This window comes from Polypterus senegalus, chromosome 5, assembly GCF_016835505.1.
Source record: "Polypterus senegalus isolate Bchr_013 chromosome 5, ASM1683550v1, whole genome shotgun sequence".
Classification (NCBI taxonomy): domain Eukaryota; kingdom Metazoa; phylum Chordata; class Cladistia; order Polypteriformes; family Polypteridae; genus Polypterus; species Polypterus senegalus.
The window spans coordinates 153,126,359-153,255,027 of NC_053158.1; the positions used below are offsets into that span (position 1 = coordinate 153,126,359).

At 38.4% G+C, this 128,669-nt stretch overlaps 1 protein-coding gene across 5 annotated transcripts; it reads right to left on the bottom strand.

Moving 5' to 3' along the window:
* Positions 1-50,368: 50,368 nt before the first annotated feature.
* LOC120529591 (zinc finger protein 28-like) lies at positions 50,369-113,945 on the bottom strand. Of its 5 annotated transcripts, none has more exons than XM_039753512.1 (10): positions 113,813-113,945; positions 105,892-105,975; positions 98,535-98,645; positions 88,129-88,242; positions 79,118-79,195; positions 76,027-76,155; positions 63,608-63,721; positions 57,825-57,953; positions 54,133-54,240; positions 50,369-50,845 (listed from the first exon to the last, which is right to left on the bottom strand). In XM_039753512.1, exons 1-10 carry the CDS (start codon positions 113,876-113,878, stop codon positions 50,720-50,722), a joined length of 1,059 nt encoding a protein of 352 aa, XP_039609446.1. In that variant the 5' UTR covers positions 113,879-113,945; the 3' UTR covers positions 50,369-50,719. The 5 variants fall into 5 exon arrangements, with proteins under 5 accessions (XP_039609446.1, XP_039609447.1, XP_039609449.1 ...); XM_039753513.1 differs by having other exon boundaries at positions 105,892-105,972; positions 113,813-113,944; XM_039753515.1 differs by lacking the exon at positions 88,129-88,242 and having other exon boundaries at positions 113,813-113,944.
* Positions 113,946-128,669: the final 14,724 nt, after the last annotated feature.

The following is a 128,669-nucleotide window of genomic DNA, read 5'->3' on the forward strand; positions in this document are numbered from 1 at the left end:
GATTCTGGCTGCCGTGTTGACCACGGTCACCAGACATATGTCATAAGACATTATATCCTGGCAAACAAAATCCGCACTTTTATCCACGGCTTTGCTTTTAGCAGTAGTTGTTACTTTTGACAGGTCTGGCAAGGATATCAATGTCTACCGCATTTATTAGAGCAAGCAAATGGCAGTTTGTTGCCATCGGCCTCAATAACAATTGAAAATGACTGCCAAATGTCAGACTTCCCTTTAGTGAGTTTTGTAGTCTTGTACTCTCCTTTTTTAATACTGTTTCTATCGCAGTTGATATATATATATATATATATATATATATATATATATATACTGTATATATATATATATATATATATTGTGGTCCCCGGCCGGGCTCCGGAGGACGAGAGGAGGGCTGTGCCTCCTCCAGACCGCAAGGGGGCGTCCGTCCTGGTTATGTTGGGGGCCTCGGGTAGAGGGCTTGGAAGCCCAGCCCTGTAGGGACCCGTGGCCACCGCCAGGCGGCACCCCAGTGCCTATTTATCCCGGGAGCCCGGCACTTCCGCCACACCAGGAAGTGCCGGGGGGAAGACGACAGGGGACACAGGGGTGTGGCCAAGTCTAATTGCTGGGAAGCAGCTGGAGCCCATCCGGGTTCCTATAAGAGGGGCCGCCTCCCTCCAGTCATTGGTGGATGTCGGGAGGTAGTTGGCAGAGCTGGAGAGAGGACAGGAGGTGGCCAGAGGAAAGGCACAAGGACTGTGAGCCCTGGACTTTGGGGGAATCGATGCAAGAGGCACTGGGGTTTGTGAGCACGTATTTATTGTATATATTGTAAATAAACAGTGTGTTGGGTGAAACTATGTTGTCCGTCTGCCTGTGTCCGGGCCAGCTTTCACAATATATATATATATATATATATATATATATATATATATATATATATATATATATATATATAAACTGCTCAAAAACATTAAAGGAATACTTTGAAAACACATCAGATCTCAATGGGAAATAAAATCCTGCTGGATATCTATATTGATATGGACTGGGTAATGTGTTAGGAACGAAGGGATGCCACATCGTTTGATGGAAATGAAAATGATCAAACTATAGAGGGCTGAATTCAAAGACACCCTGAAAATCAAAGTAAAAAAATGATGCAGCCGGCTAGTCCATTTGGTCGAAATTTCATAGCAGCAACTCCAAATCGTACTCAGTAGTTTGTATGGCTCCTAATGAGACGACAGATGTTGTCCTGGGGGATCTCCTTCCAGATCTGGACCAGGGCATCACTGAGCTCTTAAACAGTCTGAGGTGCAACCTGGTGGCGTCGGATGGACCGAAACATAATGCCCCATAGTGTGGCGTAGCTAGAATTTGTGTCGCTCGGGGCGGGGCTTCAATTTGCCGCCCTCCAACATATTTAAATATGTTAACCTATTTAATTAGAAAATCAAAATGACGTATAGAGAAAAATTAAGATACATTTTGTATAGATTTATTCATATATATAGAGAAACAGCAATATTTTTTCACATATAATTATTTATAAGCATCAATTAGACAAGAATATAGTATAGACGTACTAATAAGCCGTGTGCAAATTATTAGTTTAATATAATTACACGACGAAAACCAGAACCAGTGTAGTGTACAAGTGATAGGTGGGGATGTTTTCTTTGCAGAGCAGGAACGAATTTGGATTGATAACGAAACAAAATTATAAATTGTAAATTAGTTGTTTATCTTCCTGGAAATTATTATCGGTGTAATGTTTATGTTTATTTTTGTTATTGCCTCATAAATTTCAACTGTTGTATCTGATGCTGTCACAAAAGGACAGTCTGAAAATTATTTTTGAAGCATTTGTGGGTAAAAATCAGAGAATTTTAGTTTTTTCATTCATGATTGATATTTTTCCGAACCCTGCTGCTTACAAATGAATTGTACTGAGCCTTTTGGCCAATAATGGCGCCCCAAAAATGTGCCGCCAAGGGCGGAACGCCCCCTCTGCCCGCCCCTAGCTACGCCACTGTCCCAAAGGTGTTCTATTGGATTTAGGTCAGGCGAGCGTGGGAGACAGTCAATGGTATCAATTCCTTCATCCTCTAGGAACTGCCTGTATACTCTCACCATGTGAGACCAGCATTGTCGTGCACCAGGAGGAACCCAGTACCCACTGCCCCAGCTCAGGGTCTGACAATGGGTCCAAGGATTTCATCCCGATACCTAATGGCAGTCAAGGTGCCGTTGTCTAGCCTGTAGAGGTCTGTGTGTCCCTCAATAGATATGCCTCCCCAGACCATCACTGACCCACCACCAAATGGGTCATGGTGAACAATGTTACAGACAGTATAACATTCTCCACGGCTTCTCCAGACACTTTCATGTCTGTCACATGTGCTCAGGGTGAACCTGCTCTTATCTGTGAAAAGCACAAGGGCACCAGTGGTGGACCTGCCAATTCTGGTATTCTATAGCAAATGCCAATCAAACTCTGTGGTGCTGGGCAGTGAGCACATGTCCCACTATAGGACGTCGGGCCCTCAGGCCACCCTCATGAACTCTGTTTCTGATTGTTTGATCAGAGACATTCACACCATTGGTCTGCTGGAGGTCATTTTGTAGGCTCTGGCAGTGCGCATCCTGTTCCTCCTTGCCCAAAGAAGCAGATGCCGGTCCTGCTGATGGGTTTTGGAGCACTTCCGGGTGGGCTATAAAAGAAGCCAGTAGCCACCATTCCAGGAGCCAGAGTCGGGCAGTAGTGGATGAAGCTTGCCAGAGAATAGTGGTGGAGAAAAGAGAAAGGGGAAAAGAAGAAGAATTGTGTGGGCTTGTGCTTATTGGAACTGTCTTGTGCCAGTGGGAATAGGTAAGGTGTTGCTCACACGCAAAGAAAAAAATAAAACATTTATTTGTTTTATCAGTGTGCCTCCTGTGTCTGTCTGTGTTGGGTTATGCGCTGGAATAGCAGCTTTGTCACAATCTTTTAAGGTAAAAACCTTTAACACATCATAGGAACAAACATTAATTTGATTAAACTAATAACTTTGAATGATTTGATTTAAGAAGTACATTTTTCACATAAAGCATACAATAAATAAAATTAATAATGGCTAGAAAGCTAATACTGTAATGTTTACAATTAGATAGTGTGTATGTTACCTGAACAAATTCAGGTCTTATTATACAGTGGGAAAAAGAAGTAACATCTTGGACTTCGTCACCAATAAAACACATTACACAGTCGATCAGCGGCTATAAAAAGAGAGGGGAAAAGCATATCAGTGAGAGTATAACATAGCAAGCATTGTAAAACCAGAAATGTATCTCTGCTGTCACACAGACAAGAGAAGATCAGCAACACTTAAGTCATACATTCTTGGTCTTGGTTCTATCTATCTATCTATCTATCTATCTATCTATCTATCTATCTATCTATCTATCTATCTATCTATCTATCTATCTATCTATCTGCTCCAAAAAGGGCATTCTATTAGGCAGCCAATCCTCCTTTTTCATATGACCATCTACTGTATCAATCAAGCATAATACAAAAATAAATGAAACCGCAGCATTTTGTTTAATATAAATTTTTATATTAAATTTTTTCACAATTGTGAAATGCAAAACTCACTATAGTGAAATTATTTGGGGATTTTTAAAATTGTTTGGAGTGGAAAACATGTAGAAAAAGTTTGTAGATAAGAATACAATACACCGTATATGGCAATAGCATACATTTTGGTCATTTGTTTTGCATATTGTTTTCTGAATCAGAACTCTTACATTTTGCTGTGAATTCAGGTTTGCATTAATCATTTCACTCATCTCTGGCAATAACATACAAAGCTTTTTTAATGATATCAAACAGTGAAAGACCCATTAGGGTTATACTTACTCTGTTGGTATTGAATCTACAAACATTATCGCCATCACAAATAATTTGTCTCAAAAAGAAGTTCAGTTTATGGTATTTGATGCTTTCATCCTTCTGCAAGACAATTCAGAGAGGCATACCATTAGAACCATTTATGTTTTTTGTGTGTTCAGGCTCTGCCAGGTTGTTTTATAATGATTAGTCTTAACCTTCCACAGTTTTGATGTACACCACAGAATTTCTCACAATGTGGCCCATTTGAGCAAACCTGCAGGGTCAATCTGATTTAATTCACCCCTAATGTTTCACTGCAGTTTATTAAACCTTGTGTCTTTTAAATTAATGGCAGTGTGCTATGTTCTATATATATATAAGTAAGAAGAGGCAGGTGAGATTACAATAAAGAAGAGCCTCTCCTTGCAGGGCAACGTATTTAAGCCACCAATAGAACTGAATAAAATTTTAAAAGTACATATGATTTGTAAATGGCTTTGCATAAAAGCACCACCTAAATAAATTGATGCATTACAATGTATTTACTGCATTTTGTTACTTGGTAACATACTGTCCTGCAAACACATTATTGGCTTTGTAATGAAATGAACATCTAAAATAAAAAATGGCTTAAATATTACACTTTTTTGCCAGTCTAGAGAACTCATTTTCAAATTATACAGTCTGCTTATCAAAATGCAGCTTGACTCTTTAGTAAATCACAGAAAACTGCTTCCCAGTAAGTTAAAATGACATTAAACACAGTTTATCCTAAGTCTTACCCAAACCCCTCATAGACCCCTTCTATAAATATAAATCCTTTCTTTTACTGAGCCTGTTTCTACCATTCCCAGTTACTTTAGGCGCAGAGCTTCAGTGACCATGGAGGAGATACCAGTTATTCTCACTCCCACCCACTAACTCTACCATCTTTGCATGCCTAGGAAACCTGAGCATGAAGAGCAGAGAATGAAGAGATCAGAAACTGAGCCCCAGTCTCCAGGACACAGCAGTACGTACCTCTGAGCCACGTTTCCACCCAAATGATATTTGACGTTTCTTTTAACCACACACTTTTTATTCATACCTTTTGACCTGTAAGCTGGTAGAGACCATATATAGTAGTTGCCTTAATTCTTTCTGTGAATTTGTTCATGGTGAGATTAACAGCATTTTGGTACAGCGGAGGAAGATTTGAAAATTCATTATTATTCGTTAAAACTTCTAGAACTCCAGCACACAACAGCAAAAGTAAAAACTGAACTGACATTTTTGTTGTTGTTGTCTCTTGTACTGTCACATCAGCTAGATCTGTGTGCAGGTAAACTTTTGTGGATTTGTGAAACATTAACTCTAAAACTGATGCCAGACATCAAATTATGCAATCAGCAGTGTACACCCCCTTTACTTTGTCGATTGGAATTTGGACATTTGCGCTCTAGCCAAAGTAACATCATTTTACACTTCTGACTGTTGCAGAGACCTGGGTTCAAATACCTCTGTGTGGATTTTCTTCTGCCCTTGGTTGTTTCTCAGATTAAAAAAGCTGGTGACTTGTATGAGTAAGTGTGTCAAGTGATAGACCGCCATCCCATCCAGGCTTTCTGCCTTTTTGCCATACTAGAATATGTGAATAAAGCACATAAGTTAATGAGATTTTTTAAAAAGAATGTGTTGAGTTCTGCTGTTCCCATAAAGAATTGGTGGTCTGATGACTCTGGAGGTCCCATTGAGCCAAGCTAAGCATAACTGGTAGTGTAAAAGGTCTCCTCTTATTTGTAACATTTTGGATGCTCCTATTAGGCATGCATCTGCATTGCCGTTGCAGAAGATCATCCCGGTTACTGACAGATACTGAGGCACAATAATGTCCACAAGCACACACTTTTATTTTTTTTCTTCTGTACAGCAAACAACATGGTGCACCAACCAGCCACAATGCTCAGTCCTGTCCTTTTCTTCTCTTATCTGGCCGCCTCCACTCCTCTCCCACAAGCTCTGTCTACTGCCTCCCAACACCGGCTCCACGATGTACTATACTCCCCGATGTAGGTTATACTGCACCTGGAAGTGCTCCAGGTCCGGTGTCGCTTCTGGCAGCACTTCTGGGTGGAAGTGCTGCATGCCATGGCGCCCCCTGTTGCTGGCCACTGGCCCCAGCAGGGTTGAGCTTCTAAGCTCCAGTACTGTGGCCCAGATGTAAACCATGGGGGTTGCCCTCTCATGTCCCGGGGGAGGTACTGTTAGTGATATGTCCATCCATCCATTATCCAACCTGCTCTATGTTAACACAGGGTCACAGATGTCTGCTGGAGCCAATCCCAGCCAACACAGGGCACAAGGCAGGAACAAATCCCTGGGCAGGGCACCAGCCCACCACAGGGCACAAGCACATACACACAGCCACACACCAAGCACACACTAGGGACAATTGAGGATCGCCAGTGCACCTAACCTGTGTGTCTGTGGACTGTGGGAGGAAACCCACGCAGACACGGGGAGAACATGCAAACTGCACGCAGGGAGGACCCAGGAAGCGAACCCAGGACTCCTTACTACCACTGCGCCACTGTGTCACCTTGGTGATATGTCCTCTACTGAAAAGGGTGTCCCAACCGGGCAAGGTCCCCGGCCATCTATCAGACTGTTTATATACTCATAACCTCATACTTCTCTCTGTGCTCTTTGCTCGACTCAGGGTTTGTGAACATCTTCACCTTTAGCTCCCTTCCAACATCTATGACCTTAAGGCTGTCTTGATAGCCTTAAACACACAACATAACTTGTGCCTTCAAATGCTTTTTTTAGAGTCAATAATTATACCTCATTATTTAAGAAAAATATGCTGGCCATTGGATACAGACAAGATTTTACCCATATATCTCTTTTTCTGAACCTGCTAATTTTGTATTGTGGGGAAACAAAACCTATCACAGGAAGCAATGGACGTAGGGCAGGAACCAACCCTGGAGTGGACGCCACACCACCATAAAGCATTATCATGGTACATATCCTTATTATAGAAACTCTGGTTAGGACACCAGTCAGCGATTAAAACAGACACACATAATTACAGTATATGGAAACAAACCCAGGTCAGCATGCGCAATGCCCACATTCTTCAATTTAGTTTTCACAAATCCCCATTTCAGAAGTGGGGAGAACATTTTAAATGAATGTAGAAACTGTATGTCAACTAAGAAAACACAATGAATACCAGTTGCCACCAGCATCAGGTCCGTGAATGCATATTATGTTTAAAAAAAATGCGATTACTGAATGATAAACTAAAGGTCCGAAAGTCTGTGTACAGCCTTCTCTTTTTTGTCTAGTGTGGAAAGCACTCACAGGGAAAAAGAGCCTTGCCCATCTTCTCAGATTGGCAATAAGTGTCATCAGTGCCTGTTTGCAGTGCCCTTGTTCACCAGACCCTCCATCACAATTTTCAGTTTATGGGGGTACCTAATATAAAAGGCTTGTAGAACCTCAGTTCAAGATCCATATAAGCATGTCTCCTTCTTGTTTGCTCCGTTGGTTAACAACACCAACAACAACAGCATTTGTTTCTAAAGCACATTTTTTTACAAGGGGTGCAGCTCAAATTGGTTTAGAATATGAGGGGGGACCCAAAAGAAACAAGACTGGCCTCCGTGTTGCTGGATGGTGAGTGGAGGGGGTTAGTCAGTGCTTGTTCTCTCATCCCATGCCAGTCAGTAGCCAGACGGATGCCTCTGTGAAACGAACTCACATGTCACGCAGCCATTGTTTTTAGAAGCTGTTCTCGTGACCCTGTCCAAATTGTGATGTCGAATTTCACAGAACAAAGAACTTGTTTGAAATTTCGTTTTCTACTTGGCAAAACACCAGCTGGATCATTCCAAATGCTTCAGATGGCTTTCAAGGAAGAAGCTCTGAGTCAGGCTAGAGTTTTCGTGCTTCAAAAATGGACATTTAAGCATCTAGGATCAACTCCATTCTGGACGCCCTTCAAGCAGCCGGAACGAAAACTAAAACATTGCAAAAATCTGTAAAAAAATAAATAAAGACCGTCGTTACATAATTGACGAGTTGTCAGAAGCTACAGGAGTAACATGCAGTTCAACGCATTTTGACTGAAATCCTGGGCATGAGACGTGCTTCGGCCAAATTTGTTCCCTGTCTGCTAACAGATTACCAGCAGAACACTCGACTTGGTGTGTGCAAAGACTTGAAAATGGAGCTTGAAAGGGACCCAGACATCTTATCCAGGGTCATAACAAATGATGAGAGTTGGTGTTACGGGTATGACCCTGAAATGAAACAAGTATTGAGCCAATGGAAGAATCCTGATTCACCAAGGCCCAAAAAAGCCAGACAGGTGAGATCGAACATGAAAACGATGCTGATTTGTTTCTTTGACATTAGAGGCATTGTGCACAAGGAATTCATTCCAAGGGGTCAGACGGTCAACCAAGAGTACTATCTAGGGGTCTTAAGATGGCTGAGAGAGAGCATGCAGAGGACAAGGCTGGAATTGTGACAGTTGGGCGAATGGCTACTTCACCATGACAATGCCCTGGCACACACAGCGTTGCAAAATCGCCAGTTTTTGACCAGTCAGGGCATGACACTTGTGCCCAACCCCCCTTATTTACCGGACTTGGCCCCGTGTGACTTTTTCTTGTTCCCCAGAGAGAAAGGGGGCTTGAAATGGCACTGATTTAACAGTATGGAGGACGTGATTGCTGCTTCGACGACAGTGCTAAATAGCATCCCAGTTGGACTTCCAAAATGTTTTGATCAGTGGAAAAGGAGATTGGACTCCAATGGGGAGTACTTTGAAAGAGACAAGTAAATGTTTTGAAATACTTCAAATAAAATTAGGGTTAGGGTTAGGCTTAGAGTAGGGGATAAAAGCCCATCGGGCATGCCTGGGCACACTGACCCCCAAATTAAAATTTTAAATAATTCAAATAAAAAGGCCATCTGAAATGATGATGTATAAATCCTAAAAATTTATTAAGAGATTATAAAACCAGTAAAATTATATTTAAAAATTGCTTATCTAAGACCTATTAAAAAAAAACTACGTTTAAAAAATTAGGTCTAATAAATAGTAATAAATTATTATATTTAAATAACTGTAAAACTGAAATATAAAAATCTTTTTAGAAATTTAGAAAAATATAAGTTATAAATTACCGTCCCTTTACTAATTTAACATCAGGGCAGTATAAAAGATTAAAATTAGGGTTATTATAAGAAAATTTTAAATTAGGCATAAGTAAGGTTAAAATTAGATAAATACTATATTTTTTTTTTAAATACTGACAACATCAGGGCCCAGTTTACTGACGTTAAGTTTAGAATTTGGGCGAGGGGAAGGCCATTCTAATTATTTATAGTAAAGGATTCCGGAGGATCCATATACTCCAAGCATTGTTGAAATTACTGGGATGCCAAAATTGGCTGTAGAGTATAATGGTCCTGAATCCACTCCTCCAAGTAACTCTTCACCACTACCGCCATAGATTTTAAAAGTACTTCCTCTAATTGAAATTGCCATTCAGTTATTAAATTATTTAAATTCTTATTAGTCGTATTAGGAGGCATAATAAAAACAACATAAGCCTGCGGAAAAACGTTTCTAAAAGTTTTAACTAAATTAATTATAAATTTTGTATCCGGTTGCTGTTTCCGTGTAATTTCCCTCAATCCTATACTACACATAATTTGTTTAGTAGTTACTTGAGGTGGGGATTTAGCAATAGCCAAGGTCAAATCCCCCAAACCATAATTTAAAACAATCTCCATCTGTAGATTTGAGGTCGAAACTGGACCCAACTCCCAAAACAATGCGTCCCCCAAGAACAAAGTCGACCGCCCAAAATTTGGTCGCCAGTTACTAAAATTAGTCCCTTTATTTCGTATGGTCAACCCCAACATTCCAGGGGAAGAGCATATTAGAGGAAATATTTCAGAAAGGGCATTATCTAACATTTTGTTTTTATAGCTATTACCTTTCATCATTATATTCTCCTCCATTTTAGGTGTTTCAACCTTTTTAATATATTTTTCTTTTTCTTTTTTAGGTTCAAGAATGGCATCAAGCAACCCAGAATCAACAGAGAGAGACGACGGAGGACGGTCTACACAGGTAAATCATCAACAGTTAAATCTGTATTAGATAAAATTTGGATAACAGTTACCTGTTCTGGACCAGGAGATACTGTCTGTGACTCTAATGTACTTTGAGTACTTACTTGACTATGATCCCCGGGCCCAGAAGAAGATGTCATCCAGTCCAAAGTTGCCACCATCCATGAATATAATTTAGCTGTTGAAAAAAAAAAAGTTGAAAAAGTCCCATTTTTTGTGGTTCCCCCCTCGTATGTCAAAAGAGAGTTACAAGCAAAGAAAAACAAAAGTAGATAAGAATAATAATGAATAAATGGTATATAACAAATAAATAATGCACATTTACATGAGATAGGTATATAATTAAGGGAAGTAGAGTCCTTAAATATAGAATTGTTTTTTAAGTCTCTACCTGTCAGTCCGATGATAAGGTCAGATGGCCAGAGAGGACAGTGGAGAAAATAACAGAATCTGTAAGTGCTCTGCTGTCCCTCAAACATTCAAGCATCACAGGCAGCTGCACAGGAATTTGATCAGGTGGTTGTGATGCAGAATTCCACCACAGAAGAACTGAAAAAAAGACACGGGAGAAAAGTAAAGATTAATAAAGATTTCAGGCTTGCTAAAGAGTATGGTAAGTCTATGCGTATCTAGTTTATTACAAGTAGAAATAAAATGTAGCTACGAAAAGGCCAAATTCAAAAAGTTGGTAATGCATCTATTACTCATTTACTCTTATGTGAAAAGACAGTCTTCTTGGGGTCTTCATAACCCTGTCTTAAGTAATTTTACCTTCATGTCAATATTCCCCACTGATGTTTTATAACTGTTATGAAGACCAAAAGAAACCTTTGTTAAGGTCTTCTTACATACGAGTAAATGAGTAATAGATGTATTTTTGCAGTTCCTAAACTAAAGTGTTACATTTTTTTTAATCATTTGTAATGTTAGCCTGGGATATCCCTGTAAAGTATTCTAGATTTACAGTGCATAATAACAGAAGGCTGCCTCACCACTTCTTTTATACTTGACTCTTGGAATTATAAGCAGGAATCTCCCACTTGTTCCATTTAATCCGAACTAGTGTGGTTTTGAGGTGTCACCCATTGCACGGCTGCACTCGGGCCCTAATCTGGGATCCTGAGTTGGTTTGTCATGTGGTGGGTGCGGCAATGCACTGTATCTGCGCCTCCTCCTCATCCTCCTGTTAGAAGATCTAAGTTTACGGGGGGGAAAGGCACTCCAAAATACAGGAAGGAGCAATATTATTTAACGCTTTATATAGCATTAGTAGCATTTTAAAGTTAATTCTAAAAGACACAGGTAACCAATGTAACAACACTAAAACTGGCGAGATGTGATTAGATTTTGTTTTTCTAGCAATGATTCTTGCTGCTGCATTCTGGACTAACTGCAACTGACCATTAGGCCTGTTAGGAGTTCATTACAGTAATCAGACAAACAAAAGTGTTAATTCATCTTTCAGCAACTTGAAAATGTAATAAGAGGTCTACCTTTTGCAATGTTCCTTAAGTGGGAAAATGCCATCCTAGTAATATGGTTAATATGTGATTTAAAGTTTAGATCAGAGTCCATGATTACACCTAAATTATTTACTTCTGCATTGAATTTTAATGCTAAAGATCACATTTTTTTTCACACTGTCACTATTTCCATTTAACTAATAACTAAGATTTCTCATCTTGAGGAAATAACTACTCATCCTTTCAGAACGACAAGACAGACATTGGGTCAGCGATCTCAAGCATCAGGGTCATTAGGTGTTATAGATAGGTAAAGCTGTGTGCCATCTATATTGCTGTGGCAGATCACCTTATGTTTTGAGATGACTACAGTTTCTGTACTGTGATTTGTTCTAACACCTGCCTGAAACTTATCAAGAATAGAATTTGTAGTCAAATGGTCATTTAATTGCAGAAAAAAATGCTTTTTCTAGAATTTTACTTTAAAAAAGCAGTTAGAAATAGTTCTAAAGTTGTCAAGTACATGTGAGTTATGATTATGTGTCTTAAGCAGGGGAATAACTACTGCAGTGTTTAGACAACTTGGGAAGACCCCAGTGTCGAATGGCGAGTTTACTATGTCAAGTACACTATCAATTAGCACATCTGGGATTTCTTTGAAAAATCCCTTTGGGACTGGGACCTGTGGAAGGTTAGAGTTGAGAAATTATTCTACTGAGTTGCAGAGAATGAAATGAACTCTCTAAAAAGAGCGTGCTCAGGTTCAACAGGATTCATTTTGGAAGGATGCATTCAATTATTTCCAATATCATTTATTTTGTGTTTAAAAAAAGGTCTCACAAGTTTCATTAGAAGATTTCAGAAGGGATTCCTTTAAATGAACTGGGTTTAGGAGACGATTGATCTTCGAAAATAACATTCTTGGATCTCCAGCATTATCATTTAGAATTTCAGAAAAACAGGACTGCCTCTCAAGACATACTGCTATGTTATATTCAGCTAAATGTGCTGTGAATATTTCACATTGGACAATTATGTTAGTTTTCCTCCCATTACACTCAGCTCTACAACATTTTTCTCTCCATGTTCAACGTGTTTTCCAAGGTATTTTAGTGCTAGAAGATTTCTTAACAATTTTTTCAGGGGCTCAGCTCCCATCTGAAAAAAGTTCAATTTTATTGATAACAATGCTGGCTGACAAACACTAAATTCAGACTGATTATTGAGAATATTTAGCAAACCTGGCCACTACGGATAAATCAAAATAACGTTTTTTTTAAGAATACCCTGCACTTCATTTCTAGTTATCAATGTTTTTTCCCTGTGTGGAGTTTGCATGTTCTTCCCGTGTCTGCGTGGGTTTCCTCCGGGTGCTCCTGTTTCCTACTACAGTCCAAAGATTTGCAGGTTAGGTGCATTGACGATTCTAAATTGTCCCTAGTATGTGCTTGGTGTGTGTGTTTGTGTGTGTGTGTGCATGCTCTGCAGTGGGTTGGCGCCCTGCCCGGGGTTTGTTTCCTGCCTTGCACTTTGTGCTGGCTGGGATTGGCTCCAGCAGACCCCCATGACCCTGTAGTTAGGATATAGCGGGTTGAATAATGGATGGATGGAATGTTTTTTCTATGTTAAATAGAATGCTGAAATAGGTCAGATATATGGATATCCATGACTTGATAGAAATCATTATATTAATTAAAAAAGCAACTTATCCTCTAACAGGACAAATCAGTAATCAGGCAGGAGAAAAGCTTTTCATTGTATCTTTTAATTAGTTAGAGGGAGCATGGTCAGAATGATCACAGAACGAAGCAGAAACTCATACTTATTGGTAACTGAATTACATAACAGTGTTGATTAATGCGTACATATCATACTGCTTGGTTAAAAGGCATGAGATGTTTAGCATAGAGTACAACCAGCCTAAATAAAAGTCTCTCTGCATTATATCCCTTTTCTTCAATATCTCTTAGATTACACATTACCCTTGAAATCTCTGTGTATGTGACAACTGCCCAGTTTTATTGTTTGCATGACATCTGCTGATCTCTTAGTCATACATTTGGTGAAATACATCGACCTTTTCCTGGTACATTCTTGTCATTGTTGTTCATTTGACTTTTATTCGGTTTCCTGATTTGCCTGAACAGGTTTCTGACCTGTATTAACCTTTTTATACTTCTAAGATGGCAAAACACTATTGTAAATAACTATGTGAGCCTTAAGTCTAATTTTTTTTCCACATTGCTTTTTGTCATCTCTTAATCCTTTTGAAATTCTAAATCCAGTGTGTGTCCTCCTACAGTATGTGTGTAGGCTGGCTGATGTGCTGGCTGCAATCAAATGAGAACAACAAGTTAATAAATTCCCTTGCTTTAAGAAACTGTAAGAAGTGGCGGTAATTTTAAAATGGTGCAGTTAAGGGAACTGTCATGATGTTTGGGGCTTACAGTGGATTTAGAAAGTACAGTATACAATATAGACTTTCTGCAAACGTTGTTGTGTAGTAGATTTCATTTTAAATTGTTTTTGCCCATCAATCTACACTTAAATAACCATTAATGACAAATTTAAAACACATTTTCAGAAAAGTCTGCACATTTATTAATTTTATTTCTAAACATATTCAGACCCTCTGCTGTGGCACTCCTAATTGTGGTTAGATGTATCCTGTTTGGTTTAATTATTCTTGAGATGTGTCTAGAACTTGACTGGAGTGCAACTGTGGCAAACTGAATTGAATTTCAGAAAGCCACACACCTGTGTATACAAGGTCCCACAATTTACACTGCATGGCAGGAAAAAAGCAATAAAGTTCAAGGAACTCTCTGAAGACCTTTAAAATCACATTGTGGTGAAGCACAGAGCAAGACAATTGTATGAAACCATTTCTGAAACACAATAACTGGGAGGTGACCAAGAACTCACTCTAAGCAGGCTTCAGAAGTCCTCTGCTGAGATGGCAGAACCTGTCAGAAGGACAACAATCCCAGCAGCACGCCATCAATCAGGCAGTTATGGTAGAAAGGCCAGATGGAAGACACTCTTGAGTAAAGACATACGATAGTTTAAAGTAGTCCAGGGTCCAGAGGGGTGACGTTTTTTTAGTGTCAGGATGTGGTAACAGTTATTTATATATATTTTTGGTACAATTAAAGAATCAGTATTTAACTAGGAGCGTTGCCCCAAATCTTTATTTTATGTCTTTGGAAATAAGAAACTTTCTTAACATTTCTTCTGACAAAGCCTAGGGCATACATAACTGGCACATCATAACAGCAATAGGTATCAGCAAGATTTTACAATATTTAACATATAAAAAAGTAATTTAGCATAATAATAATAGGTAGAAATAAAATATTATTTCATAAACAAGATTTTATACTGTATATGAGTGTAAAGTATATTGAATACACAGACAACAGTAATAAATTAAATATATTCAATTTCATTGCTGCCCACAATGGTCATGCCCTGATGATTCCCTCAGGGATTTTTGTTCAGTTCAGTCTTTAAACTTCATTTTTTTTCAACAGCCATCAGTGCCAGGGTTGTATGTCCACCGACATGGTATTCGGCCACCTCATCACAAAGTTCTTTTCTGAAATCTTGTAATCCCTAAAAAAGGAAACAAAGTGGAATTGCTTCATGGCAGAAAATACACATTTAAAAATATATATTAATTTTGTGTGTGTGTCTATATATATATATATATATATATATATATATATATATATATATATATATATATATATATATATAAAAATCTTGCGACAAGGCTTTTTTCCTGGCGATGAGATGTGATCTTTGGAAGAGAGACAGACAGACACTTTCACATCCCACGAGACGAACAAGTCACGTCATACTTACAACCTTTGGAAGCAAGTCCCATGATACACATGCAGAGCAAGATCGAGATAATGGATGTAGGAAAATTCGAAAAAATGAGAGTAAAGATCACATTAGCACAAAAAATCTGAAAATATTACTTAGTGAAATAACGGAACAGCAAAAAGAGATCGCATAGTGTTTGAGGATGTCTGGGGGACAAGAGAGAAAAGGCAGTGAGACAAAAGGACAGGTGCTGTACAGGCTTTTAAACATTCGAAGCGCCGCAAAAATGCAGATCACACAGCATGGCAGCAGCAGCAGCAATCTAGCAGCTGATCAAGGAAAGTGGAGCTGAAAAATAACAACTGTTATTTGTTTCCCATTGTATCACTGTTTAAGAGGGGTTTCGGAGGAGCGACCGCGTCTCCTTGGAGTGCGTTCAGCCCCCCTCTGGTGCGTAGTGCTGGTGGGAGAGGAAGGGGTTGACAAGCAAAGCAAGCAGGGGGAAAAGCCCCCTAGTGTATATATATATATATATATATATATATAGTGAAGCCCCAGGCACGTACAGCCATCCTAACCTGACACAGACAGGCAGCACACAAGTTCAGCACACAACCCACGTTTTATTTCTCCGTGGGGAAGTGTTTAATATTGTTCCCCACTTTTTAGCCCAGTAATAAAGAGCCCAACACATACAGCACAGTCCTTTCGCCTCCAGTCCTCCATATAGGCTTTGTCCTTCTTCCTCCCGACTCTGGCTGTTGAATAGTGGCAACTGTCTTCTTTTACAGGACTCCAGGTGTCCAATTACCTTCTTTAAGCAGCACTTCCTGGTGTAGCAGAAGTGCTACCAAACAGAGCCCAGTAAACATCCAGTTGCCCACTGGTGGTGGCCATGGACCCCAGCAGGGTTGAGCTTCCATGCTCCAAACCCGTGGCCCCACTGTAAGCCAAAGGTGCTACACTGTATCGGTCTTTGGGGGAGAAAATTTCCTGAAAAAGCTCTCTCCCCGGTCCTTCCATTGTCGGGGCATCCCAGCTGAGTAAGGGCCCCAGCTATCAGCCACAATATATATATATATACTAGATATGGTACTTGTCAATGACCGGTAATAGAATAATTTAAAAATATTTGCTATCATTTACCCTGCATACACCTTAAGCACTTTCCCTCTTTATTCACATGTGTCTGTACCTCTCTTCACTGGTGCTCCTTCTCTCAAACATGTTCCCATAAACCCTCCTTCTCAGACTCTGTCATTATTTTTGAGGCACCTTTCTCACCTCCTGTCTGGTTTTATACTTTCCATCTTTGAAGGCGACTCTCTCAGCATTCCTCTATACTCACACTTGGCACTTCCTTGTTTGTTGCATCACCAAAGCCACACTTACCAATCAGATTGCTCTGAGGGACTGGACACAAAAACCTTAGCATTTTATTATATAGTATATATATACTTACTCCATGTAGTTTGTAGTGATGACTGAGTAAAATTTTAATGGAAAACATAGATGACACCTTTTAAGACTAGGAGACCGCAGCAAACAATATAAAAACATTCATGAAAAAATCTGATGTTACTCCTGTCACATCATCCACACATCAGTATTCTGAAGTTCATCTAATTCAAGCACATAGAGACCCAGTGCAGTGCGGAAAAAAGACAGACAAATTTGGCTGTGGGGACAAATAAAGTTCTATCTATTGTCACACACGTGCGAGTAGGAGGCATCTAAAGGGCCTGAGTAAGTGTAATAAAACATCCGACCAGGGGGCGGCGGAGTGTGCTGCCTCTTTCTCAGTTCCCTATAGACCTTTCCCAGGAAATCCTGCAAGGTTCCGGCACCTCAGAAGACGTCACTTCCGAAGCTGGCCCCTTTGATGATGTCACTTCCGAAGCTGGCCCCTTTGATGACATCACTTCTGGTTCCAGCCCCTTTGCTGACATCAGTTCCTCTCCGGACGTTTAAAGCCTCCATCTTGGGCTACTATAGCGAGTTCTGTTTTGGACTCTGTGATATGCACATTGTGTATTTGATCCTTAAAACCCTTTTGCAGCTGGGAAAAACAATATACGGATGGCTGCCCCAAACCTTTACAATGTCTTGGACTCATATTTATGACACTATCTATCTATCTATCTATCTATCTATCTATCTATCTATCTATCTATCTATCTATCTATCTATCTATCTATCTAGGAGGCAGCCAACCCTCCTCCTTCACATGACTGACTTATAGTTGTTAAACAGTCCAAAGTCAGTGGTAAGAAAATAGGCATTATTAATGCAATGACATAGAAATGTTACATTTTTTAAAACAAAGCTTACAAATGTATATATGAAAAAGCTCAACTATTTCTAAATTGAGTGGCATCCATTTAATAGATGCCTTTAGGTTAAATTAAAGGCAAAGAATGGAGGAGTAATATTAAATACTCATCTTCTACCAAGCTGTTCACAAGTTTCTTTAACACAAACTGATTCAGGTAAACAGGAGTAGAATATGTGCCCCAAAATAGCTAAACTGGCTTTGCAGCCTCTTCTGTCACAATACAATCTGGAGTCCTCCTTAGAGATGCACTCACATTCTGTCCTCAGCAGTACAATCAATCTCATTACGTCTTATCACAATGTGCCTTTAAAAGCTTCGGCTTTTAAAGCATCAAATGTAGTTTAATTCCAACAATCTGTACCGAACCTCCAGTAAGCATTGCTCGTAAGTACTTTGACAGAATTATTATCATTAATTTTTGGACATATTGTTTGAACATAATGTATATATAGTATGTATATGTTTGCTTGTTTTTTTTTGTTGAAGTAGCACATACAAATTCATTTTTATGTTAGGTGGTTCTACATGGTGCAACTGGTTAAAGACACAGATAAGCGATTAATTCCTCTTTATTTGATTCATTTTGACACATTTTATTCATCTGTAGTAAGTAAAGAAGTGCTTCTTTTGAAATATTACTTCAGGCTCATTTGATTTAATGTATGTTTTCAGAGTTTCACGATATTATTGATTTAATATGGAGCAAGTTTGTAAAGTTTGTTCATTTTGCTTCAGCACTTGATTCTTCATTTGTCGCCTTGTTGAGCTATCTGTTAAGCTTTGCCCGTTATATCTCTTTTGTAATCAATAAAATTTCCTTTTAGGTAAAGGATATGCTGTCCTCATTTAAATGTGTGTAGTGTGAAGGAGGCGTTAAAAAAGGTTTTGAGATACTGAAGTAGGGTTACCCAGAGGGGCAACATAAACTGCAGTCTGTTCCTGTTTTATATTCTTATTTAGTTCTGTGCATTTTAGTTATGGTACTGTACGTTTTTAATAAGACTGCATTATAATGTGTAAGCAATACAGTGGTATGTCGATGTGTACTGCCAACTCACAGATCCAGAGGCCTAATCTTATATCTGTGTGGAGTTGCATGTTCTCCCCTTGTCCACATGGTGCTCGTCCCACACATTCAGGTAGGTTGTATGTGAGTAGTGAGTGGTAGAATGCGTGAGTTTAGAAAATGAATCAATTAAAGAATAATGATATGTACATTATAAAAAATACTCTATAACCTTATATACTGCATATGAATTCACAGCACAGCTGTCATATATATAGCAATTTAAAGAATTAGTACTGTACCTGTTTAACAAATTTCTTTAGTTCGCAGCTAAAATATGAATGTTGCGTATCAAACTGGTCCCCAGGAGCAACAAAGCAAGCAACACAGTCCGCTTCACGCTGCGAAACACAAAGGGAGAAGCAATCAGTCCATCAGCATATACCATTTAGCTGCCTGTAGGGACAGATCTTTCACAACAGTAACATAAATTCAGAAGAAATAACTTCTCAAACTGTCCAGAAACTGTCTCAAAATAAATGTGCATTGTACTGAAAAATCTTCTCAAATTTAATTTGGAGCAGGCTTATACAATTTTGATGCTAGTGAGTATCAGTCCCCACAGGCTTAAATCATACCCACCAGTAAATCAGCAGTTTGTAAAGACTGAGAAATCATACTATTGTCCATTTTAAAATTTAAGTAACAATGAGTTACAATTTACTATGCCACAGAGAAGTTAAATGCCTGAAAAGGACATGCAGTGTTCATGTGGTCCAGTGACTTTTCATACTCAACAATCTCAGAAATGTTGACAATATTGCCATCCGTGATCATGGAGGAAACATTAGTGGTTCATTTGGAAAGCTGAATAATTGCAGCAAACATGTTTTCAAAATCAAATCTAAATGGACAGTATTATTGTCTATCATTATGCCTGGAATTCCTCAATCATCCAAGCAGAGGGGGTCATTTATGGAAAGTACATTTTCTACGTTTGTATACTAAAGCCATTATTCTCAGTATAACTCAGGGATCTCAAACGCCATTCCTGAAGGGCCGCAGTGGCTGCAGGGTTTTCATTCTAACACTTTTCTTAATTTAGTGACCTGTTTTTGTTGCTAATTAACTTCTTTTGAATTCATTTTAATTGACTTGTTCTTAAGATTTCTTCCCTGGAATTTCTTCATCGTTCCGCTGAATTGCTGAATTTCTTTCCTTAAACAGAAGTGAAATGTGAAGTGAGTGAGCCAACAGAAAACCAACCAAGTCAGGACCTCAAACTCCAACTAATTTCACTCCACCAGTTGCCTAATTAGGTGCCGATTCTTGTTGTTAATTAAACCCGTTCTTAAATTCCACGACTTGTTGCTGCTCTCATTGTGCAATAACAGACATTTTCAAAACTATTGGTTTTCTCTTTTCTAAGAGCACCGTTAAAATGCTTTGGGGACCTGATCAGATCAACATTCCTGAGACCTTCACATTTCTTTATATTCAGGTATTGTATGATGGTTACAGTTTGCTGGTCATTATTTGGTTCATTTCGTATCTCATTATTGTTTTACTGCTAATTATGGAAAAAATTAAGGGGTCTGAGTCTTCAAGAGTAAGTCAATTACAATGAATTCAAAAGAAGTTAATTAGCAGCAAAAACAGGTCACTAATTAAGAAAAGTGTTTGAATGAAAAACTGCAGCCACTGCGGCCCTCCAGGACTGGAGTTTGAGATCCCGGGTATAACTGATGGCTATTTGGAATTATATTTGTTGATGTCTTTATCCAAATCCTTAAAGGAATACTCCACCTAAAAATGATATATTTTTTAATACGTGTGGCCACTAGGGGGCTTAGCAGAACCCTTAACACAACTCCACAGACACCAATGGTAAGTTGAAACCAATGCGTTTATACCTTGCACAGACTTCATTTCAATTAACAAGGTAATGCACAATTGTCTTCATTTCATTTCCTCCACTCCTCCCAGGTGAGCTTTGTCCTCCTCCTCCTCTTGACTTTGACTTGCTGAGTAAGGTAAAGCAGCTGCTTTTAGGGTATACCTGGGAGTACTTCCTGTGCCAGAATATAGCACTCAGGAAGCACTTCCGGGTCAGGTGGAACAAAGCAAGAGAGTCCTTTGACGAAACTCAAGGGACCCAACAGGCCTGCGTTCCAGGACTACATGTCCCATGCAGCCCTGCAGGTATTTCATAGTGGAGCCACACCAGAGGAGCACTGCCATCTAGTGTATGGGTGGAACAGCTGTCTCTAGGAGGATGCGTCCTGTCCTTCCAATATCCCTGCCTCCCAACTGAGGCACGGAACAGCACCCTTGCAGGCCAGGATGCCCATCCATCCGTCACATTTAACCTCCTTAGATATGGCCTCCTGGCTAATCAAGGGGTACACTGTACAAGCTGGACAGCAGGTCTGTCAATCCATTATACTGTCCTTCCATGCCAGCCTTCAGGTTGTGGGAAGGAATGCTACGTCTCTTCTTTGTGAATCTTTTCCAACGACTTGCATCATCAACTTTCATGGCCTCCTGGTCTGATAAGGGATCAGCCCAGCCAGGACATAAGCCCATCTGTAACATATGTCATTTACCCCATGCAGTTTATATCGATAGCCAAGAAACATTTTTAATATCATGTTTCATGAAGAAAGGAGATCACAGAGTTTCTAATATAACAGGCATCTGATGGAATTAACACTGGGCAATAGCAAACAATATCAGAAACGTCTGTTAAAAAATCTTACATTACTCATGTCACATAATCCACACGTGGAGTCGTTCAGTCGTATGTTCACAATGTCCCAAGCACATGTACTCATGTATTTTTACTAAAATATAATTAAATAATGTAGTTCAATGTTTTAGTAAATGGGAGGAGTGGTGGCTCTGAGGCTAGGCACTGGCAATCGGAAGTAAATGCCAAAAGGGACTCTGCTCTGTTGGGCCCTTGAGCAAGACCCTTAATCTGCAATTGCTGAGCGCTTTGAGTAGTGAGAAAAGCGCTATATAATTGCAAAGAATTATTATTATTATTATTATTACATATTGAATGACTTGAAATGTGGATTTTGTGACACAAGAATTGAGAGATTTTTTCGTAGTCTTTTCACAATTTTTGTTGTTGTCCAACATTGCCAATGAGGCGGGTAGAGTCGCCAAAAATTGTACTCAAGTAAGAGTAGTGTTACAAAATAATATTACTCAAGTAGAAGTAAAAAGTAGTCCACCAAAAACTTACTCAAGTAAAAGTAAAAAAGTACTTGGTGAAAAGACTACTCAAGTACTGAGTAACTGTTTGAACATAACAAATGATTTATTTTTTAGAAATGTTGAAAAGAATGTTTAGAAAAGACAAATTCTGCTATTCACAAATAATAAAATAAAAAAATGAGTAAAAATAAATCACATCTTTACAAAATAAGGATGCACAAATAACACAAAGTTCCAAATCTCAGTTTTTCACAATAAAGCTTTTGAAGCCAATACCTACAGTAGGTAACATGTATGTTTGAACAGTGCAAACTACTTACAGTGATGAGATATCCTGTACACTGACAGTATAATACTGCATATGCACTTTGTGGTGTAGCGGTGAGGCTTCAAAAAAAAAAAAAAAAAGTCCAGTTTCAAATCCATAAAGCTGTGTCACTCTCCGTGGGCACAAGTGCACGGCCGCAGGGAGTTAATGAGGTAATTGGAGCAGATCCATTCATTCTCAATTGATTTATTGGCTTCCTGCGGCATGTGATTAAGGCCCACGGAGACAGGAGTGTATATATACGGGTCAGCACAAAAAAGAAGGGGGAATCAAAGAAAAGGAGAAAAGACATGAGGTTAAAAGACATGAAAGGCAGGCTTGGGAACGACAATCTAGTTCTTGCAGTGAAGCTGTGACCATTTAGCAGTGAACAGGAGCCCCGCATGACTAAAAAGTCTCTCACAGGCTGCAAGACGCAGGAAGTTTGTGTGTGGTCATGTGACTGCATGGCTACGTCTGATTGGTGAAACAGTCATGCAGTAGATCCACTGGCAACTTCTCACTTGCAAAAATATAGTTTAATGTATAAATGGAAAAAAGTAACAAATCGAGTGTTGCCCAATGCAGCGGAGTAAGAGTAGCGTATCTTCTTCACAAATGTACTCAAGTAAAAAGTATGGTGCAGTAAAACTACTCTTAGAAGTACAATTTTTTAAAAAAGTTACTCAAGTAAACGTAACGGAGTAAATGTAACTCGTTACTACCCACCTCTGAGCATTGGTCACCATAGACCATTTTATATGAGAAACTTTATTATCTCCGAAAGTATGAAAACTGGAGATGAAATTTTTTTCTCAGCCATTACTAAAAATTACATGGGGCAAATAACATATAAAAAATGTATCATTTTCAAGTGGAGTGTTCTTTAAATATTACAACACACACAGCCTTAACAATGATGTTTTTAGTAGGGCAGTCAGTTGTTTGCTAGACATTCTAATGTGGGGATCTCATTCTTGATTCCCAAAAAGCTATGGGTTTCCATCCAGCCATTTTCTTAATAAGAAGCTCATTCTTTCCATTAATTGAACACGTATTTAATTACTAACAGTGCAAATATCACAACCTATTCAACATCTCTATGAAAGTCTGAAAGATACTCGTTGTAAGCACAGGTTTCAGTGCAGAGGGGTTGATCTTTGCAGATTTCCATTTGTGACATCATGGTGGCCATTGCATTTAAGAGGCAGCTGCACATATAGAGATTGTCTGTGTCAGGATATCCCCGTAGCATACCTACTTACTCATATTATCATAGCTGTTCTTATAGCCCTTGCTCGTTTTGCTTTTGCATTTTTTTAATTTATTTTTATTTTCGTGACATCATTGCAGTGCCATTTTCTCTGAAATTTGTATTAGTGCAGTGGTCAGTCCTGGAGTCCCCATGTGGCTGCAGGTTTGTATTCCAATTGGTCATTTTACCTTTAACTGATCTCAATTAATTAGCTGGTCTCTCTTCTGTTATTCTGTATTCCGAAAAGCCCAGCATTGTAAATTATTTTCATATATCTATCTATTATAATAAATAAATCCTGGGAGGAGACAAAACTTTTTAGCCTGGGACAAGACAAGACTTTTTAGCCTGGGATGAGACGTGACTTTTTCAGAGAGGTACTTTCACATCCTGTGACACGAGACTTTGTGCCAAGAGATTTAACCACACCCGGGGCCGGAAATAAAAGACAAAGAGTAGATGACAAAGTAGAACGTCGTGAAGAATTCAGAAACGTTGCTGTGATACACATGCAGAGCAGGTTAGAGATCATGAAAATACTAAAATTCGAAAGGCTCAAAAAAATGATAGTAAAGATCGCATTAGCACAAACAAACAGAAATTTTTACTCGGTGAAATAACGGAACAGCGAAAAGAGATCAAATATATTGTTTGGATTTAAACTTTAAGTCAGAGACTTGTAGATCATCTTATTCGTGTTGCCATTAGGGAAATGTAGTGTTTCTTCCCAATGAAGAGGCCATTCTGTGAGAATTAAAAGATTTGTTGTTTGGTGAAAGTGAAATTCACTTACGCAAGCGGCAAAAACGCGAAGTGGCTGGTGCGTAGTGTAGGCCATGGGGGTCGGCGAGCAAAGCAAGCAGGGGGTGAAAACCCCTAGTAAAACTTATACAATGTTTATGTTTACTGTAGTTTTAAATGCTCAACCTTCTTTTGTTTTTATTCTTCTTGTGAATTTACCATATTTCTGTGTGGTTTGCTCCCTTAATTGTGTCCTAATAATGACAAATAACAACTAGCACAGCATCAGAGCCACTAACATGCTTATTAGTTAATTATGAATTAAATAACCAGAATACCTGGAAAAGCAGAATGAAAATTGTGATGACGAGGAATATCTTAAAAACCAAGTTTAAGAGGCACTAAATCATTCCTATGTAACACAGATAAATTCTTGGTATATTCTAATTAAAATTTATCAAGCTTAGGTTTGCAATTTCTCTACTGACTCCCAAACACAGAAATGGGGAAATGACCGCTTGCTTAATTAAGCTAGGAGTCCAATTAACAAAACAAGTTATATGGAACAAAAACCAGCAGTCATATGAGGACCCCAGAACTGAGTCTGAGGACCACTATTTCACAGGTGCTGCTCTTCCTCACATCATTTTTACAGGCACTGCCACGCTGAGCACACATTGCTTTTCACATGAGTGCTTCTTTTGACTTCCACTATAAAATGATGAAGGCAATGGGCCACTTTTAAAGCTACTGGATTTTCCAAAAAAAAAAAATTACACATTAGCCTAGCAATAAAGTAACTGAATAAAAAGAAATGAAACAAAGCATATATTTAACTTTGCAATAACTTGGGCTAGGGATTTGACATTGACTTTAGAGTAATTTTTTGGTTTTGTATAATACCCTGTGTTACATCGTATCAGCCCTCCTAGAATTCTATCCTTTTGGATGATCCTAAAACCAATGTGTTTTATCATTTCAAAGGCATTTGGGGACACCTTTCCTTAAAAGACTACATTCCTTTTATCAAATGCACAGATTATTTTCCTGTAGACTATTTATATGTTACATCTCTAGTGCTTCTCCCATTTGTCTATTGTTACACTTACCAACCTTTAGACCTATACAGTCCACAGTTGCAGTGCACATGCACCCAGGACTATAGTCCACTAGCTTCACACATCACCCAGGCATGACTGTCACTGTAGCTTATATTATACACCCTTGATTGGCCTAGCTGGGAAAAGGACTAATTTTCTCAAATAATGATGTAAAAATACAACAAAACGTATAAGCAGGGGAGCAAGCTTAGTGCATTTAATCTTTAAATAGTATAGCTAGTGCCATAACAAAAGCAAGTACAGATGTGGCATTTCATACCATACAACTTGGATTGTCCTATACTTCTAAAAGCAATCGACGATCAGCAGCACATTCAAAATGCGTGTGTCAATCTGAAGTGGCCTTAATCTTAGCTACAAGAAGTCTCAGTTTGACTTCTCTCTTTTCAGGTGTTTTGGTCTTCTCTTTCTTGTCTACCTTCCATTAGGTCTGCTGTCTTTCTAGCCAACTCATTGTCTGACTGTACATCTTTCACTATGCGACTCTTCAATTCCACCAGTGGGTAAACGTTAACATTATACAAAGTTATTGTCTGTTTTACCTGCATTTTTATCACTCTTTAATTTAATATTGTTTTTTATCAGTATGCTGCTGCTGGAATATGTGAATTTCCCCTTGGGATTAATTATCTATCTATCTATCTATCTATCTATCTATCTATCTATCTATCTATCTATCTATCTACTGTATCTTTCATAGTTCGCCTGTCCTATTTGTCTTGACCCATAAATCTAAAACCTGTCTCTTATCTTCCTGGCTTCCTTCCTGAGGGAAGGGGTGCTTTGGCTTCTAATGCCAGTCCCTATCTATAGGCCCAAGCATAAGTTGGCCTATAGTGAAGCACTCTTGTCCAGTCAGTTACTAGCAGATCATATGTGGCGTCTCCAACTCCCCCATCACAAATTACAAACCCTGAAGCAACACTTAACAGAAGTTCTCAAAACCTCTCTGGATTATTGCAAAATGCTTGTTAACATCATAAAATATCCATCCATCCATCCATTATCCAACCTGCTATAATCTAACTACAGGGTCATGGGGGTCTGCTGGAGCCAATCCCAACCAACACAGGGCGCAAGCAGGAAACAAACCCCGGGCAGGGTGCCAGCCCACCGCAGGGCATCATAAAATATAGCTGTTCTTATTAGTTATTGATGCCTTCCTAAAAGCTCTAAACTTAAATACCTAGTTTTTTTACATTTTTCACATGGGATGTATGTTTGCTGTCAGAAAGCAGTTCATTTGTTTTAAATATGCAGTTCAAGCTCATCTTTTAAAGAGATTATAAGAGACAAGTCATCACAAAATGCCAGGTGTTACAAATATATTGCAATAGCAAAAGAACATTAACAAATCAAAGTTTTCGTAAACAAATACATTTTGTTTAGTCCTTCTTTCAGTTCATTTCTCTTCATTCCTGGTATAATTTTAATATTTATTACACAACCCCATGTTCCTCCACTGCTCTTAATAGTACAGTACAAAGTCTGTTTAACTAAATGAACTTGTACCTTATTATAAATGAGTAAAGATTCTAAGTATTCTTTCTGCTTTTAACCTTTTCCTTATTTAGTGATTTTGGGCTTCACTTTGGCCTTTCTGTTACCATACTCATCTTTGTTCCTCCAGTTTAATAAACTATACAGCATTTAAGCATTTGCCCTTAAGATGTCTCTGCTATTTGCATTTTCCTTTCCATGTGGACCAAGTAATCGTGATATTTGCACGTTCCCGTGCTCACCGTTAACTTTAATCAAATTCTCAGTTTTCCTTAGACATCCTAAAGGATCACACTTTACATTGCCCTAATCTATATACAGTATATAAAAGTCAATGTATGTGTGTGTGTATGTATGTTCCAGCATCACTTCCAAACGACTGGAGCGATTTTCATGAAACTTGGTACACATGTTTCTCATTGGTCAACTAAAAATACTGTAGGGTGAAATCAACCCTAACCCACCCCCTTCTGGGTAGGGTGGGGGTGATCTTGCGGTCTTGTATGCATGTTATCATCCAAGTTGACACTCGGAACGACCGCCAGAGGGCGAAATGGAGGTGACTGCCAGCATTCTTTATGTTTGAGCGCCACAGCACCCCTGTTGCTTTTGAAATTAAATAGAGTTTGCCGGGTTGGCCTCCCATCTATTTTTGGAATAATTCTGTCTTTGTGACTCAAGCTGCCATATATATACAGTACAGGCCAAAAGTGTGGACACACCTCCTCATTCAATGTGTTTTCTTTATTTTTATGACCATTTACAGCACTCCATCACTCTCCTTCTTGGTCAAATAGCCCTTACACAGCCTGGAGGTGTGTTTGGGGTCATTGTCCTGTTGAAAAATAAATGATCGTCCAACTAACCTGACTTCTGCACAACACAACTGCTGGTCCCAACCCCATTGATAAAGCAAGAAATTCCACTAAATAACCCTGATAAGGCACACCTGTGAAGTGAAAACCATTTCAGGTGACTACCTGTTGAAGCTCATCGAGAGAATGCCAAGAGTGTGCAAAGCAGTAATCAGAGCAAAGAGTGGCTATTTTAAAGAAACTGAAATATAAAACATGTTTTCAGTTATTTCACCTTTTTTTGTTAAGTACATAACTCCACATGTGTTCATTCATAGTTTTGATGCCTTCAGTGAGAATCTACCAATGTAAATGGTCATGAAAATAAAGAAAACACATTGAATGAGGAGGTGTGTCCAAACTTTTGGCCTGTACTGTGTATACACTAGGGGGTTCCCCCCTGCTCACTTCGCTCACCAGCCACTTCGCATCTCTGCCACTTGCATTGTGAGGAGGAGGGCTGAATGCACCCCAAGGAGATGCAGTCGCTCCTCCCAAACCCCCTCTTAAACGGTGATTCAATGAGAAACAAATAGTTTTTTTTACCTCCTCTTTGCTTGAAACTGCTGCTCTGCCACGTGATCTGCATCTCGCACAGCACTTTGAACATTTAAAAGCCTGTTTAGCAGCTGTCCTACTTTTTGAATTATTTTTCTGGCCCCGAGCATGATTAAATCCTTTGGCAGAAAGTCTCGTGAGTTCTTGATATTTTTTAGTTTATAATTTAAAAACGGAATAAGGATCTAAAAATCTAACAACATCACATTAAAGTTTTATAAATTCTGAAAAGAATGATACCAAACATATATGTAGGTTTTAAAATAAGCCCAATTTAAAGCGTGACAATAACAATGACATAAAAACGTCACCGTTTCACTTTTGGGCTTAGGATTTTAAATATATATAAACATTTCTGGTGTGCTCCATAAAAGCAACCGACAGTTTTACCATGAAAAATCCGTACTATTATTTGTTTGTCGTTTAATGTTTGTTTTTGTTAACTACATTTTCATCTTGCATTATTCTTATTGTAACGATGTTGTAGTGGTAATAGAATAATAATAATAATATTAGTTTAATTGATTTTTTTTACGTTGTCAAAAATTCTGCATGTAAAAACTTATTACTACACCACAAAACAAAAATTACTCTGTTGAAAAAAACGTATAAAAGGCTTCACTTTTCCCATCATTTTTACATTACTTTGAATGTATTCTGTGATTATATTTTGATTAAAATACCTTATCTTATATATTATATATATATGAGATAAGCAATTTTATTTTTATCGACCATAAACATCCTATATTTATTTTGTAGATTCTGCTTCTCTCTTTGTGATTTTTGTTTATTTATTAATGAACTAAATGTCATTTGTTTCTCAACATCGTGGCTAATGTGTTGGTGTTATAATTTTTTTTCATAAAAAAGAAATAGAATTTTTTTTTAAATATGTTCATAATCAAAAGTTTGCAATTAACTTATCAATTGAAGGTAAAGTATACACCAAATATGGCTATGATATTTAACTTATAATATTTATTTATTTATGTAAAATATTTAACCTTTGATTGTAAAAGGATTTCAATTGGAAGGGACTAATTGGAGATTCGCTCTCGTATGTCTGTTATCATCAACTTTACACTCAGAACATTTGGACGATCTTTGAAAATTGCTAGAATCAATTTGGACACAGCCTGTTTTAAACATGGACAACTTTAATGTTCAAGGGTAGGAAGTCCTAAGAACCATTATATATTGGCTAAAGATGGAACAACTAAAAACATTGTATATAAGAATACACTTCAGTAAACAATAAAAGCACATTAGTGAGTCTTCATTGTTTGTTAATTTATTTTTAAAGTTCTAACTATTAAAAAAACACTTTATTTTCCTCCCGGGCAATGCTGGGCATTTCAGCTAGTTGTAAATGAATATGCCATGTAATTAACCAGGCACATATCGAGGATGAGTTCTTGCTTTACCCCCAGTACTGCAGGGATAATGTCCATCTGTCCAGCTTAGAATACGAAATGGTAGAAAATTAAATGTGAATTAACAAGGTGCTCTGTAATTTAGATACTGTTTTCAATAAAGATCAGCAAACGCTGATTTGCGTCAGAAGAATGTCTATCAAGATTTAGAGTAGGCTTTTCTCTAAAACTTTATGTTTTCTCAATTCTGCCCGTATTACTATATTTCTATCATTTTGTTATGTGCCTTTTAAAAATAAAGTCTTGTGTTAAATTCTTATACAGTGAAATTAGAAAACTTTGGAGATACTCATTTGGTCACTGAAAACAAATCCTTATGAATGTAAAAGTCTATAGTGAGGCCTGCCTCTTTGCTGCCAAAACAGGATCTTAACAATGAATACATAAACAGTGGGCATCGCAAATTACCAAGCATGCACATCTCAGCATGCATTAATTCATAGGAATTCTATGTCAGTAAGCAGTCTTACCGCTCCTTTAAAAAATGTGCATTCTTTTTCATCTTTTTTATCTATGGTGCAAGTTGTTGCCTTTAAAGTGAACCTCAGTCTGGTAAATATATATCCAAAGCCAATCTGGAAAGAAAATAAAACACAAACATGCATCACTTTCAATATGAAACAGAAAGATTATTGATAAAGATGATCCAGAAGAAGCTGCTGCTACCTCAGAGAACATGAACCTCAGCTTCCATTTCTGTACTGCCAATTCACAAGGGCAGAGTATGATAAGCCAGAAGATAGAACTTTAGTCAAGTAAAAACCAACAAATCAGGTTTATCTTTCTTCAAAACCAAAGTTGTAGATAGTAACACAATTACTGACTTACCAGAAAACCTACACTGCACTTTGCACAAGACTTCCAGAGAGTATTCACAAACTTGAATAATGAGTCTCTCTTGGCGGCTCATATATAGTCACGTGGATGATGTCATGTGACACAACTTCAACTAGAGACTGGTAAGCATCGGTCACTTTATTTGAATGTAATAACATAAAGTACTAGTGTGGCATTCTGGGCAGAACATGGGGCACATTGTTGATTTGCTGACTAGACCCTTGAACATCTTTACTGTGAGGGACCCTTCTTCAGCTTCATTTCTAAATGAATATGTCTGTACTTTGTGGAAACGTATTTGTTGCCCCAAGCAAGTGATTATAATAGCAACATGTTTTGAGAAAAGAAATATTTTTGAAATTGAAAACTATACTCTTACATTATAGCATATCTAAAATTTTGAATCAGTTCTAATGTTGCACACCTTCAGTTTATTTGGCTCCTAATAGCTCCAGTTATAATATGTTTACATATGACAGGTATGTTGTTTAATTAAACGAAGAAATGGAGAAACACTTCAAAGAGGTAAAATCATGTTAGGCTTCAAACTCAATCTGAATGGTTTTGTTATAACACTGAGCACGGAGCACTGGACCAGCCTTTTACCCCCACAAGGATTCTAGAGGGTTCTAGAGCATGACCAGCCAGTCCACATGCATTTTGTGGACTTGGAAAAAGCATGTGACCACGTTCCACAGGGTGTTGCTGGTGCATTGGGAATATGGGGTACTGGTGTTGCAGGCCATTCAGTCCCTGTAAAACCAGAGTGTAAGTTCGATTCGCATTGCCAGCAGTAAGTCAGACTCATTCTCAGTGGGTGTGGGTCTCCACCAAGATTGCCCTTTGTCAATGATTTTGATCATAATATTTATGGACTGAATTTGTAGTCATAGCCAAGGAGGGCAGGATGTCCAGTTTGGTGGCCTCAGGAATGCATCTCTGCTTTTCGTGGATCATGTGGACCTCTTGGCTCCATCAAGTTGTGACCTTAAGCACAAATTGGGGCAGTTTGCCACCGAGTATGAAGCAGCTGATGTGACGATCAAAACCTTCAAGTCCAAGGTCATGGTTATCAGCCAGAAAAGGTTGGAGTGCCCTCTCTGAATTGGGGAGTGAGCCTCAAAGTGTAGGAGTTTAAATATCTCAGGGTCTTGTTCATGAGTTTGGGAAGAAGGGAATGGGAGATCAACTGGCAGAGTGGAGTAGTGTCCACAGTCATGCAGATGTTGTACCATTCAGTCATGGTGAAGAAGGAGCTGAGCTAAAAGGTGAAGCTCTTGATTTATTTGTCGATCTTCATTCCTACCCTCTCCTAAGGTCACTGTAAGGAGCTGTGGGTAGTGACTGAAAGAATTACATCATGGTTACAAGCAGCAGAAATGAGTTCCCTTCACAGGATGTCTGAGGCTAAGGCCAATTATATTCTTTTTCAAAATAATACTACAACAAAGGGAATTCCACAATCAGAGATAAAGTAACAAAATGATAAACACAAAATATAGTCCATAACTCCACTGGTCTTACCTCAACATGGTGTTGTGGAGAAATCTTCAGAAAAAAACGAGCAGAGTCTTCAGAAAGGCAGTCAGAATTTAGACTTTATTGCACATCATAGAAAGCAAAAAAAACTGAAAACTGTTCATGAAATTAGCAAACATAGGTGCCTGGCTATGAAGCAGGGTTCCTTTCACACTTTCCCTTCACCATAATGCATAATACAACCTCCTTGTTCACCTTTTCATATTCATGATAGCTGTGGTCTCTTGCACGAGCTGAACCTTTGTCTTTCAACCACCCAACTTCAAGTGGCCTGTTGCCAGAAGGGCTTTTAAGCCTCGGCAACAAACTACTTCTTGAACATGCCAGAGCTCACTTGAGGCTTCAGGAGAGCTTTATAAAGGTGCAATTCACAGGCATCCTTACATGGCCTGCATATACTGTATGTGGTAACACTGCAGCCAGCTATTGGCCTGGGCAGACATACTGTACAAGCACAGTACAGGTGCCTATCACTGTCTTTCGTTTATGTATCCATCTAATTATTTCTGGAAATATTTACATTAATTAAGCTCTCATCCCGGCCAAGACAAGTTAAAGTTGGCTTCCATCCAAGGTTACTATTGTTATTTCCTTGATAGTCTGAATTTCATTATCAGCAAACTGCCCACTCCCACACACACACTTACGTGGTCAACATTACCTCTCTTTTCTCCTCTTCTATGAAGTTAAAAAAGTGATATTTTCGGTGAAACTTCTTCAGACTGAATTGTGAAAGGCTGTGGTTGACCGCTTTCTTTTGGAGCTCAGAAAGCTGAGAATATGAACTCTTCCCTGGAGATGTGGCCCCCAAGGCCCCAGCACAGAGCAGCAAGACAGGCAACAGAAGATTCATTTTCTTAGTTCACTCTGTCTAATAGTAAATGAGAAATAAAAAAGCAGGTACATGACATTGGTACGTCTGCACATTTGTCAAACATTAACCTAAACACACATTTGAAACTTAATAATTACACAAATCCATTTCTAGGACAGCGAAAGACTAACACTTAACTAATAGATTAAAAAAAAACAGTTAAAGGTTATTTACTTATTGAAAAGGGCATTTGTGCTTGCAGGATAAACATTCAGTTGTGGCAGATCTACCATCATGGAGTTTTGGGTGAACAACCAGGGGTCCTTGATGGCAAAAGGCATCAACTCTCCATGTGCCAAAACAAGCCACCTTCAAGTGCCAAAATGATCACGGGAAATCCCCCCTCTCCCCACACCACATATAAATATATAAACATGAAATTAAAACTATGTTAGTTTATATTATTATATGTATTACTTCTATTTATTATTTATTTTATTTGTGTTCATGTATTTTATTTCTATTTATGTAATTTATGTTAATTGTATGTTTTCTTTTATTCTCTTATTATAAAGCACTTTGGCCAAAGCATTCCTAAGTTGTTTTAAATGTGCTGTATAAATACATTTGACATTGACATTATATTGTAAAAATAGGCAGAAGACACATAAAGTAATTGTGCACCACTCTGGTAATACCCCACTTGATTAAACTCAGAACAAAGTAAGTCAAAAAGGATGACCACCTCGGCCATGGTTCAAGGCACTACCACTGAGTGGGAGTTCCTTCTTTCTCAAGTTCTGGTCCCAGACTGAACAGTCTTACCAGTGGTCACCACTGCATATAGAGAACCATTCCAGAAAGGGCAAGACATCTGTGTCTGAAGAGGAAGTGAGGTCATGTACTTTGTTGGGCTTGGCTCTGTGTACTGTGGTATAAAAGGGATAAGTAGTTGGTGACAGTGCCCCCCTTTGTCCCGGGGTTTAACTGCTTACCTTTTGAGAGTCCCCTAAGGGTACAGGTGTAACTATATACGTATTGTCAGGCATTGCGTGCCAGATCATCTCTTCACAGGCTTGATCGAGATATGTGATAATCCGCCAGGACAAGAGGGGACTGTGACATTCTGCTTCTCTCTTGGCAGCACCAAGAAACCACCCAGTGAGGTCATCTAGCCCCGCCCCTTCCAATTTGCATATTTTAAGGAACCCAGCTTCCTGGACGGCAGCATCATTTCCCGCTCTGTGGAGTTCCAAGGAATGATCCGTAATCTTGACAACCTGGAGAGCTTGTAGCTTTCTTATTGTGGCCATTTCCTTAGCAGCCTAAAGGTGTAATGTTTTTGTTTGGGCAGTCATATTAAATAAAACGACCCTTTCATTTTGCTCGATCTGTCAATTTTGCACCCAGCCTCTCTCTCTTTATGTATATATATTGTCACGCTTGGGTCACAAAGTTGCACAGGAGCACTCAGGGTTTACCAAGAGACAGAAACTTTATTCCAGTACAGGTGGAACAAACACAAGTCTCTTTCAGGAACGATCCAGCTGCACAAAGGATAACTGGCAAACCGGCTGCCTCGGCTCCGCCTCTTGATCAAAAGAAGCCAAAATATTCCTCCTCAAAGGGGTGTGGCGGTTCAGGAGCCCCGACCAGAGCAGAGGGGGTCGGGGTAAGAAAGACAAGGCAATGAGACACTAGGACAGCCATAGCATGGTCTTTTAAATGCTCAAAGCCCCGTGCGAGATGCAGATCGTGCGCCACAGCAGCAAGCAGCTGGCTAGCAGCTGATCCCGCGAAGAGGAGATGAAAAGCTGTGTTTGTTTTAAGAGTGGGTTTTGGAGGATCGAGCAGTTTGGAGGAGCAGTTTTACGCTGCTGTTCAAGAAGATACCACCATTCCCGTCCAAGAACATAACATTGGCCTACCTATCGTAGTATGTACTTCTTGTAATGCTCTACATTGGCCATCAGAGGAGTTGGTGAGCCTGGCCCTGTCGTGCGTATCCCATGGCATCCCATGGTCTTACAGTTGGTGGGCGGGGCTCTGTGAGTTGGCGGGTGTGGCTCTCAGTCTTGCATGCGCTTTGCATTCCCTTAGTGAATGGTGGGCGGGGCTCTGTCGTGCGTTCCCCATGACGCAGGAGGAGGGTTAGAGTGAGAGGTCGGGGCTCTGTCGTGCGTACCCCATGGTCGGGCGACTTGGTCGATTATATATATAGAACAGCAGCCGGAACCGAAAAGAACAATGAAAAGTCAATGTGGCTCAGAGGTGCATGTGGACTGTAGCACAGACAAAAGTGACTGAGGCTGCGTTTGGTGAGTTGTTGCGTGCGGGTACATGAGCAGGCAGTACACATGCCTCGAGAGTGACAGTGGACGCGGGATGAGGGCTACAGTTGGCGGGCAGGGCTCTGTTGTGCATATCCCATGACGCGGGAGGAGGGTTAGAGTTGGCGGGCGGGTCTCTGTCGAGCGTATCCCATGGTGTTAGAGTTGGTGGGCGGGGCTCTGTGAGTCTGCGGGCCTGGCCCTGTCGTGCGTATCCCATGGTATCCCATGGTCTTACAGTTGGCGGGCAGGGCTCTGTTAGAGTTTGCGGGCGGGGCTCTGTGAGTTGGCGGGCGTGGCTCTCTGTCTTGTGTGCGTCTTGCTTGCCCTTAGTGAATTATACAGTACATATAGATATATACAGTATATATACTGTGTATATGTTTTCTAGTGACTTACCTTATTTTAAAAGAACACTTCACTGTTATTTACCCCAAGCTGTTTGTAGTGATGACTGAGAAAACATTTTATGTAATGTTTTTATGGAAATACGAGACAACAAGGTTCCAGATAAAATGGGCAATAGATGGCTAGTTGAACAACAGCAAAAATATTAAAACGTTCATTAGAAATCAAAATGTATTTATGTCACATAATCCCCATGTGACATTTGTGTATATTTTAATAAAATATTATTAAATACATTTTTAAAGGACACTGAGCGTGCTGCATGAAAGTGAAATGCATTCACATGGGTTTGAGCTTTTGAATTGAAGACCCATTTCCCCCTTCATTCATTGGTCAAGAGTGTAGTCTTCACTTCACTGAAACTCATTGTATCTGAAACTTTGTCATTTCCTTTTTCCATGAAGACATTGCATTATAGCATCAGACTTAAAAATGAGTTTAGGACTCTGCCATTTCTATTACTTACTTGTTTATCCGTATTACGTAAGTTTGTATTTATTTATTTTATTGATTATTTTTCAAAAATTTCATTTTATTTACTTACAGCGGCATACTTTGAAAAAAATCATTTAAATTATTTTATGGTTTTGTATATTTTTCAATTTTTCACAAAACACATTTTTGCCTGTCAATTATAGGTTTTCTATTGTTATTATAGTTAGTTAAATATCAGTATTTTATTTTAATGATCTTCTGATTGAATTTTATATTTTCTACTATTAAAATTAAATCAGTTATTTTATTCTGTATTAAGGTCAGATTATAGCTAGAATTGAACATGGAGTCATAGCAGCAGTCAGGCTGTACAAAACTCTCAGTGAGTGGGACAGCAGTGCCAAGAACTGACATCAGGTTTAGAACAATGTTTCCCAACCTTTGTGCTGTAATGACACAGTAGTTTACATGCTAGTATGCTTGTGGCACAGTGTGGGTACTGGGGGTTTGCAGGTGGGTCCCTGTTCATCTCATTCATGGTCAGCCACAGCCCACCTTCAATGCCACCACAGCCAATAGGTTGGGAAGCTTGGTCTGAAGGAATGGCCACTAGGAAAAAAGCTACAACTTGGTGCCAAAAACATCATCAGACCTAGCTTGGTGGATCCAGATCAAGTGCTACTACTACCAGTTCATATTAAACTTACTTAGTTTACTGAAGCAGTTTGACAAAGCCTGTAAAAGATGTAGTCTGTTTTCTGTATCTGGCCGAACATTTCTGGGTTTGTTCAAAACTAATTTGAAAGAGGACATTTTTTATCAGATCTGACATAAGAAAGCTGCTTTCTGATGCAGAATTTGGTGGTGCAAAGAATACCTTGGAACAAGAGGCTTGGTTATCATTCAAATAGGTTTTTAGGTAAGAGTAAAGACCCAAACTATAAAACAATTGTGAAAAATGTCTAAGTTAAGTTTAAGGAATTAGATTGCAACTCAAGTCTCAAAGTTCACTTTTTGGATTCGCTTTTGGAATATTTCCCTGAAAATCTTGGAGCGGTGAGTGAAGAGCAGAGTGTAAGAGTCCATCAAGGATGTCAACGATTTGGAAAGAAGGTACCAGGGACATTGGGATGCTTGATGATGGCGAGTAAGTCATAGGGATGCACCAGAAAAAGTGTACAAACAACGAGCTACCGAGTGAAAAAACTAGAAAGTGACAAAAACTAGAGATGTTATTTGTAAGCTAAGTAACATGTATTGTTTTCTTTACAACAACATTTATTTATACAGCATGGCTTCATACAAATTATATAGATCAAAGTGAAATATGAAGAAAGAAAAATACAAAAATAAGATTAGGCAATACTAAGTAACAAAGAATAAAGTAAGGTCTGATGGCCAGGAGGACAGAAAAAAACAAAACAAAAAAAAACTCCAGAGAGCTAGAGAAAAAAAAAACAAAATCTGCAGGGGTTCAGAGGCCACAAGACCAGCCAGCCCTCACTGGGCATACAGTAATCCCTCGCTATATCGCGCTTTGACTTTCGCGGTTTCACTCTATCGCGGATTTTAAATGTAAGCACATCTAAACATATATCACAGATTTTTCGCTGGTTCGCCGCTTTCTGCGGACAATGGGTCTTTTAATTTAGGTTACATGCTTCCTCAGTTTGATTGCCCAGTTGATTTCATACAACGGACGCTATTGGCGGATGGCTTAGAAGCTACCCAATCAGAGCATGTATTGCATATTAACTAAAACTCCTCAATGATATAAGATATGCTTCCCGCGTGGTGCTTGTTTGCTTCTCTCTATCTTTCTCGTTCTCTCTACCTGACGGAGGGGGTGTGAGCAGAGGGGCTGTTTGCACAGAGGACACGGACGCTCCTCTACAAAATGCCGCTTTATCGCAGTGCTTCTGTATACTTAAAAGCATGTATTGATTTTTTGATTGTTTGCTTTTCTTTGCGAGCGCTCTCTCTGACATTCTCTGCTCCTGACGTGCTCCTTTATGACGGCGCTCCTTTGAAGATAAGATATGTTTGCTTTCTTTTAATTGTGAGAAAGAACTGTCATCTCTGTCTTGTCATGGAGCACAGTTTAAACGTTTGACTAAAGGGTGTTATTTCATGTCTAGAGGGCTCTAATAATGTTAACAGGGTGGGAGAGTTTATAAGGGCTTAAAATATATAAAAATAACCATACAAACATATGGTTTCTACTTCGGATTTTCACCTATCGCGGGGTTTGGGGGTCTGGAACGCAACCCCCGCGATCGAGGAGGGATTGTATATATATTTATATATTTGTTTAAAAAAATATATTGACAAAATAGTAACAGTGCTAGAGCAACTAAACTGATACCAAGGATGATATTTTGCACATTTTCAGATACACATGCACATACATTTTAATGTCAGGACTCAATTGTGATTTTCTCCTCACTTTTTAAGTCAAAAGCCATCGTGAGAAAAATTATACGAAAGAAGACAATGTACATTCTTATCTAGCAGCCTATGAACATGAAGGATCCACCCAGACAAAAAGTCTTTGTGAAATTCACACTTCTAATATAAGTACTAAAACTACATATGAAGAAAAAAATCTTGTTATTAAAAACATTAAACTATACAACAACAAACAATTCAGCTGGCTAACTTACCTCTATGGCTTCTTATCAAAGAATATATTGAAGTTTTTATAACATTGCTGTTCATTTTTAGGTCTACACCGCCACCTGCTGCCTTTTTATTTTATTTTTTATTTTTATTTATATTTTAGTTTTTATATTTGTAAAAAATCCAGAACGTTTCTAATAATAATGATACTTTTATTTATATAGTGCCTTTCTCATGCTCAGTGTCTCTGAATCATTCCATCATTTTATATCATTATAAAACAAATCCACCCACTGAAAATATCTAACTGAACTGTAGAAAATGTTAAATTCACAATAAGAAAAACTGCCAGAATTTGTCCATAAAAAACATTGCGACAGACTTTTTAGTTTATGGTATAACTTGTTGAAGCTGTATATTATTCAGTAAATATATAATTTTTTTTTGCAGCACATTACAATAGAAATGTAAGCAGAAATGCACATTGTAAAAAAATGCCAGTCATTTAACCATCAAAAACGCTCTTAGAAGTAAAGACAGTTTGTATCAATAAAATAAAAGCAATCAATAATTAAAATTCTATTTTAATTAATATTAAACAAGTTACATGAAAGTCTATTTGTTTTATAGTTCAATCACCATCTACAGTATTAGTCAACATGCTGTCAGCTTAACATGTTGTGCCATTAATTTTCCTATATTGAAAGGAATTCAAACTTTAGTGAAGTTATGTCACATTGTCTGGAGGAGAAGAAACATTTGCTTTTCTGGTGTAAGGTGTGCTGCAGGTTTGCCAGTTTATTGAAATCAACTTGCCATAAATCAGCTTCCATAATGTCAGAAAACCTTCATTACTTGCGGAAAAATATGTTTTCTAGCTCAGTTTAAGTTTTATTCCCCACAGTGTAAAGGTGTGTGAGTCAAATTTAGAAAAAAAAGCAGAAAATATTGATAAAGTTCTGAAAAATGACATTATACTCTATGTGGTAACCACGCAAACCTATTTTACTTCAGGTACACGTTAATTAAAAGTAATATTGAAGAAACAGCTGCATAAAGCCAGTATGCGTGATCATTTTCAGCTAAATTAATATAATGTAGCTGCAATGTAATCATTGTTTTAACCAATTATTGTATTACAGATTTTTTTTTCACTGTGAAAATATACAGTTGGTGTAATGTATTTTTACAGAATTTTTACAGTGTATCTGTTTTATCTTGGTAGAGTAATATATATTGCTCTACTTTCCCCTATTGTATTATTAATATGTAGCCTTAGAATGCTAAGCGCACAGACTTACCACTGTTTATAAGGTATTATTGTATATAACTTATTCCCACCTTCCCTTCTATATCTACAGTATAACCTCAAGCAATTAGATGTAGTAAAAAGACAATCAGGAGTTAAGTTACACATAAAATAATGTATTACTGATAATATTCATAAATAATAACAAAATGCAAAGTACTGTACATTTGAATATTGGCAACCATACAACCTGATTAAATTGTGATGTGTAGCTCAGGTGGCACACAGACTTGTAGTTACTTAAAATGTCTCTAGTTAAGGCATCATTGGTGCTCAGCTTTCTTCAGAACAGGCCTTATGTCTGCTGAGCTGTGCTCTTCATTGTTCTGTTCTTGTCAGTTCATGGTGTGATGGTCTTCATCAGTTGTTAACAAGAGAGAGATTGTAAGGTTAAGCACGTACATTTATAGATGTTCTGTCCAACCCCTACAGCCAATAGGACATCATGGTACTTAAAGGCCTCTGAGACAAGCCAATTCCAAACAGCCATACCTCAGACCGATGAGGGAATAGAACATCTTATCACCTGCCCCCAAACCATATGTTAACGTAACCTGGCTTCCTTGCGGGTGTTGAAAGACTTTAGCAGAGAAATACTCATTAAACTGGTTTAAGACACATCCCCCAAATCCTGTCGTAAAATTACAAAGAAACTCAGTCGTGGGGGAGCAAACACGAATGCCTCTCACCAAAGTAACACTAAATTACATTGCTTTGCCTAAATTACAAATAAAGACATAAAAAACATTTATCAAGTTATATACAAAATCTTACATCACAAGAGTATCAAATCAGACAAGACTAATAATTTTAACACCTTATTTTGTGTAAAGAATTGGGTGTACTATATATATAGTAAGGAGACACAAGAAATGTCAAAAACAGTTGGGGCACCTTAGTGATTCCTGCATACTGTAATGGTCAAAATAAAAAAAGAAAAAAGACTGTGGTAATCAAAGCTGTCTTGCTCAAATGTGAGCCTTCTTCAGACTGCCCCAAGATGATGTTAGAGCCAGTTATGACATCTACATAAGGGGAGCGAAAACCAGAAATGATGTCAGACATGGAAGAGCTGTCAATTATCCTTTCTACAGAGGGGGAGCAAGAAAAGGCATTAAACAACAGTGCCACCCTCCGGCTTGAAGTGTGACACTTATTAAATGAGCCCTGAGGTTGTCTTCTGAATGCACATTTGTGACAATGTATATATAAATATATATTGTGATGTAAACCGGGGCATCAGCGAACCCCAAACCCCTAAACACAATCACACCAAGTCCCGGGTTCAAATAAAGGAAGGTTTATTAAACAATTCCTTCTCAAAGTAACAAAAGCACAAATGAACAAGTTTTCTCTCTCCACCACACTGCCCTCCTCCAGCTAAGTGTTGCCCTATGTCCTCCCAGCTCAAACTTGCCTGCGTAAGGGAGTGCAGTACCTTTTATTAAGAACCCGGGAGTAGTTCCAGTGCCAGGGTCATGTGACATTATAATAGGGAGCTTGTCTCCCTGCAGTGCCTTCTTGCAGCACCCAGTGACCTGAGCAGGGCTGCTCTGCTGGACTACATCTCTTGGCATGCCCTGCTGCCTTCCTACTGGGCACCAATATCCAGGGCCGCTGCCCTCTAGCGTGCTGAGTAAATAAAAGATATATATATATTTTACTTACTTATTTTATATATATATATACTGTATATATATATATATATATATATATACTAGCTGTGTAAGCCCGTGCTGTAATAATTGTCAGAAAAAAAGAGAAATGTAGAGATGTCAGGTAATTGAAAGGAACTACACTGGCGATCTCTCTCCTAGGAGGTTTTGTGTTGCCGATGTGCGCGCATCGCTTGTAGATTAGTGACTAAGCGATTGTCTTTCTTCTGACGTTTTCTTTTGCTGATGTGCTCACCACGCTTGCGTATTCTCAGAGGTGGAGTCCTTAGTCCAACTCTACCTCTCACTTCCGGGCTGGACACACACTCAGTTCCACACATAGACGTTTATATATATTACTCATATTCTTGGTCACAACGTGCACTGTATTATAACAAACTGGACATAATCAAAAATCTCCAAAGAGCAACTTTAAAAGCTTGGTGCAGTACAATGGAAGGTATAGCACAATTTCCTTTCTAACTTTTTTTCACAAAAAGGAATGTATTTTTTTACGGGTTAGCAATGTAAATAATATCAGTCTGTACATTTCAGTACTTTGGCATTACTGAAACAGTACTTTACTATTTTAGTTTACCTTCAGTGTTTACAAATTTTACACTCTAAAATTAACTGACACTTTTTACAGTGTGTGTTGCCACTAAACATCCAAGTCCCACCATGCAAATGTTCTATGTATGTGAACATAAAAAATGTTTACCTTAAATTTGTTGTACCGACATCTGATTCAGATAAACAAGCTTAGTTTGCAAGTTTGAGTTAGATGTATGTGAACCTCTGTGCTGACACACAACAAGATGTTCATCAGTGTGGAGAAGTGGATCATGGAAGCGAGTAAGATGTTTGTTGGTGTTGTCCGGCACAGCAATAGTTGCAGAAAGCTTGGATTTAGCGTTTATGTTTATGCTTCTCCTGAAAAGACAGATTTTGTGGTGAAAGAGGCAGTAGTGGTCTGGAAAAACACAGCAGAAATGAAAACGTAACTTTCAGACTGAACTGATATAAAACATTCTGTTCACTCACATCCCCCATGAACTTGAATTCCAAGCTGTTTTCTCTTACAAATAATGTAATCCTTATCAAATTTAATCAAATGGAGATTAAAAGGAGATGTAATTGAATTGTTTTAAATAACAGAGGGAATTAGTACCGTAGATCCCAGCTGATATTTTAAATTTAGTTCAACAGGGACACTGTCATAAATGGAAACATGTTAGGACATTTTGTTTTTTTTTTCCACAAGGAGAACAATAGACACATAGAAGTTACCAAGTAATGTGGTAAACAATAGGACTTTGAGGACCATCAAAACTGGACTTGATGATTGTTTGGAGAAATTAGGTCATTAGGATTGAAGAGCTTGTTGATCTGTTCTTTTCAAAATGTTTCTATACTTCTAATGTTCACTCACTTTTCACTTAAAGGCCACACACCTCTTTTCCGCATGTTAGGAAGGTTGGTTGCTCGTCTGTATTTGCCAAGAATATTCTCAACCACACATGGCAGTGCCTTTCTTCAGTTTCCACCAGCCCCAGTAGGAAATCATCAATGATGTGTCTGATTTGAGGACCCACTAAAATGCCTTCCTTAATCTTAGCAACAGTGGAAACATCTGTCTGAAATATCAACATCTTTCACGTTCCTTGTTCAATGCTTCCATTAAATTTTTTATCAGTTCAAGTTTTATATGAAGAGATGGCAAAAATATCTTTGTTGGGTCAACAAGACGTTTATGTTTCACACTTTCCTGCCCTGCTTACAGAGCAGCTGCTTGTTTTTAATGTAACAAGATTCTTCAATATGGCTTTCCCATTCACAAATGAAACAACAGGACTTCATATATTCAAGGTATACTTCTAGTAGCAGGGCCACCTCTTTTAGACTACCACAGATGTTCCAGTTGCAGTAGTTGTACTTGATATGCATACTTGTATTATGAGAGGAAATCACTAAACTGGGCGATTTCAGCAAAATGATATATGATAAGAAAATGTATAGGGGAGTTTTTGTGATAAGCAGCCCATAACCAATAAGATACACCCCAATGAGTTCAGGAAGCAAAGCCTTTGTTGTCCAGTGTAACTGACCCTGTTAAATGCACCACTCTCACAGCAGTCTGTGTTGTCACTATTTCCCCATACTATGACTTGGGGGTAATCATAGGAAGTCTGATCTGTAAAATGGGAACTAATTGCCTAACTTAGAATCTTATTTGATATGGCTCATGTTTCATTCTAATGGTGTTTGCGCTTGCTTCCTATTTCATAACTTGTTCTGAAATGTAACTTACAGCGGAGTAGAAAAGTTGAGATATTGATGTGCAGTTCATCCAAGATTTTACAGTTGAGGAAATTTGCCTCATTTATCAGGTCGGGGTAATCCTTCTATCTGCTGCACTTCCTGAGGTTCAGAAGCAGAAAACTGAGTGTCCAAAATGTAAGGGTGCCGCTACTCTGAAGGTTCTTCATGAAAAATACACCAAAATTGACTGGCCTGATTGCATGTACTGTAGATTGCTTGGCCAGAAGTAACCTTACAGGATGTTTAAAGCCACATCATGGCAGATCACATACTAATTATCCCATAGTAAGGTGAGATAAGGCAAGGACTCAGGTCAGGGTTGTTAGAGAGAAAGACAAAGGCGGTGCTTTGGTGGTACTTTGGAACGGGGTAAGTGGGTGAGCCACCGCACCTGATTGACCAAGATTCAAGACTTGTTCAGGAATGCTAAGAGAGCATGGTCTTCTTTCACCATTGCATGTTTAACCTCCTTAGTGTTAGACCTGAGTGTCACTCGGGCAACTGTGTAGACGCATCTCACATAAGACCCTTTGGTTATAAAAGGGCCAATAGTGTTAGTGCAGAGCATTACTCAGACAACAGTATAGGTATGTCTTGCATAAGTGTCAGGGCCGAGCATTACCTGGGTAACAGTGTTGATGCATCTTCTCATGGTTTTATATTGGCGTCTCGGAAGAAACGGCTCTCATCAACAGTGATGACGAAGCGAATCTATCTTCAGGCAGTGAAACTGAAGCAGTCAGTGTAACCAACAGTGAATCTGGGAATCCGCAAGTGATTTGCATTGTGCTATTCATATTATTATTATTATTCAGTATTATAATTTGCATCATTATTCTTTCTACACTTCTGACTTTGTGATTTTAGTGTTTTGTATGATTTACAGTAGAAAAGATGAGATTTAATAAAAATGTAATTTTTTAAGCCAAAAAATGTGTCAGTCTTGGGAAATTATTTGTAAAATTTTCGGTTGATACTAAGAGTCATTCCATTATTATCAACACCCTTGACTTGGACCCACACGATATACAAGAAGAAATATAGTGAAGGATTATGGTTGTACACAGCTATATCAAAGTTTACAGTACCATAGAGGTATTTCCTATGCATAACGACCTTATAAGGAGTGTACAGGGGGCAATTATATCCAGTGCACCTCTGAAAACTGCTTTCTAAACAATCTATTTTGATTTAGGCCAGTCCTGCTATTTATAAATCTCACAGACCTTCATTTCCCTCATTAAAATAAAGCTGTCACCAGACAGATATTAGCATCACATTATGCCTCAAATATTTTACTGATGAGCTTCAGCATAAATATCAATTAGGCTTGTCCATCTAGTAGTAGCAAAAAAACAATTTTTAATGGACGGGGACTCCACTGATTCATAATTAAAGACTTAGTTCTGAAATGTAAATTAATTATTACAATAATTGTTGGTGTCTGTGCATACCGAGAACAATTTTCATGCTATTATTTTTAATTTCCCGTTAACATTTATGAGGATATTCAATTTTTACAGCTTCTGTGTCACCATTAACTTTCTTACCATTGCATTTGTTGCTGGGGGACATGGCCTCCATTGCTGTGTGCACATCATTATGTGACTATCAGACTCACCACCTCTCTGAGAATGCTTTACTTTGTTTGATGCAGGGTCACTGCTGATGGTCAGTTCCTCAGCAGCTATGGCTGCGTACATCTAGATGTGCGTCTCAGAGTGTACAGGTATTGGTTTATGCAGTGATGGCTGGCACGTTGGTAAAGAGGAGGTGATCACAAAGCAAGCCATCATAGTTCTTCATCTGTGGAAAGAAAGACCTCATTTGTTGCTTGCAGTGCTTTACTAGTGTTCTCTGGTTTAGCATCCCATTGCTGCTCGCACTTCTTTTCCTGGCTTCTTCTTGAGTCCATTTCTGTAGGAAGTGATTAATTGTTTTCGTTTGCTCACAGGAGTCAGTTACTGTGTTACCTGAGCACAGCTAGCATTGCACTGCTTATGTGAAGCAAGCTCTTGTGAGCTCTTCAGTAAGCCATAGTTTAGATTTCACTTCATTTAGTGGCTTATTTTGCTCCCTTCCAAATGTTCTCATCGTCTTTCTGTGGTAAGCTGTCAGAGTGTGACAATGACGTCACAGAAACCATTCAATATAAATAATACACAGTTTGTATCAACAATGATTAAAGGGAAGGGTAATTAATAAAATAATCTTTCAGTTACTTTCATTCGTAAAATATACCTTTGAATTATTTAAGATTTCAAGCCAGTTCCCCACTTTGGGCCTGAGCAGGCTGTAGTCTGCAGACAGTAATTGACAACTGGCTGGTTTGGGGCCTACCTCTACTGGGCTGGCTAGGGAAGGGCTTGTCCTGTTTTTGTGGCTTATTTTTGGAGGCATTACCCCTGGCAGGGGTTCAAATTCATGTTTTAAGGCTGTGTGACAGATAGGGGGCGCTGTTGTCCCCTTGAACCCTCAGACCAGATGCCAGACACCAGGTAAAAGTCCAATAATAATTTATATTTAGACTATACAGTGCACAAAGCACCCTCCACTCCACAATACTCATATAAATCACAATAATTCCAATCAATAATCAATCCTCCTACTCCCAGACGCATTGCCACCCTTCCTCCTGACTCAGCTCAACCCTGGGATCTCCCACAGTCCTTTATATAGTCCTTGACCCGGAAGTGCTTCTGAACCCTTCGCCCATGTGACTTCCTAGCACTTCCAGCTCAGATCAAAACTCTTCTTTTCATCCCGGAAGTACGTCATTTCTTCTGTCTCTGTGACTAAGACGTACTTCCGGGTTAGAGGTAAAATAGAAGTCTCTGAGCCTCCCTGCATTGTCCCCTGGCAGCCCCGACGTTATCGAGCAGGGCTGTACAGGAAAACTCCAATGTCCATGATGCCCTGCTGGAATTTGGGGCATCTCCATGTCGCAGGGATGGCTCCCTCTGGTGGCCAGGGGGTATTGGCCGGGATGAATGTCCGGCCATAGTCCACAGCTACTTTAGATTTTTTTTTTATCATTTATGGTAATATTACATTAGTTGATTATGTGAATTATTCCTTTTTTTAATTTCGTTTATGTATGCTGCCTGTGTTACGTTCCATGCGTTTTGTGGGAGATCCTCCAAGAGGTGGGGGCCCCTGCCAATCACTATTAGCACCTCCCCTCTGACCTATAAATACAGAGGGTCTCCCACAGTTGCTGGCAGTTCATTTCAAACGTGCCTTGGAGTGGTGAGTTTACTTGTGTTTTGCTGCGTTTATTTTGATCACATGTTTTTGTTTGACTTCTTGTACTGTTTTTGACTTCACATTTGGGTTGTGTTTTTGGAACATTGTTTGCTTTGGCATGCCTTGCTGGAAACTCATTTATGCCTTTTGTGCTTTTGGAAAATTTTTGTATAATACATCTTTTTCTTTATAAAGACTCTGTGTTTGCCCTTATTATTAGCTGGGGTTTGACAATTGATATCCCCCCTCTAGTGTGGAAGCGCTATTTCTGGAAGTGTTTTTAGGACTACATGCTTTGGGACTCCCAGTCTTTGACAGCATTCCATTTTTTGCCACGTTTCTAGCCTCATATTACAACAATCATTGGGAGTGAAAAAACAGAATCTATGCCACACATATATTTGTTCCTGCTTTTGATTAAGGCAATGATCTCAAACTCCAGTCCTGGAGGGCCCAAGTGGCTGCAGGTTTTCATTCTAACCCTTTTCTTAATTGTTGACCTGTTTTTGCTGCTAATTAACTTCTTTTGAATTAATTTTAATTGACTTGTTTTTTAAGATTTGTTTCCTGGAATTTTTTCATCGTTCCTCTGAATTGCTTCCTTTCTTGCCTTAAACAGAAATAAAATGTGAAGTGAGTGAGCCAGCTAAGACCAACTAAGTCAGGGCCTCAAACTCCAACCAATGTCACTCCAACCAGTTGCTCAATCAGGCGCTGAGTCGTGTCATTAATTAAACCCGTTCTTTAATTCCATGGCTTGTGGCTGCTCTCATTGTGCAATAGTACACATTCCCGAAATTGTTGATTTTCTCTTTTCCAAGAGCACGGTTAAAATGTATTGGAGGCTTGAGCAGATTAACATTCCTGAGACCTCCACCCTTTCTATTGTCAGATATTGTATGAAGGTCACAGTTTGCTGGTAATGTTTTGGTGCATTTTGTATCTCGTTATTGTTTGGCGGCTAATTAAGTAAAAAGAAACAATTATTGGGTCTGAGTCTTCAAGAACAGGTCAATTATAATTAATTTAAAAGAAATTAATTAGCAGCAAAAACAGGTCAATAATTAGGAAAAGGGTTTGAATGAAATCCTGCTGCCACTGGGGCCCTCTAGGACTGGAGTTTGAGATCCCTGGATTAAGAAGTGTAAATGCCCTACGGGATGGACAGGCATCCCGACAAGGAGAGGGGAAGGTTCATTACTCAGACAGGAAGCTCCAAGTGGATGGACAGGCGTCCAGGCCAGATGTGTTTTCAGTACCTTTCCTGGCTGGGATAAAATAGAAGGACAGAGAAAGACTGTCTCCTGGTGATGTTTATTCCCCCAATATGCTAGGAGGCAGCTTCCCTCTAACAGAGCTCCCATTCATACTACCACAGGACATTTTGGGACATATAGTTTCAGAGAACAAAATTTTTGGGGGGTCTGGGAGCTGCCAGAAGGAATTATAAGAAAGGACTCAAAGAAAGTCCCTCCTAACCCAGAAAAGCTCTCAGGCTGTAGTGAACTGACACTGGAAGCAACCCCTGATATAATCCTGAGATAAATGGAGCCATCCGGCCTCGCCCAGGTGAGCCAGAGACAGACGAAAGGTGGAAAATGCTTGCCTGGAGGACAGATGGAGGATTTATTTTGAAAGAAACTCTGTTTAAGGTGAATTGAAACCTGTATAAAGTATTGAGTTTAAATTAACTGCTTTTATTGAAGCCTTTTGACTGTGTGATTGCACTTGTGTTTTGGGTTTGAGAAGCTGCAGTGCCCTCTAGTGGCCCCAGGAGTAATTAATGTGTTTGTGATAGCAGTGAAATCTATCAAAGGTGCTACACTGCCAAATCATTGCAAGAACAAATCAAGAATCCTCAAAGAAACCCACAGTATGATCAAGTGATTGACAGACCTTACATGAATCCTCTTATATTTAACAAAAATGTTAGATAGCTTTCCAAACATAATGGCAAATTTAACACGCCAGTAATGGCGTACTGCACGATAACGTGCAGTGAATACACTTGACTTGAGCATTCCTAGTTTTCATCCTCTTTCTCAGTATGTTTAGCATTCGTTTGCTCAGGGGTTGATGCACTTGCTGCTTCCTGAGCAGCTCTTCTTTTCTCTACCCTAGTAGCCTGCGCTTCTCTTCTTTGTCGGCATCTTTTCACGTTAAAACTGATTAAGTTCGTTTTTGTGTTGCAATTACTTAGTACATTTTCTTTAATTTTTCACTTAAGCTGGCACTTCATTCTTCAATCTGCCTCAAGAATGATTAAAGATATGAAGAGGGAGGGGAAGTGACCACGAAGGTGGTAGGGATGAGAACGGTGCCCATACACTGCCAAGAGTTGATTCTTCAATAAAATAAAATAAAAATAAAACGAGTAATAAAAATCGTCACCCCGAAAGTGGATAGTAGACGTCACGTAGTATATGTGTACTATATTTCAAGTCAATAGGTGAAACAGTTTGTGAGCTACAGGTGATTTAAAATCTATCCATCCATTATTCAACCAGCTAAATCCTAACCACAGGGTCATGGGGGTCAGCTGGAGCCAATCCCAGCCAACACAAGGCGCAAGGCAGGAAACAAACCCCGGGCAGGGCGATTTTAAAATTCTGGACAGACAAACGAACAGCCACGGTAGCGTATTATATAAGAAGACAGTGATGGTGGCACTTTGATTTGGGCATGGTTTGTTACAGTAAGACTTAAACAAGTCACTATTATTAAAGGAAACAAGATTTCTGGTTTGCATAAGAGAAATAAAGCGAGCTGCAAAAATCCACTGGAGCCACACTGCAAGCACTGCAATGATTTTAAACTTACAAAGAAGTGGGCAGAATAACTGAAAAAGAAGAAACTCAAAGCTAATGGCCAAGTCAGAGTCAAGTTGGAGCAAAAACATGCAGTCTTTAATTCTTGAACACCTTGGGATGTTATGGAGTTTAAGTCTGTTGTAGGCAGTAGTCTCTGGCACTTGTGACATACATCACGCTTCTAGCACAAAGGAGTGCATGTATTTTAATTTTTCTCATCTTATTTTAATTCATCTGTTTTGTTAAAATTTTTTGTTTAATGTTGAATTTCCTTTTGGTAATGAATAACTGCAAATAAAATATCAAGCTTTTCCATGCACCATCACCTAATTCATGGCTTCTTTAACTTGTTTGTGATCATCATCACATAGTTTCTTGAAAAATAATGAAGCAAAAATAAAAAAACATATTCATGTGAGTTCACAAACCTGTTTTATTATATCATACAGAGTACTTGGTAGCAACTGGCACAGTGCAGGTAACCTTTGATTTCACAATAAATCAAGATACACAAAAACATTAATTAATAAATACTGCAGTGCAATAAAATTCTATTAAACATTTGATTGCTCTTTATCTATGAAGCTACAATTGGTTGTATCTGTGACAATGCATTATGTTCTTGTAATACGTTTATTTCCATCTCTGTTAGATTGAATAATTGTGTGTACTTTTATTATCAGATATATATAGTTTGCAGTTGGGCTAAGGTATTTTTAATATCTTCTGAGCAATTTTGAAAAAAAAAAAATGTTAAAATTCACCATTATTCAAGGTAAATTTTCGGAGGTTCATTTTTCCCTAACACACTGTAACAACCTATGCAGATGTTTGGTTTCTTCGGATTTTTAGGTTTGTCATTCCTCCTGTTCCGTGAATGATGCTTTCCATGCTGTAAAGAAAATAACGACACATCTTGGCTTTAAAATGTGCTTGTATATTATAACACACTGCACAAAAATTACCTGCTGAAAGGTTGTAATGTAGCAGTAGTAATAGTAGTAATAGTTTTCTCATTTGTACATATCACAGTCAAATTCTTACTTGCATGTTTTAAGATTCAACATGTCGCCACTCACCAGCATCATTGTAAATATTGTCAAACAATTAAACTTGGTGACTGTTTTGCGGCACATACTGTGAAGGCACAGGAGACAAAGGGTGGGGAAAACTACACAGTCAGTAACAGATATTTGATTTTAATTTCATTTAATCTATGAGAATATGAGTGACACAATGACACAACTACTGACCCTGTGCACTTCTGTTATTTAAGATGAAAAAACAGGAAGTGGGTCATCATTTGTTCAACCACCTTGCTAGAGAACATCTTTATGACAAGAACAATTTCAACAAGAGCTGTTAAGTGCAATCTGCTTTTGGTAATTTAACAGGGTCTCTATTTGAAAACAAAAAAACTTGGATATGTTGTTTGCACTTTTTTGTTTAGTTTCCTCTAGAAAGTAATATACTATATGTTTACTTACATTACCCTCATTCACCTCAATTTTGATTCATTCAGAATGATACATACAAATGCTTTCATGGAAGCACACGTCTATGTAAGAAAGATTTCCCACAATTTATGAAGACTGTTATGGATCAGCTCAGTTCAGCTGAGTGGCACATTAAGGAGACCTGGGTTCTCGTTTCAGGTACCCACTGCAGACGGTTTGCATATTCTCTCAGTGTCAATGTTGGTGTACCCAGGTACTCTGGTTTCCTCTCATAGTCCAAAGACGTGCAGGTTAGGTGGACTGGTGACTCTAACTTGGCTCTTGTGTGTCTGTGTATTTCTGTGTATTCACCCTGCAATGGTCAGGTGTCCTGTCTAGAGACTGTTCCTGCCTTAAGTTTGCCCATCACCCTACCCTGGATTAAGTGGATTTAGAAAATTGATGATGTTATGGATCAGCCAGTGTTCTCACCATGGCTAACGTTTATGTTGGGAGCAATTCATGTTTTTAGATAGATAGTGTGATGGACAGCCGGGTCCCCCATGCTGCATATGTTCCGGGGGAGCCACCATGGACAGCCCAATACCTCCCCCGGGACACTTGGTGGCAGCCTCCCTGGCCAAAGTTGATTTCCCAGTCTCCCGCGTGGCTCCATGGGACATGGAGTCCTCCACAGCCTGGTTGGGAGCTGGGGTGGCTGCTAGGGGGTGCTGTCGGTGCAATTGGGACCAGGTGGTCAAGCACCTGGAACACTTCCGGGTGGGCTATAAAACGAGCCAACCTCCACCACTAAAGGGCCGGAATCAGGAGGAAGAGGACGAGGTTGCCTGGGAGGAGTGGTGGTGCAAGGTGGAGAGTTGTTTATTTGTGTTTAAACTGCTTTTGGGACTGTGTTGGGCCTGTGGGACACGGGGAAGACGTGCCCCACGGCTGAAGAGAAAATAAAAGCCTGTGTGATTTTTACACGTGCCTCTGCGTCAGTCTGTGCCGGGTCAGGTGCTATATAGCGCCTTTATCACAATAAATAGATAGATAGTACTTTATTTGCCCCCAATGCTAAATTACATTTTTTTCCATTGTTTATTATGTTACTAGTATATCATTAGTTCTGTTTATTGTTCTCTTTTATGTAAAATATTTTTCTTTGATTACGTTTTTTTTAATTATTTAAAGTATAACTGCTATGTTTCTATGAGTGGTATGGTATTCTGCTCTGTCCCTTGTACCATGTGGGTGGAGCCACACTGATGTCACAGCTGAAGGACCGCCCCTCATTCTTTATCTGTCAAAGCTGACAGCAGATTCCTGAATGTTCCATTGAAGCTCTTTTGAGTGCATTGACAGAGTATCAGATTTTTCTGGGGATTTTGATTCTATTTTTGGTTTTGATATCTGGATTGTGTATTGGCACATTTTCACCTAGGATTGTTTGTTGGAAATTCCTTTTTGCCATTTTTGTTCCTTCTGAGATTTTCTGAGTAAATATTCTGCTCTACAGCTTGTCCTTTCTAGCCAAAAGTTTTATGGTTCCTTTCCTTAAAAGGCATTTATTGTGATTTTTTTTTTTTTAATTTTAGAGTTTTGCTTGGAACTTGGAAGTTATTTCTTTATTTTGGGACCATGGACTCAGAAGGTCAGACTGCTTGAGGTGAGGCCATTTCTAGGTAGGGCCTGAATGCTTGTGGAGCTTTTAGAAGGCCTTGCACCCTCTTGGCTATAGGAGAACACTCAAATTATAACAGAGCACTTTGTGATTTAGAAAGGAGCACTAGAATCTCCAAAAGAATTAACAGTGTCAATTGTCAATTCACTATTAAAAAAGCAAATTTACCTTGGAATGTTATAGTAATTGAGAATTTAAATTATCAGAACATAAAGAGGAAGAATGCCATAAATTGTGGAACACAGAATAAGGAGCTCACAGAATGAGTCAATGACTGCTTTAACCCAGCATATCAAAACATCAGATAGAGAAGTCTGTCTACAAAAATGACATTCTGTAACAACTAAGAGAGAATTCAGAATATTGAAATAGTTGAAGAATTGATAAGTCAAGTCAGTGGTTAAATTTAATGTAAGGCACTTTTGGTCAACTGTAGGAAACGTTTATGAAAGAAACCTGGCTGTTTAAAGTATACAGACAGCTGAATAATAGTTTGGTCATTTTAAAGGTATATTGTGTAAAATACAGGGCAAGTTCACTTCACCGTTTAACAGCATTAGGAAATGTAAAAGAAATCCTTGTTGAATGAGTAATAAGAAATGTAAAAATGACATTGTTAAAGAAAAGCTGTTGTATGAGGCAGACAAGACACATATGAACACGATAGTTAAAAACGACAAAAGCCAATTAGAGAAGCACATGGCGGAATTGCAAAAGTCGACCCAAAACGTTTCTTTTGGTATTTTAGCAGCAAGAAAGCACTAGAAGGAGCAAAGTATTAAGAAAAATGATAGTGAAAATAAACTAAAAAGCAAGTAACATAACATTTACTGAACAGTTCTCAAAAATTAAGCAATTAATGAAGACTAACAATTTATGTGATGTTAGAAGCCTCCAGTGACTTTGAAACTGATAGATATAACGACTTTGACTGAAATAAGGTCTTAAAGCAGCAGAGGGGAAGAAAAAAGTCAATTAAAACAGTTGTGAACCAACAGGGGGCTGGTAGTCCATGGAAATCCCCCTAACAGTACAATGCTGGAACATATTTTCACATACCTTTTCATGATGGCCATCATGTGCATCTGTGGCCTCTTTATGCTCCTTTTTATGCTCCTCTTTATGCTCTTTCCTCTCATTGCATTTATGGCAAGTCCAGCTTGGTGACTTAGTGATGTAAAGAGAAAGTAAACAAACAAAGTAAAATATCATCAGATTGGAGTTTTTGAATTAACGTCACTTTAGTCACTTTTTTGGAGGATATCTGGAACTGTAACAATAATCTAGCAGAGGTGTCTTCTTCAATTTGGCCAGAAGTCACTAATTTTTGCACCGAGTAGTGTAGTGAATGGGCCTTTGGTAACCACAAGCTAACTGGTTCAATCTTAAACTCTGACTATAAACAAGTAAACTAGCTTGATTGTGTTTCAATTCAAAAAGAGTTTTTGAGCAATTGTGTTGTACTATATCTTGATTTTGTAAGTAGCTTTGGGTAGGGCTGTCAAATGATTGCTGACTCCAGTATCAGCATTAAGCTACCAAGTATTAATTGACCCAAACCTCAATCTGGGCTTGTCATATTGGTCTTGGTTCTGCAGTGAATCTGTGTTGATATCTTAGACCTTCTTCAAAAAAAAAATTGCACCTTAAAGGGGTGGCGAAGGAATGGCCATTCAAAAAAATACAGGCAACCCCACTGGGCACTGCATAGGACACTACCGTTTGCACCCATTGAAAAGGCTGATAAACTGACTGAGATGAAACTTTTGAGGCACTGGCCGAGGTATTACCGGTTACATTTCAAGAGGCCACATTTCCTTTGCTGTCACGTCCTCCCCCACTACTCGTTTCGCAGTGCTGGGAGTGCTGCTGTTGAAAATGAGGAGCAGTTCTTCCACGAGGATGGTTGTGCTGAAGTGATTTTGCTTGAATGTGGTTTCTTATGACTCTAACTACAGCTATAAAAGAGATATAGTAAGTATTGTAACATGAATTTAGCCAGCAAGTCAGCTGGTGCTTGTAGGCAGTATGTAAAGTAGCTGTATTTAACGTTAATTATATTTTCAGAAGCATGCGTAGTAACAGAAGAGTAAAACTGTAATGAGCCCTTTTAACCAGCATGGAGTGTGTATGAGTGAGTGAGTGAGAGTAAGCGAATGGGTGACTACTTGACCGAGAGGGTGATGTACACAGATGTGAAAGGAAAATGAACTGCTTGCAAGCTACTTAGGGTTAGTAGCTGACAAAGCTGTTTTGCCATACCAGCAGGTTATTCATATGGGCGTCTGTCATAAGACAGTGCAGTAAGCTGACCTTGGACAATTTCTAGTTTCTTTAGCAGGGGATCATGGAACTGCTCTTCTGGACTCCACTTCCCATGAACCCCTGAGGGTGTCCAGGCTGGGACGCCTCAACCAGACCACTGCCCCCTAACATGTAGGGGATGGAACTGCTCTTGGCTTCTGGGTTCTGCTCATTCATCCCCTGGTATATTCCATCTTGGAAGGAGGTCATGCCATCATTCACCCATGATGCCCATCTGTCCTTCATGGCACTCTTACTGTTTATTGTTGATATCTCCTGTTGGTTTTTTTTGATTTTATAAAAATACAATCACAAAAAATATATATATATACATGCAATGCACCTGAAGTTTAGTTTTTTATACTCTCAAAATAGTTTCTAGTCCCCATACCCTTTATTGGATTAAGTGAGTTTGAGAATAAGGATAACTATTTATATTTAAAAGTCTTAATATTCAAAATGCAAGACTAAACTTAAAGCAGCCAGACGTCTTCTGTGACAAGTGGCAATTGGATCTTCATTATACTGAGCAGCAGTCAAGCATTCAGATTTCTTCATTTATCTTAATAACATCAATTTAAATGTTTCTGTTTTTCAGAGCTTTCATTTCCATATCTAATATGTGCAGATTTTTTCCAATTTTGATTTCAGACTTTGTTTCTTATGGTTCAGATCTTAAAAATGCAAATCGAATAAATAAGATAAAAAATACAGCCTTGGCAGAACACACTTTTTTAACCATTTTTAACAACCCATTTTGTTTTTCCTAATTCAATGATAACTGTTGATGTCTTGTTTTCTTACACAATATTCCATGGTTGGATGCCAAACCAAAGACACAGTCAAAAAACAACATCTAGTATTCGGAAAGATTACACTTTCTAAAAAAAAAATGGTTGGATGCATAAGTAGAAAAGATGCCCTGCGAACAACAGAATATCTGGCTAATATTGGATGATGCCATGCTTACAACTGGTAAAGAATGTTAGACCAAGTGAAAGGCTACACATTTGGCAAAGGATGGTGAGGGGCACAGGGATGGCACACAACACAGTATGGGCCCAGCATGTTCTAAACAGTAGTCTATGCTGGTGCCATGATAATAGAGGTCAACAAAGGATTCCAACCTGGAACTTAAATAGAACAATGGAACCCTGGTGCAGTTTATGGAGGTCAGGTGGTCTGGAGTTGCTTAGGACGCCTGGCTTTTTTTATTTAGAATTGAAGACTAAGAGTGCAGAGTTATTGGGGTCACTTGAAGGAGTTCTGCTGAAACTGCTTCAGGACTTCCTAACACCAAAATAAATGACTCTGGTTGAAAGTTGAGATTGAAGTCAACCTGAGCCAGAACACACATTGAGTCCCAAGATGGGGGTCACAGGCTCACTGGTGGGGAGGAGAGGAGCAGGAAAGAAACTAAGAGTTGTGCGTAAAGCTGTTATGTACACAGTGAAGCTCCGCATCTCATTACTGTGAGAGTGAAAGGAACAGGAGAAGAAAAGAGGCGTTAATGGTAAAGGGCTAAGCCAACCCAGAATCAGAAATGAGCAGAGGTCATGTAGCAGAAGAGTAATAAACTTTAGCGAGTAAACCTTTTGAGGACAAGAAAGAATTTAAGTCAAAGAGTACAGTGGGGTTTCAAAAGCCAAACTAATGAGAATGTCATCAACCAAAAATATACACAAAGTTTATTTTGATGTGTTTTGTTTTTCTTGTTCCAAATTATCCCATGATTAGGATGACAAGCATGCACCATCGCTGTCTTAAACAGTCAAATGGTGTCACACGTAACCGATGGTCACAAGATGGTAATACGCCAGCAAGCAACATGGCTGCCACCATAAGATAACTCAGTAACAAACAATTAAAAGGGTCTCAAAATGTCAGAGAAATTATATCATCATCAAAAACAATCATACAAAATCCAAAACAAAATGAATTATATGTTCTAACGATTAAAAATAATAATACGATTCACAATAAAGGCATAGTGTTTGTTATATTCAGGGATCAGAATTTGAAATAAGTAGGCCTTCATTTGTTAATTTATGAATCTCTTTTTGTTCTTCTCTTGATTAACCTCATCTTGTGTTTTTTTATTTAGTGAAACAATCCTTTTAGTTAAGATTTGGCCTAGAAAATAGCATTTTTTAGACTTAAATTGACACACAACAACTTTCACAACGGTTGCCCCTTGTTCTTCAAGACATTTATCCCAAATGAATGAAATTGGGCATTTTGCATTTTTGATTTTTTTTTCTAGTAATGGATTTCCTCCCACTTTCTAAAGACAAGTTGTGAATTTACTGATGACTTTTCGTGGTATGACTTGCATGTGTCTGTAAGGTCCTTTCACAGAGCTGTGTGGCTGTGCCCATTGAAAGCAGAGTTATTTGGAAATGTGAAATTGAATTAAACATAGATTTACGTAAAGGTAAATCTGTTACCTTTCGGTGTTCTTTACACTCTTTTTTACCATGATGTTCCTGCTGCTCAATGAAAGCTGGTTTAATGGAGTTTTTTCCAGATAGAGTTATTACATAATCAAGGTTTCTTCTTCTCCTCCGCTGATTAACCTGATACAAAATAACAAATAAATACAAAAGCTTAATTTCTCTATGCGTCTAATATGAACCAGTGAACATTTCTTTTACATGTACCATATAATTAGATTCTTCTCCACTCTGTGCCCTTTGAACAGTTTCACTGTCAAGAACATTATTCAGCTTTATGAATGTTGGCCAAGAACATACGTTCCAAGTAGATTTGGTGAAAATAAACCCAAAGAATGGACTCATTTTCCAATTTTTCAATGTGAAAAAAAAATTCAACACCCTCAACCACGGACCTCATTTGACAAAGAGCGGAATTTGTTAACCTCGCCGCTTAACTAGAAGGACTTGGGTTCTACGTTGTGAAAATGCAGAGCAACATGCTGTCCACCACCTGTCACTGACATTGAGAAGACAGGGACCAAAAACGTCTAAAAGGGTATGGTAAGTCGCTTTTTGGTAGGATGACAGAGCATTAATATTTCCATATTTAGGAAGAGCTATGTCTGTGCATTTTGTCCTAATATTGCTGGCATAGGAAAGGGGTCTAAACTTTGTGTTTATGTCCTATAATCATAGGGACTTCTTCATGGTGACTCGAAAATACACTATTAAAAGAAACAAAGTACTCTGATTTTTGGTTGAAAGTAATGAATCAAATATGAAATTAATAAACTGTTGCAATATAGTATGATACATTCAAATTTAAAAAACAAAAGCACATAATTGTGAAGATACAGTTCCTTGTATTAAGTCTAACAGAACCTTTTGACCCAGTCAGTACTGTTATGATTTTGGGGTACTGAAAGGTACTAAATTCATTATAAACTTATTGTGCACTCATACTCTCACTTTAGACATTTTTTTTGTAACAATATTTTGTTTGTTATATTCAGGCTTGGTGTTGTTGTTTCTATTGCAAGGGGGCCGCCAGCTATGATGTATCACATTATTGAACCACAAACTACAGTGACCATAAAAAGTAGTCTCCCCCATTGGTAGCTTTTATATTTTATTATTATACAACTTTGAATCACCACAGATTCCATCATCAACAGAAAAAGACTCTAGAACATCAAAGTGAAAACCGAGCTCTGCAAAGTGGACTAGATCAAAGGAATACTCCTCCCAAAACCAATATTTGTTATATTTTGTTTACCCCATGTATTTTGTATTGATAGCCAAGAAACAATTCTAATCTCATATCTTCATGTGGAAAGAGAGATCACAGTTTAAGATATAAAGAATCTTCAAGGAGACCTGTTCTGTCCAAACAATGTAAGTAACATCCATGGGGAAAAAAAATTCTCACGTTACTCATGTTGCATAATCCATATGCCTGTTAGCCATAAAAATAACAGACTTATGATAATGCGTCTTTCCTGCTTACCTGATTTTTCCCTAAGTATTAATAATATTTTAATGTATGCTTTTTGAACATTTTGAGCATTTGACTAGATAACAGGCATGTGGAGTAGCTTTCTCTTTGCCAATCTCCCATAAAGTTTTGACTGGTGAAGCAAGAGGACAACAGTTGTATTCACAATCTCTCTAATCTCATCCACTGTAGGTTGTAACTCCTTCTGAGTTATCCCAGGTCTCTTGGTGGCCTCCCTCACTAGTCTTCTTCTTGAACGATAACTTGTTTTTTATGGACATCCTGCTCTAGGCAGACATACAGCTGTGCCACACTCTTCATTTCTATTTGACTGATTTAACTGGACTCCAGGGGATATTCAGTGACATGGATATTTTCTTGTCTTCATTCCCTGACTTGTGCTCTTCAATAACTTTTTCACGGAGCTACTTGGAGTGTCCTTTTGTCTTCATTGTGTAGGTTAGGCCTCCATATTGACTCACCACACGTTGGACCTTCCACATCCAGGTGCAGTTATGCTACAATCAACTGAAACCCCCTGATTACAGAAAGGTGGTCTTCAGGGAAGAAATTCTGAACTTCTAAAAACAGCTGGCTGCACCAGTAATAGTTTTGGTGTATCATATTAAATGGGGTCAATACTTAATGTGATCAGCTATTTTGTGTTTCAGATTTGTCATTAATTTACACCAGTTTCCAGAGATCTGTTTTCACTTTGACAGTCAAAAAATCCACTGTGATACAATGTTGTGTAACAATGACATAAAGAAACTTTCAAGGAATGAATACTTTTTATAGGAACTGTATTTAAGACAGCAGCCACTATCATCCGCATCCACGTTTGACGATTACATAAAAAAAAAAAACTGTTGGTACAATAGTGAGTAAAAAATGATATAAGGAGTTGGAACTTTTTGTATGACGCTCAACTTTTGCTTTCTGGTTTGAGATTTAGCTGAAATAGGTATCTTTTGAATCCCTGATTTGGATGTTTGCTTGGTTTTGGCTTTCTTTCTTTCTTTCTTTCTTTTTTTCTTATTTTAGCTTTTGTGAGTTGCCAGTAGTGTCTACAAAAACTTTAAAAACAAGTATCTTACCTTGACTGGTAAACAAATTGCAAGATTTCACTTCTTACAGAAGTTGCATGCAGATTAGCTCTGTATTCCACAGATTTGACAGTAGCTTACCCAAAGGTTGACTATCACAACACAGAAATTCCAACCTGATGTCAGAGCTGGGGCCTCATGTATAACGCCGTGCGTAGAACTCGCACTATAACATGGCGTAAGCACAAAAGCCAAAATGTGCTTACGCACAGAAAATCCAGATGCAGGAATCTGTGCGTACTCCAACTTCCACGTTCTTCCGCTACATAAATCCCGATCAGCGTGAAAACTAACGCCGTGCACGCGCATTATGTAACGCCCCAAATCCTCCCAGAATTACGCCTATTTGAATATGCAAATCAATATAAATCGCCCTTAAGCGCAGCCTTCTGTGAAAAGACAATGGGAAAAGCATGGGGAAAATATAAGAATTTCAGCGAATACCAAGTGGAGGCAAAGGAAAAACATACTATTTGTTCAAATAAACCGTGGTATAATCAACAAAATGAAGTTGATTGAGTGACATAGCGTGTTGGAGAAACTTGAAAGCTCACATTCACAAAATCGCACAGTGCCAGAAATAAAAAAGAAGTCACATATCAAAGTCGCCGTGAAAAGAAGAGTTGTAGCCCACTGTCTGAGTGTCATATGAAAGTTTATTAGGGTACAGAGAAAAAAGGCACACGGTGGGGAAAACGCACGAAATGTCAACTTTAATCTCGAATTTTCCACTTTAATCTTGTAGTTTATTTTGTCATTTAGTAGAACATTATAAACTTCATCTTAAAATCGTTTAATTAACCAGTTTCTCAAAATTACATCGTAATTAAAGTAGCACGTTAAATGCTTTGTTTTGTATTTGATCTTCTACTGTATGTGATCTATGTGTGTGGATCACTACTTGCTTCTTAAACTGGCTCTCTTCCTCCAACTGGACACAGAATCCATTACATTCGTGATATTACAGCTCTCTGAATAACTAAAATACTGAGATGTATACGTGATGTCATTTTCATGATGATAGGAGTTAAAGCACATTATTAAACATGTGTTTCATGAGCCTCGTGCTCATGACAAGCATTTATCTTTTGTCGAAATTTGTCGCTGTGTTTTTAGCTGTGTTGTTATTTTCTTTCTGTTTTATATTCAATATATATTGGCGCCCAAGAGTCCTTGCTTTTCTTTCCCCAAGTAACCGATCGCCATACAATCAGCTCTGTAATAGACGTTAAGCCATCTGTAAGCTTAGCCGATTCTTCAAAACGTTTAAAGAACATTGAAATATCTTCGTAGTACATGTTTAATTATTCTATCCTTCACGACACTCCCAGTGAAGAATATAGATTATTTAAATGAAGTTAAAGTTTTATGTGTATAATTTAACAAACATATTTTGCTTCATTTCACCTTAAAAATGATATCGTCATCATATGTAAATACGCTTTATAAAGTGGCCCAGGTTGTGAGATATTATAACTGTAGTGCAAGTTTACAGTGGGGTGATTGTACTTATAAGTACAAACCGTTCTACAAGGAGCAATTGATTGAGTACATTTAAAGTTCTTGGGATTAAACTGTTTCTGAACCGCGAGGTCCGTACAGGAAAGGCTTTAAAACATTTTGCAGTGGCAGAGACAGCGTGTCCTTAAAGCTGTATACCGATAATTCTCTTTCCGATCAGCTGCTGCTGTGATTCACACTCAGATACAGTGATATAAATACTCTGAGTCGCAGTGAGAGAAATATGGAAAAAGATGATCCGCTGTGGCAACTCCTAACGGGAGGAGCTGAAAGAAGAAGAAGAAATAGAAGTGAGAGTAACAACGCTAAAGCAGTTATGGTATTTGGAAAACTATGGCTGTTCCCTGGACCATTATATTGTTACAAGTTAATTACAATCAGATGCATTACACTAATAAACAATATGCGGTTAGTTTCGGTGTATTTATAAAGCCGCGTCATGAAAATAATGAGTAATCACACAAGAACAGTACCATTGCTTTGACGCTGGGTGCCGCCAGTTTGCAAAACCGAGCGGAGAACTTGCGTACGACAAGGCATGAGGTACCGTGGAAAAGTGCGTGGCTTTACACCAAGTGTAGGTTTTATACATCGCGATTTGAACGTGGAAAAGTTCTTATGCAACATTTCTGTGCGTACGCACCGTTTATGCATGAGGCCCCTGGTGTCCAAGAACAGACCATTAGGTTAAAAAGGCAATGCATGTTTGATCTTACAATGACAGCCCCATTCTGTCAGGTATCTGTACCCAGAAGAGGTGACTGAAGCAGAAGAAAATTATTCATCCCACAAATGTCTGAAACCACATGAATGAACACCCTATTGATGCATGTTGTCACACATGCTCATCAGACAGTTACCATCAAGGTTTGTCCAAGGTATGCAATACCACTGTATCGTCTTCCTTTGCCTTCTAAGTACTGAAAATCCACCCAGTGAGGGCAAAGACTCCACCCCTTTTGGCCCCAGGAACATAAAAGCCCAGCCGCCCAGAAGGTGGCATCACTTGTTGACAAGACAGCAGGAGAGACGGCGTTCCTCCAAGCCTTAAAAGGCAGCAATGTTAACAGCAGAAGACAACATTTCTGTTTGTAATCGAGCACAATTTTGTTTTGGAAGTAAACAGGGACAGTCAGGTTGATGCCCCAACATTTATCGCAGTTACTATTCCGGTTAAACTCTTGAATAACCACAATGTGTAAACATAACATGAACTCGGCCCAAAATTGTAATGCCTAATTCATCATACAAGCTTATCTTTTCAAATTTAACAGGACAACCTAGTTACAGAAGAATAAACCTCATTGGTTAAATGACTAAAGGTCCTGAAAGAGTGTTATGTAATGATGCGCTGCTTTGTTCATCAAACTATCTTGTATGTAACTGTTATATTACTCATGCACAGTCACTAATAGCTCCACCAAGTACTGCCCATGTTGTCAATACAATCTGTGGACTATGTGATGGACTGACTGGGCCAATAATTTTGTTGTGTATTCTACTCTCCAACATTATAAGATTCAGCTCCACAATTCAGGTTGAAGAAAAATACCAGAATAAAAAAAATCTTAAATCGCTCTTGCACTTTCTTTTCTGCCAATATTTAGCATCTAAGCTTTACCAACATCACGGTTGTACATCACACAAAAGATCAGAGGGTACTGTTAATGCACCTTGCCACAAGAAGCCACTGTGTGGTCACTTTCATTGTGTGGAGAGCACTGATGGCACAACATCTGCATAGTTGTGTGTTCTTCTTTCTCCTCGTGTTTGATAGTATCATCAGCCTGAAAAAAGAAGTAAAAAGATGGTGGTCACAATCTTCTAAAGAAAAAAAAGAGATTAGGGTTAAGGTTAGGGAAAATAAATTAAAAACATTTTCTGTATGGTCACCACTTTCACAATTTTTAGGTAATGTGTTTTATTAATTATGTGCTAGAAGGTATTTCACAATACATGGAAAAGACCCAGGTACAGTAATCCCTCCTCGATCGCGGGGGTTGCGTTCCAGAACCCCCTGCAATAGATGAAAATCCGCAAAGTAGAAACCATATGTTTGTATGGTTATCTTTATATACAGTATTTCAAGCCCTTATAAACTCTCCCACACTGTTAATATTATTAGAGCCCTCTAGACATGAAATAACACCGTTTAGTCAAAAGTTTAAACTGTGCTCCATGACAAGACAGAGATGACAGTTCTTTCTCACAATTAAAAGAATGCAAATATATCTTCTCTTCAAAGGAATGCATGTCAGGAGCAGTGAATGTCAGAGAGAGAGAGAGAGCGAGAGAAAAGCAAACAATCAAAAAATCAATACGTGCTTTTGGGCTTTTAAGTATGCCGAAGCACCGCGATAAAGTGGCATTTTTTAGAGAAGTGTCCATATCTTCAAGGCAAACAGCCTCTGTGCAAACAGCCCCTCTGCTTAAACCCGCTCCGTCAGATGCAGAGAAAGTCAGAGAGAGTGAGAGAGACAGAGAAAAGCAAGCAATCAAGCACTGCGTGGGAAGCATATCATATATCATTGAGGAGTTTTAGTTAATACGTAATACATGCTCTGATTGGGTAGCTTCTAAGCCATCCGCCAATAGCGTCCCTTGTATGAAATCAACTGGGCAAACAAACTGAGGAAGCGTGTACCATAAATTAAAAGACCCATTATCCACAGAAATCCGCGAACCAGCAAAAAATCCGTGATATATATTTACACTAGCAAAATACCCGCCGCGAGAAGTAGTGTGTTAAAGAAGCAATGAAAAGAAAAGGAAACATTTTGAAAATAACGTAACATGATTGTCAATGTAATTGTTTTGTCACTGTTGTGAGTGATGAGTGTTGCTGTCATATATATTATATATATATATATATATAAATACATATATATATTTGAACACACACACATAAACATATATATATACATATCTATACATATACACATATATACACACACACATATATACATATATATATATATCTACATATATACACATACATATACATACACACATACATACATACACACACATATATACACACAAATACATATATATATATATACATACACACACACATATATAAACATATATATACATATACATACATATCTACATATATACACACAGAGCTATTTCGTATCAGTGCAATACGCTGCTTGTTAAAACTGATAACTCCTGCTCTTACGTGCAAGTCTGCGTGGATATTATGAACTAAATTTTAAATAGAAGGAAGTTTTATTTAGTCGACAGAAATATCTTTGGTAGGAATGGTAAAAACAGACAGGAATATTATTCCTGAATAAATCAACTCAAACCTTAAACAACTTATAATATTTTGCTCTCCATAAAAATATATCCTGTCTAAATTATACAAGTTAGAAATAAAGTAAACGTTAAAAGAACAAACATTCAAATTTCTTTACTCTTATGTAATTTTATATAAAAATAAACTTAGATTTTAAATATCCCAAAAGATTTTGCTCTCCATAAAAATATATCCTGTCAAAATTATACAAATTCAAATATGAACATGCTGCATAACAAAACCTGGAAATATAAATAAAATGTGTTCCTTTCAGCAATAACAAATCAAATCATTCAGTTGTCTTTGCTCATATGTCATTTTAGAGCTGGACGCCTGGCATCTTTTTTTGGCAACAGGTTCGTTTCTGTTTGCTGTGAGGTTCTGTGTTGTGGAGATTCTCAGGATGGATTGCAGGTGCTCATCAGTGAGGCGACTCCTGTGTGCTGTTTTGTTAGTCTTTATCACTGAGAAGAGCTTCTCACACAGATATGTGCTACCAAACATGCACAAGGTTGAGCCGCATGTAGACGGACTTTTTGTTCTTCAAAGTCACCAAAGCGCCGTGCAAACTCAGTGCGCCAGTTTATCAGCAAAGTGCGATTTGGGAACACCGTAGTGACGACTTGGTTTAACATTACTTGGCAACAGGGAAAGTGGGGCAAGTTGCATTTGTGTCTCCCATAAAAGCAGCTTCACTTGAAATCACTTTGTGATTGTGCACGGTAAAACGTCCGCTGAAGTGTCAGATTCTTATTTAATTCTTCTGCTTTCTGTATCTTCTGCATTGCATTCAGGTCTTTCAGGTTACCCTGATGTTTTGTTTTATAGTGCCGTCTTAGATTAAATTCTGTAATTACAGCCACATTAGCTCCACAAATGAGACACACGGGTTCAGTAAACATATACTCAGCCTCCCATCGGTTTTAAAGGCTCTATTTTCAGAATCAACTTTTCTCTTCAGCATCGTGTGAGCTAGCTTCGCAATAACTTGCAGCATCATAAGCTAGACTTGATTAACGCGTAAGTGTTCGCAAGGCAGCTGAAGCGCTGCATTATGGGATCTGTAGTTTATTGTGTTACCAGCGCTTCATATACCCGGGCCATTAATAACAATAATACAGTATATAAAATGATCTCGTGCGGATATAATTACACGCCGGGCGGATGTGGCCCGCCCCTTGAGTTTGACACATATGGACTAAATAGAACTTGAAAAGATATATTTTTCAAATGTGATCGCGCAATTCAGATAGAGTTGACGCGCACTACAGCCTGCATGCCTCAATAAGTCATCCTCCCCTCGCTCTTACTTTTTACCGCTCATCTAATGAATACACTGAGTATGGCTTTACCAAAACAATCATTGATGGCTAATAAAGTATCCATTATTCGAGTATGTAGATCGGGATATATATATACATACAGTATATATATATACCCGCGTATCACAGCGGAAAAGTAGTGTGTTAAAAAAGCTATGAAAAAGAAAAGGGAACATTTTAAAAATAACGTAACATGACTGTCAATATACAGTATTTGTTTTGTGAGTGTTACTGAGTGTTGCTGTCATCAAGGATTTGATTATCATTATTTCTTTCAATCAGGTTCGTATTTGTAGGATGTGTTGTGTTCAAGTTACATTCCGTGTTTGTCAATCGCTGTAAAGATGACAGGTTTCATTCATCGATTCGTTTCTTACTGCATCAATAAACAGCTCGTCTTCTTCTTTATCTGAGACCTGACACACTGCATGCACGTTTTTTTACACTGTCTTCCTTTAGCGGGACATTGACTTTTTCCACCGTGTGCTTTGTTTCTGCAGTAGTTGGATTTATGAATATGCTTGTATCAGACGCTTCATATTTTTTGCTGCCTTTTCAATTGTGTAATTCAGTTTTTGTTCAGCGCTCTTTGGAACTGTTGCCTTTTATCTGTGCACTTTGTCAGTTCACGTGAGCCACTCGGTGTACATGCATCGAAGGTTCCCAGCTGTGCTGGTGCCATCTCCTGCTATGTCCATGGCTGTATTTAATGTTACCTTAGTCCTGGCACTTAAAACTTTCTCTCGCAGTTTCGCTGAGTTTGTGCCAAACACCACCCTGACCATCTCATCTTCCTCTGCATAAGCACAGTCCTTCACCCGTGAATATTTAGTGGAGTTTGCTATTGGATTGCCGCTGACGGACGGCCTTTTATGGGCAGGCACTAAATTACAAACGCCAGCGGCAGCCTGTCTATGAACTTAATTTAATGTGTAGGTTTACATCGTGCTTTGTTTTCGAAGTAGCAGAACTCATAAATATGGTTGTATATGTCACTCGCTCACTTCTTACTGTTTCGCTGCCTTCTCAATTATATAATGCATGTTTTCTTCAGCGCTTTTTGGAGGTCTTCCTGGTTTTCTATGTACTGCGTGATTACGTGGGAGGCGTGATGATGTCACACGAAACTCCGCCCCTACGGCGTTGCAGCTCATCTCCATTACAATAAATGGAGAAAAACTGCTTCCAGTTATGACCATTACGCATAGAATTTCGATATAAAACCTGCCCAACTTTTGTAAGGAAGCTGTAAGGAATGAACCTGCCAAATTTCAGCCTTCCACCCACACGGGAAGTTGGAGAATTAGTGATGAGTGAGTGAGTGAGTGAGTGAGTGAGTGAGTGAGTGAGTGAGTGAGTGAGTGAATGAGTGAGTGAGTGAGTGAGTGAGTGAGTGAGTGAGTGAGTGAGTGAGTGAGTGAGTGAGTGAGTGAGTGAGTGAGTGAGTGAGTGAGGGCTTTGCCTATATAGATATGCTTATATTTAAAATCCACAATGGAGTGAAGCTGTGAAAGTCGAAACGCGACATAGCGAGGGATCACTGTATATGAAGGCTGAATCTTAATTCAACCAACAAACAACACTGAGCAGACCCCTATGATGAGAAATTTGGCCTGCACCTTAGCTGATCCCATCACCCATTTATATCTAGACTAAGCAAACTTCTCATTTGTAACCTGAAGCTGGAGTGATAAGTAATATGGAAGAAAGGGAAAGAAATGGAAAACCAACCATCCATCTGTCTGTTTTCAAACCACCTTAATCTAGCTCAGAGATACAGGAGCTGGAAACCAACATGGCAGCATCTGTGGATATTCATTGAAAATTAGCTGATTTAACCTCATCTTTTTAAATTGGATTTTTTGTTCTTATCTTCTTGTCACAACTGATTGCTCACAAATTCTTCTATAAATATATGGTCCCTTTCTTCATCTCTATATACTGTGTCATGAGTCTTATGAGCCTGAACAAGCACTACTGCTTTAAAAAAATACTCCTTTAGTTCAACTGGAGATACCAAAGAAGGTGGAAGCCAGCTATTTACCACTAAGGTCTTTTAATAATTATTTTATTTTAAAAGTATTGCTCAGTTTAAATGTTTCAGAACTAGTCATCTGTATTAGCAGATCTTTTTCAATTGCAGATGAGTCTCGTTGAAAGCTGAAGCCATGTTGAATTTCTAGAGTGACTGGCCAGAGGCTGTAGGTATTATGATAATTTCAAATTATTATAGCCATCAAAGGATGTTTAAATATCAATATGAATATGGTAATCCCAACCCAGAAAGTGATTCCAGGACTTGGCCTGAAGTGATGCCACTACAAGGGTTAAGAGTGGAGAGGAAAGTTGGGGCAAAGCTCACCTTGGTGATGGAGAACAGCAGGGTAAATAAAGAAAATGAGGGAGTTAGGGAGTGAGATGGGAAATCCTACTGTGGAAGTAGGCAAGTGAATAAGTCATACTACTTCCATAAAAAGGTCTCCCAGACAGGTCCACAAGTGTTATTTATTTGTTCTTTCTATTCTTGTCTTTTTATCTTGACCTTTGTATATCTTTAGCATTCTTGGAGTCATTCTTGATATTGAGGACTGTTATGAAGGTGCTCTGTTGTTACAACTGTTAACTGGAAGCAAAATATGTCACCTACTAGAAGGGAGTGAGTGGTTAATGTAATCAGCTGGTACCACATGAAATTAGGTGACATAAGCATGAATAACACATTTTAAACAGGCAATTTACAAAGGGTCTACTAGATGGTATTAGTCTATTGAATTTGTTTCACTTAATAATCACTGCCTCAGCTAAGCACACCTATTGTGAAAATGAGCACTCTGACTAACAGCTATGCTAAATCAGTGGGTAAATCAAGACAACACAAAAATAAAAAAATTATTACATGAATCATTTACATTAAATTAAATTCTCATCAAAGCAAACAAATGTACAAAATAAATGGTGTTTTACGACCAGTGACATTTGTGTGAATGGGGCAGGAATAATGGTGTTTAGCCTCTTCTGGGAGTTGTTTATCCTGCATTTCACATGCATCTGCCTGTTATTTAGTGCTTTAAAGAAGTTAATAAAGAAAAAAAATTACCAGCATGTGGTTGTCCTGGTAGTACAACGCCCACTTTGCCAATTGATGACAATCTTGATGCTTATAATCCTATAGATGCGTCTGTAGCCATAATGATACTAAAATCCCCACAGCGCTTGCAGTGTGAATATACTCACTTAAATCTGCACCAATCAAGAAACAGGAAGGAATGGTTGCTAGGTAACCATGTGCATTCAGTTATATTTTTGCTTTGCACTGTGGTGCATTTCAGTGTGTCTTCATGTGGAAAATACAGTGGACCCTTGACTTACGAACTCAATTCGTTTGCGAGGGCTGGTTGTAAGTCAAGACTATTTTTCCCATAAGAAATAATGGAAATACCCATAATGCGCTCCGAACCTCCCACAAAAACACTTACTTAACCTTTTCATAATAAAAAAGGGTTGTATAATGTGCATAATTTACCAAAACACCAATAATTTTTCTAATGTACTAACCAAAAAGTTATAAAAAGTGCCTAGCCTACCAGAAACAACAATTTCATACTGTACTCACCATTTAATTTGACATCTTTGGGCTGAAGGAAGGGAGGAGGAGGAGAATGAAACGGAAGGTGGTTATTGTTTAGAAGGAGCCTCCTTATGCAAATCTTTTCTTTCTAAAATTATCGAGGTGGTGGATTTCGACATGCTGTACATATTAGCGAGATCGGTCTCACGAACACCACTCTCATATTTCTGCACAATTTCCTTCTTCCTTTCGATTGTGATTGCTGTTTCTCAAGTTAATAATGGCAGTAGTCGAGCACTCAGTTCAAAGCTGGTCGTGTTGTGAACTGCTGTAATAATACACTCCAAAGCAAGCCGGTGCTGACTCAGCCTGATGACATCATCATGTGCCGCACCAGCCCGCTAGCTAACATCCCTTAACAATCGCTTTCTTTACCTTTGTTACCTTCTCTTCCTTCCTTCCTACACACAGCTGTACTTATCAATAGCTCCTGATGACCCTGATTCTATTGATTCACTAACAGAATGTCTGACTAGTATCTCAGAATGGATGAATAGTAATTTTCTCAAGTTAAATACAGAGAAAACTGAAATTTTAGTGATCAGCAATAATGGATACAATGAGGCTATTAGAAATAAACTGGATACATTAGGATTAAAAGTCAAGACGGAGGTAAAAAGCTTAGGGGTGATTGTTGACTGTAATCTGAATTTTAAATCACATATTAATCAGATCATTAGGACAGCATTTTTTCACTTAAGAAACATAAGTAAAGTTAGACCTCTTATATCACTGAAAGATGCTGAGAAATTAGTTCACGCGTTTGTTTTCAGTCAACTAGATTACTGTAACACACTCCTCTCAGGACTACCCAAAAAAGATATAAATCGTTTGCAACGAGTGCAGAATGCAGCTGCTAGAATCCTAACTAGGAAAAGAAAATCCGAACACATTTCTCCAGTTTTAATGTCACTACACTGGTTACCTGTGTCATTCAGAATTGACTTTAAAATTCTGCTTATGGTTTATAAAGCCTTAAATAATCTCGCCCCATCTTATATATCGGAATGTCTGACACCTTGTATTCCAAATCGTAACCTCAGATCCTCAAATGAGTGTCTCCTTAGAATTCCAAGAACAAAACTTAAAAGAAGTGGTGAGGCGGCCTTCTGCTGCTATGCACCTAAAATCTGGAATAGCCTACCAATAGGAATTCGCCAGGCTGATACAGTAGAGCACTTTAAAACACTGCTGAAAACATATTACTTTAACATTGCCTTTTTATAACTTCATTTAACTTAATCCTCATACTCTATATGTTCAATTTCCTCAAAATAACTATTCATGGTGGCTCTAAAATCGGTACTGACCCCCTACTCTCTTTTCTGTTTCTTTTTCCTACTCAAAGCTTCATGATGCTCCAACAATGATGGACGGATTAAAAGGCTGAAGTCTACGTGACCATCATCATCAAGTCCTTCCGTGAGAACCCTAAATCCAAAGAGGACTGTTTCATTTATGTCAGGTAGATTGCCCAGAGGGGACTGGGCAGTCTAATGGTCTGGAATCCCTACAGATTTTATTTTTTCTCCAGCCGTCTGGAGTTTTTTTGTTTTTTCTGTCCCCCCTGGCCATTGAACCTTACTCTTATTCGATGTTAATTAATGTTGATTTATTTTGTTTTATAATTGTGTCTTTCATTTTTCTATTCTTTAATATGTAAAGCACTTTGAGCTACTGTTTGTATGAAAATGTGCTATATAAATAAATGTTGTTGTTGTTGTCCTTAGCAATTATGCGTCTTGCTTGCCATGGTCTTAGTGAATTATCTATATAGATAAATCACTGCACTGACCAAAATTACATCCACAAGCACATGTATCTGACGCTTGCGAATGCTCTCAGCTGTTTGTTTACAATCGCACAAGTGGATAAACGTGACCACATTTGGGTCATAACGCAAGATGTTGGTAGTAAATCAAAACCAAAATTTTGGTCATAAATCAAGTTGTTCGCATGTCAGGCCGGTCGTATATCAAGGGTGGACTGTATGTAGCATGTATGTAGTATGTATGTATGTAGTATAACACTCCTCCTCAGTGATGTAAATAAGAGTGATAAAAACAGAATTAGTTTGACAGGAGTGCTCCAGAGTACCTATATTACACAACTGCCAAAAAATTCAGGCAAATGTTATATTTTAGCCAAGAACTACCCAGGCTAGGGGTCATGTTCTTGGTGTTCATTTTTACTTTTATTATTTATTTGTATTGTTATTTATTTTTGATTTTGCTATTTTACAATTGCCTTTTTTAAGTGCCTTGTGTTTTGTGGGTGGTCCCCCAAGAGACGGGGCCAACTGCCAATCACTGCCAGGAACTATCCTCTGCCTTATATATCCAGAGGGTCTCCCACTGTTCCTGGCAGATCATTTTGAATGCACTAAGGAGTGGTGAGTTCTTTTGCTTTTTGTAAATTCTATATACTTTTTGATTTTTCTGGATTTTTTGATAATTTCCTCTGTGTTTTGACCTTGTTATTGGAATCTGTATTCGGATTTGTTTGATTTAGATTATTTTCTTGTTATAAGTATTTTCATTTTGCCTTTCTAATCCATGGCGTTTCATTGTGATTGGAAAACTTTTTTGTTAAGAACAAATCTTTTATTTTATAAATATTCGGTACTTGCACTCATTATTGTCGATATCCACTAGTCGACATTATTGGAACTGTTTGAGTGCTTTAGAAAGTCTAAGATCACAGCAGCAAACATGGAAGTTTGCACAAGACTTTTAGGAACAATATAATTACATTTTCCATTCCAAAATATATTAAAAACCCCTAAAAAACAATTTTAAGTGAGTTTCACCATTGAGAATCACAAACAAAAAAATTGTAGTGCCAGTTGAAAGAACCTTGGCAGTTATGATGAATAATATTTCCATTGTCAAGATTTTCAGTTCTAAATTTTGGTTAATTTTGATGTTATTTTCATGTGTTCTCATTTTTTATGTTTATTTAATAAGCATAAATACATTGTAGTCTGGAAAGAACAAAGCAAGACGATCAAAGAAGACCAATCGTCAAAACCCAAATGCTAACAACGAGAATCAAAGTCAAAGAGTACAAGCGGCAAACAATAACAAAGGCAAAAAATAACGTATATACTCGCGTTTAAGTTCTCCCGCAGATAAGTCAGACTTGATTTTAACATATAATTTCTGGTATTTTATAATGTTAGTCATTTAAGTCGAATGTGAAAAACTCACACTATTGGTCCAAGAGATTATGATATGCTAATGCCCACCTGAGAGAGTAACCACGGAGCACACTGCCTTTTTTTTCTATGTATTGTGCCTACGTGACCACACGGTAATACCCAAACTATTCCGAAGCGATGTTTGCACTGATTTGTGTTTTTTGTATCTCACACCCTCATACACCTTTATCGTAAGAGCATCCCTTATCTACGGTGGAGCATTCGATCAGAAGAAAATATTAAGCTGGTTTTAAATTAAAAGTTGTTGAAGTGGTGAAAGAAATTGGTAACTGCGCTGCTGCAACAAAATTCAATGTGTCTGAGAAACTGATGCAAGATTGAAGGAAGCAAGAAGATGTAAAAAAAAAAAAAATGTGTCGTATTTTTGAATGGGCGCATAAGTCGGGGTCTGATTTTATGGTCGACTTTACAGGCTTCAAGACCCTGACTTATAAGCGTGTATATATGGTAAGTTGTATATAATTGTTACATTTTTTTTTAATGCAAACATGGATAGTAAAGAAATTCTTTTGGTGATCTTTATATCTTTGCACCAACTTCAAACAATGATGAGAAATTGCCATAGCAACAGAATAGGCTAGCCTCTCAAGACTGCAATGTCCAATAACAAAACAAAATGATGTTGAAAATGATGATAAAATATTATTCACTTTTAAGTACGGGGCAGCACGGTGGCGTGGTGTTCGCTTCCCGGGTCCTCCCTACGTGGAGTTTGCATGTTCTCCCCGTGTCTGCGTGGGTTTCCTCCCACAGTCCAAAGACATGCAGGTTAGGTGAATTGATTCTAAAATTGTCCCTAGTGTGTACTTGGTGTGTTGTGTTGTGTGTGTGTGTGTGTGTGCCCTGCGGTGGGCAGGCACCTTGCCCAGGGTTAGTTTCCTGCCTTGTTCCCTGTGCTGGCTGGGATTGGCTCCAGCAGACCCCATAACCCTGTAGTTAGGATATAGCGGGTTGGATAATGGATGGATGGATGGATGGATGGACTTTTAAGTACATTAGTAAACCACAAAACAGCAGAACTGGATTCCTTTGATTTAGAAACCCCTACAATGAATTGGTTTAGTTTTTTTATGTACAGCCCCAAGAAATAATAAAAAAGATTGGAAATTATAACATTTTAAATGTTTATTTCATGCATTATTTTTACATTCATTTTTTTGTTTTATATGTTGATTTACTACTTTATGCATTTTTTTACACTTTTTTATAATGTTATGCATTCATTTTTATTTTTACTTTCTCGTATACAAAGTATAGGGAAAGTATTGTAATCGTCCAAACATTTGATTTTGAGACTTTGATGAATCTCAACGTTTTAGACCTCCCTGAGTCTGGAAATACCATTTTTGGAATTATGTCTGTGTGTCTGTGCGTATGTGTGTGTGTATAAATACGTTAACTTGAGTACGCTGTCACTTAGTTCAACCAAATTTTGCATACACGTATTTGGTACAAAACATAGATTTCTATCAACTTTTGTGCTATTTCCACTACCCGGAAGTGGTACTTTTTTATTCATGCAGCTGCAGAGTCTGATTTATTCAACTTTACTTTTATAGTAACTGTTCAATATATTATTAACTAGTTTTACCCCATGGCTTCGTTCACATTGTAATGAAACAGGACAAACTTTAAAAATCAATAGACGTTAGCACTGTATCTGATCATGTTCAGCTCTGACAGAAAAGCGCTCCCCATGTGTAGAGAAAAGCACATGGCTGTGATATCTCTGGCAATCAGCAGCTACCCTCTAAAACACATGGAGCTCTGATCTTTCTCTTAAAAATGCCAAACATTACTCCTTAACAATCTGTAGTTGAACAAACAGCTTTTGCTAGCTAAGCGGTGGCAAGGTGCACTCCAACACGTGGCGAGACGTAGACTAACTCGTAAAGAGGCTGGTGAGTGAATGAGGAAGGCCCCACCCACCTGCTCTCAGCCCACACCCACTCTGTTGGATTTGCATAAGTACATCGGTACCCCAAGCAAACTATGGTACTTAACGTGATGAGAGAAGTAGTAAAATCAACCGGAAAGTTCAAGCAAATTATAGAAAACAACTTGATCTAAATCCGTTAAGTAATTCTCTCGTGAGAAGCAGACGGACATAAAGTGGACAGACATACAGATACAACACGCTTGGACCACAAAATTTTTAAAACCGTTTCTTAGTGAGCATCTAAGAGCCAAGGGTAACCTACTGTACATTCCAAATTGCAAGTCCCAAGTCCTCGTGGTTCGGGAGATTTCATGATTAGTGAGTCCGTGGTGTTTGCCTTTTACATATATAGATTTGATTTGATTTGTTGTTGATGATTTTTTAATATACATAATATAAAAATATAATCATTGTCTTGTGGTTTACTCCTCAAATATCCATCCCCATATCTGAGTATATGAGAAAGTCTTGGGGCGACCACTCACAACTTTTTGCTCTCTTTTTTACTTTTATGTTTGCGGCCACTGTACAAACATGGTCAGACTGCCATTAAGCCATGTAGCCAAGAAATACCCTGCAAATGAAGTGGATTCAGAAAATATGTGCATAAGCAGAAAATTTTACAAACCAATGATGGAAAACTCAAAGAATGCCGTTTATCCAGATGACTCAACATTACCTTTGAGGAATTGCCTTTGTGTGGAACTTCATGGCTTTCATTTCCAGCAATGTGTGCTTTGAAGCAGCGACACATCCAGGCTTCAGGAACAGCTTTGTTATGTTCAGAATGATGCTCTGAACTGTTGTCCTAGAAGAATTACAAAAGCATTAGAAAATGTTGATCCTTTACGAACTGAAAAAAAAGAACAATTCCTAAGGACTACCTGGACCATTGAAGTTGTTGGGATACAAAAGAGTCTGATCTGCTTGTATCCACATTAAAATTTAACTGAGTCACTCATTCTTTTGCAGTGTTTCTGGTGTTTTGTTTTATTAACACTTCACTTGTAGGTTATATAATTGAGTAACTCACTGCTTAACTGCTTAATAGCTCTGTCCACACTCTGATCATTGCAGTGAAGTCTCCATAAGGAGAGATAAATAGAAGAAATGAATTCCATTGTGTGCTCACCACGGGCTGTTGTTTCCTATTTACAAAGCTTAGCCGCAAGTGCAGGCTTACAACTCAGAAAACACCTCAGGGAGGACAACAGAAAGTGAATGACCATAGTGGCATTGAAAAGGGCGAGCTTTCACAGTTTTTACAGTGGGTACGGAAAGTATTCAGACCCCCTTCAATTTTTCACTCTTTGTTATATTGCAGCCATTTGCTAAAATCATTTAAATTAATTTTTTTCCTCATTAATGTACACACAGCACCCCATATTGACAGACAAAAAAAAGAATTTTTGAAATTGTTGCAGATTTATTAAAAAAAGAAAAACTGAAATATCACATGGTCCTAAGTATTCAGACCCTTTGCTGTGACACTCATATATTTAACTCAGGTGCTTTCCATTTCTTCTGATCATCCTTGAGATCACCTTCATTTGAGTCCAGCTGTGTTTAATTATACTGATTGGACTTGATTAGGAAAGCCACACACCTGTCTATATAAGACCTTAAAGCTCACAATGCATGTCAGAGCAAATGAGAATCATGAGGTCAAAGGAACTGTCTGAAGAGCTCAGAGACAGAATTGTGGCAAGGCACAGATCTGGCCAAGGTTACAAAAATTTCTGCTGCACTTAAGGTTCCCAAGAGCACAGTGGCCTCCATAATCCTTAAATGGAAGATGTTTGGGACGACCAGAACCCTTCCTAGAGCTGGCCGTCCGACCAAGCTGAGCTACTGGGGAAGAAGAGCCTTGGTGAGAGAGGCAAAGAAGAGTCCAAAGATCACTTTGGCTGAGCTCCAGAGATGCAGTCAGGAGATGGGAGAAAGTTGTAGAAAGTCAACCATCACTGCAGCCCTCCATCAGTCAGGGCTTTATGGCAGAATGGCCTGTCAGAAGCCTCTCCTCAGTGCAAGACACATGACAGCCCACATGGAGTTTGATAAAAGACACCTGAAGGACTCTGAGATGGTGAGAAATAAGATTCTCTGGTCTGATGAGGACAAGATAGAACTTTTTGGCCTTAATTCTAAGCGGTATGTGTGGAGACAACCAGGCACTGATCATCACTTGTCCAATACAATCCCCACAGTGAAGCATGGCGGTGGCAGCATCATGCTGTGGGGGTGTTTTTCAGCTGCAAGGACAGGACGACTGGTTGCAATCGAGGGAAAGATGAATGCGGCCAAGTATAGGGATATCCTGGACAAAAACCTTCTCCAGAGTGCTAAGGATCTCGGACTGGGCCGAAAGTTTACCTTCCAACAAGACAATGACCCTAAGCACACCGCTAAAATAACGAAGGAGTGGCTTCACAACAACTCTGTTACTGTTCTTGAATGGCCCAGCCAGAGCCCTGACTTAAACCCAATTGAGCATCTCTGGTGAGACCTAAAAATGGCTGTCCACCAACGTTTACCATCCAACCTGACAGAACTGGAGAGGATCTGCAAGGAGGAATGGCAGAGGATCCCCAAATCCAGGTGTGAAAAGCTTGTTGCATCTTTCCCAAGAAGACTCATGGCTGTATTAGCTCAAAAGGGTGCTTCTACTAAATACTGAGTAAAGGGTCTGAATACTTAGGACCATGTGATATTTCAGTTTTTCTTTTTTAATAAATCTGCAACAATTTCAAAAATTCTTTTTTTTGTCTGTCAATATGGGGTGCTGTGTGTACATTAATGAGGAAAAAAATTAATTTAAATGATTTTAGCAAATGGCTTCAATATAAATAACAAAGAGTGAAAAATTGAAGGGGGTCTGAATACTTTCCGTACACACTGTATATCACAATTAGTCAAAATGAAGGAACGTCATCCCTCATGAAGAAAGGAGACCTCTGCAGGCCACATCTACACTTTTATTGGCATTATGCATATTAGGAATAATTAGTTTTTTCAACAGGAATGCAAACTAATCACAACAGGGTGAGGATTGAGTTTATAAGTTTGATCTTCCAAAGCCTCTCTTTCTGTACTGAACAAAAGAAAATGAGATGAGCCAAACTCAAATAACCAAAATGGTCAATAATTCCCTTCATGTTCTTATATAGTACAAGGTAGAAACAGATAGCGAATTATTATTGAGATAAATAGATAGATAGATAGATAGATAGATAGATAAGATACTTTATTAGTACCAAGGGGAAATTGACACCACCAAATTCAGACCACCCTGGGTAAACCTTCTTTATCTAGCTAGCCCTTTTCTGTTTACTCTTTGAAGATGAACAGGTTGAATCCTAGCTTCTTTCCAAAATAAAAGAGAAAAGTCAATCATTTTACACTTTTAAGTGGATATACGTATTTACACAAAGCAGCTCAATCATAGATTAATTCAAACAAATGAAACAAGCACAACAATGTTATTAATTTTAAGTTTGTGCTTTTTGATGATGTAAACTGAACATTACAGGAAACATTTAAGGCACAGAAAATACAAGGATTGACCTCATATTTGAGCCCACCGGGAATGGGCCTGACCTGAAGCCCAAAGTGCTGAAGTGAGTCCCACTATGGTGTATGTGCAGTAAGACCAGAGAAAGGTTTTCATTAGTCTGTTTCATTGAGAAGAAACATAATTTCATTTCAGTAGTTTCAGTTTATTTTAATATTGTTTGTTTTCTGTCTTTAAACATTGGGACATTGCCACTTACCTTATGAGTCGCATGGCAGTCGATACAAGACCAGGACTTGTTGCTGTGATCATTTTCCATTTGGCTGGCATGATGAGACTGTGGCAAAATTTAAAGAGGAAAAGTGAAAAAGAGAGAGAGCAGCACAACTTAAACGTGTTGACTCCATTTACAAAGTCTTCTGCTAGCTGGCATTTATTTAGCTTTGTTGGCCATTCTTGTCTAAAACGTTGCCTTTATGTCCATATGTGAAGTTTCATGGAAGCTCAGCTTTTTACCCTTGAATTTTGTCTGCTGACTCTTTTGTATTCATCCTTATTCTTCCCCACTTATTATTTCTTTATAATTTGCAATGTATTGAATACTCTTCATGCATAGCTTTTCTTGTTTATCTGTTTTTGTAGCCTCATTTGTATAATTCTGTGGAAGAGCAATACTCAAATGTTAATTTGCTGTGCAGCAGAAAGTTTGTTGTGATGTCTTGTGGAATTGTAGGTACACTGGAAACAAAGTGCCTGCCAGGCACCAAGGCACTGCACCACCTGCTGAAATACAACAGATCCACAAGAACAAAGGTGCAGTGCACAAGCATTGCCATACTTACTTTTGCATAGTGCTGTTAAAAAAAATGCTCTGAGGCTTTGAAAAATTTGAAGTTAAAAATTTATAACTAAAAAGAAATAAAAATGCAATTTTTTTTTTAATTTGCCTTTAGCACACTAAAATGCTGAAAATTAAATTTTACTGAACATAAGAAAGTGTGGTACAGCGGGTCCACAGCTCACGTCAAGAGGCCAGTTTTAAATAAATAAACGCCACGCTGAGGGGGCATGGTGGTGTGTGGTCAAAGCGGTTCCTGAGGAGTTTGTGATGTGGGCGTTTCTCACCTAAGTGTACAGGTGAGAAACGGGCCGCATCCGTAATTGTTCCCAGGAGCTGCTGATTGCTACAGCTGCCACGTCCTCTTCATAAATAGAAGCACGAGGCGGCTAGAGGAGACAGAAAAAGAAACGGAGGTTGTGTGAGGCACAAAGCAGGAAGCTGGAGAGGGAAGCCAGTGTGCGAGAGCGAGAGCAGGCTCGACGGTAATGCAGCTGGTAGGAGAGCCCCGGATGGATGTTTGGCTGACACTCGGTGGGACAGAAGGAAGCGGTCGCTCCAGCTGAGCGATCAAGGAGCTAGAGTGACCAGAAGTAGGACGGCTGGCCGCGTAAGGCCGAAAAGGCAACAGCAGTCGGGAGGGTTAGGTGGTGAATTCCCTGATGTGGGCATCCTGGTCGCCAGGGAAGCCAAGTCTCGTTCTGGAGAGTGCGTGACTGAAGCCAGGAATCGGGAGGCCTCCAGACCAGTGGAACCGTACAGTAGGAAGGTCAGCTGCTGAGAAGGTGACTCTCCTGTTGCGGGGAACTGATGGAAGAAGCAGGGGAGCCGCCAGATAAAGAAGACATTGGGCTGTGTTGTTTTTAAAGGAGTCTGCTTCCAGCATTGTTTTAACCTCGTTTTAAAGGATTGTTGTTTTTTCTATTTATTGGATTTTAACCTCCATGATTTCACTTCTGTTTTAATGGATTATTTATTTAGTGAGGACTTTTTGAATGCACTGCACCTATTTATTTGAACACTTGTTTTGTTTTTAATAAAAGCACTTGGCACTTTTTTACACCATCCCCTTGCTCTATTTGATATGCCTCACTGTCAATCTCATCAGTGACATTACCGACGGTGACGGGTTCAGGGCGCCATGGAGCGACCCCGCATCGTCACAGAAAGTTGACAAAAGAGAGGATGCCATTCAGTCCAGCAAGCCTATTTGTTTAGCTAAAAGCTAAGCTGTCACAATATCTCACCCAGATGTTTCTTAAAGATTGTCTAGATCTCAGCGTCAAGAGATTTTGAATAAAGATATCAATAGCTACCGGAAAATTATCAACATTGTCACTGCTAGTACATCGGGAACCTGTGGGAAAAAAAAATTAATAAAAATATATAATATTAAGGAAAAGAACTACAAAGACTTCAAGAAAAAACAAATAACAAAATGTAGGTATATTTAATTGAACAGAATTACTTTGAAATGAGTTTTTGTACATTAAATTTTTCATTTTTGTGTAAGAGATTGACACTCTAAAGACATTAGTTCAGAAACATGAATAGGCCATTTAAAACTGAAATACTGGGTAAATTATTTGAAGATTATTTATGTATTTAATTAAATAGAAAATGTTGAATAATTTGTGAACTCGTTTAGAAGAATGTAAATTTAATGGTACAGCTCCTTTTTTTACTTTCTCGTATACAAAGTATGAGGGGGAGTATTGTAATCGTCCAAAGATTCAGTGTTGAGATTTTGATGGATCTCAACGTTTTAGACCTTCCTGACTTTCTCGTATGCAAACTATAGCGAAAGTATTGGAATCCTCCAAAAATCACATTTCAAAATTTTGATGAATCTTAACATTAACCTCCCCGAGTCCGAAAATAAAAGTTTTTGGAATTATGTCTGTGTGTGTGTCTCTGTGTGTGCGTGTGTATGTAAACACGATAACCTGAGTATGCTTTCACTTAGGTCAACCAAATTTTGCATACAAGTATTAGATACAAAATATAGATTTCTGTTAACTTTTGGGCTATTTGCGTTAACCAGAAGTGTTAACGTTACCTTTTATTCATGTAGCTACTGAGTCCAATTTATTCAACTTTACTTTTATAATAATTTTTCAATATGTTATTAATTTTTTATTTGATTAGTTGTTAATAGTTCTTTAATGTACATAATATAAAAATATAATCATTGTCTTGTGGTTTACTCCTCAAATATCCATCCCCATATCTGAGAATACGAGAAAGTCTAGGGGAGACCACTTCCAAATTTTTTAAATAACATTGATGTTAACATCAATGAAATACTTTTTGCTTACTTTATTCCTTGTTTGGCGTCATCAGTCAAGTGACCAAGTTAAGTTACCAATCAAAAATCATCACACCCTGGTAATGCACCCACTGTATTTATTTTTCTCAGCTTCTCTAAAGCTTACACTAAGCAGTGGCATACCTCAGGAACTGATTCTGATTTCATTGATAATTAACGTTTTATTAACAATATATTTCCTTTCCACTTTTCTCTTTTAGTAATTATTCATGTAAGGGAAATGCTTGAATGGAAACAAACGTTTTCTGTTGGTGATCCTTGTTATTTGTCTGTGTATTTGGTCCACTGTCACGATGTTAATAATCCTATTCTTGGGTCCCGATTTTCAAGTTTGGGTCCACAGATTAAAAACTTTAAGAACCCCCTGGGATAGAGGATTGCTGTTTAGATTGAAAAGAAACATAAATGTAGTACAATAGCATTCTTGACTGATATGTGTCTTATTCTCTGTGATGTCATAAATCAATAAAATAAAAAGAATATAAAAAGCAAAAACTACTCTCTTTTAAATATAAGTTTGCTTTTAGTGTAGATTTATATTTTATTATTCTAAGTACTTAAAATTCAACTTTAAGGGTCTAAAACTTTAATGTTTATATTAATATCTTTATTTAAAGGCACTTAAATTTTATTTTAAGCATAATAGTGTGCGAAGATGAAATCTTTATTTAGAAAAAACTTGCTTATCTTTTTTTTTGCTTAAAATTAAATGGATATTCATTTATGAATTAAAGACTTGCTTCTCATCTAATCTTATTTTTAATATCGTCCATTGTGGCTTTTTATGAATTGACTAGAGGAAGGTAACAGGAAATCATCGCCTCGTGCTGACCAGAAAATGAAGAGGCTCAAAGTAGTTGGTATTCCTGGTAAGAATCTCATCCATCCAAGTGCAAACCAAGCCTAACTCTGCTTAGTCTGCAAGACCAGGGTGTAATTAGAGAGGTAGAGTCGTGAGTAAGGAGTGCTGCTTTTTCTCAACTCTTCAGAACCATAACAAGTGAGGCTAGAATCACAGACAAATGAAAAAGAAATAACACTTTTAATTTAATAAAGGCAAACCAAATAGTAATAATAATAATAAACAAACAAATGACAGGAATCTCAGCACCACTGCTAAAGTTAGCAACATGCATTTAGTGGAATTTCAATGCAGTTTACTCGTACACGTATAATAAAATTTATTGCAACAAAGAGTTCTATACCAAATGCCATATAAACAAGGCTGTACATAGACAGCCAAGTAAACAAATGATGCTGGCACTTAATTGGGGCAACTCTACCAAAGTAAAATCCCGAAATTAAAATGCCAAACAGGAAGCATAATTCTGCATTTAGTAAAAAAATATAGTGATTGAAATGTTCTTGTAGTATACTAAGAAAAATGTAGAGTTGGGGTTGCTACTCTGGTTTTTGAGTTGGTCTTGGCACTTCCTATTGTTTGATTATTCTTGTGTACCGTATATACTCGTGGATAAGTCAGGGCTTGATTTTACCATATAACTATATAATTATTTTATAATGTTGGCGTATAAGTCAAATGCAGAAAACTCACGCTATTGGTCCAAGAGATTATGATATGCTAATGCCCACCTGAGACCACTGAGCACACTGCCTTTTTTTCTATGTGCGTGGAGCAATGTGCTGTATCAGCATGTGCTCCTAACCTTTCTCTGTTCTGTCTATTGTGCCTACATGACCACACGTTAATACCCAAACTATTCCAAAGCAACATTTGCACTGATTTGTGTTTTTTGTATCTCACACCCTCATACACCTTTATCGTAAGAGCATCCCTTATCTACGATGGAGACTTCGATCAGAAGAAAATATGAAGCTGGTTTTAATTTAAACATCGTTGAAGTGGCAAAAGAAATTGGTAAGTGCACTGCTGCAACAAAATTTGATGTGTCTGAGAAACTGGTGTGAGATTAGAGGAGGCAAGAAGATGTAAAAAAAAAATTAAGTGTCACATTTTTGAACGGGCGTATATTTCGGGGTCTGATTTTATGATCGATTTTTTGGGTTTCAAGACCTGACTTATACATAAGTATATACAGTACTTTGTTTCTTTTTCTTTGTTTCTGTTTTGACTGCATTACCTCTGAGCTATAAAACTCCAGATAGCCGCTGTCTTAGTGCTGTGACATTATCTCTTCGCTCTGTTCTTCTGCTCCCCTTACTGTTCTTTTTTTTTTTTTTAAGCTTTGTGTTGTTTTGACATTTTTGTTTTGGCTTATTCAGGTTTTAAAATGTTGGTTTGGTCATTCTGGAATATGGTCTTTGGACAAGTTCTTCTTAATGTATTCCTTTAAACTATTTTGTGTTTTCAATTTATGATTTTAGTCTTCCATTTCCATTTGAAATTTTGAATTAGTATTTTGCTTTTGCTTATCTTGTTAAGTTTTTTTCCTTCTTTCCTTTATTTTAGTAATTTTTTTTTTTCTTTCTTTATTAATTTTATTGCAATCCATACAAATCAATCAAATTTTTACAAAAAGAAAAATTGAGTTAAAGACAAATCGATCCCCACCCCTGAGAGAGAGAGCAAGCCAAACGGCGTAAAGTTTAAGGCTTGTAAACATACCTAAATTAATAAATTCTCTGTGCTTTATAAACTTATTTTAAAATATTACTGATTAGATCCTGCCATGTTTTGAAAAAAGTCTGTACAGATCCTCTAACTGAGTATTTGATTTTTTCCAATTTCAAATAATATAACACATCGGTTTCCCACTGACTTAAAAGAGGAGAGTTTGGGTTCTTCCAGTTTATCAGAATAAGTTTGCGTGCCAAACGTGTAGTGAATGCAATCACAATTTGTTTGTCCTTCTCCACTTTAAGCCCCTCTGGAAGAACCCCAAACACAGCTGTTAATGGGTTAGGAGGGATTGTGAGTCCAAGGCTGTCTGAAAGGTAATTAAAAATTTTGGTCCAGAATAATGTTAATTTGGTGCAGGCCCAGAACATGTGACCCAGTGAGGTTGGAACTTGATTGCAACGTTCGCAGGTTGGATCATGCCCTGGAAACATTTTGGAGAGTTTTAGTCGAGACAGATGAGCTCGATATATAATTTTAAGTTGTATAATTGTATGCTTTGCGCATATGGAGCTCGAGTGAATTCTCTGCATTGCTGCTTTCAGTGGCGTAGCTCGGAAGGGGCGGTCCGCCCTGGGCGGCACATATTTGGGGCCGGCATTATTGGCCACAAGGCTCAGTACAATTTGTGTGTAAGCAGCAGGGTTTGGAAAAATATCACGCATGTATGAAAAAAGTCAAATTCTCTGATTTTTAACCACAAATGCTTGAAAAATAATGTTCAGACTGTCCTTCTGCATCAGACACAGCAGTTGAAATGTATGAGGCAATGACAAAAATAAACATAAACATTACACCGATAATAATTTCTAGGAAGATAAACAACTAATTTACAATTTATAATTTCGTTTCGTTATTAATCCGAATGCGTTCTTGCTCTGCGCAGAAAACATCCCCACCTATTACTTTGGTTCAGGTTTTCGTAGCGTAATTATATTAAACTAATAATTAGAACACGGCTTATCAGTGCGTCTATACTATATTCTTGTCTAGTTGATGCTTATAAATGTATATAAAAAATTATTGCTGTTTCTTTATACATGAACAAATCTATGCAAAATGTATCTTAATTTTTCTCTATACATCATTTTAATTTTCTATTTAAATAGTTTAACATATTCAGATATGTTGGAGTGCGGCAAATTGAAGCCCCGCCCCGAGCGGCACGAACTCGAGCTACACCACTGGCTGCTTTCCACTCCTTTTCTGACATATTAATTGAGAGATCTTTTTCCCAGTGTCCTCTTGGATCTTTGAAGGGAAGGGATTGTAAAATGATTTTATATATTGTAGAGATGGAGTCGAAGTCCTTGAGATTGAGCAATATTTTTTCCAGCATGGATGTGGGTACAAGATGAGGAAAATCTGGAAGGTTCTGTTTAACAAAGTTCTTGATTTGAAGATAGTGAAAAAAATGTGTAGCTGGAATGTTAAATTTGGAATGTAATTGTTCATAGGATGCAAAGACGTTGTCTATATAAAGATCTCTAAGCAAGTTAATTCCAAATTTTTTCCAGATATTAAAAACTGCATATGTCTGTGAAGGTTGAAAGAGCTGGTTCTTTTGCAGAGGTGCCACAGAAAGAAGCTTCTCCGTCTTAAAATGCTTTCTACATTGGTTCCAGATTCTAAGTGAGTGGAGCACAATTGGGTTATTAGTGTATTGCCGATAACTTGTGTTTATTGGAGCGCAGAGCAGGGAATACAAAGAAGTACTGCAAGATTTTACTTTTATTGCGGACCAAGCCTGTGTATGTTCTTCTATTTGTGTCCAGGTTCTTATCGCCTGTATATTTGCTGCCCAGTAATATTTTAGTAATTTAAACATGATTATTAGAGATTTTGAATTTTTTACTAAGTTAGCAGGGCAATATAGAGTAACTGACTAGCCTCACATGAATGTTTTTAGTATGTAAGAGAAAAACTGGAGTACTCGGAGAAAATAAAATCAGTGCAGACTTGGTGATCGGGCCAGGAGTCAAATCAAGTGTCCTGGAGAGACGTATTACTTGAAATGTTAGACTGACTTTATGGCTAAGTAAGTGTCCATTGGATTTCAGTATTCATTACACTGGTCAGGAGTCACTTACATTTATTTAATAACGTTGCTTGCTATATTTCAGCTTTTTCGATTGTACATTAACACTGGTTGTTTTCCACAACTTTTGATTTTCAGTTGTATTCGTGCATTCACATAATATTGTATTCTCCACGGATAAAGTGAGAGGCAGAGTGCAGTCTAAATAAAACATACCTTCTGTTTTTAGCCTATTCTGTCTCTGTAAGTTCAATATTGACTTTTACTTGTCTTTTAATTACATGTCCATCAAAGCACTGATGAAATTAATCCACATGTGCATAGGATTCATTGTATTCCATACTTCACTTGTGAATGAGCTTAACCAAGGACAAAAATAACAATTTGACAGCCTTTAATCTGAAAGTATTTTCTCTCAGGGAAATTAGTGGCCGTATAACTCGAAAACGCAGGGAATTCAATGACAAATTCAGAGAGAAGGAGTGTGCTCCAATGCATGAAGAATCCACCACTTGAACCAGAGCAGCATCAGCTCCACACAACATCTTTAAAGACTTGATATCATAAAACTGATTGATAAATTTGAACTCTAAATAGCAAGTAAACAGCCAGCCTGTCTCTGTTTCATGTTTGTCTGTCTCATCTGTTTGTGTCTTGTCTAATATGTCAATATATATATGCAGCTATCATATTTCTATAATCCTTGTGTTTATCAATAAATTGCATTATACTGTTTCTTAAAACGAGTGTGCTCCATTTAACTTGATATAAGCCTAACAGTTGGAGACTCTCCTCCTACAACAGCGAAAGGTAAGGAAAATAAAGTAGGAGCCTTACCGAGTCGTTTAATTAATTGCCGGCTTTGCCGGTGGCAAAACAGATAATTAATTAACCAAAGTTGAATTCTCTTCCTATTCCTACAATGTAACCAAAAATCCATAGTTTATTTGTTTGTGTAAATTCCTACCATATTGTATAGACATTATAAACCCAAAGGAAATTGCGCAACTGCATACATTCGTTCTAACATTAAAATGGACATTTGATTTAGCTGCCCATCTATCATAGAACAATGCACATTTGGGTGTTTGGGCGGAATAAGGTTTTGCATTAATGAAAATTTTGATGAGCTATGAACCATAGTGGGTAGCATTGCTATCTGAATACACTTAACACTCAGGTCAGATTTCGGATTGGATTGTGTTCTGTGCAATGTTTTTATGTACATCTTGAATTTGTTTAGCCTTTCTCCAAGGACTTGCATTTGCCCCAGCTCTCTAAACAGTCACTTAATTACTGATCATCTCTTGATGTGCTAGGACTTGTGTCCCTATTAGTCACAGCCTGGTTGTTGCCCTGTGTGTGTCCAGGGCTGACAACATAGGTTTCAACTCCCCCAGAGAAAGAGAATGAACTGGTTTTAAAATGAAAGTATAGTTTGAGAGATGGAGAAAACAATCTGTTACCATATCGTGACCACCAAAAATCCGATGACGTAAAGCGTCAGCAAAATCACTGGGTATGCTGGAATTCAGTGGTATAGTATCGCTGTGGTCATGTCTTCTCCATTTCTGTTTAACCTGGAACACAGTAATGCAATGAAGACAAACAGAACTAGAAGTTTTGAATTTTACCTAAGCAACTTGTTACAAAAAGATGCAGCATAACAAAAATAGTTTTTGGTGGATTATAATGGTGCAATGGTTGTTTAGGTGTCCCTGAAGGCTAGGGAAGCATCTGTCAACTATGCTGAACCAATTATTGTGCCCAAAAAGGTGACCTAAGATGTAAAGCAGCAGATAAAATTAATAGAATTACACATCAGAACAATAAAATGTCTACAGACAGAGGCAGCAAGAGCAGGAAGCATGAATTCAGAGAAGCTTGGCCTCCACAGGTGCATCTCAGATAACGCTGACAGAATGTAATGGTAGAACAGTAAACAGCAAACAATAGGAGCGGGAAGCATTAATTCAATGAAGCTTAGCCATCATAAGCCCATTGCACATAAGGGTTACAAAAAAACAGACGGAAAGTAATACAGAGGGACAGACAAGGGACTCATCTAGTCCCTGAAATCTGCAGTAGAGGACTAGAAATCTCCACTAATCCAGGGCTCATTCATTTGTTTGAATGCCTGTCTGTAGACAGACTGACCCTGCCTGAAGCACTGAATGCCCACTCAGAAAGTATGCTGAAAATCGGCAGCATAGCACTTCCAGGGCATACTGAGCAAACTTGTGGCTTAAATCCAGTCTAGTAACCCAGAACTCCATGGGGTCATCAGTGTGAATAAACTCAAGTGCACCGATGCACCCATGGCAGTCCCTCACCATGCAATGACTGTGTATGACTGGGTTGTTGAGACTGGAAAGGTTTCCATCACACTGCCACCATCATGGCTGCTACTGCTACTGACAACTCTCTGATGGACATTTGGAGAAGTGGCGTGGGGATAGTATGGCAAAACCAGCTTGCTGTTAAGGATGGAACTGACGGGTTCATTCAAAATTGGCTTCTACGGCCTCTACATTCTCAAAATGTGCTGGCAAGCCTAAATCCCTTTTTGGTGAATATGGTTGTGTGCATGAGTGGAGCCCCAGCCAGGTTAGCTTCATGCCTTCATTTACGCTGCCACAATACTGCATAGGATAAGCAAGTACAGAAAGTAGATGGGTGAGATTATAAAGGAAGTGAAAATGCTACAGAAAAATACAGTTAAGTTAAAGTAGATGAACGACATAAAACACATCCCTAATTTTTTCTCCATTCCTTTGCCTTCCAAATACTGATCTGAGGGTAAATCTATATTGGAGGAAGGAACAGAATTTTTCTTGTAATATTTAAAAAGTGTGTTTTCTCTGCTAAAGAAGCTTTTTATATTTCTTCTCTACTTAATGTGTTTGTATTTGTTTAAAAATTACCTAAATACGTTTGTAATTAGTTTAAGAAGAAAGTGTAAAAAGCTCTGTGGCATTGTGGGTTTAGTGTTTTAGGAATGCTAATGTTGGGTATTGCCTGTTTTTGCTGATAAGAGATGTGAACTGATTTAAAATCAAATTTGTAATGCAGAACTGTTACCATAATGCATGTGTGGTTTGATAAACTGTTTCTAAGTTATACAAGCATGTTGTGATATTAATGTCTGCTTCTGATGTCAGAGAATTTGGAAACATGATTTTAGTTTTATGAATTTCAGATAATGGAAAAGGTGCCATAGAAACAGCATCATAACTAAATAAAGTTTTATAAAGTTAAACAAATGAGCTGATAAAAAAAGAAAAAGGAGGGGGAAGTAAAATGAAGAATGCTTTGAGTTACTACCGACGTTTTCAAGCAATTATGAGACAAGCTCTGCCTGGACACCATCTACTGATGTTCATCTGCTTACATAACTACAGGTCAATCCAGGTTGTATAGTTAATTGCCACACTATGTTTTTTTGGTACTAATTATTAAAATAATGATTAAAGATTAAAGTTTATGAAGCTTGCTTTCACATTTGCTCTATTCTACCACCAGGGGCTGGCAACCAAGTTCCTTTCTCAATTGGGTCAATCAAGGATAAGAACGAAAAGACCATAGTATGAACAGAACAACAGGTATGATGAGCACTTTGGAGATCTTCTGGACAGACTTTTATCTTTGAACCCACCTATCATCACTCCAGTTATTGATGCTCTGCTTATTAACTTTAACAAATCTACTAGAGAGGAAATTAGTAAATCTGCTAAAGAACTGTAAAGTAGCTGAGCCAGAATACATTCCAGGAGAGATTCTGAAGGTAGATATGGACACCATAGAAAAGATGCTGCACCCTCTCGTTCAAGAAGATCTGTAAAGAAGGACAAGTAACAACAGACTAGAAGGAAGACTACCTTGCCAAGATCTCTAAGAAAGGAGACCTCAGCAACTTCTCCAATTACAGAATTATCAAAGTCTTGGAAAAATCTTCAGCAGAATAATCTTGGAAAGGATGAGAGATGCTATTAGACATATATAAACAAAATACCTGCGTGTGTATGTAGCAGTCCACTCTGTTCACGCTCAACCACAGCCACTAGATGGTGCATGCATGCACTTTAAAATTTTTTCACCACATGCATGTACCTCACTTCTCACTACGAAAAAACCTGTGTGCAGCAAACATCACCACGCAGCAATAACATCATGCTAATGAGATAGATGAAGAGACATAATGTTGAAACGAAGCAAGTGTGTGGCTCAACAATATGCAAGTGAAACACTTCAGCAAAGGGTAAGGCTTGAAGTTTTCACTAAAAACATTGTCTATCTGGAGGTATTTTCTCAAGGCAAAGATTAATAGGACTCATATGCCAGCAATATGGCTAATATATGGTATCACCAATGTCTTTTTTCAAAAGACAGTGGGGAAGCAAGCACAGATGGTTCCACGTCCTCTGCACTGGGTAATTCTTAAGAGTTAGCTGACACCTCTCCAAGATTACGAATATACGAGGGATGTTCAAAAAGTTTCTGCACTTTTATATTTTCATTGGAAATGGTGACGGTGGGAGGAGTAGTAATTGGACATTAAAAAGTTGGTACGATGCTGGGAAGATTGCATTGTAAATGAAGGTGACTATGTTGAAAAGTGATGTAATTTGTTTTTGAAATTCGTAATAAATAAAGTTAAAAAAAAGTACAACTGTTAGGGCGACTGTGTTATTTTTTATCCCAAAGACCACACACAGCTAGGCAACATTAAATTAAGAGATGAATTAGCAATCTTTCTCTAGAACAGATCATGTACTGTCGAAATAGCCCCTCTACACATTATAGTCAAGCAGTCACTTGGGTGGCACTCATCTATGTACATCGATTATGTCAATTATGAAAAAGCCTTTGATAAAGTATACAAAATAGACACTGTGGAGAATCCTGCAGCACTGTAGAGTACCAGGCACGTTAGTCAGGGTGATCACGATCTCATATGAACAAATGTCCTACAGACATCTTGTCCCATACTCACAAACAGGTACCGCAGCACAGAGCACACCAGCAATTTTCAGGTATCAGACAAGACAGGAGTCAGACAAGGGCGTCTGATGTCCCATTGCCTATTCCTTCTGGGCACAGACTGGACCAAGAAGACATCCACAGCAAAGAGACAGAATGGGATCCAATGGATGATCTGGATTTCATTGATGTTATAGCCCTTCTGTCCCATACCCCCCAAACGGATACAGAAAAATAATAAAAGACCAGGTAAACACATAAAGGTAGTCTCAACATTCACAAAGAAAAAACTACTGTAAAGTCCTCAAGGTCAAATTGTGTTGACCCAGTCACTCTCTATGATCAGACTGCTGAACTTCAATGTGAAGTCAGTTTTTATGTACAGGGCAGAGACTTGGAGGACAGCAAAAAGCATCATCAGAAAAGTGCAGACCTTTATTAACAACTGTTTGAAAGAATTCCTCCAGATCCACTACCCTGTAGTCATCAGGAACAATGATTTATGACAGTGTATGCGTCAGTTACTGGCGGAAAAAGAATTAAGGAAAAGAACATGGCAATTGAGGTGGATAGGTCACACACTGTGTCAGTCAAATATCAATATCAACAGGAAAGTACTAACACAAGGAAAAAGGAAGGAAAATAGGATGAGAGGCTAGCCAACAAATACCTGCCAATGCAATCTTGAAGCTGACACCAAGAAGGTGAGCTTTACGTGAGGACAACTTGAAAAATGGGGCTAGCACTGAAGACTGTGGCACACTGCTGTTGGCATCTTATGCCCCAGGTGAGGTGATGGGCCACAGTAAGCAAATAAGGATATCTCTCTCAGTCCCCTCAAGTATTGACCCCTTTATCTTCCTCTTCACTCTAGCAGAGGCTTATAAGGTTGCTTTCTCTAGCAGCAAAGTTGCTCATAGCTTTCTACTCGAAACACCTTGAACTGCCTTCTCCCCTCACTTGGAAATCTCTCTCTGTAATCTTTTATATTTGGAATTTTCTTCCACATGGGTTAATCCCTCATCTAGCTCCATAATACTGACTAGGACTAATGCAATTCTGTTAGTTAAAGCTCAAGTGGAGTTTGCTTAATGAAGTATTCTTTCCTTACCATTGTTACCTCTTCTCTATCTCTTCACTCCCCTGTCGATTGATAGAAGCTCCTACATTCACACTACTATATTTTCTTTTTAAATAAAACCAATCTCTGTCTACACTAGTGTTTTCACATCATTTACGAATGTATCTCTGTCCACACTAAAACAACCAAAAATGCATATCATAAAGTGTTTGTCTACATAGGATTGATTCCATCAGCAGAAAATCTCTGGAAGGGACAGTTAATGCTGCCAGCCATTGCATTTATTGCAAAACTGTAGTGACTGGTAAGGTATTTCTCTTTTGCGTATGTATGAAGTATTCAATCTGCACAAAACACAACTTAAGTGCAGACAGGTAAGCAGCACAAGTGGTGTGTAAAGCAACTGCTCTGTACCCGTAATGTTGGAATGTTGGGTTTTCTTCTATAAAAGTTGACCAGTCCAAGAATGAGACATTGTAATAAGCAGGATCCAATCAGGGAAGACCTCTGAGGCTAGGGATCTGCACTGGCAATCGGAAGGTTGTCTGTTTGAATCTCTTAAATGCCAATAGGGACTCTGCTCTATTGGGCCCTTGAGCAAGGCCCTTAACCTGCAATTGCTGAGTGCTTTGAGTAGTGAGAAAATCGCTATATAAATCCATCCATCCATCCATCCATTATCCAACCCGCTATATCCTAACACAGGGTCATGGGGGGTCTGCAGGAGCCAATCCCAGCCAATACAGGGTGCAAGGCAGGAACAAACCCCGGGCAGGGTGCCAGCCCACCGCAGGGCACACCCACACACCAGGGACAATTTAGAATCGCCAATCCACCTAACCTGCATGTCTTTGGACTGTGGGAGGAATCCGGAGCACCCAGAGGAAACCCAGGCAAACACGGGAGAACATGCAAACTTCACGCAGGGAGGATCCAAGAAGTGAACCTAGGTCTCCTTACTGCGAGGCAGCAGCACTACCACTGTGCCACCATGCCACCCCGCTATACACAGTATATGCAAATATAATAGAGCCCAAACAAATCAGAGTGTGATTAGATTAGATTATCTCTATTAATCTCATGGTGCACTACACATCAACACCACCATAAATGCGGGTTCCATCACCGAAAGATAGTCCTCTCTGTCTGTTGTACATCATTGTAGGACTTTGATATGGGAAAATAGATGTGGTAGATGGAATGAAGGAAGAACCTGTGGAAAGGCGTTGTTGATATTGGTGGTAGTGAGGGTGTGCAATCCTCATTCAAACTATTTCACCCCCTGTCAGGACTTCACATGGCAAGGAAGTTGCACCACTTTAAATGGACCTCTGGTGTGGTGGAGTCAGGACCTTACCTCTGACCTTGCCACCATGGGTATCCCTACCAGGAATACACGACTCTCCTAAAGCATTGCTTAGGGGATAATTGATTGTAGAAACCACTCCACCACATTAAGCTGCTGACTCAGTGGAAGGGTTCTGCAATTTTACTCATACACACTGCAATGCCCAGCTGGAGTTTTTAGAATTGTACCGGTCTGCTGAATGCTTTCAAAAGTTTTCATTTTTGGAGTTAAGAATGTTGGTGTAGTTTGGATGAAAGGTGAAAATGGAGACTAATATCTGGAATTTTAAATGAAAACAAAGCCTTTGTCTCTCCTCTGGGTGGATGTTTTGCATTATGGCTGTGTCTGTTTATTCCACTTATGTTTCTACTCACATACATTATGTACATCGAGAGCAGATCAAAAGAAGATAACGTATACAAATGTCTGCAGGAAAGGTGTAAACGTATAAAGAGAATAAGAGGGGACAGGTGTTAATTGCATGAGACTTTATCTCTTTGTAATCAAGCCCAGATAAACAGAGTGGGTTTTGACTTCAAGAACAGTATCTGGCCATAAAAACCACTCCAAAAACCTCTATTAGAGAAGTCTAGTCAAAAAAACAGCAACCCCATATAAAAATGGAAACAGCTATGGAAGAAAAAGAATTAACCACGTAAAGAGACAGAAAACATAACATATGATTTGGATAATTGTAATTGGAGAAATCACTTAAAGTAACTAGTAAGACAAAGGTGACATAAGCACCCACACTTGCTGCATTTTCTGTGAACCATCTATCAAATGAAGACATCTGGGAGAGCCTGAGGAGTTCAGTATATATAAGATGAGTGCCCATCTTCCTGCCTTTATTACGGCAGACCAGAGATTTTGCCTTCTGATGATGGACTGTTTTCTGTAGTCTCTCCACTTGGCTGTATGTGGGAAGTTAAACCGACATTAAAAGTCAAGCTAAGTGTAACTTCTTTTTGTAGTGCTAGATTTGTCTTTCATCAGGAGTGGAAAAACGAGTTTGAATTTTAACCACAGGTTTGAGTATACAAATCACTTCCCAGCTAGTGTGTGTCCATTGCAGAATACATGTTGCTGGTAAATCAGTGTGTTTCTTTCATTTCAAATGCCCCTCTCTATAAACCCATCTCTATGGTACAAATACCTTTTTGTTCCACATGTACCCTCTAGGGCCCCAATAACACCCTACACTCTATCGTATGCCAAGATTTGACCCACGTGTTACACCTTCTGCTATTCTTAGGACTGACTGTGCAAGCACAGGATATATCGACATAGTCAGAACTTCAGAAAAAAAACAGCTTGTCAGTTCAGCTCTTTAGTTTTTCACTTAACTTTTTTAATTTGTCTTGTCTGCATTTGTTCCAGATGAGAGGATATACCTTTGGTCTGTTGAGGAAGTTTTTTTTACAAAAAGGTCTTCTGCCTGACTAACAAGCTAACAACATACCATGCAAGACTTCCAATCATTGATTTAAACCTGTGTATCTGTCTTCTATTAACAATTCTTTCAAAACATGGTCCTGGCTACTTTCATGAAAAGGACAATGTCGGAGGCAACTGTTGTATATGGATGTTAAGGAATGTCAATCATCACATTCTGTTTGTGTATGCAATTGTTTTATGTATTAAATGATTATTGTTAATATTTACTCTCAACACTATTTTGTTTTTTGTTTTAACTTGGGTGCTTCTTTTGCCAATGCATTAAATTATGACCACAGTCATCAATGATACTCGTCATCTGGTACAACACTTGACACCGGCACATTTGTGACATGAGCACATATACACTAGTTAAGATGGAGAAAAACATTTTCTGAGGTCCACTTTTTGGAAACCAACTATTTAAAAATCGCATGTGTGATTTTGATAAAATACAAAAGCCACAGCTCGATATTCTGAGTGCAGAAAAACTTGAAAAACTAGCAAAACTTTTAGAAATACAGAATGCCATAAACCCACTCCAGAGTGGTGAAGCCAAAGGTCCAGATAGCTACCCAGCTGAATTTTATAAAAGGTTTTCAAATAATTGGCAGCATTATTATTAACAACGTTTAAAGAAACTGAAGAAAGCTAAATTCTACACCAAACACTCCGTCAAACACTAATAACTGATTTTCAGAAGAAAAATAAAAACTTACTACATTGTAAATCATATAGACCAATTTCACTCCTGAATAATGACGTTAAGATACTGGCAAACGTCTTAGCTAGAGGTATTGAAAAACAGCTTCTTTCAGTGATCTCACAAGACCAACTGGATTTATTAATGTTATGGATTCCTTGTCTTGTTTTTTTTCTGTTTCACTGCTTTAAATATTATCATTTATGTACTGTATATTGTTTAATTACCTTTTTTTTGTCATTTTTGATAATTATTTCGTTTCTGTCTTTGCGAGTATGTTCTTCTGTGTTTTGTGGATGATTCCTCAAGAGGCAGAGCCACCTGTCTATCACTGTTGAGTGACAGCTCCCAATCCTATAAAGGCTGATGGGAGATACAGTCTATGGTGTACATTGTATGCACTTGGGTGTTGGTGAGTTTTCTTCTTATTGCTTATTGCTGCTGCTTGGATTTTCTGACTTTTTGACTTTTTTTTTGTCCTGTTTAAAGATTTTGGCTTTTGATTTATATATTGGAACTTGTTTTTTGTGGATTGAACATTTTAGACAATTCCTTTTTAGCTCTTTAGAACATTCTACTGTATTTTGTTCTTTGTTAATAAAGTCTTGTTAATAAATTCGTTATTTAATTCCATAGCTTATTGGTGCTCTCATTCTGCCACAGCAGACATTTCCAGAACTGTTGATTTTTCTGATTCTAAGACCACCCTCAGAATGTTTTGGTGAGCTGAGAGATCAGCCTAACTGAGACCTCCATCTTTCTTTATTTTCACATATTTTGTGATGGGCACAGGTGAGCTGGTCATATGGATTCTTGTTTTGTGTCTCGTTATTGTTTGGCTGCTAATTAAGAAAAAGGAAGCAACTAAGGGGCATGAGTCAAGTTAATTAAAATTAAGGCAAAAGAAGGTAATTAGCAGCAAAAACTGGTCACAAATTAAGAAGATGGTTAGAATGAAAACCTGCAGCCACTGCGGCCCTCCAGGACCGGAGTTCGACACCTGTGCCCTAGAATATGAGGCTATTTGCTTTTTTTTTACTTTAAAGGTTATCTCGATTTTGAGAACTATTCAAGCCTTATACCTTCTGTTTTCCAGGTTCAGGCTTGCCTTGGGTAAGACATCTTCCGTGGATTATAGTCCATTGGAATTATCTATTGACTCTACTTCACAGATTTGACTTTGGCACCAATATATGAGTGATATTCAAGAAGTTTCCGCACCTTTATATTTTCGTTGGAAACGGTGAAGGCGGGAGGAGTAGTAATTGGGCATTAAAAAGTTGGAACGATGCTGGGAAAATTGCATTGCAAGCAAAGGTGACTATGTAGAAAAGTGATGTAATTTGTTTTTGAAATTCTTAATAAATAGTGTTAAGAAAAGTGTGAAGACTTTTTGAACATCCCTCGTATCTGCATGGATTAAACTACTCCAGAATCCTCAGTCCACATTAATAACAACACCTCCAATTACTTCTAATTAGAACAAGGTATTTGACAAGGGTGCCCTCTATCATTAATGCTTTTTGTGCTAGCCATTGACTCATTGGTTATTCATCTCCAGAAGAAACCAGAGATAAAGGAAGTTATCAGAAAAGCACTCAAACAGAAATTATCACTATACGTAGACTTTATAGTGTCTATAAAGACAAAGGTGGCATGGCACTATCTAAATTATAGTTTTACTACTGGGCAACAAACGAGTACACAATAAAATATTGGTGATTGCCAGAAATTTGTGAATTCACATCATTCTCGCTTGCAATGGAAAATAAATCATGTTCTATTTTTTCCTTGAATGCCCTGCTTTGTGCTCCAATCAATAGTGACGTCAATTTGCGCGCAATCCAGTTGTCCATCAGACACTTAATTTCAATAGTAGAGAAGCTCTTATCTTTTGATCTAGTGCATGGTAATGCAGAATTTTGACAAAAAAAGGATATGGTGTGGTTTGCCAAAATACTTTTAGATGATAACCTTTTTTCCAAAAATTGTATTTATTTATTTATTTTTAAATGGAATGTTTCACTATAACCTAAATGAACATTATGTTTGGTTCCAACAAAGAAATGTTCTTCTTCATTCTCTAAAATGGATCAATGGCATTTTGGGACAAAACTCTTCTTTTGCACCATACTCAATCTGAATAGTGGAAAATCTATCCTTACCCTGCATTTCTCTCCAGAATTTCCACAAGGAAAACAATAGAATTTTGTCCGGTTCTGTATGATTTAATTATTTCACAGAGACTAAACACAAGCAATCTGAAACCTATGAAATACAAGATTTAAAATGATGAAGCAGTACCTTTCTCTACATTGTTTACCTGATTGTGTGCCAATTTTTGCTGTAAGATGTCATCAATGTTATCTTGTCCTGTTAATAACACTCTTGCTCCAGGCCAGTAAGTTTGTTGATTTCTATTTTTCTGTTTAAACTGACAGATTGTAATAAATAAGAACATTAATGTATTCCATCATTGGCTATTAGCACTATAATATTTCTTTTTAGCTTTAAAAATTTTAACATCATTAAGAATCAGTTATTGTTTTTCATTTTACCAAAAGAAACCAGGGTAATGCTGAATTAACTGGCATTACCCCAGTTGTCCTGATGCCCCTGAACTCCCATGTTTTGGGCTGAGACCTGTTTCCGCTGATTCCATTCATGCACGTTGCCTGAGTCTCAATCAATCCATCTCCATCCCATTTCACATTTTCACCCTCTGCTCACACTGCCTTAGACTTTTTCTGTTCACCTTATCACTTATTGCCCCCACATCATAACCTTTTGCAGATCACTTATGTCAAGACACATGAAAATGGAGCCAAACCAATTAATGTTATACCTGTCAAAATAAAAATGACAAGTAAAGCTATTCTACTTAATGACTGAGGCTCCTGATGCTATACTTAAGCAAGATGACTCCCCAAGAATAGCAAAACAACAATCCATATTGTAGGTAAGCATGAGCTGGATTACGGGAGTTTGAAACTGATTGGATGGATGCAAAAATTTGTATTTCATTTTTTTCTCTCCTGCGGATTGAGGTGAAAAACATCAGAATTCTTATCAGCATGCGTTGCCTAACAGGAATACCGCAGGATTAATGGGTACCCATGGCAATGAGTTAACATTACTTGCTGTAAATCACATGAACATCAAAATCCACTAGAGCATATCCTTAATAAAAGTAAGAGATAAAAAAAACAAACACAGTATGATAACATTGTCTACTAAATAGCAATATATTATGGTCAACTTGGTACTCTTATGATTTGTATAAATGTTTTAATCATTTGTTATGACTTATTATCAATGTATATATTGAATATCGGATTCTGAATCTGAAACCTATTTTGGTGTATCTTGCTGCTATCAAATGTTCAATTTTGGTTTTATTTTTACTGCAACACCATTTTGTTGCTAACCTGGAAACAATTCCTACAATTCTCTGTTATGCACTTTTGGGCATTGGTATAAAGATTTCACACATTAAACCTTCAGTATTCAAGTTTGATGGATCAATCTCCTAGCGCTCTGCTTAAGAAACCTCACTTTTTATTATGCTGGGCTGACGAATCCTGGCTTTAAACCTTGCCTTTGATTTTTCGTGTTTGCACTCTAGTTTTGGTGAAAGATCGGTTTTCACTTGTGGTATTAACCTTGGCCTGCACCCGAGCTCCACATCTTCCAGTCATAATCATTGTCTTTTTTTTACTGTCTCCGCTGAGTCAGTATATCTACAGTGCAAAGCATGCTATTTGGAGGTCTTTTAGGGGATGATAGGACTCCTACTGCTGAGGTGTACCCTCAGGTGGTCACAGAAACTCCAAGCAGTCAGTCACCTCTGTCAATGTGGAGCATTGCAGGAGGCACAGAGTGTCACCAGTTCTAAACAGATGCCAACCTGACCCAATAGAACTCTACAGGAAGACATCAGAGGTGAATGAAGGCAAGAGAGCTCTAAAACCGCTGCCGTCTAACAGAATAAAATGGCAGATTTAGCTGGCAGACTATCACTACAATCAAAGCAAACATCAAGATAGCAGGTGGACTTCATCCTCTCTACATGTACACTGGAGGTAAGTAAAGTCAAATATTGGCAACAATTATGATTACATTTGAGGACACTGGTGGCCAGCCTGTCTGATCAGATGACACTTACATAGTCATCCTGTATTACACAGCTTATAATTTTAGCAATCTAAAGTTTTTAATAAAAGTCATTATGATCAAATGAAGTTAACATTGAAAATAATAATAATGTAGATAGTTTGTGAAGTACAATGCTGGTTCATTCATCTTTAATGGATGACATTAACCCTTTAAACTCAGCCTCATTGTTTTGGATCCTCTGGCATCACCATAAAATGATGCAAAATTAAAAACAATGCCTACAGTACAATCATGAATTTCCTCATTCTATAATTAATGTACGGTGCTCTGCTGCTAAAAGGGTGTATTGCATACCCTCAAAGATGGCGGGTTGCTGTATCACAGCCATACCTGCCCCCAACCACCCCCGGCTTTACGCCCTGATTCGACTGGGTACACTTTGATGGACAGACTATTATCTACTACATGAGACGTTCAAATGACGCCACATTCCACTTTTTATATTTTACTATTGGTGTTGTAATTTTTATACGCAGTATAATTTCCTTCCCAACTTTATATATTCTGACAGAGTAAGATCTGCCCGTCAGAATGATACATAAGTCATGGGTCTTCAATAATGGTTATTTAGGCTATGGATACATATTTGAAAACAGTAAAAGTGGAAATAAAGAATTTAAAACAGTAAAACTCAAATGTTACTAGTAGGTATTTCATGGCCATTTTTTCTGGCTGCTCCTGATATATTCACTGATGCTTTTATAGTGTTTGGAAGCGTATGTTAACACTTAACATTAACATTTAAAGTGTATATGTTTTGGTATAAACGTTACAAAATTTTGCAGTATATCCTGCTGCAACGTATGTGTAAAACATAGCATAATTGTCCAGGTGTAAAAGTTATGAAAGAAGACTCTCTGACGTTTATGTTGAGGGATAGGACATGAATATTGAGTGAAGTATGGCCAGTTAAATCAAAGTAGGAGAAAACAGATATAAATGAGGCGGAGATTAAAGGGTTAAAGAAGAGGGAGTGAGAAAGTGTTGCGAGATCCTGTAAAGTATTATTACCAAGTGAGGAAGACAGCGATCATGCTGTTCATAGGTTTAGATGATCTTGGTGGCTAGTTATGAACTGAGATTTGTATGGATGTAGAATGTCAAAGTCACCCATGTTCATAAAAACATTTTACATGATCTAACTTTAAACTGTACTTTCAGACTTGCTGTGTTTAATATTGCCAAAGTTGTTCTCTCAGTATACACACTAAATCTTAATATTGAAGCAAGGAACCGTAGAACAATTTCAACGCCAACCAGCCCAAGAAAGCTTGTCAGTCAGTTTGGAAGTTTTACAGCTGCCTACCACGTTACTTGATAGACTATTTCCCCATGTCTAAATGTTGTGTTTCCATTATAATAAAAAATAGTTTCTCAACGTTATACATTTTTGGAGCAATTTCTACAACTTTTTAAACATCGAGGAATTCAAATTGAACATGAGTTTGTAATATTTGAAATGTTACCTCATTTTTACCAGGGCGGCATTTTGCTTTCATGGACGTTATTGTTTTGCGGTTCCGTTGCTAGGACACAGGTGGGCGTGTCTTTGGAAGTTGCTTCAATTTATAAGCAGACTCCACAGGATTCTCACTGTCCAGCTTTATGGACATTTAATGAATACTCGGTGAAACTTCTCCCAACAATTTTCCGTTAAACAACCTAACATTCTGTTCTTTTGAATTTTTTTTTTTGCTTCTTTGGCTTGATGAAAGATTTATATGATTTCTGGTTTTGACAATTGCTTTTGTTGTGACTTTGTTCTCATTTCTTGGTCCTTCTTACTTTATTTTCTGCACCCAGCTTAGGTATCAGAACATTATAATTCTCTGTGTACATCGGGGGTGTCCAACTCTGATTCTGGATGGCCACAGTGGTTGCTTGTTTTCTTTCCTACCACTTTCTTAATTATTGACCAATTTCTGCGGTTGAGTACTTTTCACTTCATTTTAGCTGTCGTTGTTTTTTAAGACTCAGTTCTCTGAAGTGCTTCTTTTTCCTTACATAGGATTAAAAAAAAATGAGAGATGTAAAATGAGCCAAAAGACGAGCAGTTAAAGCGAATGACACATTACGCCACTTCTACTTGTTGGGCACATCGTACTTGCCAACTAAAATTGTTGATCTCATCACCTGACCATGTCGATGTACATGACTGAAAATCGCTGGACATGTTAAGTTTAGCAACCCTGCTACACAGTTATGGTCGCCCCATTTTATGACAACTGATCATGTGCTGCCTGACAGAGCTGGTGCTATACAAAGAGTTATGTGACATGGCCTTAAGTCAGGGCCTCAGACTTCAACCAATTTCACTCCAACAAGTTTCTTCATTAGAAGCCAATTCTTGTTGTTAATTAAACCTGTTATTTAATTCCTTGGCTTGTTGGTTCTCCCTTTCTTGCACAGCATACGTATCTGGAACTGTTGATTTTCTTCTTTCTAACAGCACCATCAAAATGGTTTATGGACCTTGCTGAGACCTTCACCTTTCTTTAACATAGTGTATGATTGACACAGGTTAGCTGGCTATTATTATTTTGTTCAATAGCAAATCACTTACAATTTAGGCTAAATAAGTTAATGGGTAAAAACTGGCAACTAATTAAGAAAATTACTAGAATGAAAAACTGCAGAAATTGCAGAGTTGGATACTCCTGTCATACATAAAGGATTTCTAACATTTGTGTGAAATTTACCCTTATCAAATTTCCATTTGTGTCCCTGTAGTCTTGTTGAGAAGCTAATTTTAAAATAGTAGTTCTACTTTTTCTACTTTTATAATTTTGAACACTGAATATTACAAGCACTTCACCTCTTAACTTGAATGTATAAAGTAGATTGTTATTATATTTGCATATGCATTGAAAGACAGAAGTTTCACGGTAAGGTAGTTACTCTCATGGCACTGGCTGTCGCCACCACCATCTACTCAAAGCACCGTGATGTTCCAACAATGATGGATGGCTTAAAAGCCAGAAGTCTGTATGACCATCAACATCAAGTGACTCCGTGAGAACCCTAACTACAAAGAGGACTATTTCATTTATGTTAGGTAGAATGACCAGAGGAGACTGGGTGGTCTCATGGCCTGGAACCCCTGAAGATTTTTTTTTTTTTTTTCTGTCCACCCTGGCCATCGGACCTTACTCCTTTTCAATGTTAACTAATGTTGTCTTATTTTAATTTCTTATTTTGTCTTTTATTTTTCTTTTCTTCACTATGTAAAGCACTTTGAGCTACATTTTGTATGAAAATGTGCTATATAAATAAATGTTGTTGTTGTTGGAGAGTGCAGCATATTGCATATTGATTACCACATGCAAGTAAGAATATCTCTGTACTCTGTACACATGAGGATAATGACCCTTTAAAACTATCCATTTGCTGAATCTGCTTTTTCCAATTCCCTACATGTCCTGTGAGGCTGGGACGAACTCTCAATATGGACGCCACCGTATCACAGGGCACTTTAGATATGAGAGGTCCAGTCAGCCTAACCAGTAATCTTTGGAATATGAAAGGAAATCGGAGCACCTAGAAAAAGACAATGTCAGTTGTGTGGCAGCAGTGCCAACCACTGCATCATGGGAATTTAGAATCATTTAAATTTTTTTATAATACCCATCTACTTTGCCTATGAGTTACACAAATATTGGAACTGGTGTATTTTGTTAGACTTTCACAATAAAACATTTGGCGTAGTCAAAATGTAGGATCCTCCAAAATGGAAAGGGTATTTTTGGGTATACGGTGGTCAGTCAAAATATCTAAACTGTTGAAGAAACAGGTAAGTTTCAATAGGATCATTGCAGAGCACCATGTGTAGGAATGGAAGCAGGATTATAAGATTTCATCTTTTCAGATCTGCCGTACTGAGGTAGAGAATCAATTGGAGTTGTGGTCCATGTTTTCTCGCTGTGTTTTTTTGCCACTTGATTTACATGTTGTTGGATTCCTTTTTGCTGCTACAGAATCTGGTTTGCCAACAATTTCTCCTAATCCCAAAGACCAGACCAGTGCTGAGCTGGATTGGTATTCTGTTCCAACAGATTTGACAGCAGCATTCCTCTATTCAGAGATCTGACTGCGGATTGAGGACAGCATGATCCAAGTCAGTCTAGTGTTTGTTCTGATCGTCAGTGCAGTGAATTTCTGTTTTGAACTTGTGGAAAAGGAAAGTTGCATTGTAAGTGTTTAAAAAAAAACTTACAGGGATGTAGGTAAAGGTGTGAGGAGGTGTTTAGAGTAAGAGCAGAGTTTGAGAAAAAGCTGCCATAGGTTTCTAGTGATTTGTTGTTATTCGTCTTTGTCTCTTGCTTTTACCAGTTTACTGGCATTTCTTTGAGTTTGTGTCTTTCAGTTTCTTTTCATGCATCACATTTGGTTCTGAATATTGTGTGTAAATAAAAAAATAATATGGTCTGTAAATATGGTCTGTATATGGTCTGAGAAATACTTAAACTCTCTATTTATTTACCAGTAATCGATATTTCTCCTCTAAGTCTAAAATGCAATACATTTTACAAAAGTCTTTTTTTATTTATCTTTTACTTTTCAAAAATAAAATGTCTTTGCCTAGAAATTTCAGTTCCATTTTAATTAATTGCCTTTTGTCTATTTAAATATTGGTTCACTGACAAAAGCGCGATAGACATATGCGCCCCGACAAAACCGCGACGGACAAATGAGCGGCGACAAACCCGATAAATGGTTTTCGACAAAAGCACGCCGACAAAATCGCGAGAGAGGCCAAGAGAGTGGGAAGCCCTTGCTGTAATTCTTCCTACATATGCAGGGCGTGATCTTAAGGACTATCTGTGTCTCATAATATTGACTTCTAAAATAAATATTATTATATATGCTTTAAACTAGTAATTCATATTTAATGAAACTTTCGCAATTTTGTCGGCGCGATTTTGACGGCGCGTTTTAATCGGCGCTATTTTGTCGGTGCACATATGTCTATCGCACAAATGTCAGGTCACATAAATATTAACCTTTATACATCACACTGTGTCCTTTTTCTCTTTAAGCGTTATCCTTTCAAAGTCATAGCATAGTCTTAAGAGCATCAAGATTTTCAGTGCTGCAAGTCTTCCAATCAGAATCGCTACATCATGGCGACCTTAATCCAAACAATTCTAATTTTTTATAGTTTTAGGAATTTCAAATCTTCAAAGGAATATTACAGAAGCTCTGTAGTGTAAAAGACTTTATTTCTGATGTCCAGTATTTACAATACTTCATTTGAATGCTCCATCCATTCATTTTCAAAGCCTATTAATATTAGGTTGAGGTGGTTAGGGTTATGGTTATCCCAGCAACCTCCATTGAAATGGAGGAACCAACCTCTGACAGGACTTTCGTCTCAGTTCTGATTATTTCTTTCAAAAATATTAAAAGTAAATTTGCATTTTAAATATACATTTTTAACATCAGAGTTTATTTTTAATTTAAAATAGACAGTTGTTACATCAATGAATACAAGCTGATTGCAATACCTTGCAAGAAGGCTTCTTGGGCTTGGGTGGTTGCTGCCCTGAGTCTGCTGCTTCTGGGACAGATGTCTGCTTTGCACAACCCTGCTTTGGAAAAAGTGGTTGCAGAATATGAAATGGTGGAGAATTAGATTTGTCTGAACAGAATGGGAGGTGGTAAATTTGTAGCTGTAATGTAGGTGTATTTTGCATTAAGCTCACACATACATATTTTAAAACAGTTCCATAAAAATAGAAGAGGTGAGCACCTGGTAGGTGTCTCAGTACAATTAATCCAAGCAGTCCAAAATATATCAAAAGAGAGTGCATTTAATAAGCAATAGAAACACACACACCCATACAAAATAATGCAAATTCTACAGGAATAGCCAAAAGTGAACACAATCTATTTAATGTGGTGGCTCACCCACTTGCCTGTTTCAAAAGCTTCACACTAAAATGCCACCTTCTTCCGTTCCCTTCCTCTCTCTTAACTCTTCTGCCAACAAGTCTTTGCCTCAGCTCCTTTACCTCTATACTCAAATAATCTGTGGCCTGTAGCATCAATAAAACCCTCACTACAGTGGATGCCAAGCTAGAGTTGTTCATAGTGCCCACTGGAACCCTTGCAGCTCTGAGTCCTAAATACACTGCAGTCAGCCAAGTCTCTCGGGCACATTCTGTTATTCCTTATGAAAAAAGCACGGTCTGCTTCCTCCCATTTAGGGCCTACGTGGTGTCACTTCACAGGATGGAGGAAGAATACTGGTCATCTACCAGTCTTCTTCATCATCGTCCTTAAAAGGGAAACATGGCTTCAGCATTCCTTAAATAAGACCAAGTGTTGCCCCCTTTTGGTATAGCCTGCCTCTGAAAAAACAATCTTAACAAAGTAACTATTTAATTTTATTGTGATGATATGTTTATTGAAACCACCGAAATTGTAGATAATACAGTAACAATTATAGTAAAGTGACGTATGATTGTGAATGGCATTTTGATTCACTTTACTGGATTGACTCTTTTGAACTACCCATTTAAGTGAATTACTTTTTTTTTATTATTATTATTAAATGTTAGCTTTTAATTATGATGCACATACGAGAACTCATGGTGGGGGTCCCCCTCTAACAGCATCACAAATTTAAAATTTAATAACCTATACATTATTTTGTATATGTGCACTACCAGTCAAAGGTTTTTCGGATGCCTCAGTTTTTCCCTTTTGTAAACTGGCATTTGTTCAACTTTAAAGTTTAGGTTAGCAAAAACTAAAAAAAAAAGAAATTTCAGAATATTACAAATGGGCCTTCGTCAGGAAACAACTAATAGATAGATAGATAGATAGATAGATAGATAGATAGATAGATAGATAGATAGATAGATAGATACTTTATTAATCCCAAGGGGAAAACCACATAATCCAGCAGCAGCATACTGATAAACACAATATTAAATTAAAGAGTGATAAATATGCAGATAAAACAGACAATAGCTTTGTATAATGTTAACGTTTACCCAACCTGGGTAGAATTGAAGAGTCACATACTGTAGTGTGGATGAGTTACAACCTACAGATGTTCTGCAGCAATTAAAGTTAATTAAACCGAGCAAGTTGAAGCAAACAATTTGCACAAGTGTCCCAACTTCTGTTGATTACTTAAAAACCCTCAGTCTGTCTTAAAGCAGAGATGGAACAGACTGTGTTTATGATGCATAACTACAATAAAATGTTCTGCTATAGGATCACAAGTGACTCATTCGTGGGTAATGCTTCAGATCACAAATCAAATGAATGAGAATCTTACAAGTGGTTCTTGGGTGATGATTCAGTTTTAACTCAAAACAATCAGATAAATGGTGCATACACAGTACAGTCAAAAAGATGTAAAAAAAAGCATGTGCTGAAGTAATTGTTAGAAATCAAAATCATATTTTTATGAGGTCTAATTGTGTGTGACTAATTTCTTGAATGTACAAAGGGACATAAACATACTTGTTTTAATATTATTTAAATATTCAATTTGAAATAATTCCAATGAGAAATTGTACTTAACAAAACTATTAATACATTCTAATACAAGTGTGTTGTTACTATATTGTACTTGCATGATGAATGACAGAATCATCAGTGACACTGTTTTCCTTTTCCAATATTGATGTAGTTTGCACTCAGAAGAATCATAGGTGAAGTGAGCCGAGACTCACGATTCATGCGGTTCTTATACATGCGCTTTAAACATCTACCTGCATCAGTGAAAAAAAAGACGCTGGTGACATCACGCGTGCGCTTTCGTACTAACCCCACTGTAGCTGCTAAATAGGGAAGGCAGGATCGTGCACGAGTCAAACAAGTACCAAAGACATTTTTTGGTTTGGTGAAAATTCAAGGCAAACAGTCCACACAAAAATAGAGAAAAGTTGTTACACACTTTAGGGGGGGGGGTGTGGAGAGAAGCAAGAGAAAGTTACAGCGACAGGAATCTGACCATTGTGTTATCCTGAAATCTGTTTACATGAGTACAATATATGAGTTTTATTTCGAAAATGTCTGTCATTTTAACAGAGAATACAAAAAACATATTATGGCACCTGAAAAAGAAAATAAAAGCATATCAAATTTAGATGAGTCCTACTAATCATCCGGCACTTAAAATGTCCCTTCTGTAAAGTTTGGAAACCCTGACCATAAAGCATTATAGTAGTCAGTTCTGCTTCATATAAATATTTTGTTTACTATAGTATAATAAATATGTTTTGAAAATTTTCAGGTAAGAAAGTTTTGAGGTAGGAGGTTTTAGGGTATACTCACTAGGATCTATGTGGTGCATTATGGTCAGCATACGTTAGTAAGAATTTCACTGTCCTCTGTAAATGTGAAAATAATCCACCTTAATAAAAGAATGTGTGTCTGTGTATCTGAACGTCAGTCCAGCTGCTATGTTTCTGTTATATGCCATTTGGTTTGGTGTTCATAGAAGCAGTGATAATGTCTGTGATGCACCATCTGTTGAAATGACAAATGCAATACATTTTTGCTTTGAGCCCTCCCTCATCATAACGCATTGTCTATTGGGAGAAGCTAAATTTTAGATTCTTCAAAAATTTTTGATTTCCAGTTTTCAATGAATCTCAACGTTTTAGGGTCCCCTGATACCGGAAACATTGACATTTTGATGATGCGTGTGTGTGTCTGTGTGTCACAGTTTCTTGAGGACAGTCTAGAGCTAAAACAGCTAAACAAAAAAATACCAAACTCGAAACTTAAGCCTTGTGGTCCCTGGCCCCGTCCTGGTTATGTTGGGGGCCTCAGGTACAGGGCTTGGAAGCCCAGCCCTGTAGGGACCCGTGGCCACTGCCAGGCAGCGCCCCCCGGCCGGGACGCCCAGGAGGACCAAAGGAGGGCTTGTGCCTCCTCCAGACCACAAGGGGGCGATCGCCCTGGTTGTATTGGGGGCCGCCAGGCAGTGTGGTGGAAGTGCTGGGGGGAAGAGAACAAGGGACACCCTGACGGCTTCCGGGTGCGCAGCTGGCACTTCCGCCACACTGGGGTGTGGCTACAACTGATTTCCGGGAAGCAGCTGGAGCCCATTCGGGTTCCCATATAAGGGGCCGCCTCCCTTCAGTCAATAGTGGATGTCGGGTGGAAGAGGACAGAGCTGGCGAGAGGACGGGAGGCAGTCAAGAGAGAGGCACGGTGATTGAGAGTGTGGCCTGGACTTTGGGGAATCGGTGCAAGAGGCACTGAGGTTTGCAAGTGCACTGAACTGTGTAAATATTGTAAATAAATAGTGTGTGGTGGAACTATGTTGTCCGTCTGCCTGTGTCCGGGTCCCAGTCGACAGCCTGTTATAAGATGATGATGTGCAAGAGAAAGAGGCACTCTAGAGGATCCCTCAAATACCGTAATTCTGCAATTAATTATGAATCCTTCTCATCAATTGCTATCGTAATGACCTATTTTATGATCAGAAAGATTAGCATCAGAGTGGTAAATAATTTCTGAAATGTAACAGAATAGTTTGGGTAACTTGGTTCCTAGGGCGCAAAGCCTACTGACACATACATCTAAATTTTTTTATGACAATTGTTTGTGATGCACCATCTGTTGGAATGAAAAGCGTAATGCATTTTGTTACTACAAATGTGTGTGAGGCATCATCTGTTAGAATGACAAATACTATGCATTTTTAATTACAAATGTTTGTGATGCACCATCCATCCATTTTCCAACCCACTGAATCCAAACACAGGGTCACGGGGGTCCGCTGGAGCCAATCCCAGCCAACACAGGGCAGGAAGCCAACCCACTGCAGGACACACACAAACACAATTTGTTTGCCAATTTAGAATTGCCAATCCACCTAACCAGCATGTCTTTAGACTGTGGGAGGAGAACCCACGCACACACAGGGAGAACATGCAAACTCCATGCAGGGAGAACCAGGGAAGCGAACCCGGGTCTCCTAACTGCGAGGCAGCAGCGCTACCACTGCGCCACCGGTGATGCACCATATGCTGGAATAATAAATGCAATGCATTTTATTACCACATATATAACAAAAATACATTCTAATAGATAATGTTAAGGTCTACGTTGACTACTCAGATTTCAATCAGTCTTAGATTGTCCAGCTAGTGCCCTAATAAACCTCTACAGTGCATGCGCTCCAATCAGCACTTATTCTAAAACCCTTTGAGCAAAGAACCTTATTTTGTCAATGTTATTTCTGTTTTTATATATTCAAGGCATGCAGAAAAGCTAGACAGAGTCTTACTCATAAATCTATTGGGTTGGTTGGTCATTTACTTTTTCACCGTTCAAAAATATAGCAGCACATACTGACATCAGTTCAAAATGGAAGAGTAGAAGTTTTATGGGCCTTGGCAGCTCCCATCCCTTGTTAGTTTGTTCCAAGTATACATTATGAAAGCTATTAACTTGTACATTACCGCTGCTGTGCATGTGTGCTTTAAAATGTTCAGTTTTACAGTCTGTAATGAATCCTGGTTTGGTTGAATTATCAATAACGAAGATGCCAGCAAAACGAATTTATTGTATTCAGATTCACAACCCTAGTACGTCACTAGAGTTATTTATAATAATATGTAATAAGTTTTATTTATGTAGTGCCTTTTGTACACTCAAGGACACTGTACAATTCAATACACACATTAACAAGACAGTAGAAATCACATACAGTACACGAAAAAGAATAATACTCATTGAAAAGATGTTTTTTAACAGAAGTTTGAAATGAATAATAAGTTTTTCCTCGCGAAGGCTGAGAGGGAGAGAATTCCAGATTTTAGGGGCTATCACTCTGAAAGCTCTGCCCCCATAGTTATTAACCTGTATTTAAGTACAGTGAGTAAATTAACATCCGATGATCGTAATGCACTGGCAGGAGTTAAGGAAGCAGCCGCTCCGACAGATAATGAGGGGCTAAATCATGAAAGGCTTTAAAAGTGAGAAGAATAATTTTATATTTGATTCTTGAAGAAACTGGTAACCACTGTAAATCATAGAGGACAGGAGTGATGTGAGTAGATTTTTTAGTGTGTGTAAGTAAACGAGCAGCAGAATTCTGAACATACTGTAATCTATTGATATATTTAGTCGGGAGGCCATAAAACAAAGCATTCCAACAGTCCAGATGTGCAGTGATGAAAGCATAAATGAGTGTTTCAGTATCTTTCACACTGAGGAAAGAATGCAGATGAGAAATGTTGCGGAGGTGAAAAAATGCTGCCTGAACTATTGAGCTAATGTGTGGTTGAAAAGTAAGGAGCTCATCAAAGATGTCACCCAAATTACGAACTGATGCTGAGGGTTCAACCAGAATCTTATCAACATTGATTTTTAGCCCACAAAGGGTAGAGAGGACAGATTTGCTACCAACTAATAAGATTTCTGTTTTATCAGGATTGAGTTGTAAAAAATGATCTGTCATCCAATGATTGATTTCCTGAATGCAGTCAGTCAGCACGACAGGTGAAAATTGTTGCAGTTGCATCAACACTTACATAAAGTTGTGTGTCATCGGCATAGCAGTGGAAGCTCAGACCATACTGATGAATAATCTCACCTAATGGGAACATATAGATGTTAAAGAGGATTGGACTGAGAACTGACCCTTGAGGGATACCTTGTATGAGTGAAGTAGTGGCAGATTTGTATTCACTAAAGGTCACTGACGTATGATATAAACCAAGAACGAGCAACACCAGAGATACCAATAGCTGAAAGTCGGGGCAGTAAAATGTTATGGTTAACTGTATCAAACGCTGCGTTCAAGTCAAGAACATCTAGAATGGCAGCCATCCCAGAATCTGCGGTTATAAGTAAGTCATTGGCTACCTTAAGTAAAGCAGTCTCAGTGCTATGCAGGGCTCTGAATCCAGATTGAAAAGACTCAAGCAGGTTATGCAAGTTTAAATAATCATTGAGTTGAGCAGCAACAACCTTTTCTAAGATCTTAGTCATAAATGGAAGATTAGAAATTGGGCAATAAAAGTTTAGCTGTAAGGGGTCTGAGCCAGGTTTTTTTTTTTAAAAACAGGGGTTACAGCAGCAGTTTTTAAGCCACTTGGAACAACACATGTGCGGAAACTACAGTTGATAAAGTGAGAAATGGGGGCAGAAGGTTTGTCAGTGCAAGCCTTAATCAGTAAAGTAGAGGCAGGATCTAGGTGGCAGATGAGGCAATAGTCCATCCATCCATCCATTTTCTAACCCGCTGAATCCGAATACAGGGTCACGGGGGTCTGCTGGAGCCAATCCCAGCCAACACAGGGCACAAGGCAGAAACCAATCCTGGGCAGGGTGCCAACCCACCGCAGGACACACACAAACACACCAAGCACACACTAGGGACAATTTAGAATCCCCAATCCACCTAACCTGCATGTCTTTGGACTGTGGGAGGAAACCCACGCAGACGCGGGGAGAACATGCAAACTCCATGCAGGGAGAACCCAGGAAGCGAACCCGGGTCTCCTAACTGCGAGGCAGCAGCGCTACCACTGCACCACCGTGCCGCCCTGGCAATAGTCATCCCGGTCAATAATACATACAGAGTCGCTTGAAAAATGTCTAAACTTGTATTTGACTTATGCAATTAGATGAAAGAGAAAGCATATTTCGTAACACGTATAAAGCGTAGACAGCTACTGAAGGCACTTGTGGTGACATACTGTAAATACAGTGCATTGCTTATTAAAACATTATGGACAGTGCAGGGATGCCAGGGCCACAGTTTCCCACATTTGAGATCTATTCTGTTTGGCTCAATTATGATGTTCTGATCAAATCAATGACACTTAAATAATGTATTAATAGTATTCTACCGTTAAAAACCAAAACAATTATATGACTTGTCAGTTGTCGGTGTGTATATATATTTTTTGAGACGTGTGATATATAAGTAAAAGAAACGAATGAGGTATTTCCCTGTGGTCAGCTACTGACATTCTTATTGATTGTACTTTCTCAGGCATCCTTTTATGTCAAACATCGTGTGCTTAAAGATTGAAAGGTACAGAAAGTTTTCATGACCCATTAACTTCCTCTGTTCTGATTATCATCAAGTCCAGGAGAATTTGTTGCAACATTTTCTGTTATGCAGATTTCATCCTTTTAGAGTCGTCACATTGGTTACGACTATGAATCAAATCAAAATCTCAGTAAATCTACAGGTGGATTGCACTTTGGCACTACACTCTAACCCGGCTTGTTCTTAACCTCTGAAATATTATGTCCAGAGCCAAATTGTACAAGCCTACATGAAACACACAGGGAAAAAAGCAAAAGTTGAAAATAGCTGTCCCTGCCAGATCATCAGGTACAGTAAGTCACAAATTTGGGCACAAAAATTGATCTAGCTGGTCTTTTAAACAATAATTCAGTATAACAGAAGTTCAAAAAAATCATCTGTGTCCTTACCTTATCTTCGGCATGTGTAATTGAGATCCCAATTATAAGGACCACAGTGAGCCACAGCACTTTCATCTTGGTAAGATGGCACCCTGTTCAGTTCTGAGCACAAGTGCGTCGAGGTGGGAGTCTACTAAACTGTGTGCTCTTGGGGGCAGTCACTTAATGTCCTGCAGCTGTGAAAAGAGTAAAGATCACCATTTTACCCGTGTGTTACCGAGTATGTGGTCATGCATTCTTGTGTTCCAGGAATTTTCTGAAAATCTATATTATTCAAAAACTAACAAACTGCCAGAATTTCCCATGCAATGAACTGTAGAAATTATGTAATGTAATTCTATTATATTTTTCTGACACCACTTTCATTTTCATAGTGTTTCTTGGTCTGTGACATTATACTTATTTGTTTTGAATATTTCATTACAAGGTAGATTTTCAGTGTTGTAATATGACTGTTTCACTTTCAGACTTCTTTTATGATGTTGGGTGACTCATTTTGTTTGGGCCCTCCATTACTGATAATGTGTGCCATTGAAAAATGACAGTAATGAATACAAAGAAACTTCAAGCTAAAAACTGAAGAAAAAAACCAACTCTTCTGTAGAATTGATTTTTCGGTATTTGTGAAAAAAATAACAAGTAAAATCTGCAAAGCAATCTCTCATGCTGGAGAGATTTATTCAACAAAATAAGGACTATTGAACCCTGGCGGGTTTTACAATCTTTGATTGCTCTGTTTGATCTCTGTGGAGAGGACATGTTGACAATGCTACTGAAAGTTTAAGTAAACTGAACTACTGCAAAACATCTGTTTAAAAATTAACAGGGCTGTTCGAGTCCAAATATTTTCAGAATTTAACTTGATTCTACCGCAATATATTATAGAAAACATTCTTAATGTCTATTTATAAAAGTGAGACAAAGTTTCATGAGGTGTATTGACATGTTTAGTTCAGCATATTTAGTATTTTCATGGGAAAGGGTGTTAATGATTGTAGTTAATATCCAAGATATTTTGAAAATATATTTCCTTTGTAAAATTAAACTTGTGTCCACGAAAAGCAGTTCATGAAAATTAAAGAATTCATAAACACAAATATAGTTTGAAAAATTACATTAATGTATTCTATGCATGCAGGGAACTGCTTTCATCTGTTTTTTCCTAACAAATACACCTAACAAGTACTTTTGTGCAAGCTGATAGTTACAATTGGTGAAAAGAAGAGGGGAAATAGAAGAGCCTTGTCTTGTTTCATATGTTAGACCAAGAAAATCAAGACATTTAGTAATGTCTATAAATGACAACTTTAAAATTTAAACACAGCATCCTTATCCTGATTATGATGCCAGTGCCAAACCCAAATCTTCACGGAGGCCTATAATTAACATCTTAAAGATTAAAAAATATACAGTATGTAGGTGGTCTGACACAAATAGATAGATAGATAGATAGATAGATAGATAGATAGATAGATAGATAGATAGATAGATAGATAGATAGATAGATAGATAGATAGATAGATAGATAGATAGATAGATAGATAGATAGATGTGTGTGTTGTGGAATACGGCCGGCCATTCATCCCGGCCAATACCCTTAGGCCGCCAGGCGGAGCCCTCCCTGCAGCATGGAGGTGCCCCGAATGCCAGCTGGGAATTATGGACATTGGAGTTTTCCTTTACAGCCCTGCTGGATACCACTGGGTCCGCTAGAAGGTGCTGCAGGGAGGAACAGTGTTTATTTACCCTACGCCCTGGAAGAACGTCCGAGTCACATGGACAAGGGGAATGACATGCTTCTGGGGTGAAGAAAAGGACTTTTGATCTGACCCGGAAGTGATACGAGATCACATGGACTGGGGATTGGAACACTTCCGGGTCAGGGAGAATAAAAGGATTGTGGGAGCTCGGAGACGGCGAGCTGAGCTGGGTGGAAGGCTGGCAACGCGTCTGGGAGTGTGGGGGATTGATTACTGTGATTATTGCTTTATTATTAATGAGTATTGTGGATAGGAGGGTGCTTTGTGCACTGTTGTTTATTAATAAAGTCTACTTTTGGACATTTATCTGGTGTCTGGCGTCTTGGACAAGGGTTCAAGGGAGCGATAGCGCCCCCAATCTCTCACAGTGTGTATTACATTAAAATACTACGAAGATTTAAAATAAAATATTGTCTGTGAAATAAACAGGTGCGTCTGATTTCAAAAGGACATTGGAGTCTGAGTTTAACAATGAAATAGGTCATAAAAGATTTGCACTTTAAAGGGTTTATTTATTTATTTCAAAGAAAACAGTCATAGAAGTGGGGTGAATTGCATTTGGTGATATATGAAGGACTCCCCAACATCATTAAATTTTCTATTCATTTTTGATAAACTGGGTATTTTTCTGGGTTGAGTGATTCTCAAATCTACCTGGATTTTTAGGTTCAGTCTTAATATTTTTGATTGCTGGTAACCTTTTCTTCTTTTTGATTTATAAGCAGTACTGCTCTCCCTCAAGTCAATCATGCCAGGCAGAGGACAACTCATAGAATGCATCAAGAAAACTTCTATATGGTGTTTATTAATTTGAAGATGGCTTATGACAAAGTGACATGTCAAAAGGTCTGGAGGTGCAAGAAAGAGAAAGAAGTACCAGAAAGGTTCATGGAGATTATCCAAGACATGTATGTGACAGTGAGGACTCTGGGAAGCAGTGCTGTGTCAACAGCTAAGATACCAGTTAGAGTAGGTCTGCACCAGGGATCTTCTTTAAGTCCTTAGCTCTTTTATCTGATCATGGATGTGTTGACTCATGGATTGAAAGACCAGTCTCCCTCATGCATATTTTTGCTGTGTAGCCCCACAAAGGAGAAAGTGGAGAGGAAGTTAAAAGAACAGAGAAGGTCTTTGGAAGACAGAAGATTAAAGATGCATAGGAAGAAGACAGAATATGATGATCAGGATTCAGATGTTAGCCTGCAAGGAGAGCTGTTGAAAAGAGTGGATGAATTTAAATATCTAGGATAAGTAGTAGCACAACATGAAGAACTGAACACATAAGTGCATTGTGGATGGAACAATTGAAAGAAGGTATCAGGAGTATTGTGTAATCAGAAAATTAAGATGAAGATTAAAGGTCAGTGGTAAGACCAACCAAAATGTATGGAGCCGAGACATGTGCGGTTAAGGGAGCACATGAGAAGAGGTAAGATATGGCAGAAATTAAAATGTTGAGATGGATATGTGGAGTTACAAAGAAGGACAGAATAAGAAAGTAGGCAATCAGAGGTACAACCAAAGTAGAAGAGATAGCTAAGAAAGTACAGGAAAGGAGGCTGAAGTGGTATGAACATGTGATGAGAAGAGACAATGAACAGGGTGGGCAAAAAAGTGATGGGAATAAAAATGGAAGAAAACAGAAAGTAAAGGAGGTCGAGGTTAATGGATAGAGTGAAGGAAGACTTGGTGCAGGATTGAGCTGTATAAAGAAGGTTGGTCAAGCACATCGACCCCACTCCTTGTATTAACTGCAAGCATATAGGGCACAATCTCAAGCCAAACAAGCCAAAATCCCAGACAGAAAGCTGTTCTGAAATGGAATACTGTAAAATGTATGCTTGAGAAAGAATAACTCCTAATGTATTAATTAAAGGAACACTTTATTTGATCCCATTCCAGATGCAAAAGTTTTTTATTATTTGATTAATGAAGTCTTAACATTCCCCCTCTAATCCAAAAGTGCAGTATAATGTTTCCATTTCAGAATTCGCATTCTGCAAAAAATTAGCAACATTTTAAAATATTCCTATTCCTTTTGAAATGTTTCCATCAAAATGTTCAGGCCACTAGCACAGAACGTTAAAAGAAAAATTAAGTTCAAATAACTTTACTCTGAACCTTGTTCAAGGACTTTCAGTTATGCAGAAAAAAGTTTTCAATTTGTTGATTTAGTGAGGGGGCAGATCCTGGAAAAGTAACACAGAACTGGACAATTTTGAGAGGGTCCCTTATCAGCCTAATTATTCCCCTGCCCAGATCTAGATCCAATAGAAAGCTGAAGGACTTGCCACGGACATGCGGAGGGCACTGCTAATTTGTCTGCTTGTTGTACTTGTGGCCACAGCTGCCACACAGAAAACGAGGAAGAAGGGAAAACCAAGTAAGTTATAATGTTTTCATATGCATGGAGCACCAGTAGGCACTGCTAAACGTTTTACAAGGCTGGGTTGTGTTTGTTTGGCGAGGAAGATGAGGGAGCAGTGTACAAAGTCAATACTCACTTGGTACTGGTAGTTTCGTATTTTGGTTCAGGTGCATTCTATGGCATTTTTCATTCATCCATCCATTTTTTTTTAATTTGTATTCAATCCCACTGAGAGCGATGAGTGTCTTTTCAAGGAATGAACCCTCAGCAGATCACCTGAGACTAAAAAAACTAAACGCCCAAGTAGTACCAGGTTGCAAATGTATGACAAGCCCGCCTGTTTTGGCAAATTAACTTCTTTTTAATTAAACAGAAACAATCACAATTTATTTGACAGTTCTATGGATCTCTACGTGTATGTTATGGATTTTATACATGCAAGCTAATGTTACATGTGGTAAAGCTGCAAATCAGAATGGTCAAAAAGGTACTTGTTGTAGTTAGTTACATATTAACTGAAGTATGCTCATAAATTTACTTCCATTGTGAAGAATGCCCACCTGAACAGGAGGTTTATACAGACAAATTGAGGCACAGGACAAGGGCAGGGCCTGGAAATGTCTTAGGAGAAAGATTTGGATGAACATTCCAGCAGTGCCAGAGCAGATTATCATGGCAGTTCAGGGGGAAACACCCGACTTGGGGTATCATCCTACTAGGTGTGACCTGAGATGGGGCACTTATAGAGGAATAAGACAAAAATGACTTGGCTGGAAAGAGTCATTGATCCCCCATGGTGCCCAGGGGGTCTGACCTCCCTGAAATAGAAAACATAAGCAATGTGAACAATTAAAGAACAGAAAGTGGGAATCTGGTCTGCCTCTTTAATAGGACAGGTGGTGGGATCTTTTAAAGAAAACTGAACACTCAATGGTGTAGGTATGCTGGAGGGAGCTCCAGCCTGGTGGCTCAATTACAAAAGTAAGGTTCCCCAGCACTAGTTATCTTCTCTTGGTCATTTTCCTTTGTGAAACATCACTGAAGCTCCTGCCAACAATCAGCCTTCTATTAACAACCTTAAGTGTGGTGGCAGACAACATAATGAACATCTAATTGTGCTCACATTTGCTGTACATGACCACCAGCATGGTGTAATGTAAGCTGAGTAATTAACTCAATGGTCACACTAGGCCACTAGGCATGACCAGAGAGCCAGGGCCATCTTAACAGTATCATAGGCCTCTGGGCAAAGTAGTGCGCTGGGGTTCCTGTCCTAATAGCAAGACAGAAACATACATGGGCATCAGAAACATTGTGGGCCCCTGGCCAGCGCCCATTGTCGCTATACATTAAAGAAGAATAATGCTATACATTAAGAAGATTATGCAGTTTCAAAGTCTGGAAAGTGGGCCTTCAAATTTGTACATGACTACTGCACCCCTAATGTAAGGCTGGATCTGTTAACCAGACTGCCTGCTCCATTCTCTGAATCAAATTCATAATATACAGTTTTTACTAAGCAAACAGCACTTTAATTGACCTATTCTGTTTTTTTTTCCTTTATCTGTTCATCTACTTATTACATCCTCCCTTTTGCCATCTGTCATTGTTCAGCTGCGAGTTGTTGTTAACTGCTATTGTCTTACATCTTTGAGCTCTGTGTCCTTATACTTAGATTGTCTTGTATTACATGACTTGAACATTTGGTATATATTTTATATTTTAATTCTATTACTTTATATTGTACTATGACCAAAGTGGAACAAAATGTTATTTTACTGTATGAACCTGTGTATCATACTGCAGATCTGAGACAATATTAAAGATAATCCAACTTTAATGTAGAAGTAAAAGAACTTACATCATCATTTGGATTTTCTCATTTTTGTTCTCTTCTCTTTATTTTTTCACACACTGTACTTGTAAGTGTCAATGTAATTATTTTCATTTTTTGAAACTAATTCCTCCATTGCTGTGTTTGAACCTTGTTTTAAAAGAGAAGCAGAAGAAAATGCTCATTGTTCTTGTTATTGATCGTCTTGTGCTGCTTTAACAGGAGTTTGATAGCAGGCAGTATATACAGATATTACATACATGCATGAGTATGTATGGCGTCCTGCCCTGGGACTGATTCTGCCTTGCAGATCTACTCAGAAGATGGATGGATGGAGTACATGTTAGACTTGTATGATCTCATTTAATGTCTGCTCCTCTCTTTCTCCCTCTGTATATTGTGTCGGCAACTGAGGAAAAAAGCATGTGCATCAAAGAAATGTTGGAGTGCTAGCCTGGTCACCCCTTTTAATAACTAATAAATCCTACAAAATAAACAGGCGCACAGTGGCGCCAACAAGAGAAACAAGAAAGGCAGCATCATCTGCTAACGCTTGGTATCAAGAGAGTGAGAGTGTATCTGTCTGGGAGAATATGTGGGTGCTGATAGCTTTTAAGTAATTCTAATCACTCATGATTGGATTAAAGCCACTTCCAGCGTAAAAATCGGGATCTTCTCATAGGTGCGTTATTCTGTCCATTCCTTGAATTATAGGTCTTTGTATTTGCTTAAGTACATTTTATGCCTTCTGACTCAAGAAGGTTGCAGAGGGACCTCAGGAAAGATGTCAGCTCAACTCTCATTTACACCTTCAGCATCAGATGAAGTACAGGTTGGTCCTGGTATGAAGAGTTCAGCCACTCAGCTTAGAATGTAAGTGGGGAATGGCGCAGATGGATGTCTGTAAATCTACTGCCCTAACAGACTTGGTGTGCCACTAAAGTCCAGCAGAATGGGGAAGGCTCTATTTGTCCTACAGTGGGTATCATTGTCTTGTGTGACAGAGAGAGAGAGAGAGATAGATAGATAGATAGATAGATAGATAGATAGATAGATAGATAGATAGATAGATAGATCAATCTGTTTTTATTGAACTCAACAATGAAGTTCAGCAAGACCCTCCCCTAACAATCTGTGCACATGGTAGTTATAAATATCAGCATTTTCAATGTCACATTTTTACAGAAAGAAGAGACATTAACTTCTAGGTATATAAATGAATCGTTTTTGTACTGACTTGTCTGGTTTTTCATTTTTTTGGGTTCTTTTTCCTTTAATGAAGAAGTGGGGAGATTTACTCTGCTGGAATCCTCTGATGGATATGGATTGGATGTTCTGAAGAATATGATGGAATCAAAGCAGCAGGTACTGTCTATGACGTCTTTGAATTAGTTTTCACAATAGGCTGTATGCATACTCTCTTCCGGATTCTGCGTCAGAAAGATGCTTCACTTCTAACACTGATATCAAAATGGAGTAGCTGTGGCATTTTTCACCCAGTCAAGTCTGCGGGACAGCTTACCCTGTAAAAAAGTGAATGTCTCTGGCTAAGCTAAGAAAACAGTGAATGCCAAACCTCTGCTTCATTGTAAGGGTCTCAAATTGGTTCCTCAACTGGAGGATTTCCTTTCACATGAGAGACATATTTTCATCAAATACTAAGTCAACAGCTGCTGGATCCAGAGCCAAAGTGTAGTCATGGTCCTCGAGGATTTTATCATCCTCCTCGCCCGGTGTGTCATCCTTCGTCGGTCGTTTTCTTCTCTTCAAAACCCCTGGTCTTGAAAGTGGAATAGAGAAATTGTTCCACTCAAACAATGCAGGAACCGCTCCCATCTTCAACAGTCGCCGCTCCGTCTCAAACTCTGGCTTACAAAAATCCTCTTTTTTAAAATGCTGCTAAAATCTCGAGTATAGGGACTAACTGTACAGCTCTCTCTCTGGATAGCGACAGTCTGTTTAGATCAGGTTTCCATATCGGAGGAAAATTTACCAAAAAAAAAAAAAAGTACCAAGGTTATTATAGTTAACGAAAACTAAAATCAAAACTGAAACTATTATTAAAAAAACATTCTCGTAAACTGAAATAAAATAATTAACAAAACTGAAATGAAATATGGACGGCACGGTGGTGCAGTGGTAGCGCTGCTGCCTGGGACCTCCCTGTGTGGAGTTTGCATGTTCTCCCCATGTCTGCGTGGGTTTCCTCCGTGTGCTCCGGTTTCCTCCCACAATCCAAAGACATGCAGGTTGTCCCTAGTGTGGGGGTGTGTGTGCGCTGCAGTGGTCTGCCCGGGGTTTGTTTCCTGCTTTGTGCCCTGTGTTGGCTGGGATTGGCTCCAGCAGACCCCTGTGACCCTGTAGTTAGGATATAGTGGGTTGGATAATGGATGGATGGATGGTTGAAATGAAAAACTAAAACTAAACAAAACTATTAAAGTAGCTGGAAAGACTACCTGAAATAAAATAATTTACTAAAAATATTTTTAGTTTTTGTTTTTGAATGAATATGCTTGCCATTAGTCTTTAACCCTTGTAACTTTTAACTCTAAAACAGAAAGTCATCCACCACAAGCCGCCCCATATATTCATCCAGAGAACGGCGGCTGGTGATGGAGGGCGGCTGTTCACACAGCATTTGTGGTGACAGAGCAAGCTGACTACGGGCGGGTAAACCATGTGAAATAGAAAACGATTTACTGTGCCACCTTTCTTTGTGTTTGCTGTATATCAAGATGTAATTCAAGTGCCTGAAACTGGAATGTGCTGGTCAACAAAACCTTTACCCTATGGACAGAAAAATCACGAGTGAGTAACGTTTCAGTTTATTTCTCAGGTGCCTGCTTTTTGTTGGCAATAATTCATCTGCCACTTCATAGACATTGAGAGTAAAAAACCTTCAAACCTTAAAATTTACCTAAATTTCCTTACAAAATTGGCCCATTGTGGGCAATAAAAGGAAAAGATAAAAAGATCCAACAGTCAGCGGACATTTGTGTAGCACAAATGACATAGAAAATATTTTAAAAATTATAAAATTGTTCATATTCAGTATCTGGTTTTAAATTATGCTTGTTTTTATCAGATAGTAAACCACGTGGTGTAGTAAGCTTCCGCAAACATTAAACTCCGATGATATCCATATCCATTAAGTGTACAGTTCTGTCTGATTGTGACACAAAACTAAACTCTGTAGGAGCTCCATCCCATAATTACTAAAACTTAAACTGAAACTAATAAATATAAAAATAAAATAGAAATGTCTTTGTGAAATAAAAATGAAATTAAAACTAAAAATACAAGATGAAGGAAAACTAAAATTAAACTGAATTTCTAAGTAAGGTCAGAAAAAATATAGAAATAAAAAGTAATATAAAAAGGCTAAACTATAATAAGATTGCTAAGTACCTTGTTGTACTTACTGTTCAGCTGTAGAGCTATCTGTACGTTTGATACTTAAACTTCTTTTTCTCAGACATTCTCGCCACTGAACAAAAATCGCAACTGCAGTATGGACAGAACAGAAGTGACTGAGCTGGCTGGGATTTCTAAGGAAATACGTCAGCACTATCGGGTGCATATAGTGAATTTCTTTCTGAAAACTTCATAGTCTCTGCAGCGTTTTCACTTGGGAATCTCATATGAAGGTGTAGTTTGACTGTTAAACAAGAGCACCACCCGATGTAAGCTTTTTAGAAAGAACTCCTTGACAGCAATTTTAACTGGAAGAAAGGCTGTAACGTGCTTCGTGATTGCTCGACTTTCACGATGTATAAAACAAACGCCGGTGAATTGGATGGAGAAGACCATCTTATGGTGGTGAAATTTCTCAAATTTTATTCCAAAGAGCTTCTCAAAATTTATTACAAAGAGCTTCTCATTTCATCACAGGAAAAACATCAATACGTCTTAATGCTATTGAGCAAATTTTACTACAAACACCATTAAATAGAGCTTTATGAAGCAAACTGCCTAAAATATATTTGGCAACCAAAATCCCTTTGAATATGAGCATCAAGACTAGTTTAGAATTCACCTCTGTTCTGCTTTCTACATTCTTCTGAATATGAAATGTTAACTTCTTTAGTAGGTTTTAATGCTTGAGGTTGATGATTCAGAACCACCAAAATAGCAAAAAGGGTTAGCAGGCCTCAAAATAAAGCCAAACCAGTGTCCATATTTATCTCAGAATAGGAAACCAGTAATAACTGTCTCAAAACTCTCAGGGTGACATCAGTTTGGTCTTACTCTGAGGAGAAATAGTGGGAATAATAGCATTTTATCAGTTTTGATCAAAATGTAGGAGTGCTCATGAACTGCCCAAACTTACCAGGAGATGACATTCAAGTGAAGGGCTCTGAAGGCTTTCTGAATCCCATTTATTCACACAGCAATAGCATGACATCCATCACAGGATAATGAGTCTGAAACAAGATAGCATTTACTGAAAATCAACTATAGATATGGTTTATTTTTAAATGTGGACATTTTAATTATATGAATTATTCACTCTGAACATACACTGCTCAAAAAAATTAAGGGAATACTCAAATCACACATCAGATCTTGATGAACGAAATATTCAAATGGAAAATCTTTACTGAGTAATACTGTGTAATTCATTGAGAACCAATGGAAACCAAAACCACCAACCCATTGAGGGCTGGATTAGGCATCACAATGAAAATCAGATTCAAAAATTAAAATCATAGGCTGATCCAACTTGCATGAATTTCATCATGGCATCTCATAATGTGACTCAGTAACAACAACAACATTTATTTATATAGCACATTTTCATACAAAATAGTAGCTCAAAGTGCGTTACAAAATGAAGAAAAATAAAAGACAAAATAAGAAATTAAAATAAGACAACATTAGTTAACATAGAAAAAGAGTAAGGTCCGATGGCCAGGGAGGACAGAAAAAACAGAAAAAAACTTCAGACAGCTGGAGAAAAAAATAAAATCTGCAGGGGTTCCAGGCCATGAGACCGCCCAGTCCCCTCTGGGCATTCTACCTAAAATAAATGAAATAGTCCTCTTCGTATTTAGGGTTCTCACAGACGCTCTTGATGATGATGGTCATGCAGATTTCTGGCTTTCTGCACTTGTTGCAGACGATTGATGTCTTTTTTGGGTAGTCCTGAGAGGAGTGCGTTACAGTAATCTAGTCGACTGAAAACAAAACGCGCAAACTAATTTCTCAGCATCTTTCAGTGATATAAGAGGTCTAACTTTACTTATGTTTCTTAAGTGAAAAATGCTGTCCTAGTGATCTGATTAATATGTGATTTAAAATTCAGATTACAGTCAACAATCACCCCTAAGCTTTTTACCTCCGTCTTGACTTTTAATCCTAATGCATCAAGTTTATTTCTAACAGCCTCATTGTATACGTTATTGCCAATCACTAAGATTTCAGTTTTCTCTTTATTTAGTTTGAGAAAATTACTATTCATCCATTAAGAAATACAAGTCAGACATTGTGTTAGTGAATCGAGAGAGTCGGAGTCATCAGGTGCTATTGATAAGTACAGCTGTGTGTCATCAGCATAGCTGTGGTAGCTCACGTTGTGCCCTGAGATAATCTGACCTAACGGAAGCATGTAGATTGAGAATAACAGCGGACCCAGGATAGAGCCTTGTGGAACACCATATCGGATATCATGTGTCTTTGAGATGTGATTACCACAACTAACAAAAAAATTTCTTCCTGCCAGGTAGGATTCAAACCAATTTAAGACACTGCCAGAGAGGCCCACCCATTGACTAAGGCGATTTCTAAGAATATTGTGATCAATGGTGTCAAATGCGGCACTCGGATCTAAGAGGATGAGAACAGATAAATGGCCTCTGTTTGCGTTCACTCGCAAATCATTTACTACTTTAACGAGTGCAGTTTCTGTGCTGTGATTTGTTCTGAAACCCGACTGAAATTTATCAAGAATAGCAGGTTTATTGAGGTGGTCATTTAACTGCATAATGACTGCCTTCTCTAGAATTTTACTTAAGAAAGGCAGGTTAGAGATGGGTCTAAAATTTTCAAAAGCCGAGGGGTCAAGATTATGTTTCTTCAGTAGGGGTTTAACTACAGCAGTCTTAAGACAGTCTGGGAAGACCCCCGTATCTAATGATGAACTTACTATGTCAAGAACATTATCAATTAGCACTCCCAATACTTCTTTGAAAAAATTTGTTGGTATTGGGTCAAGGACGCAGGTGGAGGGTTTTAATTGAGATATTATTTTTTGTAAATCAGGTAAATCTATCCTAGTGAAAGAGTTTAATTTGTTTATAACAGAATACTGGGGTTTAGGAGGATCCTTAGTGTTGGAGGGATATACTATGTTATTTCTAATATCATTAATTTTTTGATTGAAAAATACAGCGATAGCCTCACAGGTTTTAAGTACTTAGGAGGCATTCCTTTGAGTTACCTGGGTTTAGCAGACGATCGATTGTAGAGAATAAGACTCAGGGATTACTAGCATTGTTATTTATAATCTTAGAGAAATAGCAGTGCCTCTCAAGACGGACTGTGTTATTGTATTCTGTTATTTTAACTTTTAATATTTCATAGTGGTGTATATATTTCTGTAGTGTGTAAGGCCCCAGCGTGCCTGTATGCACTCTCAGCAATGTCTGGGCATGGTTCTGATGAGACAGTGGATGGTGTCCTGGGGGATCTCCTCCCAGACTTGGATCAGTGAACTCCTGGACATTGTGTGGCACTATTTGGCGGAATTGGATGCACCGATACATAACGTCCCAGAGGTTCTCAATTGGATTCAGGTCAGGGGAACGTGTGGGACAGTCAATGGCATCAATGCCTTTGTCATCCAGGACCTGCCTCTACATACTCTGGCCACATGAGGCCAGGCATTGTCCTGTATCAGGATGAACCCAGGGCCCACTGCACCAACAAAGGGTCTGACAATGGCACTAAGGATTTCATCCTGGTACCTAACAGCAGTCAGGGTACTGTAGCCTAGCACATGGAGGTCTGTGTGACCCTCCAAGGATATGCCTCCCCACACCATCACTCACCCACCACCAAACCGGTCATGCTGAAAGATGATGCAGGCTGCATAATGTTCACCATGGTGTCTCCAGACCTTCATGTCTGTCACATGTGCTCTGCTGTCATCTGTGAAGAGAACAGGGCGCCAGTAGCAGAGCTGCCAATTGGGATATTCTCTGGCGAATGCCAATCAAGTTACACAGTGATAGGCTGTGAGCACAGGTTCCACTAAAGGACGTCGGACCCTCATGGACTCAGTTTCTGACAGCTTGGTCAGAAACATGCATAGTGTTAGCCAGCTGGGGTCATTGAGCAGGGCTCTGGCAATGCTCCTCCTGTTCCTTTTCACATCGGAGCAGGTATTAGTCCTGCTACTGGGTTGATGCCCTTTTACAGCTCTGTCCAGCTCTCCTCATATAATGGCCCATCTCCTGGTATCTCCTCCATGCTCTTGACACTGTGCTGGGAGACACAACAGACCTTCTTGCAACGGCATGTATGGATATGCAGTCCTGGAGGAGATGGACCACCTTTGCAACCTGAATTGGCTGCAGGTACCTCTTCATGCTTCCAGTACTAATAAGGACACTAGCAAGTCACAAAAGTAGAGAAGAATCAGTCAGGAAGGATAAGGAGAGAGCAATTGTCTGTGACCACCGCCTGCAGAACTATTCCCATTTTGGGGGCTGTCTTGCTGTTACCTCTCCAGTGTACCTGCTGTCACTTTCATTTGCACCAAAGCAGGTGAAGTTTATTCACAATCACTTGTGCTTCCTAACTGAATAAAGTGATATCCCTGAAGTTTATCTGGCTTGGTGTTAGACTGTGATGATTAAGTGTTCCCTTAATTTTTTTGAGAAGTATATATCTTTCATGTTAGACTGGTGAGAATATCCTTTAAAAATATGAATATATATATGCCTTTAGCTTGTGCATTTTTCAAAATGTATCCAGACAGTCCGAGGGGAGTGTTAAACGTGCCTCATGATAGAGAGAAGTGCCCACGCCTCAGCAGAAAACCAAGTTTCCACCAGTCGTTCACAACTTTGAAGATCATCTGGTTCTCATCAAGTGAGCCTTTTGCTATAGGGTGTTGTAGCCAAAATATCAAAAATTGCCATAGCAACCAAACTGTGAATATGGGACACATGTGTGGCGTTGACATTGTTATATGCATCTGAATTCTGGACTTTAAAGAAAGTAGACATCATGGGCATCCGCAGGGAATTTTCCAGGGATGGGGCAAAATCTTTGGTGAAAAACAAAATGAAGGGGTATTGATAGAGACCAGGAGAGAGAAATAAACTTAAAACAGCACATTTGGCACACATAAAACTGCAATAATAGAAATGAAATCTGGAATAACATCTAATTTCATGATTATATGTTTCATTTACAATAAGTGACTCACAACAAGAGCGAAACAGCAGTTGTGTGGCTTGTTACTGAAGCTCCTTCCACGTATAGATTTCAGAATATTGCCAGTTTTATTTATCGTCAGGGCTGACTGATTCCAGCTTTAACACTTGTAGCCCCTCACAGTATCAGATCAACTTTCTTGGCATTTGGAATCACATTTCCTCTCAGACCTTTCTGGCAAATTATCTGTAAATAAAACTGCATATAATAAGATGGCTCTACAGACGCATGTTAACCTCCCAACTGTTTTAAATCGCTCAGTTCTCATTTCGTTTACAATTTAACACAAGCTTGCCAATGTTACACTAATGAATGTTGGCTTTATCACACAAGTGACGCACAGATCCTGCAAACTCGAGCTTACACTTCTCAGTCTCTGCAGTTAATATAAATTGTTTGAAGAAAAACTTGCTGCCCCCCTTTTGTTTAGAATTATGGTAGAAATCAAGACCTTAATTACAG

Coding starts and splice junctions, on each gene's coding strand:
- LOC120529591 (XM_039753512.1), bottom strand. CDS start 113,878: ATGAAAGTGCTGTGGCTCACTGTGGTCCTTATAATTGGGATCTCAATT. Junction 105,976..113,812: donor TTACACATGCCGAAGATAAG/GTAAGGACACAG, acceptor CTTTTTCCAAAG/CAGGGTTGTGCAAAGCAGAC. Junction 63,722..76,026: donor ACAAAGGCAATTCCTCAAAG/GTAATGTTGAGT, acceptor TTCTTTTTTCAG/GCTGATGATACTATCAAACA.